This window comes from Papio anubis, chromosome 18 (genome assembly GCF_008728515.1).
Source record: "Papio anubis isolate 15944 chromosome 18, Panubis1.0, whole genome shotgun sequence".
Classification (NCBI taxonomy): Eukaryota; Metazoa; Chordata; class Mammalia; order Primates; family Cercopithecidae; genus Papio; species Papio anubis.
Genome location: NC_044993.1, coordinates 41,252,085 through 41,396,263, shown reverse-complemented (window position 1 = coordinate 41,396,263; position 144,179 = coordinate 41,252,085). Strand labels below are relative to the sequence as shown.

The following is a 144,179-nucleotide window of genomic DNA, read 5'->3' as shown; positions in this document are numbered from 1 at the left end:
CCATCCAGTCTATGTGTATGCCCTGAACTGCAATTCTTGCTTCCCAAAATAAAAAGTTAATTTTAGAGATTTGTCTTACATTTTATTTTGACTTTGACATAGTTAAAGCAGTGTCTGCCAGATTTCTCCAGTGAAGTTATGTTTTCTCCTTTCTGCACTGTATACTTTGGAAGTGGGTCTCTGAGAACAGCCACAATACAAGGAGATTTAAGCTTCACCCACTGTAACGACAAATAGCTATTTATCTAATTTGGAATTTTTTCTGTATGGACAATTTGTTGCTCAAATAGTTTTTTACTTTTGTTTTCATGAAATCAGTATTTCTAGTTGTTCAGTGCAAGCGTTGGTCTAATACAAGCTAGTTTGCTGTGACTATAGAAATAGAAGTCTGCTGCATTTGTTCCTTTTTTTTTTTTTTTTTTTTTTGAGACGGAGTCCAGGCTGGAGTGCAGTGGTGCCATCTCAGCTCGCTGCAAGCTCCGCCTCCTGGGTTCACACCAGTCTCCTGCCTCAGCCTCCCGAGTAGCTGGGACTACAGGTACCCGCCAACATGCCCGGCTAATTTTCTGTATTTTTAGTAGAGACGGGGTCTCACCGTGTTAGCCAGGATGGTCTCAATCTCCTGACCTTGTGATCCACCCGCCTCGGCCTCCCAAAGTGCTGGGATTACAGGCTTGAGCCACTGTGCCCACCACATTTATTCTTAAGACATATATATGTTTAGAGAAAGCTAGTAAAAGCAATTATCTCTGGCATCTGTGGAAAATGAGATTATATGTGTCTGTGTGTGTGTGGTGGATTTTCACTTTCTGTAGTTGTATATATTTGCATATTTTATAACAAGCACATATTTTATTTTACAATCAGTAAAACAATGATGGTTCATCAATTTTGTAAAAATAACAGAACAAAACAGGGGTCTTTACTTCTTAGGGAAGAGGAAAAAAATCTCTTTCCTCTACCCATCTTAGGTTTTCCAGCTGGGGCCCTGTAAATTAGACCGACAAAAGGCAGATGAACAAGACAGAAACAAACAGAAGTTTATTAATGCAGGCATTGCACATACCTGCGGGAGAACCCAGTGATGAGTAACTCCAAGGGGTGGTTACAATGTGGGGTTATAGAGCATCTTAACAAAAAGAAAATAAAGTTTTGGAAAGTGACAAGACAAAGGAAAAGGATTTTGAGCTTCTAGTAAAATGTGCACAGGCAAATACATGGGAAAAACTATTGCAGGATAAGGGCTAGTGAGGTTTACTATGTTGATTCCTCTGGTGCCCTGCGGGCTGAGGGTCTAGCATTGTTTCCAGTGATTAATTTCTGTCCTTTGCAGTAGAGAGGAGAGGGAGGATATCTTAACAAACTTTTATCCTGCTTTTAGGCGAATAGAGGGAGAGCAGAGAGCTTTTTTGATCTTTTTCTTTTTTTTTGAGGCAGAATCTTACTCTGTCACCCAGGCTGATGTGCAGTGGTGTGATCTCAGCTCACTGCAACCTCTGCTGCTGGGGTTACGTGATTCTCGTGCCTCAGCCTCCCCAGCATCTGGGACTACATGCGTGCACCACCACGTCCGGCTAAGTTTTGTATTTTTTTTTTTTTTTTCAGTAGAGACCAGGTTTCGCCATGTTGGCCAGGCTGGTCTTGAACTCCTGACCTCAAGTGATCAGCCTGCCTTGGTCTCCCAAAGTGCTGGGATTACAGGTGTGAGTCATCATGCCCAGTCAGAGAGCTTTTCTTTTATCTGCCTCTTCTCAGTCATCTTGAGCTCAAAATCATCTTTATGATGAAGTGGCATATTTTAGGGTGACATATTCTGCTACCCTTCAGCTCCCATGATCTAGGACTGTGTCTCTCAGTGAAGGGAAAAAATGAAGTTCACTGTTCAGATTATTTAGCTCAGAGTTACATATTTTTCCCATAAACTCCGCTATTTGGATGGTTGGGGCACAAGGAACTGTGCTCTCGGGTCAGTGTGCATAGTACCCTAGTACCCAAAACCCTGGGGTCTGGAGTTTGGATTCTGCATCTATCACTTACAACTGGCTGAGTAACCTTGACCAATGTACTTACCTTTTTGTGCCTCTGTTTATCTGCTTCTGGGGTTATTGTGAGGAATAAATGAGATCATGAATGTAAAACATTTTGCATAGTACCTCTGCCACAAAGTGCTCATTTCATGTTAACGATGATTATCATTAGGAATCAAACGTAGGCTTAGAGGGGAGTCAGTCCTAAGCTTGATGGTCCTAGACCCTTCTCTGGACTGAATCCCCCCTTTGGAGCCCTGCTTGTTTTCATGGGTTGTTCAGATCTGATTTTCTCTATAAATTTGGTTGCTAAGAAAGAGTGCAATTTTCCATATTGACTAAGCATTAAAAAATATGTATGTAAAATCACGGAGTTAGGAACAAGTCCAAGCCCTGGGGGTTTGCTTTTCACCCTTTGTTCTTTAACAGTGATTTTTTTTTTCTTTTTAAAATCAAATAAACAAGCCAGCCAACACTCTTCAGTCTCACCATGATCTCTCACAGTCTAGAATAAGGTCTGGTCCCCCAAGGGAGCTGAGCCCAGTACCTGGAGGGTGTCAGGCTGTGGTGATGGAGGATCTGACACCAGCAGGTGCTGGGACAGGTGAGGCCCATGTGCGGATGAACATAAGGCATCAGGGGACCCATTGAACGCTACATTTGTGGTGGAAAAGCACTGAACGGCCTCTGCAACGTGATTAGCTGATTAGTTCACTGGGAGCTTGTTTTGTTCCTATTATGGAGACTAATCATGTGTTGTTTGAATGTGTTAGATGTTCCAGCTCCAATAAAGACATGAGTGACCATGAATAAATAAAATGTATTTGCATTTCTAAGTAGTGGGTTGGAATTTTATAATTTTCTATTTCCCCAGCAGCATCTCATTATCCTGAAGCATCTCCTGCCCTGTTTGCTAGATTCTAGACACAGGGTTTCATCCAAAAGAACAAATTTTCAGGCTGCAAAATGAAAAGACTGAATGTTGTCAACAAACCTGGGCTTTCATGGCCTCAATCTGTAATGACTGTGGACAAATTGGTTGTATTCCAGGCATTGTGTTGAGTTTTCTTTTTCTTTTTTTATTTTTTTTGAGATGGAGTTTTGCTCTTGTCACCCAGGCTGGAGTGCAGTGGTGTGATCTTGGCTCACTGCAGCCTTCGCCTGCTGGGTTCAAGTGATTCTCCTGCCTGAGCCTCCTGAGTAGCTGGGATTACAGGCATGCACCACCATGCCTGGCTAATTTTTGTATTTTTAGTAGAGGCAGGGTTTTACCCTGTTGGCCAGGCTGGTCTCAAACTCCTGACCTCAGGTGATCTACCCACCTCAGCCTCCCAAAGTGCTGGGATTACAGGCATGAGCCACCACACCTGACCTGTGTTGAGTTTTAGACACATGACCTCATTTCCTCCTCCCCTCAGATCTGGCCAGTGATGGTGGTTCACGAAGCACTTTGGGAGGCTGAGGCGGGTAGATCACCTGAGATCAGGAGTTTGAGACCAGCCTAACCAACATTGTGAAACCCCGTCTCTACTAAAAATACAAAAATTAGCCGGGTGTGGTGGCAGGTGCCTGTAATCCCAGCTACTCGGGAGGCCGAGGCAGAAGAATCCCTCAAACCTGGGAGGCAGAAGCTGCAGTGAGCCATGATTTGCACTCCAGTCTGGGTGACAGAGTGAGACCCTATCTCAGAAAAGAAAAAGAAAAATATCTGCAAGGCCATCATTATTTTGCACTAGTCCTTGGCCTGCTTGCTCAGTGATTATATCTTGCCTTAAAATTTATTTGCCTAATTGCTGTCCCCTCCAGAACATATAAGTTTGGCTTCCCTATTATGTGCTTAAAGTAGAAGCAAAAATCATCAACATCTGTCTCTTACATAGGAGAGTTGCTTTTGAACCAAAAGACTGCTTTTTGGACATGAGCAATATGTTAGCCCACACATGGCTCCTGATGGCATCTCTGCTTGCTCCTGCCCTCAGTTGTTTTTATTCACCTTTCTAACACTGTGTTATAGATCAATAGGCTTGTATGCCTGCTGTGCAGTAATAGACCCATTACGCTGAGGTTTGCAGCAGAGAAAGAGTTTAATGATCATAGGGCACTGAACGAGGAGAGGGGAGGAGACCCTCAAATCCATCTCCTGAGAATTTCTGTGCTGGGTTTTTCCTAAGGGGATCACAGAGGTGAGGGATTGGAATACTGGGGTCATTGACTGGCCGAGGTAAGGTGGATGAAGTCATCAGAATGTGGAAATAGCATTCTTTAGTGAGTCAGCTTCTTGTGGGGTCCTTCAGACCCCTGAGTCAGTTTCACCAGCGTGCAGGACCTGAAGGGATCTCTCGAAAGGAAAACTTAACATTTCATAATGTTCAAGTTGTTACCTATAGAGCAGTTAAGGTGATCAATAATCCTGTGACAGGGTCTATGGGATTTTAGGACAATAGGCACCAAACGACCCTGAGGAAGCAGCTCAGAGAGCAGTTGACCTGGTGATGAACGCTGAGCGTGTAGCAAACTGGGTTTGTTTTCCTTTCTCTTCATGCTGTCTTCTCTGATTTTTTTTTTTTTTTTTTTTTTTGAGATGGAGTTTCATTCTTGTTGCCCAGGCTGGAGTGCAATGGCATGATCTCGGCTCACTGCAACCTCTGCCTCCTGAGTTCAAGCAGTTCTTCTGCCTCAGCCTCCTGAGTAGCTGGGATTACAGGTGCCCACCACCATGCCCAGCCAGCTTTTTGTATTTTTAGTAGGGATGGGGTTTCACCATGTTGGCCAGGCTATTCTCGAACTCCCGACCTCAGATGATCCACCCGCCTTGGCCTCCCAAAGTGCTGGGATTACAGGCAAGAACCACTGTGCCCAGCTGCCTGATTAATTTTATAAAGTTTATAAGGGCACCAGTTCAGTGTCCAACAATTCAATTCAATTCTGACACTATCTACCTGGAGTTAGCATCAGATTCCACAAGTTATGGGCTCAGTACCACAAGGCTGTCCTCACTTCGGAAGCCAATCACAAGTCCTATACTCCTGAAAGTTCCCATGACCCCCTTCTCAGGTTTGATGGTTCAGCAGCTCAGGAGAGCCCTTTATTTACAATTACTGATTTGTTATAAAGGATACAACTCAGCAACAACCAGATAGAAGAGATGAATAGGGCAAGATATAGGGGAATTGGGTGTAGAGCTTCTGTGCTCTCAGGTGGCACCGCCCTCCAACACCTGGATGTGTCCACCACTCCCAAAGCTCTCTGAACCCCGTTGTTTAGGGGTTTCTTATGGAGATTCCATTACACAGGCAAGATTGACTAAATTGTTGGTCGCTGGTGATAAAACTGTATCTCTAGCCCCTGTCTCCTCTCTGGAGTTCAGGAAGTGGGGCTGAAAGTGCCACAACTCTAACCATGCTTAGGTCTTTCTGGAGACGAGCCCTCAATCCAAAGCTATCTAAGAGCCCCCACCACCAGTCACCTCACTAGCATACAAAAGACACTTGCTACTGTGGTCCTGGCTACTGGGGAGGCTGAGATGGGAGGATGCCTTGAGCCCAGAAGTTTGAGGCCAGCCTGGGCAACACAGGGAGACCCCATCTCAAAACAAAAAAAAGACACTTATCACTCCAAAGATTCCAAGGGTTTTAGGAGCTGTGTGCCAAGAACCAGGGACAAGGGCCAAATCTTTATTCTTTATTTTATCGCAGTTAAGTTCCCCCAGTCAGTCAGGAAAGGCAGCAGAGGCTCTGAGGATGAGGTGCCGTGGGCAGCTTAGGTCCTTGATCCCAGCTGCTTTGTCTTCTGTTAACTTTTTCTTTTTAATGAATAACGACTCCTTATGTTGCCTAGGCAGGTCTCAAACTCCTGGCCTTAGGTAATCCTCCTGCCTCAGCCTCAAAAGTATTGGGATTACAGATGTGAGCCACTGCGCCTAGCTGATGTTTTTTTATTTGTGTCAGGCTTTTAGTGTCTCAGAAATGTCCACTGCCTATTGGTCAGCACAAATTTGAGAGGTTATTTCTCCAATTGCAGCAAGCACAAACTGGGGGTAGGGGGATTCCATTTTGGTGGGAATCAGGCAGCAGGAAGATTCTAGGACTAGAGCTTGGCTTCTGTAACTTGGGTTGGGACCAGAAGCAGGCACAGGGAGTAGGTGATTGAAATACAAGATACAAATGGGCTAGGGGAACAGGTACTTCTGTCCTTTATCTTTAGTTAAAATATTGCCCCAATATTTCTTATTTTATTACTTATTTTTATTGATTATTATTTTTGAGATGGAATCTCTCTCTGTCGCCCAGGCTGGAGTGCAGTGACACGATCTCAGTTCACTGCAACCTCCGCCTCCCAGTTTCAAGTGATTCTCCTGTCTCAGCCTTCCAAGTAGCTGGGATTACAGGCGCCCACCACCACACCTGGCTGATTTTTGTATTTTCAGTAGAGATGGGGTTTCATCATATTGGTCAGGCTGGTCTCGAACTCCTGACCTCAGGTGATCCACCCATCTTGGCCTCCCAAACTGTTGGGATTACAGGTGTGAGCCACTGTGCCCAGCCTTTTCCCAATATTTCTTAAGGGATTTTTTGGTTTTCTTTTGAGGTAAGGCCTTGCTCTGTCATCCAGGCTGAAGCAGTGGTGTGATCATAGCCCACTGCAGCCTCTGCCTCCTCAGCTCAAACTATTCTCCCACCTCAGCCTCCCAGGTAGCTGGGACTACAGTCACACACCCCCACACCCAGCTAATTTTTGTATTTTTGATAGAGATGGGGTCTCACCATGTTGCCAACGCTGGTCTTGAACTCCTGGGCTCAAGCGATCCTTCCATCTTGGCCTCCCAAAGTGCTGGGATTACAGGCATGAATCTTTCCCCAATATTTCTTTAGTCTAAGAGCAAGACCTACTTTCTTCATAATAAAGGCAAGTGGATGTGTCATCTTGGGTATTTATGCTGACAGATAGTAAGTTGGTGTATGCACGAGGAGTTTAGTTCTATTACAGACATCTCTTGCTCAACACATGGATCAAGCACTACTTTCCAATCAAAACTATCTGAACAGGCAGAAACTGAAGGAATTCTGAGTGTCTAATGAACCAGTGTGAGCAGACTGACTGGCTTGCAGGGCAAAATGAATCAGTTTGGAACTTTGCTTATTGGGCAAAATCTTAGCAAAAAACTCTCCCACTACTTCAGTTCAATCACTAGATAGCATTTTCTCTAGTAAACAATACTGGACATTCACGTGGGCTTATAACCATCCTATAGAACATACTGTGTTAACATTCCCTTTTTAGGACTTGATAATTTTTAAAGACTCAGCTTCTTCAATAAAAGGCTGAGATTAGATTATGGGTTTTTCTTCTTCTTCTTTTTTTTTTTTTTTTTTTTTTTTTTTTACAGGTGTGCACCATCATACCTGGCTAGTTTTTTATTTTTTATAGAGACAGGGTCTCACTATGTTGCCCAGGGTGGTCTTGAACTCCTGGGCTCAAGCTGTCCTCCCACCTCAGCCTCCTGAGTAGTTGAGGCTATAGGTGCACACCACCACACCGGCTAAATAATTTTTTTTGTTTTTGTTTTTTTTTTTGTGGATACTGGGTCTCACTCTGTTGCCCAGGCTGGAGCACAGTGGCACAACCACAGCTCACTGCAGCCTTGACCTCTCAGGCTTAAGCGATCCTCCTACCTCAGCCTCCTGAGTAGCTGGGACTAGAGGCATGCACCACCATCCCTGGCTAAATTATATTTTATTTATTTATTTATTTATTTATTTATTTATTTATTTAGTAGAGATGGGGTCTTGCTCTGTTGCCAGGGCTGGTTCCAAATTCCTGGGCTCAACTGATCTTCCTTTCCTGGCCTCCTAAAGTGCTAGGATGACAGCTGTGAGTCACTGTGCCCAGCTGGATTTTTCCTTCTCAGCTCCTCGTTTCATGGTCACCCTTTTAGGTGGGAGTTTTCCCCACATGCTGGCCTCCTTCTCTGTTCCTACGGAAATTCCAGATCTTTGAGAACATCCTTGCTTCCTCACCACAAGTAGTTTCAGGCTTTTGTTGCTTGTCTTACTTGTGAGAATCCCACCCCACCTCATCAGGGAAGCTCTACATTTTGCACATGGGGGTGCGTGTTATGTTATGTTTACCACCTTTGTAGAGACCACTCTGTTTTATATCAGTGAGAGGTCAAGAGTTTCATAAAGTCCTTTCCCATCATCCTTCAAGTAAGAGCTTTTCATTTTGCTTCTATTCCTTCTGAGTTACCGGTTTTCCTCTTCTCTTTCAGATACAACGTACTGTGGTATATGTCACATCAAACTAAGGTGTATGTTCAGGTACAAGGCTCTGCAATGATTCTGTAACATCAACTATTAAACACCAATGGCCTAACTTTTTGGGCCCTTGAATTAATTTCCCTACTTCATGGCTTCCAAACTCATGCAATGGTGTGACCTAGAACATGACATTTTCTACTAGAGCTCTATACTTTTCCTTTTTTTTTTTTTTTTTTTTTTTTTTTTTTTTTTTTTTTTTTTTTTTTTTTTTTGAGATGGAGTCTCGCTGTGTCTCCCAGGCTGGAGTGCAGTGTCTGATCTCGGCTCACTGCAAGCTCCGCCTCCCGGGTTCACGCCATTCTCCCGCCTCAGCCTCCCAAGTAGCTGGGACTACAGGCGCCCGCCACCACGCCCGGCTAGTTTTTTGTATTTTTAGTAGAGACGGGGTTTCACCATGTTAGCCAGGATAGTCTCGATTTCCTGACCTCGTGATCCACCCGCCTCGGCCTCCCAAAGTGCTGGGATTACAGGCTTGAGCCACCGCGCCCGGCCTAGAGCTCTATACTTTTCCATGATAAAACTACCTTGTTTAAATGTCCCATAAAGGAACACTTCAAATACATGTGCATATCACTACAAATATTGTGAAATAAAGCCCATCTTACAGAAGTGAAAATAAACAAATAAGAAAACTTCCTTGACCTCATATTCCTTTCTACCTCTCATTTCTTTGTTTTCCTTTACATCTCAAAAGAGATGTCTATACTATGCTCATCAAGTCCTCCCATTCTCTCTTAAATATTCTCCAGCACAGCGTTTGCCTCTACCTGTTCACCAGAACTGCTCCAAGGTTACCAGTGACCCTCCTGTGGCCACACCGAATGACCACTCTCAGCTCTTGTCTCACTTTGCCTTCAGGAGCATTTGACAGTTGACTCCCCTCTTTCTTGCAAAGCTTTTCTTCACTCAGCTTCCAGAGCCCCATACTCTTGAGGTTTTCCTCCTGTCTCTCTCGCTGCCTCTTCTCAGTCTCCTTTGCTTATTCCTCCTCAAAGCCCCAAGTCTTAAACTTTGGGGTGCCCCAGGTCTCAGTCTTTGGGATGTTTCTCTTCTCTGTCTCCACTCCCTTGGTGATCTCAATTAACTTGCTTTTAAAAAAAAAATAAGGTCTTGCTTTGTTGCTCGTGCTGGAGTGTAGCGTCATAATCATAGCTCATTGCAGCCTCAAACTCCTGGGCTCGGGCAGGCACAGTGGCTCACGCCTGTAATCCCAGGGCTTTGGGAGGCCAAGGCGGGCAGATCACCTGAGGTAAGGAGTTCAAGACCAGCTTGGCTAACATGGTGAAACCCTGTCTCTGCTGAAAATACAACACTTAGACGGGTGTGGTGGTACATGCCTGTAATCCCAGCTACTTGGGAGGCTGAGGCAGGAGTATCACTTGAAGCTGGGAGGTGGACGTTTCAGTGAGCCGAGATCGTGCCACTGCACTCCAGCCCGGGAGAAAGTTGGAGAGTTTGTCTAAACAAAAACAAAAACAAAAACAAAAAAACAAAACACACGCACACAAAACAAAAAACAAAAAACCTCCTGTGCTCAAGCAATTCTCTTGCTTCAGCCTCCCAGGTAGCTGGGACTACAAATGCACACCACTGTGCCTGGCTGATTTTTCTTAAAGTTTTTCTTTGTAGAGGTGGGGTCTTGCTATGTTGCCCAGGCTGCTCTCAAATTCCTGGCCTGAAGCAATCCTCCCATCTTGGCCTCCCAAATGCTGGGATTACAGGTGTGATCCCTGAGCCTGTTCTCAATTAATTTCAGGACTTTAAATACCAACAATATGCCAATTACCCTTACATTTATACCTCCAACTCAGACCTGTCCCTTGATCTCCAGACATATCTGAACTCCTGATCAATAATCCTAAATTGGATATTCAGCTGATACCTCAGCATTAACAAGCACCCAAAGGAGACTCTTGATCTTCTTCGCCAAACCTGTTTCTCATTCAGCCTTCCTCTGAATAATGACAGTCAGCATTTACACAGTGCTTACTCCACGCTTTGCACTGTCCTAAGTGCTTTATGATAGTAACACATTCAAAACTCATGACAACTTTCTGAGGTGGCTGTTATTACTATCTCCATGTCGTAGGTTAGGAAACTGAGGCATCAAAAGGTTAAATGACAAGAAATTAAGGATACAAGCATCATGTGGCAAAACCCCTTTAGAATATAAGCTCCATGAGAGCGGGAATGCTGTGGTGACTTTTTTTTTTAGACGGTCTCTCTCTGTTGTTCAGGCTGGGTGCAGTGGCACCATCTCAGCTCACTGCAGCCTCAACCTCCCCGGCTCAAGGCATCTTCCCACCTCAGCTTCCCAAGTAGCTGGAACTACAGGTGTGCACCACCACGCCCGGGTAATTTTTGTGTTTTTTTTGTAGAGATGGGGTTTCACTATGTTGCCCAGGTTGGTCTCAAAGTCCTGGGCTCAACTGATCCACCTACCTTGACTTCCCAAAGTGCTGGGATTACAGGTGTGAGCCACTGCGCCCGGCCACTGTGTGTCTTATTTGTTGCTGTAACCCCAGGTTCTAGTGGCTGGCACACAGTAGGTGATTAGTAAGTGGTTACTGATCAATAAATGAATGAATCATTGTATACATTTAAAGTTACATAGGAATTACTACAATCATAAGGCATCCAGTATGCTGGAACACTTTGGCCCAGGGTGAACCACGTGGCTTTCCAGGGCAGGCCATGGGTATACAGCCAGCAGTAAATGAAGAGGCTGGCTCCTCTTGATAGTGACCCATGATCACTGGGGATCTGGATACACTGTTCCTTCCCACCCCTCTCCCTGTTTTGGGCCCTGAGGGATGGCTTAGGTTGCCCAGGCAGTTACTATCACATCTGTAGTGCTGCTGTGCCTGCCCCACTTTTCAGCAGCACAATAATAACTGGTTTTTGTGTATTTCTTTTTCTTTTTTTTTGGTCACCGACAGTATGCCTGAAACTCTGCTAAGTGCTCCATATGGCTTAACTGAATTCTCTTATTAACCCTAAGTGATAGACCCCCGCCCTGCCACCCTTTTTCTTGAAACAGAGTCTCACTCTGTCCTCCAGGCTGGAGTGCAGTGGCATAATCTCAGCTCACTGCAGCCTCCACCTCCTGGGTTCAAGGGATTCTCATGCCTCAGCCTCCCGAGTAGCTAGGATTACAGGCATAAGCCACCGTGCTCGGCTAATTTTTGTATTTTTAGTAGAGACAGGACTCTACTTTTGTATTTTTAGTAGAGACAAGGTTTCACCCTGTTGGCCAGGCTGGTCTCAAACTCCTGACTTCAAGTGATCCATCTGCCTTGGCCTTCCAAAGTGCTGGGATCACAGGTGTGAGCCACCATGCCTGGCAGTGATAGGCCCTTTTATTAACACCATTTTTCAGTTGAGGAGATGGAGGCTAAGATGCGTTAAGTAACTTGTCCAAGATCACACAGCTAAGTAGCAGATTGTAAAGGACTTAGTCCATCCCGAGGCTGTCACTGACTGGTGAAGCCAAACTATTTCTCATGATCTGAGTGGACAGAAAGGGAGGAAAGTGTGCTGGGGAGGTCTGTTCCCACATTCGCATCTCAACATCAGGAACCCAGTGATAATTCTAGCCCCAGTGATGGAAGATGCTGCTGCTCTACAACTGCAGTCTCCAGGTTCCATTTGCTTTTCTGTACTGACCAAATTGGCATTTCGTTTTGAGTAGGCACTGGGGATTACCCCTTTCTTTTTCAGAGTTCTTGAACTTCTTAGACTCCCAGGGTTGGGTAATCACTTTGGGTTGGTAGTTTAGAGGACACTGGAAACTTAGTGGGATTTGCATCCAGTCAGGTGTGTGTGCCTTGGGTAACACCATTACCAGGTAGCTCAAATGACCTCTCTAGCTCATTCCATCCCTTCCTTCCTAAAAATCTGCCCACTGCACTACAAGGTTAGCCACTGCCAGGAATGCTCACTGGGTAATTATCATGTTTACCACTTTTACACATTTCAACCTCGTTTGCAACCGGCCACTAAGCAGCCTTTGTGGTTTAAACAACAATCCTCTTTGGACACAGACATAGGAATCAAAGCATTTCACACCAAATGCTGGGAAAGTCTGTGATTTTGTTAACTAAGAATGCACTGTTTTCTGTTCTCCATGTCTATGATTTTCACATTCCTGAGCACTGGCCAAGGGGGTTGTCCAAAATCATGTCAAACAGCATGACCATTGTTTACCTTTTTCTCCTTGGCAGTTTCAGCACTGACTCACTCTTTTTGTTTCGCTTTGTTTAGAACAAGTAACAGGCAGTAAAGGAGCAAAATAGCAGGTCCCAATAGGGGTGACAAAATAATATCTTTTTCAGAGTTGAAAACAAGTGTTCAAACAGAACTTTTACATGAATAGTCGTAGCAGCACTATTCACAGTGGCCAAAAGGTGAAAACAACTCAAATGTCCATTAACACATAAGCAGATACATTGTGGTATATACACACAATGGGATATTATCCTGTCATAAAAAGAAATGATGTACTGATACAGGCTACACAATTTGTGAACCTTGAAAACATTATGCTAAGTGAAAAAAAAAAAAATGGGCCAGACACAAAAGGCCAATATAGTATGATTCTATGTAAAATATCCAGACTAGGCAAATCCATAGAGACAGAAAGCAGATGAATGGTTGTCAGAGCTTAGGGAAGGTGGAATGGGGAGTGACTGCTTCATGTGTACGGGGTTTCCTTCTGAGGTAGTGAAAATGTTCTAGAACTAGATGGTAGTAATGGTTGCACAATATTATAAATGTACTGTCACCGATGGTAAATTTTGTTATGTATATTTTCTGTGTGTGTCAGACTGGTAATGTGTTGATGTTGTAACAAGGCTTGAGGGAGTCACATCTCACACATGCACGTGAAAACCCAACGATCATGCTTATAAACTCCAAAAGGATCATGTTATGTGGATCTTATCACACTTAAAAAACTTTCCGAGTAAAAAAGAGAAAAAAATGTTTTCAGAGATCTTTGGGCATTAACTCAAATTAATAGTTACCCGAAACTCCCAAAACAGAAAATTAATCAATGAAGACATTGGTTACATAGGAGTATATATTTGTCAGAACTCCTTGAATTGTACTTAAGATCTGTCTTTCACTCTATGTACATTTTTACCTCACTAAAAATTTGGCCAATCAAAAGTAACAGAAAATGCAACTATACTATGTGCAAAAATAATCTATGAAGAGGTGATATTATGTTACCTACAATATTGAATTATACAGCTTCTGGGAATCCAGGTAGTCATAGACAATGCTTTGTGGAGCTCTGGGAAGCCTATCGTAAAGTTATTTAAATTACCACTGAATTCTAGAAGGAATTGCAACGTGGAGTTGCAATCACGGTAGACGTTCAGTGTCCCAGAGATCACGGCATGTTCCTGTTGCAGCTGCACCCAGATGTTCACAGTGGTGGAGACCTTGCTTCCCAGTAACACCAAGTCTGAATGTAATTTCACTTAATGTTCTTTGGCTATAGAGCAGTCAATAATGAGAAGTATCCACTGCAAATAAAATTATTTACCGTTGTCACATGGGGCTAGCTCATCCATCACTATATCCCTACTTCACCAGTGCATAATATGTAAAATCACATTGTATCTGACAAATGAATCAACAAAAGATTTTCTCCTATTTACATTAGAAGCATCCAGTAAAACCATTCCCAAACAAAAATTTAACATTTAACCAATATTTAACAGCTTCACCAAATATGTCTTTATTTACTGAAATCTCGACACACAGAATTACAGTATCATAACTCTATTCTGTAAGCCCAGTTTCACATGAATTAGATTCCACAGTTCTTAAAAATCTCACTGAAATTAGAGGGTGATTGTGAAATCTTTTAGTTCCAAAGAAACTTCGTCTAGTTTTAGTCTTTGTTTGTTCCTTGCTGATACCAGATAGAAATAGGGTTATATGAATACCTTTTAAAATAGTGTAAGTCGGCCAGGCACGGTGGCTCACGCCTGTAATCCTAGCACTTTGGGAGGCCAAGGCAGGTGGATCACCTGAGGTCACAAGTTTGAGACCAGACTGGTCAACATAGTGAAACCCGTCTCTACTAAAAACACAAAAAGTTGCCAGGCGTGATGGTGCACACCTGTAATCCCAGCTACTCAGGAGGCTGAGGCAGAAGAATTGCTTGATCTGAGAGGTGGAGGTTGCAGTAAGCCGAGATCATGCCACTGTACTCCAGCCTGGGTGACAGAGCAAGACTCTGCCTCCATAAATAAATAAATAACATGACATAAAAATAAAATGGCCTAAGTCTAACAGTCCCCCAAAAAAGGAAAAAAAATAGGGGCTGGGAGGGCTGGCTCATGTGTAATCCCAGCACTATGGAAGGTTGAGGGGGCAAAGGTCACTTGAGCCTGGGAGTTTGATACCAGCCTGGCCAAGACACCATTTCTACAAAAAGTACAAAAATTAGCCAGGTGTGGTGGTGTGTGCCTGTGGTCCCAACTACTTGGGAGGCTGATGTGAAGGAATCACTTGAGCCTAGGAGGTCGAGGCTGCAGTGAGCTGTGACCACGCCACTGCACTCCAGCCTGGGTGACAGAGTGAGACCCTGTCTCAAAAAATAAATAAATAAAAATACATAAAATAAATAAAATTACAAACTCTAGGTAAAACAAAAGCTGATAATGAAACTTAAAAGCATTTCTGAGCTCTGCAGTGAACAATGTTTATATTGTCATAATATAAATCCTGTTTATTAAATTTCAATTTTAATAATCTATAGTTAGGCTGGGCGCAGTGGCTCGCACCTGTAATCCCAGCACTTTGGGAGGCCGAGGCAGGCGGATCACCTGAAGACAGGATTTCAAGACCAGCCTGGCCAACATGGTGAAACCCCGTCTCTACTAAAAATACAAAAATTAGCCAAGCATGGGGGCATGTGCTTGTAATCCCAGTTACTTGGGAGGCTGAGGCAGGAGAATCGCTTGAATTTGGAGGTTTAGTGAGCCAATATCATGCCACTACACTCTAGCCTGGGTGACAGAGTGAGACCCTGTCTCAAAAAAAAAAAAAAGAGAAAGAAAGAAATCTATAGTTAGACAACATATAGATGTAATTTTGATTATAGGACAGAAAATAAGTGCTATTCACTTTGTCAATCTAAAATTAAATTTCAAATTATAGAAGTTGAAAAGTAAAAGGGAGAAGAACTCAAAGTGTGCGACAGGCTGATATTCCCGTCTCATGAAACAGGAACCAAGAGACACTACATAATTAATAGAATTAGAAGTAAAACTGTTAGCATATGACCAAAGTTACTGGAGCAGACACACTACGTAACCAATATTTATTCCCCTTTACTTCCTTGTAACAGGACCCTAGTTTTGTTCAGGATATCAATATGGTGTAATGATGATATGTAATGGATCATTCAGAAACCAGTGAATCTTAACCCTGGCCACACATTGCAACCACCCAGAAGAGATTATAATTTAATTGGTCTAGGGCAAGTTTTCTCAAACTTGACACTACTGACATTTTGAACAGAATAATTCTGTGTTGTTGGGGGCCGTTCTGTGTGCTGTAGGGTGTTTTACACCACCCTGGCCTCTATCCACTTAGTGGTGGGAGCACCTCGCCCCAGTTACAAGAATCAAGACTGTACACAGACATTGCCAACTTGCCCTTGGTTGAGAACCACTGAACCTAGGATAAGACCATGTTCAGAGATGTACACTTAAAATATCCCTAGGAGATTCTAATATGTAACCAGGGTTGAGAACTATTGATATAAGCCAATTAGTCAATCCAGTTTCCTGTAGGTTTTTTCAGGTTCCCTTGCATCTATGTGTGGTCATATGACTTAGTTCTGGCCAGTGAGATTTAAGTGGAAGTTTGCTTTGCTAGAGGGTTTGTGAGAGGAAGTCTAAGAAAGCTTGTACTTTATTGATGAAAGGTGACAGACACAGCTTCTGTTTCTTGCCTATTCTCCTCTTTTTCCTGTTTGTATGAAGCTGTGAATGTTTGGAGTTGTGGCCATCATCTTGTAATCAAATGAAGACAAGCATGAATATAAAAACTAGCCTGTTAAGGATGGCAGAGAGGAAAGACAGAAAAGGCATAAAATAAAAATTTTATTTTAAACTGAGTCCCTGCTGGCAGTTTTTGGCAGCTGAACCAACAATCAGCAGGACTTGTTAAGTGAGTACAAATTTCTTTGTGTTTAAGCTGCTGTAGGCAGTTTTTTGTCATCTGAGTGAAAATCAATCACAATTACTACAGTTACAAATGTAATAAAAGGAAGAAGTAAAAACAGATACTCAACTGGTAGGATGGAAATGGGAAGGAGAGAGAATACTGTAAACAAGCTAAATCTTCATCTCTCATAACAGGAAGTATAAAGGGATAAATAAAAACAGTTGCATATACATATATCCAAAAGAATTGAAAACACAAGTGCACACAAACACTTATATATGAACGCTCACAGCAGCGTTATTCATAACAGCCCAAGGTGGAAACAGTCTAAATGTCCATCAACTGATGAATGGATAAGCAAAACGTAGTCTATACATAAAACGTAGTCTATACATACATTACTTTATGACTAGCCATCATAAAGTAATGGGGCACTGACACACCCTACGACATGGATGAACCCTGAAATCACTACACTAAGTGACAGAAGCCAATCATACAAGGTCACATATTGTGTGATTCCATCTATATGAAACATCCAGAAAAGGTAAATCTATAGAAACATAAAGTAGATGGGCCTGGCGCGGTGGCTCACGCCTGTAATTTCAGCACTTTGGGATACCGAGGCAGGCAGAGGATTTGAGGTCAGGAGTTCGAGACCAGACTGGCCAACATGGGGAACCACCACTTCTACTCAAAATAAAAAACATTAGCCGGGCGTGGTGGTGCATGCCTGTAATCCCAGCTACTCAGGAGGCTGAGGTAGGAGAATCGCTTTTGCTCGGCCAGTGTGCTCCCGAAGCCGGCTGCGGGCCGAGAGCACCTCGCCCCAGTTACAAGAATCAAGACTGTACACAGACATTGCCAACTTGCCCTTGGTTGAGAACCACTGAACCTAGGATAAGACCATGTTCAGAGATGTACACTTAAAATATCCCTAGGAGATTCTAATATGTAACCAGGGTTGAGAACTATTGATATAAGCCAATTAGTCAATCCAGTTTCCTGTAGGTTTTTTCAGGTTCCCTTGCATCTATGTGTGGTCATATGACTTAGTTCTGGCCAGTGAGATTTAAGTGGAAGTTTGCTTTGCTAGAGGGTTTGTGAGAGGAAGTCTAAGAAAGCTTGTACTTTATTGATGAAAGGTGACAGACACAGCTTGTCCTGGATGTCCCGGATGCTGAGGCGGCTCCTGAGGTCCAACACCCGGAGCTGCAGCTCAGGGTTTCCGGTGATGCTGCCCCGCCCCGGCGAGTCCGCGCAAGCTGCCTGAGAGGAGGTGTCCAGGCGGAGGCAGTTCCTGCGGGAGCACAAGGCCCCCTTTTCCGCCTTCCTCACAGACAGCTTCGGCTGGCAGCACAGCTACCTGCGGATCTCCCTCATGGAGAAGAGCAGCCTCATGTGTCAGTACTGCATGCCCGAGGAGGGGTCCCGCTGACCCCCAAGGTCAACCTGCTGACCACAGAGGAGATCCTGACCCTTGCCTGGCTCTTTGTGAAGGAAGGCGTGGAAAAAGTTCCGGCTCATGGGCGGTGAGCCGCTCATTCAGCCGGACATGGTGGACATTGTGGCCCAACTCCAGCGGCTGGAAGGGCTGAGGACCATCGGTGTCACCACCAACGGCATCGACCTGGCCCAGCTGCTGCCCCAGCTTCACAAGGCTGGTCTCAGCGCCATCAACATCAGGCTGGACACACTGGTGCCTGCCAAGTTTGAGTTCATCGTCCGCAGGAAAGGCTTCCACAAGGTCATGGAGGGCATCCACAAGGCCACAGGCTATACAACCCTGTGAAGGTGAACTGCGTGGTGATGCGAGGCCTTAACGAGGATGAACTCCTGGACTTTGTGGCCTTGACCGAGGGCCTCCCCCTGGACGTGCGCTTCATAGAGTACATGCCCTTTGATGGTAACAAGTGGAACTTCAAGAAGATGGTCAGCTATAAGATGATGCTAGAAACTGTCTGGCAGCAATGGCCAGAGCTGAAGAAGCTGCCAGAGGAGGAATCCAGGACAGCCAAGGTCTTTAAAAATCCCTGGATTCTAAGGCCAGATCAGCTTCATCATGTCCATGTCTGAACATTTCTGTGGGACCTGCAACCGCCTGTGAATCACAGCTGATGGGAACCTCAAGGTCTGCCTCTTTTGGAAACTCTGAGGTATCTCTACGGGATCACTGCAAGCTGGGGCCTCCAAGCAGGAGCTGCTGAGAATCATCCGGGCTGCCGTGGGCAGGAAGAAGCGGCAGCATGCAGGCATGTCCAGTATTTCCCAGATGAATAACCGGTGACCCATCAAGTCATTTTTGATGTTCCACGATTCCCCACCAGCTAATCCAAGCATTTCCTCCTGGGATCCCCTCCATGTTCAGGGTCTAAGATCCAGAATGAGTTTCTCTAGCCAGATGGCCACTTTATGGAAAGGATACAGGGTTCCCCAGACCCCTCTTCTAGCCCAGCAGCAGCTAGGGTGTGGCTCCTTTCAGAGACACTACACTTCCCATGCAGACTCAGATGCCAACTCAAAGTGCTTTAGCCCAGGTTCCTGGGCTCCTGCTGCCCCCTCAGGACCCCAGTTAACCTCAGAACAACTAATGCATGTGGACTTGGAAAGACGGGAAGCTATGGTAGATGTGAGCAGGAAGAGCAGGTGGCTGTGGCCTCAGCCATGGTCCTCCTGGGGCCTGTAGCCTTCAAGCTTGTCCAGCAGAACCAGCTCTAGAAAGGAGATGCCCTGGTGGTGGCCCAGCCGGCTGGAGTCCAGGCAGCCAAGCTGACCAGCCAGCTGATCCCTGTGTGCCACCATGTGGTCCTGAGCCACGTTCCAGGTGCAGCTGGAGCTGGACAGCACGTGCCATGCCGTGGAGATCTGGGCATCTTGCCGGACTCGGGGCCCCCACCAGGGTGGAAATGGAGGCCCTGACCTCTGGTGCAGTGGTCGCCCTCACTCTGTATGACATGTGCAAGGCTATCAGCAGGGACATCATGTTGGAGGAGATCAAGCTCATTAGCAAGACCGGCGGCCAGCGGGGGGACTTCCATCTGGCTTAGTTCCTGCCCTTCTCACCCATGGCCCAGCCAGGTCTGGAGATGGGATGCAATTTAAGCTGAGGGAAAAACATCAGTTTCCTTTAATCACAGTCACTGTTTACCTTGAGCACTAAACCTGAAGTCAGCCTGCTCTACTACTAGGCCTGCTGCTAGATGATCTTTAATGACTGATGGGGCTTCCTTTCTATAGGGAGGATACCAGCAGGCCCTTAAGCCTTCCAGGACACTAAGGTCATGGGAGCTGGACTGCAACAAGCAATGCTAGATAACTGAGAAATCATGTTCTTTCTGGACTATTTCAGACAACCAGTCTCAGACAGTCCAGCCCAGAAATTTTCCTTCTCATTTTGGGTTTTCTCTTCTCCTACTTTCCTGAGGAGAGATTAAGGGCTCATTAAGCAGAGGAACCCACTTTGAGGACAGCAAAGCACAAGCTTGCCTGAAGAATGCATCTCCCCAGCAGCTCTGCCTCCCTAAGTCTGTAAAGCCACAGCCCTGCCCTGTCCTGACTTCATCTCTCCCTCTGCCCAAGTCTATGTCCCATCAAAGTTGCAGCCTTTCAGCTTAACAGTTGCCTGGTCCTGTTGGCTCCCTTTCCTCAGGCCCCCTCCTCTGAAACAGGATGTGCACACGTGGGCCACAGCCCTAAGGACTCCTGGTGGACCACATAGCCCACACCTGGCCGTGCTCACGGCTGTTCCACCCACCTCTCTTTATTCTGGAGCATATCAGGGAAAGAAGAGTTGATGACAGATTGCCTTCACCCTCGGCGCACAAATAAAGCTACGATGCCAACTTTGCAAATGCAATAAATAAATAAATAAATAAAGTAAGTAGATGACTAGTTGCCTAGGGTTGGGGGAGGGGCAATGGGGAATGATTGCCTAATGGATATGGGGTTTCCTTTTGGCATGGTGAAAACATCCTAAAATCAGATAGTGGTGATAGTTGCACAACTTTATGAATATACAAAACCCCACTGAATTGCACTCTTTAAAATGATGAATTTAATGGTATGTGAATTATACCTCATTAACTAAAAATTAAAAAAAAAAAAACACCTACAGAAACAGCTCTATAAGCTGAGTATTAGAGGTATGGAAGGATCCACCAAAAGGCAAAGTTGAAAGACACTTCTTCTTAGGAGCAGGAAGAGGGCTTGGGAGGGCAATTGCTTTTCATTATTAGTCCTTCTGGATCCTTTGATATATATATAATTTTAAATGTGTCTGTATTACTTTGGTAAAAATTTTAAAGAAAATTTAAAGGAAAAAAGTGACATAAGAATCTTTCTTTCTTTGTAGCCTTGGATAAGCTAGCAACTGGTGTAAGCAATAAATTTTCTCTCTTATTTCCAGGCAAGCTGCCAAATTAAATCCCTTTCTTTTCCTGCTGATGTCTGCCAACGTGGTGTCAGAGACTGAAAACTAGCTTCTAAGTAAATAGGAAAAAAGAAAAATAAAAAGCACATTCTTAACTAAAATCACACATTTATAATTCTTCAAGCTCATGACTAACACAATGTTTTTCATAACCCTGAAAAAGTGAGAAGCATGTCATAACTCACAAATAACCTCTGAAACCATTTAAGAGCTTTTCAGCAAGAGAAAGGAGAGTGTTAAACAGCAATAACCTGTCACATCAATCCAGATCTAAATTCCAAACCAGTAGGACAAATGTACACAGCCACGTGTACATGAACTCTGCAGATATCAAAATAGAAGTTTATGCTTTCAACTGAGCAATCCATTTTCCTGGAGAGAACACTTTCTTCCTGCAAATGAGTATGAAAGGCCTCAAATCCAAGATTTCTGAGCAACTGCTCCTGAAGAATCCAGTTTCAACTCCTACAAAATGCAACTGCAACTTAGAAACAAAATGCAGACATATTTTCTTTTTTCTTTCTTTCTTTTTTTTTTTTTTGAGACAGAGTCTCGCTCTGTCGCCCAGGCTGCTGGAGTGCAGTGACGTGATCTCGGCTCACTGCAACCTCTACCTCCCAGGTTCAAGTGATTCTTCTGCCTCAGCCTCCCAAGTAGCTGGGGTTACAGGCACCCGCCACCACACCCAGATAATTTCTGTATTTTTAGTAGTGATGGGGTTTCACCATGTTGGTCAGGCTGGTCTCAAACTCCTGACCTCGTGATCCACCCGCCTTGGCCTCCCAAAGTGCTGGGATTACAAGCATGAGCCACCGCACCTGGCCCTTTCTCTATTTTCTTTTCTTTCTCTATTTTCTTTTCTTTCTCTCTTTCTTTCTTTCTCTCCTCTCTGTCTTCTTCTTCCTTTTTTTTTTGACAGGATCTCACTCTGTCACCCAGGCTGGAGTGCGGTGGTGCGACCTCGGCTCACTTTAACCTCTGCCTCCCAGGCTCCAGCGATCCTTCCAGGTAGCTGGGACTACAGGTGTGTGCCACAACACCCGGCTGATTTATTTATTTATATATATGTATATTTTTTGTAGAGGCGGGGATTTTCTCATGTTGCTCAGGATAGCCTCAAACTCCTGAGTTCAAGCAATCCACCCACCCTGACCTCCCCAAGTGTTGGGGTTACAGGCGTGAGCCACTGCACCCGGTCTCGCACACATTTTCATTAGGTGCCCTCTGATGTCAGCAGCTGGTTGAAGGTTTAATGGCGTGGAGCGCGCGCAGAGTGGGGTGGGAACTTGTGTGTCTCACCCCTGCCCCACCCCGCTTGGGTTTCCCTGCAGTTTCCACCAGAGTCATAAGCAGAACCTAAAACAAATGGGTTTAGAAGTAACTTTAGCCTCTTTGGCTACTTCTGGTGCTCACCGAATCCAGAAAAATGTTCTTTTTTAACGTCCTGTTATTTTGCACAAACGATTTCCTGCTTAAGAGTGGAGCAAAACCTCTGGCTTTTAACTCTGCCAAAGACCTACTTGAAGTCAATCTGCACTTTTTTAATTTTTTAGGCGCAGCAAAGTCTTATCTCATTCTATCTGCATTTTATAACAATCCCACATTTTGTCTCTACTTTCCTCAAGCATTCTAACCCTTCCGTGCCCTCGCTGCCAGCCACCCACTCAAGGGAACTTCACACACTCAAGAGCGACAGGGGCTGGACAGAAGAACCTGGCAGCTGTCCAAAGCCTTCAGTGCCTAATTTCCCACCAAGAGCAAGAAGGACAAGGCTTCTTCCCTGAGGCCTCCTCTTGCCAATCCTCACTGGATTCTTAGTTCCTGCCTCAGTGTTATTTTCTCCAAGCAACACAGCAAGTGAGGCCCGATGGGTCTGGAAGGCTTACATGGCCCAAAGGGGCAATGACGGTGGGCTTCAGAGCTGTGGTTGAGAGTCGGAGGATTTCAGCCTGGATTTCACATACCATCCTCATCATGAGGAAGGAAGCAGCTCCCATATGGGAGCTGGGAGGTGGGCTGGCTGCGGAAAGCACCAGGTTCACCTCCTGAGGGTTCACATTCGTGAAAAAGTTTCTCCTTCCCACTAACTGGATCCTATTTGGCCTGGTTTGAGTCATGTGTTCATCCCTGGGCCAATCACTATTGCCTGATGGAAGGATTCTGATAGGCCACATCCAAGTCACATGATCATGTTGAGTCATGTGCTCATCTCTGGACCAATCACTGTGACCTGGTGGGCAGATTCTAATAAGCCAGGCCCAAGTCACATGATCACCTGCCTGATTGTGGGGGCAGGAAGTCAGGATTGTAGTTGCCAAAAGAAGGGGGGTGAGTCTCCGAGAAACAAGAACTGTGCTTTCTCTACGTATATCTACTCAAAAACAGCAACAGCAAACAAAAAATTAGAAGGAAGGTTGAAGACAAACACTAGGAGCATAAAAGTCTCTCCTACTGTCTAGACAGATGCGTCCTTAGGATCGACCTCTACATACCATTTTGTAACTTGCTATTTTTACTTATTTGTTGAGGACTTAGTATATGCAGTGCTCTAATAAAGTTCAGCACAGAGGATGCACAGAAAGACTGGGAAAAAAGGTAAGTGCAGCTAGGTGCGGTAGTTCACACCTATAATCCCAGCACTTTGGGAGGGTGAGGCAGGAGGATCGCTTGAGGCCATGAGTTCAAGGCCGGCCTGGGCAACATAAGAAGATGCCTGTCTCTAAAACACTAAAATAAAATAAACTAGCCAGTGTGGTGGCATATGACTATAGTTCCAGTTACTCAGGAAGGTGAGGCGGGAGGATCACTTGAGCCCAGGAGTTCCATGCTGCAGTGAGCTATGATCATGACAGAGCGAGACTGTGAGTCTTTAAAAAAAAAAAAAAAAACTAAACACATTTTTAAAGCTTTTAATATAAATGACCAAACTGTACCCAGAGGGATTTCATCTTTGTATACCTACTCACTGTGCCTAGACTTCCCTACCCACCGGCCTCAGTTCGCACAGCCATGGAACCATCCTCCCACAGAAGACAACGCTCAGAAATCTCTTTCTGGGAAGGCCTTTTCAGGAGGCCTCAACCTCCAATTCGTGTCTCTGAGGCTTAAAAATTGAAAAGGCTGGAAAATGTCCATCTTAGACCCTTTCACCCCCTTATTGGAGGCCCTGTGCCCCCTCTGATGTCCTTCTCTCCTGTTCCCCTTCAGGTGTTGGCCAGAGATAGCTTAAAGCAAGAACTGTTCAGGACCATTTAAGGTTTTTAATATCAGAGCTTGGGAAGACTTACTGGTGGAATTTCAGGCATCAGGACCCACAGTGGAGGAAATCCTGTAATTTGATGTCAGGCTGACTTGGGTTTCATCCCCAGCCTTACCACTTATTAAGTATGTAGCTTTGGGCAAAATACTGAACGGATCCTCCAGTTATTTTGAGGATAAACTTGAAAGTACTACTATATTTTAAATACCCATCAAACGATCTGGTTTAAAGTCAGCACCCGGTAAATGTATTGTTGCACTGTGACTTGCTTTGCTGTTTGACCTTTGCCAAATCCCTGTGTCTCTGGACAATGAGGATTGAATGAGATGTTCCGCCTGTTCTGAGAGCCTGGGATTTCTGAGTGCAGGATGTGTTGGAAGTCCAGAGAGGCATGGTGTGTGTGCATGCATGCACCTGTATGCCTGTGTTTTGTGTGGGAGCATGAATATATGTGTGTCCCTTGGCACTAGGTGAAGATGTTACCCTTGGAACCCCAAACCCCATGGAGGCAGAGAGCTTTCCAGCTTCCTGCCACCATGTCAGGGTGGCAATCACTTGAAAGTTTTGGAAAACCTGAGAGGGTGGCAGGGAGATGGATCTGTAGGAGACCAAAGTTGGGTTGCTAGGGAGTCACCTCCACTCCTTCCCCCAGGATGCTTGAAACAAATAAGGGGGCTAAGTGGGTTTGGCCTGGCTCCTCTGCAACTCTGTATCTGTGCACTGCAGGCTCAGCTCCTCCTGCAGTGTGCTGGCTGGTGGCCAGGCCTCATTTTCAATGTTCACAGCTAAATTGGATCCAGATGTTGCTGAGGAATCTGATGTTAAACAAATGCATTCCCTGGGCAGCCGTCATTTCTACTGCAGAAGGGCAGGAAGCCTCAGACCCCTGAGCCTGGGCAAGGGTGTTGGAGGGGCCCGAGGCTGATGGGATCTCCGGTTGTTTCTTCTGTGGGGCAGTAGGGTGTTCCCTAGCTGGCCTAACTTATGGCCAGATTATCATGTTCATGAAATATCTGGTCAAATGATGGGCTGGGCCTTTTTCAAAGGTACATGAATCCCACCTCTCCATCTTGGGAGCTGCCTCCAGACCAGCTTGATTTCTTGTGTGCTTTCCTTAACTTGAGCTTGTCCTTTCATCAGGCTTGGAAGGGTCCAGCTGCATGGAGCCAGTGGTGGGACATGTCAAGGGAGTCCAGGAGCTGAGCATGGATGCTCTATCGCCCTCCTATGTTTGGAAATCTACTGAATGTCACAGACAGTCTTCCTTCTCTTCCTTCCAGGGGTACTGTGCGCCAGGCATTCAAAGACAGCACTTGGGAGATCTTCATAGCAGCCCTCAAAGTAGGTTTTACCCTCTGCTCAGAGTAACTGTTAAATAACTCCATGGAGGTTACAACAGCAGAGGCTGGTGGAGCCGCAATTGAAGTTGAGGTCTGACTGACATTGAGAGAGTGTTTTCTCCCTCTTCCATGGTGTATTCATCAAGCACTGGGCCTGACACCAGGGGACACAGATGAACCAGAAACCCTGCCCTGGGGAAGCTGGTGGGGCAGCGAGGAGTCAATAACAACTGAGACAGAGTCAAGCAAAAGGTGGGCTGAAGCAGGGCTGGAAATGACTTCCGTGGAGTGCAGGGGAGGGAGAGACACAGTTGCAGAGAGGTGCTGACTGAGTCAGGGAGAGGCTGTTACGGAGGAGGACAACCCTCGGGGATGGTGGCTCTCTAAAGGAGCAGGACATGGCGACTAAATGCAATGCGGGATCCCAGGTTGACTCTTGGATTAAAAATAATAATAATTTTTTAAAAAGCTACAGGTTGGGTGCAGTGGCTCACGCCTGTAATCCCAGCACTTTGGGAGGCTGAGACTGGTAGATTGCCTGAGCTCAGGGGTTTGAGACCAGACTGGGCAACGTGGTGAAACCCTGGCTCTACCCACAGTCCAAAAACTTAGCCAGGTGTGGTGGCGCACATTTGTGGTCCCAGCTACTTGGGAGGCTGAGGGAAAGGATGGCTTGAGCTCAGTAGGTGGAGGTTGCAGTGAGCTGAGATCACACCATAGCACTCCAGTCTGGGCAACAAGAGTGAGACTGTCTCAAAAAAAAGAAAAAAAAGTTACGAAAGGCCTTACTAAGGTGATTGATAAAATTTAAATATGTAGTCTGTTTTAGATAATAATAGAGTGTCAATATAAAATCTCCTTAATTATATTTAAATTGTGGTTAAAATTACAAAATTAAAATACAAAAATACTAAAAATACAAAAAGCGTCCGAGCATGGTGGTACATATCTGTAGTCCCAGCTACTTGGGAGGTCGAGGCATGAGAATGCTTGAACCCGGGAAGCGAGGGTTGCAGTGAGCCAAGATTGTACCACTGCACTGCAGCCTGGGGAACAGAGTGAGACTCTGTCTCAAGACAACAACAAAAAGAGCCTATGCATTGACATACAGCCAAGTGGTAACATATCAACAACTGATGAACTTAGATGAAAGATATAAGGGTATCTTATACAGATACGGAAAAGAAAAGAAAAAAGAAATAGGAGCAGAAAAAGACGTCAGTAAAGGAGAAGTGGGAGAGGGCAGAAGGGCAGGGTCCTGGCAGCCCAGAGAGGGTGGGTGAGTCCAGGAACTCAGCACAGGCTGTGGAAGGCAGGGGTGGAGAGATAGGGTGCAGAACAGTGGGAATGCCGCTGCCAGCCTTGGAGTGCAGGAAAGCACAGGGAAGGTAGGAGGAGGAGGGAACCATTGTTTGAAGATTTCTCCAGTAATGTGATGGAGGCTAGGGGGCACAGTAGGGGTGAGCAAAGTCCTCCTTAGGATGGGAGCATCCTGAGCCCTTTTCTAGGAAGAACAGAAAGGGCTGACAGAGAGAGAGAGTTGATAAAGAATTAAGGACAGTGGGTGCGGTGGCTCACACTTGTAATCCCAGCACTTTGGGAGGCCAAAGCGGGTGGATCATGAGGTCCGGAGTTCAAAACCAGCCTGGCCAACACGGTGAAACCCTGTCTCTACTAAAAATACAAAAATTAGCCAAGCGTGGTGGCACATGCCTGTAACCCCAGCTACTTGGGAGGCTGAAGCAGGAGAATCGCTTGAACCCGGGAGGTGGAGGTTGCAGTGAGCTGAGATTGCACCACTGCACTCCAGCCTGCAGATGGAGAGCAAGACTCCATCTAAAAAAAAAAAAAAAAAAAAAAAAAAAAATTAAGAGAGCCCGTGTTTTATTTCCCTATTTTCTTAGCTCTTGACCCAGTGTGGCATCATCTGCCTGGCTTTCTCCTTCATGGCAATGTGAGCTCTGTGAAGGCAGTAATTCTTCACTCCTTTTCTTTATCTTCATGGCTTTGTCCCCAGCATATGGCAGAGCTCTGTAAGTATTTTTGAATTAATGAGTGACAAGGTGTGTCTTAGTTTTCTGGGGTGGCTGTAGTAGAGGACCATGGACTGCGCGGCTTCAAAACAGGAATGTGTTGTCTCACAACTTTGGAGCCTGAGAGGCTGGAGTCAAAGTGTAGGTGCTGGCTCCTTCTGAGGGCTGTGAGGGAAGGATCTGTTCCAGGCCCTCTCTTTGGCTGATAGACAGCCCCCTTCTCCCTGTGCCTTTTTGTTTTTGAGACAGGGTCCCGTTCTGTCCCCAGGATGGAGTGCAGTGGCACGATCATAGATCACTGCAGCCTGGACCTCCTGGACTCAAGTGATCCTCCCACCTCAGCCTCCCAAGTAGCTGGGACTACAGGTGTGCCCCACCATGCCTGGCTAATTTTTAATTTGTTTTTAATTTTTTTTTGAGATGGATTCTCATTCTTGTCATCCAGGCTGGAGTGCAGTGGTACAATCTCAGCTCACTGCAACCCCCACCTCCTGGGTTCAAATGATTCTCCTGCCTCAGCCTCCCAAGTAGCTGGGACTACAGGTGCATACCACCACGCCTGGTTAATTTTTTTGTATTTCTAATAGAGACGGGATTTCACCACGTTGGCCAAGCTGGTCTCGAACTCCTGACCTCAAGTGATCCGTCCACCTCGGTCTCCCAAAGTGCTGAAACTACAGGCATGAGCCACTGAGCCCGGCCTTAAAATTTTTCCTGAGACAGGGGTTGTGCTGTGTTGTCCAGGCTGGTCTTAAACTCTTAAACTCCTAGCCTCAAGCAATTCTCCCATCTCAGCCTCCCAAAGTGCTAGGATTACAGGCATGAGCCACTGTGCCTGCCTGTTCTCCCTGTGTCTTTACAACATCTTCCTCTGTGAATGTCTGTCTCTGTGTCCACATTTCTCAGTTTTCTTTTTTTTTTTTTTTTTTTTTTTGAGACGGAGTCTTGCTCTGTGCCCCAGGCTGGAGTGCAGTGGCGCGATCTCGGCTCACTGCAAGCTCCGCCCCCCCGGGTTCACGCCATTCTCCTGCCTCAGCCTCCTGAGTAGCTGGGACTACAGGCGCCCGCCACCTCGCCCGGCTAATTTTCTTGTATTTTTAGTAGAGACGGGGTTTCACGGTGTTAGCCAGGATGGTCTCGATCTCCTGACCTCGTGATCCGCCCGTCTCGGCCTCCCAAAGTGCTGGGATTACAGGCAGGACACCAGTCATATTGGATTAGCACCCATCCTACTGCACTCGTCTTAATTAATTACATCTGCAATGATGCTATTTCCAAATAAGGTCACATTTTTGAAGTGCTTAGGGTTAGGACTTCAACACATGAATTTTCGAGGGACACAATTTAACTGATAATGGGGGAGGCAGGGGTAGGGGTGCATCTGGGTTTGGAGGGGAGGGGCGAAGGCTGGAATCTGTCTAGGTTGGATGCCAGGGGCAGGCTGACCATGACCCTAAGACTGGAGACTGGGATGGGGTTGAGGGCACTCAACTGAGTGTTAAAAAAGAAGTAAAAAAGGTCCTCCTGCTCTGTGTGGCCCTGGAGAGCTGGACTAAACCCAAAGGGAGGATGTTTTGGTTCCACTGAAGGGAAGCCTGTATGTTAAGAGGAACGCCAATCTAAGCGCAGAAAGAAGGAAGGTGCTCTGAGAGTGGGAGGTGAGTGTCCCTGTGGGCTTGGGGCTGAGGACACAGCTGGGGCCTGAAGCTCGCAGGTCGTCCAGTGAACCGTGAGGTGTGATCTGGTGTCTGTCCTCCTGCTGAGGCCTGGCTGGGAGCACTAGCCACACATGGGCAGTCCAGGAGGAAGCTGAGGGCTGGAGAAGGCTCTGCCCCCACACTCCTCCCTGTGGAATGCCCCCTGGCCAGGCCAGTTACAAAGTGTCCCTCAGGGTCCCCAGAGTTGCTCCCCAAGTTGACTCTGGGCTGATCAGGATACCCGGACTTTGTGAGTCAGGTTCTGTCAGTAATGTTGGGCCACTCTGTTCCTGGTTTTCCAAAGTGGTTGTAACAGTTTACCCTCCTGCCATCAGTGGATGGCAGAGAGTTCCAGGGAGTTCCAGTTGCTCCACATCCTCTTCAACATTTTATATTTCCTGTCTCATTTATTTTAGCCTTTTTGTTGGGGATGGCTGTGGTTTTAAACAGCTAAACCACACTTTTGTTGGTGCTACCATAGGAACCTGCCATGCCCTGACAAGGTTGAGTTCCTATACTGTCTGCCGTTACAGCACGTGTGGCATTTACAATTGTTCACTTCTGCATGTGCTCTTCTGACCATCTCTTGTCTCCACTACACTGGAAGCTTAGGAGGGAAAGGACTGCATCTGCTTTTTTTCTCCGTTTCATTCCCAGTGTAGAGTCCAGAGCCTGCCACATAAACAGCCCTCCAGGCAACTAGGATTTGGGGTAACGGTGAGTGATCTCTTAAAGTGGTGACAAATATGTATATAGGGACACGTGTTCTCAGTACCTCTTGAGACTGTGCCTCAGGAAAAGACATTTTTTTTAAAATATGCATTTATTTTGATCTAAGTTAAATAAGTCCAGAAGTAAGGAGTCCAGTCGCCGAACTCGTGCTTATGGTGTGGTGACCTGTGATTGTTGGGAATTCAGGCTTGCTCTCTTTGGTGGCTCTGCTGTTCACCACTCTATAGGCTTCCACATCGTGGTCTGTGATGACTGCTCAAGCCATCAGTTCCGAATTCCAGCCAGCACAGCGGGAGGAGATGAGGATGATGCTTCCGTTTTTAAGAATGTTTTATGAGGCCGAGCGTGGTGGCTCACGCCTGTAATCCCAGCACTTTGGGAGGCCGAGGCGGGCGGATCACGAGGTCAGGAAATCGAGACCATCCTGGCTAACATGGTGAAACCCCGTCTCTACTGAAAATACAAAAAATTAGCCGGGCGAGATGGCGGACGCCTGTAGTCCCAGCTGCTCGGGAGGCTGAGGCAGGAGAATGGCATGAACCCGGGAGGCGGAGCTTGCAGTGAGCCGAGATCACGCCACTGCACTCCAGCCTGGGCAACAGAGCAAGACTCCGTCTCAAAAAAAAAAAAAAAAAAAAAGAATGTTTTATGAAGTTGTATATACACTGCTTCTTCCTATATCCGCAAGTCACATCACATCACCACATATGCAAGGGTTCCTAAATAGAAGTTAGGACTCAATTTTCAAGAAGGGGAGAGTCACCAGCAGTGCCTGCCACAGCCTTCGGTAAATATGTATTGACTGGAGGAATGATCTTAGTCTGCACAACAACCCTCTGAGATAGGTGTTGTTATTCCCATTTTATAGGTGAATACACTGAGGATCAGAGAGGTTAAAACAGCCTGCCAAAGATAGTAAATGGGTAGCCCTGCAGCCCTGGGGCATCTCACCCCAGGTTTGCCCAGCTGTTGGCTTCCTGCAGCAACCTGAACATTGTCCTCCCCACTCCAGGCCCATTTTTCTGCCTGTCCTTTAAGCCTGTGGGTCTTTCCAGCTCTGACCTTCTGGATTTCCATGACAAGCCTGTAGTCCCTCTGCTCAGAAGAGCCAGAACCTTCTAGTTCCCCACATGGGGCTATATTGGGGGATGGTGGAAGTCTAAGACTAGCTCCGTGAGGGCTGGCCTCCATTCCTCCCACTGAGGGCTCTGACCACGCAGGGAGGACCTACTCCTGACCCCAGCTGACCAGCAGGCCCCGTCCTCGCTGTCCCTCAGGCCCCACATGCCTCCACCATCCACTTTGTTTCCCACACCCCACCAATCCAGATCCCGCCTCCCAGCCAATGCAGGGCCCCTGGCGCTGGGCCAGAGGAGCCATCTCAGGCTGCAACTGCTGGAGGTGGGCACAGGTGGGGCTGCCCTCTGCCCACGAGTCAGGAGCTGCTGGGAACGCTGTCTGGTTTCTGGGTGTCTGGTCCCAACAAGCTCTCCTCCCATCCCAGACCTGCCCGCCGTCTCCTGCCTGCCTTTGACAGGAGCTGCAGACTAGAGTGAAATTGCTTTCCTTTCCTGCCAACCTGATGCTTCCACCAACGAAATCCCAACCTTTGCATAATCCACAAGGAATTTGGCCTCTGGCTGTAAGATTGTCTTGCTGACTATCTCCTGGACGCCTGTGAGGCTCACCCTCCACAGCCTTCCCATCACATGACGTAGGCTTCCTAATACATTTAATCCCTTCTGCCGGGTGGGGGGACTCACCTCCTCTCCCATCTCTTCATCTGCTCGCTACATATTTATTGAGCCCCTACTCTATCCCACATTGTGCCAAGCATAGGAAATACAGTGCTGAAAAAGTGAGTCCCCATGGCCTAAAGAGAGAGATGGGCATTATATACAATCTCTCCATGAACATTTGATGACAGCATGAGCCACGTGTGCTAAAGGAAGGGAACACATTTCTATGTGCTCATTTATGCCACAAAGATTTATTGAAGGCCTTCTGTGTCGCAGGCTCTGTTCCATGACAGTGTATCAGAAAATTCCAGCCTAGGCTGGAGCTGAGGCTACCTAAGTTATTCTGAAGGATGAGTCAGAGCTACCTGGAAAAGGTGAGAAGGGAGCCTGGGGTGGAGGGGTGGGTACGGAAGTGCTCTTGACTGAGGGAGAGCATGTGTGGACCTGGCTTAGTCTGTCCCTCCAGGAGGAAGGCAGTGTGGCTGAAGGATGGAGAGCAGGGAGTTGGGGAGGGGATGACATTGGGTCCCTGTGTCTCCTTCTAGTCCATCTCACTGGTCAAATCTCACCTCCTCAGTATATATTGATCATTTCCTGCCTTTAGATCCCCAGTGTCACCTGCATGGGCCTGTCCCTGCATAGGGAGGGGTATCTGGAGGGCAGGCATTCGAAGGCAGAGGAATAGGCCAGGCGCAGTGGCTCATGCCTGTAATCCCAGCACTTTGGGAGCTGAGGTGGGCTGATCACTTGAGGTCAGGAGTTCAAAACCAGGCTGGTCAACATGCTGAAACCGTCTCTACTAAAAATACAAAAATTAGCCGAGAGTGGTGGTACATGCCTGTAGTCCCAGGTACTCAGGAGGCTGAGGCACGAGAATCTCTTGAACCCGGGAGGCAGAGGCTGCAGTGAGCCAAGATCAAGCCACTGTACTACAGACTGGGCAACAGAGCAAGACTCCATCTCAAAAAAAAAAAAAAAAAAAAGGCAGAGGAAGAGACATCTAGGTTCCAGCCTGGCAAGTAAGGAGCTTAGGAGCAGCCATGCTGTCCACACAACAAGTAATCAACAGAGGAAACAGAACAATCAACAACCCTTCTTAGAATCATCCACGAGGTGAGGTCACCGGGCACACCACTGCCCCCTCCATTGGAGAGACAGACAGGCGAACACAGAGAACCACACCTTACTGAAGCAGAAACCTGCTTATGAGCTGAAACCTCTGGAGGAATCAGTGCAGGGCTATGGAAACCGGAATTGTAATTGACACATTGCTGGAGGCTCAGTGTGGACAAGCCTGAGCGACAAAGCTCCAGTGCCACCCAGTCATGAGGAGCTTCCATGCTGTTGTGAATTTTACCCCCGGGAGCTCTACCAGGACCACGTGGTGATTATAGGAGAAAAATCCCCTTACGCTTCCAGCAAGGTAAAAAGAAACATTTTTGAAATTTTGAAAAATATCAGAGCATTCTGCTCCTCTCAACAAGATCTGCCTTCAGGAGAAACTATTTTACCAGCTCCTAAACTTCTGAAGTTTTATCAGAGCCTTATTAACCCGGGGAAAGGAAAACACTCAACTCCAGCCCCATTTGTAGCAATTCTGTCCGATGTATGGGGGAAACACTGAAAAGCACAGGTGTTCAGTCCAGGGACGGACTCACCAAAAGACTGAGAACTGCTGGGTGTGGTGGGTCACACCTGTAATCTCAGCACTTTGGGAGGTTGAGGGGGGAGGATCATTTGAGGCCAAGAATTCAAGACTAGCCTGGGCAACAGAGTGAGACTTCATCGCTATGAAAAATTTTAAAAATTGGCCAGTTATGGTGGCTCATCCCTGTAATCTTAGTACTTTGGGAGGCCGAGGCGGGCGGATCATTTGAGGTCAGGAGAGACGACCAGAGATCACCAGAGATCAGCCTGGTCATCAGCATGGCGAAACCCCGTCTCTACTAAAAATCCAAAAATTAGCTGGGCGTGGTTGCCCACGCCTATAATCCCAGCTACTTGGGAGGCTGAGGCAGGAGAATTGCTTGAACCTGGGAGGTGGAGGTTGCAGTGAGCCAAGATCGCACCACTGCACTCCAGCCTGGGCAACAGAGTGAATCAGTGTCTTAAATAAATACATAAATAAAGCCAGATGTTGTGGCGTGTGCCTGCAGCCCCAGCTACTCAAGAAACTGAGATGGAAGGATCACTTGAACCCAGGAGCTCAAGGCTGCAGTGAGCTATGATTGTGCCGTGGCACTCTGGCCTGGGTGACAGAGTGAGACCCTATCTCAAGAAAAAAAAAAGACTGAGACCTAATCACAGGACTATGGAAAGCTTCCCTTCCCCCAACTACCACGCCACTAAAGGCCTATTTCCTGCAATTCCTTTTACCCAGGACATTATGTCCACCTTTCAACAAAATTATAAGATGCCTTAGAAAGAAAAAAACACAATTTGAAGAGACTGAGCAGGCATCAGAACAAGACTCAGTGGAGGCTGCGGTGAGCCAAGATCGCGCCACTGCACTCCAGCTTGGGCGACAGAGCAAGACTCCGTCTCAAAAAAATAAAATAAAATAAAGAAATGGAAAGATTAAGGTATACAGTGTCCGAAAAAAAATTTAATGAAAGAAAGAGAAGGATCAAAAGTAAAAAATCCTGAAAGAAGCCAAACAAAAACCATCTTAGCTAAAGAGAAACAAAGATAAAAACTGCATCTAATTTATTCTTAGAAACCACTTAGGCAAGACGAGAGTAAACATTTAAAGTCTTAAGAAAAAATCCACCAACCTAGAATTCTGTATCCTACACATTTATCCTCCAGAAATGAAGAAGAAATAAAGACTTTCTCAAACAAACAAAAATTGAGACCAACCTGGCCAACATGGTGAAACCCCAGCTCTACTAATAATACAGTGGTGGCACGTGTCTATAATCCCAGCTACTTGGGTTGGGGATTGCTGAGGTCAGAGAATTGCTTGAACCCAGGAGGCGGAGGTTGCAGTGAGCTGAGATCGTGCCACTGCAGTCCAGCTTGAGTAATAGAGTGAGACACCCTGTCTCAAATAAATAAATAAATAAATAAATAGAGGGAATTTGTTGCCAAAAGATTTGTTTTGCAAAAAATGTTTAAATAAGTTCTTCGGAGAGAATGAAAATAGTATAGGTCAGAAACTCAAATCTACATAAAGAAAAAAAGAGCATCAGAGAATGAATAAGTAGAGGCACAATAAAAGCTTTCATTTTTCTTAATCCAGCTATCACATAACAGTTTGCTCAAAATAGGAACAATGTATTCAATTATGTATGCTGGCAGGGTGTGATGGCTCACACCTGTAATCTCAGCACTTTGGGATGCTGAGGCCGGCAGATCACCTGAGGTGAGGAGGTCAAGACCATTCTGGCCAACATGGTGAAACCCCGTATCTACTAAAAATACAAAAATTAGCCAGGTGTGGTGGCGGGCGCGTGTAATCCTAGCTACTTGGGAGGCTGCTTGAGTTGATTGAACCAGGAGGTGGAGGTTGCAATGAGCCAAGATGGCACCACTGCACTCCACCTGGGTGACAGAGCGAGACTCCATATCAAAAAATAATAATAGTAATAATATATATGCTTAAACACATGCTTATGGATGCTTATGTATAAGTGAAATGAATGACAACAATGAAACAAGGAACAGGAGAGAGAAATTAGAAATGTTTTTTATTATAAGGCACTTGTATTACCCTGGAAAAGGTGTAGTGTTATTTGAAATCAGGCTTGATTTAGTTTCAACTGTATATTGATTTGTGTGTGTCTGTTTATAAAGAAAAAAATTTTTAAATGTATATTGCAAGCTTTAAGGCACCCACTAAAATAATTTTTTAAAGTGTAAGTGATATACTAAGAAAGGAGAGAAAATGGAATCCTACAAAATGCCTAATTAAAACCACAAAAGGCAGAGACAGAGTAAAAGACAAAAATAGGAACAAAGAATAAGGGCAGCATATTTTAAAATATGGTAGATAATAATCCAATTATATCAACAATTACATTGAAAGCCAATGGTCTGAATGTACCAATTAAGGACAGAGGTTGTCACAGTATATCAAAAAATAAGATTCAACTGTAAGTTGTCTACAAAAAATCCACTTTAAATATAAAAACACATATACATTAAAAGTAAAGAGATAAAGATATTCCATGCCAAGGCGCATCATAAGAAAGCAGAAGTAGTTATATTAATTTCAGACACAGCAGACTTCAGCAAGGAAAGTGATCAGGAATAAAGAGGGCATTACAGAATGAGGGAGGGCTCAGTTCTCCAAGGCAACAATACTTAGTATGTGTGTACCTAAAAACAGAGCATGGGTGTCTGAGAGGCAAAAACTGACAGACCTACAAGAAGAAATAATGAACCCACTTTTAAAGTTAGAGATTTTGGCTGGGTGCGGTGGCTCACACCTTTGTAAACCCAGCACTTTGGGAAGCTGAGGAGGGCAGTTCACCTGAGGTCAGGAGTATGAGATCAGCCTGGCCAACACGGTGAAACCCTGTCTCTACTAAAAGTACAAAAATTAGCTGGGCGTGGTGGTGTGCGCCTATAATCCCAGCTACTCAGGAGGCTGAGGCTGAAGAATCACTTGAACCCGGGAGGCAGAGGTTGCAGTGAGCCAAGATCACAGCACTGCACTCCAGCCTGGGTGATAGAGCAAGACTCCGTCTAAATAAAATAAATAAATAAATAAATAAATAAATAAATAAATAAATAAATAAATAAGTTGGAGATTTTAACACCCCTTTAACAGAAATGGACAGATCCAGCAGGCGGAACTCCATAGTACCATTAACAGCCGGATATATTGATCTATAAATGGCCTCACCCAACAGCGGCAGATTACACATTCTTCTGAAGCTCACATGGAATATTCACCAAGACAGACCACATTCAGGGCCATAAAAAACAGCGTAAGGCCGGGTGTGGTGGCTCACACCTGTAATCCCGCACTTTGGGAGGCTGAGGCAGACGGATCACAAGGTCAGGAGTTTGAGACCAGCTTGGCCAACATAATGAAACCCTGTCTCTCCTAAAAATGCAAAAATTAGCCAGGCATGGTAGCATGCACCTATGGTCCCAGCTACTTGGGAGGCTGAGGCAGGAGAATCACTTGAACTCGGGAGGCAGAGGTTGTGGTGAGCCAAGATTGTGCCACTGCACTCCAGCCTGGGTGACAGAGCAAGACTCTGTCTCAAAAAAAAACCCAAAAAAACAAAAAAAATCTTAATATATTTAAAAGAATAGAAACCATCCAGTGTCTGGCCTCAGACCACAGTGGAATTCAACTAGAAATCAGTAAGAGAAAGATAGCTGGAAAATCCCCAAATACTTGGGGATTAAACAACACACTTCTACATAACATATAGGTCAAAAAGGAACTCTAAAGAAAAATTTAAAAATATTCTGAACTAAGTGAAAATGAGAACACAACTTATCAAAATGGTGTGATGTAGTGAAAGTAGTGTTTAGAGAGAAATTGATAATATTGAATGTATGTATCAAAAAAAATAAAGGTCTAAAATCAACAATTTAAGCTTCCCCTTTAGGAAACTAGAAACAAAAGAACAAATTAAATTTACACAAAGCAGAATAAAAGAAATAATAAAAACCAAAGTAAAACTCAATGAAACTGAAAACAGGAAATCAATAGAGAAAATCAATGAAACGGAAGGATGGGTCTTTGCAAGACCGATGAAACTGATAAGCCTCTAGCCAGACTAGGAAAAAAGAGAGCAGAGACAAATGACTAATATCAGAACTGTAATTCACTACAGGTGAATTAAAAGAATAAATTCATGAGTTGAAAGAATAAAAAATAATATTATGAACAATTCTATGCCCACCAATTTTATGATCTAGATAAAATACACCCATTCCTTGAAAGATATAATCTGCCAATCCACAATGGAGCAAAGATAGTCTTTTCAACAAATGGTACTGGAATAACAGAACATCCACATGTCAAATAATGAATCTAGGCTGGATGCAGTGACTCATACCTGTAATCCCAGCACTTTGGGATGCTGAGGCAAGAGGATCCCTTGAGCCCAGGAGTTCAAGACAAGCTTGGGAAATATAGTGAGATCGTGTCTGTACAAAAAAAATAGAAAAATTAACCAGTTGTGGTGGTGCACACCTGTGGTCCCAGCTACTCGGGAGGCTGAGGCAGGAGGATCGGTTGAGCCCAGGAGGTCAAGGCTGCAGTGTGCTGTGATTGTGCCACTCTACTACTCCCATCTGGGTGACAGAGTTGAGACCCTGTCTCAAAAAAGAATTTAGACACAGAACTTATACTCTTCATAAAAATTAACTCAAAATGGATCATAGACCTAAATGTAGAAATGCAAAACTATAAAACTTCTAGAAGATGACATAGGAGAGAACCTTGATGGCCTTGAGTATGGCAATGAATTTTTAGATGCAACACCAAAGACCTGATCCATGAAATAAATAATTGATAAGCTGGACTTGATTTAAATTTAAAAACTTCTGTTCCATGAAAGACAATGACAAGACAAGCCAGAGACTGGGAGAAAATATTGTGAAAAGACATATCTGATGAAGGACTATTATCCAAATATACAAAGAACTCTTGAAATCCAACAATAAGACAATGAATAATGCTATTTAAGAATGGGCCAATGGCCTTATCAGACACTTCACAAAAGGAGACATACAGATGGCAACTAGCATAAGAAAAGATGCTGCACATCATATGTCATCAGGGAAATGCAAATTAAAACAATGATATACCACAATGAACCTATTAGAGTGGCCAAAATCCAGAGCACAGACAACACTAAATGCTGATGAGGATGTGGAACAACAGAGACTCTCATTCACTCCTGGTGGGAATGTAAAATGGTAAAGCCATTTTGGAAGACATTTTGGCAGGGTTTTACAACACTAAACATCATCTAACCATTTGATCTAGCAATTGCACTCCTGGGTATTTACCCAAAGGAGCTGAAAACTTATGCCCACATGAAATGCTGCAATAGGCCAGGTTCAGTGGCTCAGCCCTGTAATCCCAGCACTTTGGGAGGCCAAGGTGGGAGGATTGCTTGAGCCCAGGAGTTCGAGACCAGCCTGGGTAAAACAGCTCAACCCCATCTCGACAAAAAAGTTAAAAAATTAGCTGGGTGTGGTGGTGTGGACCTGTAGTTCCAAGTAGTCAGGAGGCTGAGGTGGGAAGATTGCCTGAGCGTGAGAGGTCAAGACTGCAGTGAGCCATGATTGCACCACTGCACTCCAGCCTGGGTGACAGAGTGAGACCCTGTCTCAAAAAAGAAAAAAAAAAAAAAGCTGCACACAGATGTTTGTAGCAGCTTTATTTTTAACTGTCAAAATTAGGAAGCAACCAAGATGTCCTTCAGTAGTGAATGGATAAATAAACTTTGATATATTCAAACAATGGAGTATCACTCAGCATTAAAAGGAAATTAGCTATGAACCCACAAAGAGACATGGAAGAAATTTAAATGAACATTAGTAGGTGAAAGAAGCCACTCTGAAAAGGCTACATACTGTATGATTCCAACTATATGACATTCTAGAAAAGGCAAACCTATGGGAGCACTAAAAAGATCAGTGGTTGCAGCCGGGTGTGGTGGCTCATACCTGTAATCCTAGCACTTCGGGAGACTGAGGCTGGCAGATTGCCTGAGCTCAGGAGATTGCCTGAGCTCAGGAGTTCAAGACCAGCCTGGGCAACATGGTGAAACCCCATCTCTACTAAAATACAAAAATTAGCCAGGTGTAGTGGCATGTGCCTGTAATCCCAGCTACTCGGGAGGCTGAGGCAGGAGAATCGATTGAACCCAGGAGGCGGAGTTAGCAATGAGCTGAGATCACACCACTGCATTCCAGCCTGTATGACAGATCGAGACTCCGTCTCAAAAAAAAAAAAGAAAAAAAGAAAAAAAAAAGCTCAGTGGTTGCCAGAAGTTAAGGGGAGGGAAGGGTGAACAAGGGGAGCACAGAGGATGTTTGGGGCAGGGCAACTCCTCTAATGTATGGTACTACAGTGGTGGACACGTGGCATTATACATTTGTCAAAATCCATAGAATGCAGAATACCCAGAATGAATTCTCATGCAAACTATGAACTTTGGGTGATGGTGTGTGGAGGCAGGTTCATCACTTTTAACGGATGTACCACTCTGGTGGGGGATGTTGATGATGAGGGAGGCTGCTGGGCATGTGTGGGAACAGGGTGTATATGGGAACTCTCTGTACTTTCCATTCAATTTTTCTGTGAACCCAAAACTGTTCTAACATTTATTAATTTAAAAAAATTTTAAATGCTGGGCATGGTAGTGCATGCCAGTAGTCCCAACTACTAGGGAGGCTGAGGAAGGAGGATTGCTTGATCCCAGGACTTTGAGTTCAGCCTGGACAGCATAGTGAGACCCCTGTCTCTAAAGACAAAACAAAGTTTAAAAAAAAAAAAAGGCAGAGGAAGGCCAGGCAGTTTTCCTTCTTGCCTCCCAGCACTCATCAGTCACCCATCCTGGCTCCCTAGACTACCTAGGGTCATGTTGTTCATCCCACCAATGCAGAGGGAGACCTGCTAAGCACAGACCTTGGGAACATCGATGAATAGGCTCAGTCGCTCTCAGGGCGCTCACAGTCTAGTGCAGCTGTTCTCAGCCTGGCTGTACGTCACAGTCACAGGAGGAGATATAAAACTGTCCCTGCCCAGGCCATACTCCAGACAGCTGAATCAGAATCTCTGGGGGTGGTAGCTGGGCACAGTGGCTCACGTCTGTAATCCCAGCACTTTGGGAGGCCGAGGCAGCCAGATCACTTGAGCTCAGGAGTTCGAGACCAGCCTGGCCAACATGGTGAAACTCCTTCTCTATTAAAAATACAGAAATTAGCTGGGTGTGGTGGTGCACACTGGTAGTCCCAACTCCTTGAGAGGCTGAGGTGGGAGGATTGCTTGAGCCCAGTGGGCAGAGGTTTCAGTGAGCCAAGATTGCACCACTGCACTCCAACCTGAGCGACAGCGTGAGACTCCATTTCAAAAAAAAAAAATAATAATAATCTGATTTAAAGTTCCTCCAGTGAGGAAGACTGACTGCGGGAGCAACAGAGCTATGAACAAGCACATACAACCCACGGAAAGGTTCCTCAGGTGACATTGCTGAGGGCTGGTACCGTGGCCTGGGAGCTACGGAGAAGCTGTTCTGGATAAAGTGATTTAAAGGAGGAGTCGGCGCATGTCAGGAAAAGCAGGTGGAGTGGAGAGATGTCCCTGCAGAGGGGACCACAGGTACCTAGGCCAGGAGGAACAGGAATTTGAACTGTACCCCAGGTAAGTGGGGAGCCATTGAAGGGCTTTTATTTATTTATTTTCCTTCGAGATGGAGTTTCACTCTTGTTGTCCAGGCTGTACCACAATGGCAGGATCTCTGCTCACTGCAACCTCTGCCTCCCGGGTTCAAGCAATTCTCCGCCTCAGCCTTCTGAGTAGCTGGGATTACAGGCATGCACCACCACCACGCCTGGCTAATTTTGTATTTCAAATAGAGACGGGGTTTCACCATGTTGGTCAGGCTGGTCTCAAACTCCTGACCTCGGGTGATCCACCTGCCTTAGCCCCCCAAAGTGCTGGGATTACAGGCGTGAGCCACCGTGCCCGGCCCATTGAGGGGCTTTCAGTAGAGGAGGAATGTGGCCCACTAGGGAGCGTGTTGGAGACTGGCTTAAAGAGGCCAGGCTGGGAACCTTGAACCTTAGGCTTGGAACCAGCTCCTCAAACTTGGAGCTTGGAACTAGCTCATTCCTCCATGGATTGCTTGTTTCCAAACCTAACTGAAATGTTGCAGGCAGGACCATCGGTGTCCCTTGGCAAAAAGTAAGTGCTCAGTAACCATTTCATCGTTGATGGTATTTGTCAACCAAGTCAATGCAATGCACACAAATGTCCCAGTGGAAACAGGGAAGGGAGTACTAGAGAGGATGGGACTCAGTGCCTGATTCTTCCTGTCTTCACATACCAGTCAGGCCCTGTGGAGCCACCGTGGGTGACTCTGAGACCATCTTCCCGAGATTGGGAGATGGAATTCAGAGAGGACAGAGTGGTGAGGTACAGGGATCCTACGTGGAAATCTGTACTCCTAGGAGCCAAACCCACCTACTGTGGGGCTGGCTCATTCTCAGGAATGGACAGTTTTCTGGGGGCTGGGGTGGGAGACTCACCTAAAGGGGGCCCCAATTTCCAGACCTGCAGAAGGGAAGTCAGGAGCAGAGGGTTGCTGGGAATTTCTCCATCCACAGCGGGTGAAGTGGGGCCCAGTTTCCCCACCACCGCTTTACCCAGGGGCAGATGGGTGGGGTGCAGCGTTCAGAGGGAACCCGGCTGCTCTATGGAAAAGCCACCTGGAAAGCCCCAGCCCAGGCCTTGGGGTTGGGAGCCATCTGGCTGAGACAGCTCTTGAGGGAGGCCTGTCCTGACCCACAGGATGTGCTGTTTTCCCGGAAGAAGGTGCCTGGCAATCCAAATAGACCAAGGGGCGCACTGGGGAGTGAAGCAGTGCAGGCTGGGGTGGGGCATGGTGGGCCAGGAAAAGATGTGTGGAGAGAAGGTGCATGGGCCTGCGTTGAATCCTGGGCCTGGACTGACTCCTTGGTGAGATGGGGACTCAGCAGGACTTACGTGGATGTCACCTTGTTCATCAACAGGCACATGGCAGATGGTGGAGCCATTGATAAGTGGGGAGCTGTTATTTGGCCCCAAGACAGAGTCTGAGTTTGTTGGCATTGCCCTGGAAACCCAGAGCATGCCCAGGATCTCGGTGAGAAGATGCCCTGACTCCAGGCACAGCACTGAGGGGAGATGATGATTTTCGGCTGGGGGTGGAGTGGCAGACGCAGACAGGAAAAAGTAATCCACTAGAAAGCGGGGAAAGGGACAGTGGAAAGGTCAGGAGGAGAGAGGAGTCTGGGGCTCCAAATGTAGAGGGCACTCAGGGGTAGGCCAGAACCTTTCCCACTGGTGAGGCTTGGCTGGAAGTCTAGAGCTGAATTCTAGCTCAGGGCCCAGAGTGCTAAAGACAGGCTCACCGGGAACTGGGCTGCCCGGGCTCCCAGCTCTAGGCTGAGCCTCCCCTATCTTGGGCAAGGGAAGAGCGAGGTGGCCCTGCCACCAAGCTTCACCCAAGATGGAACCACCAAAGGTCTTAAAATCCACTCCGTGGCTGGGTGTGGTGGCTCACACCTTTAATCCCAAACACTGCAGGAGGTCAAGCCTGGATGATCCCTTGAGGCCAGGAGTTTGAGACCAGCCTGGTCAAGAAAGTAAGAGTCCTATCTCTAGAAAAATTTAAAAAGAAAAAAAAAAAATTATCGAGGCAGAGTGGCCCACGCCTGTAGTCCCTGCTACTCAGGAGGCTGAGGTGGGAGGATTGCTCGCCCTCCTGAGCCCAGGATTTTGAGGCACCAGTGAGCCATGACCTTGCCACTGTACTCCAGCCTGGGCGACAGCATGAGACCCTGTCTCTGAAAAAAATAATAAAATAATTATTATTTTATAGAATATTTATTTTATACCATAATATTTTTAAAATATTCAAAGAATCTGCCCCTGCCTCCATTCTCCAGAGCAGGCCTTGGCTCCGAGATTCAGGTCTGCCAGGATCCCTGAGGGCTCCAGGGAAGTTGTCCTCATCTGGCATCCAGACAGGCAACTTGCAGGGGCAACCAGGCGGCTGGAAAGAGCGTGTTGGGTTTTGTTTTGGAAGCATGTATGGGAAGACAAGAAAAGGCCGCCTTTGTTTGGGAGGCTGGCCCTGGCTGGTGAGGCGCGCTCTCACTGGGCGGTGGCTGTCTGCCTTTTTGGGAGCAGCTGATGGACTGTCTGCAGGCCCTGCCCACCAGGCCTGGGGCGAGCTCTGCCCTCCCTGCTCGTGCTGCCCAGGACTCCATTCACTCGGCATTTCAGCACAACTAGGCCAGCCCTTCTCTCCACTGTTGGGGAAACTGAGGTACCACCACACTGTCACCAAGGGGTTGCAATGGGAAGAGTTGCTTAGACGTGTGACCAGGGCCTGCTTTCCACTACTACCAACACTGTACAGAGGTCAGTGCGTCCCCACGGGATGCGGAGGTCTGGCCTGTGACCTTCCTTAGGAGCATGGGATAAAATGAGGGGCTTCATGTTTTCCAGGCAGAACTCTTTGGAGAGGCTTTGGCTTATGAGGTGGGGAGAGGATGGGCCCCACCCAAGGAGCTGAACTCCAGGAAGGTGGCAATTCTCCCCTTGGCGGAGACCCAGGACCCCCTCACACCCAGCACCTGAGAGTGGCTGGGCCAGGGTGGCAGTGGTGTGACATCCCATGTCAACCTCAACAACACCCCTGTGGCAGTCCTAAGCACAGAGACATTTGTCTTCAAATGAACCCATTAGTCTAACCAGGAGTCCCCAGAGGGGGACAGTCCAGAGGGACCTGGCCCTGGAGAGCCTGCATGAAAAAGTCCTGGAGCCCTTGCAAGGCTCAGCATGGCGAAGGGGGCAAAATGTGACTGGCATTGGTGTCTCTGCAACCTTGGCAAATGGGGGTTCCAAACAGATTTAATTTGATTTAGAAGAGCAAGAAATGTGATTTAGAAACACCAAGAAAACACAGTTTCAACTGGGGTGCCTCGGGTGGACTTGTGCCTGTTGTAGGGATTTGATAAGATTTCTTCTCCAGGTCAGGTGGTTTCTCTCGGCCAGGCCTTGGCTCACATTGGCTCATGTCCCCCGAATGCCTCTCCCTCTGCTCCCAGCCCCACCCTGCCAGTCCCACCTAGCTGCCTCTGGGAGCCTTCCTTGCATCCTAAGATGGGATGGGTCCTCTCTTGTCTCTTCCCAGGTATGCGGGTTCTCAGATGCAGGCAGAACTGATGCATCTGTCTTCATTCCTCTAAAGTGCCCTTCACACCTCAGGGCTATCCCACAGGCAATTCCCTCTGCCCTTGTGGAACTTATGAGACATCACTCAAATGCACATGTAAACAGCATGATGTCAATGTGATCACTGCAAAGAGGAAACCTCCACTCTTGCCCCATCCAAAGTACCCTCCACACCTCAGAGCTGTCCCACTGGCAATTCTTTCTGCCTGGAATGCGCCTTCCCAGAACTGGTTAACGCCAGCTCTGATGGCCCCAGCCAGGCCCCTAGGGAGTGAATGATCTTTCGGGTCATCCCAGCACCCAGCCTTCAAGTCTCTAGCTGAGTCCTCAGACATCATGAAATAGAGACACGCCAGACTCAGTGTCCTTTTTCCATTTCCGACCCACAGTAACGTGGAAGGTAAGAAGTAACTATTGTTGAAGCCACTGCTCTTGGACATAATTTGTTACACAGCAGTAGATGTGAAGGCTGACTCCCCATTCCTGCCCCTCCCTCTGTGTAGGGTGCTGTGAGGGTGCTGAGTAGGGTGCATTCCTGCCCCTCACAGCACCTTACTGGTTTCTTCTTTATACTGACCACATTGTCATCATGACTGTTTGCATGTGTATTTGAGTGACGTCTCATTAGCTCCATGAGGGCAGGAACCGTGGCTGCTGTGCCCACTGTTTTGTCCCTAGCAGTGAGCACAGCATGGTGCCTGGCTCTGTGTTCAAAACATGAACCTTGAGTGAATGAATGAATGAATGAATGAATGAAGGTGGTAAGAGGCAGGAGCCTATCTCAGTGACCTGGAGGTGGAATTTGAATCCTTCCTAGAACCTCCTGTCTCCTCCTTCTGGGAACCAGCAGGTGACAGTGAGTGAGGTGGTATGGGGGCTGGAGGAGGAGAGAGTAGGTGGCAGCCAAGGGTAGATCCCCAGTCACCAGCGCAGGGAGGATTTCAGACTCTGATCCACTGGCAGCGCTTCCTCCTCTTTGTCTCCTTTGGCCTCTTCTTATTGTTTTGGACACACCAGCTGCTTCCTGTCGCACACCTGGAGGATGGGCTGTGCTGTTCCTCGGCACCCTCCCACAGGCCGGGCTCTTGCATCTTTCATGCCCACTCCCACAGGGCCCACATGTTTCTCCTCCAAGGAGACTCCCAGGTTACCCTGAGGCTCAGGCACCTGTTGGTTCCTGTTACTGCCCCAGGGTCCCTCATCAGCACGAGGGAAGCGGGCAGTGTGACGTCTTCGGGTCACTTGAAGTGAACACAAGTTGACTAAGACTCAAAACAACAAAATACGCAAACAACCCCCACCCCAAACTCCTTCCCTCTACCCATATCATAGCACCATCATCTGACAAGTAACAGAGACACCTTAGGTGACCCAGGAGGCGCCTTTGCCGCCATCTCTCCTTGGAGGTGGCACCCTCCCAGGAGGCTCCCACCCAATCCCCTTGTCTTCTTGTCTCTGAGGCTTTTTCTGAGGTCGGGGGAGGGGGCGTCCTGCCCTCTACCCAGCATAACTTGGTTGGATGCTGTGGCATGGACCTTGCTTGGGGTAAGGGAGTGCCCTGTGCCCTCCACCCGTCCCTAGTTCCAGGTTTCCTTTGTTCTAATTTTCTAGCTTGATGAAAATGTTGGCATGTTTATAGGACCACGAACAAAATGCAGTGAGATTTACCTTTTGCATTCCCTGAAACAGTCAGCCTGTTTCCTGAAACAAGCTTCCTTGACCTTTGGACATTCCAGGAGTCGCAGTTCCCACCCCACGCTGCCCCCACCCACTGGCTAGCTGATCCTTCCACTGTGCTGTACTAAGGCTATGCTTACACTGACATCACTGAAACCCTACATGCCAAGCTGTGCAGAGAAAGGCAAAGTGTTCCAGGAAGCAAGGGAGTACAGATGGTCCCTGGTGGCTCTGTCTGCAGGTGAAAAAATGCAGGTGAAAAATTGCAGGTGGGGGTTGTTTTTGAGGGCCGTGTAGGCACTGATCTGGGAATCAGCCAAGGGAGCATAAAACCTGGCACCACCTCCCATAATCTGGGTGCCCAGCACCCTCCATTTAACTCTGGCTTGGTGGAACCCCCTTGCACTTCCCTTCACAAGTGCCACTTGGGTCACAGGCCACCATTCTGTTCATTCACCTGACAGTGCGCCCTTCTCCTGGTCCCTGCACCTCTGGCACACACAGATGATGGTGAGTTGACTCCACCTGGCGGCTCCTTGGCCCAGGTTGTCAGTGATGACTCAAGGCTGAGCTGCCTATTTCCTGGGAGGCGCTTCTTAGAAAGGGATAGGCCCTGCCACTTCCCAGGTAGCTTTCAGCAACCCCCACCACCTCTCCCACCGGCCTTTGACAGAGTTGCTTGCCAGCCTTCTCAGCTGGGGCTTCCTGGCAACTGCACCTTGCCGGGGCTTGCAACCCAGCAGCATGGCAGGGGCTGATGGCCACAGGGGTGTCATGGGAGGCACCAGAGGGCCACAGGATCCCCAGCCTGGGTCTGTCTCTAGGTAACCTCAGAATGCGTGCATGGAAGAGGATCAACCTCTTGTTGGGCAACAGAGGAGACTGAGGCAAAGAGAAGAAACCTTTCTGATGTGCTCCTCTTCACTGGACCTTTCTTGTCCAGCTTCCCTTCCACGGCCCACACCCAGAGGCGGCAATTGGCTGGCTGTGCACAAGGATGAAAATGGATTAGAACCAGGGTATGCACTGACCCAGGGACCATGCGTCCAAATGCTGGTAAGCCACCTATGAAGGATGCCCATGGGGTGGCATCAACTAAGCCAGCCAGACTACGACCAGACTAAAGAATATATAGGGATTGGGGGATAGAAGTGAGAGGGGACAAGAGGGGACCAGAGAGCCCGGAGCCAAGGCTGTTGCTGCCCCCAAACCACCTCAGGTACTGTGGACTCCCAAGTCCTGATGAGCCCCCAAACCACCTCAGGCACTGTGGACCCCAAGTCCTGATGGGCCCCCAAACCACCTCAGGCACTGTGGACCCCAAGTCCTGTTGGGCCCCCCAACCACTTCAGGCACTGTGGACCCCAAGTCCTGATGGGCCTCAACGAGGCTCTCCCTGCATTACTCTCACCCTCATCAGGCTCCTGTGTTGGCTACCACCTGTCCAAATATATCCACCTGCATTCAGTGTTTTCATTTTTTTCTGTAAGCTTTATAGTTTTACATTTAGACATGATCCACTTTTTTTGTTTGTTTGAGACAGAGTCTTGCTCTGTCACCTAGGCTGGAGTGGATCTTTGCTTACTGCAACCTCCACCTCCTGGGTTCAAGTGATTCTTGTGCCTCAGCCTCCTGAGTAGCTGGGACTACAGACAGCTGGTGGCTGTACCACCATGCCCAGCTAATTTTTGTATTTTTAGTAGAGATGGGGTTTTGCCATGTTGTCCAGGCTGGCCTTAAATTCCTGGCCTCATGTAATCTGCCACCTTGGCCTCCCGAAGTGTTGGGATTACAGGCATGAGCCACTGTGCCTGGCCATAATCCATTTCTATTTAATTTTTGTATATGATATGAATATGGCTGGAGGTTCATTTTTGGTTTATTGATTATATTAGTTTTCTGTGCTGCATAAAGACCACAAACTTAGCAGCTTAAAGCAATACACATTTATTTTATCACAGCTTCTGTGGGGCCAGCAGTCTCTGCACAGTTTGGCTGCATCCTCTTCTTAGAATCTCCCCAGGCTGCAATCAGGGTGTCACTGGGCTGTGTTCTCATCTGGAGGCTTGACTGGGGAGAATCTGTTCTAAGTTCATTCAGATTGTTGGTGGAATTCATTTCCTTGTGGCTGGAGTACTAAGGGGTCCAGCTCCCTGCTGGTCACTCACAGCTCCTAGAGGTCTCCTACAAGTCCCTGCCACATGGACTTCCCAAACATGACTGCTTACTTAATCAAGACAGCAAGGAGAGTCTGGAGCAGTCAGCTAGCAAAATGGAATCTTATATAATGTAACATAATCATGAAAATGACCTCCTGTAGCTTGTCATGCTCTATTGATTAGAAGCAAATCACAGGTCCCACCCATACTCAAGGAGAGGGGTTCCACTAAGGTGTGAACACCAAAAGGCAAGGGATCCTGGGAGCCATCTAAAAGTGAGTCTGCCCATCATGTGGACACATTATTTGCGAAAAAAAATATCCATTCTCCAGTGAATTGTCATCACAGTGGGGTTTCTTTGATTTTGCTTTTTGAGACAGAGTCTTGCTCTGTGTTGCCCAGGTTGGAGTGCAGTGGCGTGATCTCAGGTCACTGCAACCCCCGCCTCCCAGGCTCAAGCAATTCTCGTGCCTCAACCTCCCGAGTAGCTAGGATTACAGGTGTAAGCCACTATGCCCAGCTAATTATTTTGTATTTTTTAGCAGAGACAGGGTTTCACCATATTGGCCAGGCTGGTCTGCAACTCTGGCCTGAAGTGATCTGCCCACCTCGGCCTTCCAAAGTGCTAGGATTACAGGCGTGAGCCACTGCGCCTGGCCCACAGTGTTTTAAAAGAACCAATCAATCATATTTGTGTGAGCCTATTTCTGAACACTGCCATCTATTCCATTGATCTTTGTGTCCATCCTTTTGCCAGTAACATAATGTCATAGGCGGAGTGCAGTGGCTCTTGCCTATAATCCCAGCACTTTGGGAGGCCAAAGCTAGAGGACTGCTTGAAGCCAGGAGCTCAAGACCAGCCTGGGCAACATAATGAAACTCCATCTCTACAAAAACAAACAAGCCCATAACATACTGTAGCTTTATAGTGAATCTAGAAATCAGGTAGTGTGAGTTCTCCAACTTGGTTGTTCTTTTTCAAAATTATTTTTGGATATTTTAGGTCCTTTGCCCTTCCATATACACTTTACAATCAGTTTGCAAATTTTCACCCAAAGAAGCCTGCTGGAATTTTTATTGGAATTGCTTTGAATCTATAGAAGTAATCAAAAAATTTGAGTCAAGATTTAAAAATCGATATGAGTGGACATGTTAACAACTTCAGATTTCTCAGTTTTCTTGGAAAATGGGAAGAGGGGGCACCACCAGGCCTGCAATCCTATAGGGCGACAAACAACTTGCCTCCTTCCTAGATGGCCACACACTCAGTGCACCTGCGTTTCCCCCTTCCCCCGACCACAGGGACTCACACTCTTCTCTTCACACTTTGTTGCTGGCCTGGCCCTCTTAGACACTGGAGTTGGTGGCTCCTGTGTTAGCTTCTCTTGGCTCTGACTTTTGTGGGGCAGGATGCTCTCCCTCTCACTCTTGGCCTTGCTAACATGTTCTCATCCTTCAGAACTCAGGGCTCCAGGAGATCTTCCCATACCCAAGTGAGGTGAGGACTCCAGGCTTGTGATCTCGGAGCTCCCTGTGCTTATCCTCAGTCCTTGCCCCGGGAGTGAGGTGCTCGTTGGGGTGATCAGTTACTCAATGTCTGTCTCTCCCAGAGAGCTCCCTGAGGCCAGGAACCATGTCTTTCGGTCACTGCTGTATCTCCAGTGCCCACCATAATGTCTGGCTCATAGTACATGCTCAATAAATGTTCACAGAATAAATGAGCCCTTCTCCCAGGCTGCAGCTGATACCCTAGAAGAGCTCCTTCCGTCCTCCAGCCTCCCCACCTCATTCCCTTGGTCCTCTTGTTTGGTAATGTTCCTGTGAAAAATGTGCAAGTAGGACTCTCATGTTCCTGGCCTGGAAACTGCTAACTTCTACCAAGATAGATAAGCTCTTCAGAGCCTAGGGCAGGCCCTGGCTGGACACGCAGGACACGGTCCTGTGCATTGCTCTGAGGGCTCTGGCTTATTTTCTGGTCGCAGTCATTTTAAGAAATTAAAGCATTATTTGCATACATTAAAATGCACAGACCCTAATTGTTCGATGTTTTGACAGTTGTATACACCCACATAACCACCATACAAAACAAGATACAGGACACTTCCACCATCCCAGAAAGTCCCTTCATGTGCTTCCCCTCCCCACCACTCTCTGGCTGCTGTTCCCATGTAGTTTTGCCTGTTCTTGAAATTTATATAAATGGAGTCATCCAGTGTGTACTCTGTGCCTGGCTTCTTAAACTCAACATAACGCCTGGGAGATTCATCCACCTTGCTGCATGTACTAGTCTGCATATCTGTTGCATAGTATTCCATCATAAGGGTGTTCCACAGTTACATGATGCATTCACTTACCTGTTGCACACTTGAGTTGTTTCCAGCTTTGGCTTTTAGGAACAAGAAGGCTGCTATTCACATTCTTGGGCAAGTCTTGTGTGTGTGTGTGTGTGTGTGTGGACATATGGTTCATGCTCTTAGGTCAATACCTAGGAATGGCACTCCTGGGTCATAGGGTAGATACGTATGCCATTTTGTTTTCGAAGGCAGCTTTGGCTTGTTCTTCCTGCTGTTGACCTCCTCTGCTCTGGATGGGAAGAGGAGATTCCAAGAATCAGGGCCGGTTGGAGCTATAAGAGCCTTCAGAGGTCAGCCCTCAGCTCTCATCCTGATATGCGGATCTAAGCTTATGAGGGCATGGCTCATCCACGATGCACAGAGCCAGACCTGACAGGGCCAGAATGGCAACTGGGCCTAGACTCCGGCCCAGCAGAGATAGAGAGGGGTCTGGATGGCAGTGATGGCAGTGGTGCCAGGCCTGGCTTCTGCTGATGTTGTCGGTGTTCCTGATACATTTGCTTCTGGCGTCAGCCAGGTTGGGAGGGTGTCTGTTCTTGCAAGTAAAAGTTTCTTGATGGAAACATGTAGAAGTGCAAGGTGCAGACCCTGCTCACTGCCCTGTACCCCAACCTAGTGGGAGTAATGGGAGATGCTGGCCAGCTGAGTGATTGAAGCCACAGCTGCACAGGGCAGAAGCCATGCCGAGTTGCTAACAGCCATGTGCTTCCTGTGCCTGACTGAACACAGAAGCTGCCCAGAAAATGACAGCTGCACGGAAGGACGGTACAAGCTGCCACAGGCTGATGTACTCAGGTGGGGCTCCACGGGAGACTTCCTGGAAGAGGGGGCCTGGAGCTGATGCTGAAGCACCACCTCTCCCAAATGTCACAGTGCTCTCCTAGTCCTCCATGGGTTCACAGCCGCCCCACCCAGCAGCCGGGTGGGGACTCTCACATATGTTCGCGCGCTTGGACACTGATACCCGGAGAAGGGAAGAGGCAAGCCCAAGGGAGTCCACAGAAGAGCTGGAACCAGAACTGGGCTGTGTTTGACTGAGAGGAGATGGCTGTGAGTGACACGGGGAGGGACTTCCGCCCTCGCTGCCCTACAACGACCCTTCAGAGAGCAGCGGTGCCTGGGCCTGGAAGTGTGAGTTTCCACTCTGAACAGATGGTTGCAATTACCAAGTGCAGGATGGGCAGGCGAGGAGCACACTCCCATAGAGGGAGGGGAGCAGAGTGCTGCAGAGACATCCCGAGCACAGGCCAGCTGGACCGTGACTCCTCCAGCACTGCAACTTCAAACATGAAACTGCCTTCTTTTTGCTACTTCTCTCCACCACCTGGACATACGGTTCTGACAATTTCACACAATTTTTAAAGACAAGAAAAAAGTTCTCATGTTCTTGGAAAGCTGTGCCCAGTTGGTTTTCTATAGATTTGCTCTCTGGAAGTTCCCCTTGGCAGGATGTCAAAGCCTTAGGGGAGGCGGGCCCCCCCCCCCCCCCCCCCCCCCCCTCCCCCCCCCCGGCCCCCCCAAACCCCGGGGGGGGCGGGCCCCCCCCCCCCCCCCAGCTCTCAGGCTTGGCCAGTTCTGAACACGACAAAGGCTGTGGGCGATGATTTCTCCTCGGCCATGGAAATCAGGTGTTCCAATGCACAGGAGCCCTGGCCCTGCCTTTCCACACTCTCTCTCCACTCCATGCCCCCCACCCCTGTCTCTGTCTCTCTCTCTCCCCCCACTCTTTAAAAAGGGTCCTTGACTGGCCCAGTTGCTCATGCCTGTAATCCCAGTGCTTTAGGAAGCTGAAGCAGGAGGATCGCTTGAGGCCAGGAGTTGGAGACCAGTGTAGGTAGCTCAATCCCGTCTCTAAAGATAAATACATAACTAAAAATAACAAAATATAATGAAAAGGATCCTGTTCTGTCCTGTACAGGAGGAAGATGAGTGAAGCGGTGTTTTTCTTGCTTTGAGATGGAGTCTCACTCTGTTGTCCAGGCTGGAGTGCAGTGGTGCGATCGCAGCTCACTTCAACCTCTGCCTCTCAGGTTTAAGTAATTCTCCTGCCTCAGCCTCCTGAGTAGCTGGGATTACAGGCATGCGCCACCACGCCCAGCTAATTTTTTTCTATTTTTAGTAGAGTCGGGTTTTCACCATGTTGGTCATGCTGGTCTCGAACTCCTGACCTCAGATGATCCGCCCGCCTTGGCCTCCCAAGTGCTAGGATTACAGGCATGAGCCACCATGCCTGGCCAGCCTTTTTTTTCCCCCCCAAATTTAACTTTTAAGTTCAGGGGTACCTGTACAGGTTTGTTATATAAGTGAACTTGTGTCATGGGGGTTTGTTGTGCATTATTTTTCCTAATCTTCTCCTTTCTCCCATTCTCCACCCTCCAATAGGCACCAGTGTCTGTTGTTCCCTTCTTTGTGTCCATGAGTTCTCATCATTTATTAATAGGTCCCCCCTGTAAATGAGAACATGTGGTATTTGGTATTCTATTCCTGTGTTAGTTTGCTAAGGATAATGGCCTCCAGCTACATCTCTGTTTCTACAAAATACATGATCTCATTCTTTTTTGTGGCTGCACAGTATTCCAGAGTGAAGCCTTTTAAAAATTTATACAAAGTTGAGGTTGTGGCCGGATGTGGTGGCTCACAGGTGGGCGGGTCACCTGAGGTTGGGAGTTCAAGACCAGCCTGGCCAACATGGCGAAACCCTGTCTCTACTAAAAAGTACAAAAATTAGCTGGGTGTGGTGGCAGTCACCTGTAATCCCAGCTACTTGGGAAGCTGACGTGGGAGAATTGCTTGAACCCGGGAGGCGGAGGTTGCAGTGAGCTGAGATTGTGCCATTGCACTCCAGCCTGGATGACACAGCAAAACTCCGCCTCAAAAAAAAGGATGACTAAAGGAAAAAGAACTAGCCCAACCCTGGTTATGTAGGGCTTGCTGGATGTAAATGGAGAATGGTATTCACTTGCAAACCAGGGTGACCAAGTGTACAGACAGGGGACACTGAGACTCCAGGCAGTTAAGGGAACCTCTTGAGTAGAAGTTACATACATTAAGTCATGATTAGGAATGACTGTGCTCCATTAAATGCTCTCCCCAAAAAAAAAAACACTTGATTTTTTTTTTCCCCCAAAGAGGAACCAGATGCATTTTCCTGCTCCCAGAGAAGGCTGTGAACTATGCAGTCTTAGGTAGCAGGGCTAACTTTCCCCTGGGTCCTGGCCCTTCAAGGAGGGTGCACATGGAGGCCAGAGGTGCAGACAGACGGTGGGTTCTGCAGAGGAGCTGGCTCATCTCAGCAGTCTTGGGAAGACTGAGCCCCACCTCATGCTACCGACAGGCTGAGCCCCCCAGAACAGACATTGGGAGCAGCTGAACAGTGAGTTGTCCGTGCATCAAAGGCCCCCATCTCGACCCTACCATGCCCTTAATACGCCCCAGGAATAGAGCTAGGTTAACTGGAAACTCAGGTTGCCATCTTGTTCCAAGAGTCAGTGAGGGCTGGAGCCAGAGTCATCTCCAAGGTGCAGAAACACAGGCTTGGGAAGGGTTTTCCAGAGGAGAGTGTGCACCCAGGTGGCCTTCCACGCTGGGGAGAGCAGGCAGAACACATCCCTTAGGATATAGCCAGACCCTCTTCCCTGACTTCTCCGGCCCCAAGATACTTATGAGTTCTTCTAAAGCTCCCCCACGGAAACTTCCTTTCCATTTGCTGTTTCCTTGTTTGAGCGCTCTCCTATCCGCAGCACCCCTCCCCAGCCCAGTTAGCTCCCTTCCACCCCATCTGCACTTCCAGGCTCTGATTTCCCTGCCCTATGAGGCCTCCACAGTGGCCCATCCCAGCAGACATTTAGTATGCAGAAGCTATAAACAGAGGGTGGTAGACATCAAGGCATGAATGAATGGCCACCTAGCTGTGGATTCCTGAGCCATTCTGTGGAGGGACAGAGTGCTGCTCTCAGAGCGTGGAGACCTGGGTTCAAGTCTTAGCTCTGCTAATCACAGAACGGCCGTGCCTCAGTTTCTTCGTCTGGGAGGTGGGATAACCATGTTTGCCTACCCTGCTGGGCTGCTGTAGCGATAGATTCAACTGAGAAGATGCTGAGCAGCTCTGGCTGGGACCAGGGGTCCCTGCGAGAGTTGCCTGAGAACAAAGCGGTGTGGCCTGGGTCTTCAGTCTGGCAAGGGGCTGTGGAGAAGGATGGGGTCCAGGCCCGTGTGTGTCATTTCACATTAGGGTGGGTTCTCAGGTCCCAGACCTAGCCCCTGACACAGATTTTCCTGGTCGTCCCTGTGATACTGGGATTCCAAGCCCCAAAGGGGTGGTTTGGGCTGGGGATAGTAATTCTGATAAGCTGGAGTGCTGGAAGGTCTGGGATGGATGCCACCTCCGCAGAGGCCAAATGGTGGACGAGGGCCTCTTCCGGCCATGCCTTGTGCCTTCTTAGAGCCAGAGTTCTCGGAGGGAGGGACCGGGTGACCGGCAGTCCCGCTTCACTGTCCCCACCTCTACAGATGTGAGATGCTCTGGGTGGTCCTCAAAGCCAGAGTTCCTGGGCTGGGGAGGTGGCGGGGGTAAAGCTGGGAGTGGCAGACAACTGGAAAAGGCTTACAGGGAAAAGAAACCCTTATCTTCAGGGGAGGCAGTGGAAAGAACAAATGTGGGAATAAGACCAGGACTCAGTCCTGCCTTACCGAACAGCTGATGGCCATGGGCAACCGAAGCCAGCCGGGCCTCTGTCCACACTGCAACTGAAACGAGGGCTCTCCACTGGGTGGCCTCCTCCTTCCCTTCTCAGCAGTGTGGCTGGCCCTGCTGGGCTCTCAGGCCCCTGGTGCCTGTGGGATGGTGACCAGGGTTTGCAGGGAGTGTGCGGTGGGGAGGATGAAGGTGCTGCTTTGTGGAAAGAAGCTTGCAAGCTCAGTGCATACTAGCTGCTCTCCTCCCTCTCGTGCAGAAATTGTCCCCACATGTAATTAAGCCAGCTTCTGTCAGGAGGTGAGGACACACAGCGGGGCCAGGTCGGGAGAAACACCTGATGCCAAGGCCAGCCCCACTGGCACTCAGGAATGAGGAGGGAGCCGGAGGGGTCCCGGCCTCCCCTGCTCCGTGTCCCACTCTGCATCCTGCCTCTGCAGGGCCTTGGATTTGAAAACCACCAAAGGTCAGATGAGGCCCTGAGGGATCCTGGCTAGAGCCACATGTATTCTAGGGAACACTCACCAGCCTGGATGCCTTCCTCACCATGGGACTCAGGATGGAAGGACTCTCCCAGGCGCCAGGCCCATTTCTTAGGATTCAGTACTGGTTGCAACCATTGCAACTACTCTTTAGTAGGGAGGTGGTTCTCAATCGTGAGGGCATGCCGGGTCACCTGGGATTACCAGAAAACATGGATGTCAGATTCTGATCTCCCGGGTCTGGGGTGTGGCCTGGGCAGCGCTGCCCCTGGGGATCCCAATGCACCGACCGGGTCACAGACCACCAGCTCTGAGGGCAGCAGCTCTAGCCCATGACAGATGAGGGCCTGAGGCCTTGAGAGGCTGCCTAACTTCCTCAAGATCACGGAGAGTAAGTGCAGGAGCAGGTGATGCCCTCACCCCACAGGCTGACTGGGCATGAGGCCTTCAGAAAAAGGGCCATTCTGGTTGTTCTCTCCCTTCCCGGGCACTGTCCCCTGCATGCAGTGGCTGCTCAAGATCAGGGATGGAGGAACCCTGGAGGGGCTGGGAACGTGCAGCATCCGGAGGGGATGAGGGGTTTGGGCCCCACCCCTCACCAGCCGGGCCTCATGTCCCTTTGCCACACAGCAGGAAGTAGTAAGGGTTCCCAGACCTTCTCAGAGTGGAGGTGTGACGTGCCAGGGATCCTGAGGGGCTGGCAAGGGGAGAGGGTCCTACTGGCATCGAGACACCCCCTGGTTTGGGGGAAGTCCCCTGAGCAAGTCTGTGTGCGCAGCTGCTGGGGGCAGGCTGCGGGAGGCCCTCTCCTTCCTGCTGCCTGTTTTGGTGGCTGAAACTTTAGATGGATCCAGGAGCCAGACAGGCGGGCAGACAAGCGCATTCTTTTTGGGGGAGGCCGCCTCCTCCTCTTCTCACTAGAAGCAGGGAGGAGGGGAGGACAGGGCCTGCCCAGGCCTGACCCCAGACTGGGTTTCGGGCTGTGGGGCCAAGCAGGGCTCCCTGGGGACTCGGGACTGGGGAAGGAAAGCCCCAAAGGCTGGAGTCTGCGGTTTGGAGTCCTGGGACTCTGGGAGCTGAAGCCACCAGGCAGGAGGGGGTGGAAGGGGGCTGGTTCAAGAAGCCCTAAGCCTCTGGGCTTTTGGCTCCAGCACTGGCTGTGGGTACTTCTGCTCTGTTTCTGGGCAAATCCCTGCCTGCCTAGCCCATTTCCCCAGTGAATGTCCCCAGCCCTGGCACCCTCGGTGTGGAGGGGATTGGAACCTGAACTGGGAAAAGGGCCACGTTCAGTTTCCAATCAACATCAACTCATCTGTGTTTCCCGAAAGGAAGCACAAGGCAGCTCTGATGCATGCATGGCCTCACTCCTGACAGAGCTTCTGCAGAACTGGTCAACTTCTCTAAAAAAATATACTCTTGGCATCCTCCTGCAGGAACAGGGCTGGATACAGGCCCATGACGCAGGAAGTGGAGAGGCAGCTTCCTTCCGCAGCCTTCCTGTGCCCTGAAGACTGACAGCCTTGACCCAGGTCTGTCGTGGGCCCTCAATTCTTTTCCTTGAAGGGTGGAGGGATCTTAGGCGCCATACCGGCTGCTGAGTCACCTCTGGGGCAGCTTTGCCTTTCAGGGAGGTGGGATGGCCCATTGGAATTCAAATCCTAAATCCCGGACATCTTAGCTGGAAGAAATGGAAGTTCCTGAGCATCTCTGTATCTCAGTTTCCTCCTCTGCAAAATGGAGATAATAGTAGCACTTCAGGAGTGAGGTGAGGATTAAAGGAGACAGAAGCTTGCTGGACACATGGGTGGTGAGGACATAGCACTGGTTGCCGGCCTCAGCTTTCTCAGCACCCTGCGGGCAGGCAGTGGCTGTGCCCACTTCCTGCGAGTGCTCTCTCTGGTGATGGCACCCAAGGGACTCTCCTGAGTGCCTGCCTTGTTCAAGGAACAGTGTCCTCTCTAGACCACAGCTGGACTTCCCACAGCTGGACTTCCCACAGCCCTGCTGAGGCACTGAAAGAAATATAGGCCCTAACCTAAGCACCCTCATTGTTGGCCCACGGGGATAAAGGAGTGTGTTCAGAACCTGGAGGACGGCGGCTCAGCACCTGGAGATAAGACCTGGCTGGTGGGGGTGTGGGATGACCTGGAAGGGTGGGGAATAGTTAGGTAGGTGTCCGCAGGGCTGCTGATCAGAGCCCCAGTAACAGCCACCGAGCAGGGCTCTGGGTTGGGCACAGTTCTAAGCACCACGTTTATTCCTCAAGTCACCCTTGAAGTAGAAAGCATTATTACTGAGTCTCCTCATCTGTAAAATAGGCATAATAAAATAATGCTTACACTTCTGAAGTGTACAGAAAGTCAAACTCCAAATGAACAGTGCTGGCATCTGCCCAACTAGGGAACTGGGGAAAAGAACTGCCGTCAGGGGACTGAAGAGGCAGTGGGATGGGCACAGAGCCACGGCAGCAGGGAACAGCTCGAAGGCCAGGCCGAGTTCTCTGCTGAGGGGCCCCAGGCCTGAGTTTCAAGTTACCCAACTCTGAAATGGTCGGCCTCTTCCAGCATTTTCTGACTGGGGTGGACACTCCTGAAGCCACGTTTGCACATGTCTTTGGACCTTTCTAAACAATCTGTAAGTCCTTGCTAAAGACAGTAACACACGTTACTCAAGACTCTCAATTTCAAGGGATGTAAATCCAACCGGAATGACCAGCTTAAGCAAAAAGGGAAGTGTGTGACAATACTGGGGTGTGGCGACATCTGAGGAAGGGCTTTCCTGACAACGGGAACCTGAGGCTCATGCTGCCAGGAACCTCTCTCACATCGCCGCTTCTTTCCTGCCACAGGTCGGCTTTCCCCAGGGTGGACAATGGCTTCTGACAGATCTGGGCCTGGTATCCCACGATTCCCACCACCACAGAGGAACTCTCCAGCAGGAGTGACTCGGACTGGCGTAGCTTGGGCCAGGTGTCAACCCTGGCCAGGAAGCCTGAGTGCATCTGGTACGCAGCCTGTGCCAGGTACCCCTCACCGGATCCATGTGCCCAGGATGCTGTGTGCTGGAGCCTGGCAGGGGAGGGAGAAGGGAGTGGAGTGACCCCAGTCCCACCCCAATGTCCCACCAGAGGGCGGTGGATTCCCGGCCTCTTACTAGTCCTGCTGCCAGATGCCGCAGTCAAGAAGGCACTGTTCTCCAGTTCAGTTGAGCAGACATTTATTGAGCACCTATCAAGTGCAAGGCACTGTGCTAGGCGCCGTGGGAAATACAGAGAACACAGGCGGTCCCTGCCCGCGAGGAGCTCACAGTCTAGAAAGGGCAGCAAGACACAGTACACAATCAGCGGCGGCAGCACCAGCCAGAGCGGCAAGTGCCCAGAGCAAGACACAAAGTGCTGTGCAGTCACAGAACATCATGGGGCTGCTTCTGGCAGAAGCACTGGAAAGGGGACGAGACTCAGGCTGGGCCTTCCAGGAGGGAAGTCATTTAGGAGAAGGGCATCTCTAGCGGAGAGAGGTCCATCTGCGGAGCCCACAGGTCATGGGAAACGTGTGGCCACAGGGAGCGTTTGGGGACAGCCAAGTATGGCTGGGAGGTGGACAGCCACGGACACCAAGCTCAGGAGGTGTGAACTTGGTGCTCTGGTCAAACAGCCATTGCAGATCACTTCGCAGGAGGAGGGGTGACTAGAAGTATGTTACTGGAAGGTAAATCTGGCTGCATTGCGGTGTCTCGATGGCAGAGGACAGTGCTGGGAGGGGCTGGCCAGTTAGGGCCCACCACCCCTGGGTGTCTTAAGAGTAGCGGGCAGGGGGCAGCCAAGCACAAGGGCAGAGCAGGGGATCATACGGAGGGTAGGTGTGGAAGGAGGGAGGGACCCAGAGCAGGCTGCGGGTCTTGGAAGCCTGAGGATGCCATAGGGCTTCCTAGTAGAGTGGGAAGTGCACTCCTGAAGGGCAGGGCTGGAGGTCACTACAGAGAGGGGACAGTGGGGACAGGGACAGTGTGGCCCTAAGGGTGACTGCGGTTTCTCAACATGTGGTCCATTGATCACCTGCATGGGAACTGCCTGGGGAATGTGCTCATTTGCAGATTCCTGGGCCTTCTCTAGAACTACTGGGCAAGCATCTGCTGGGTCATGCCCGGTAACCTGCATTCTTAACACCAGCTGCCCTTTCCAGCTAGTCTGCAAACCATTTGCTGAGGAAGAATAGGGTGTTAAGGGCTGGCTTTAGGCAAAAAGAAGAGACAAAAAGAATGAGGGAGGTCTGGGAGTGAGGGAAGTGGTGGGAAGCAGGGAAAGTCCAGTCAAGCCACGTGCACCAGCAAGACAGCCCCAGCGCGGCCTTGCAGCCAGGCACCGGGCTGTCCCCAAGGGCTGCTCTCAGTCCACTTTCACTTGGTGGGCGAAAGCCACATTTGCAAACTGGGAAGTGGAGAGTGGGAGGTGAGGGGAAGCACTAGCAATGAATGAAGAGGATTCTTCTGGGAATCAGGCTGTTTCAATCTAAAACATCTGAGATAAATGGCAACACTGGGGAGGAAGGTGATGAACAGATGGAGGTGAGCCAGAGCCACTGCCTGGGCAAGTCGGCCAGGAGGCGGGAGGTGCGGGTCAGAGACACTGCAGGAACTGGGTGAAGACGAGGAGGTGTGAGGAAAGGGGTTGAGGGACGGTCCCACGGGCAGCCACACCTGAGGTGTGGGAGGCAGGTGGGAGCTGGGGGAGGGCAGGGAAAAGAGGCATTTGTGTGTGTAGATCTGAGTCCTCCCTCATATCCCAGCCGTGTCACAAGCCTGCATGGGCAGGAGGCCGGCTCTCCTTCACTGGTCTCAAAAGCTACCCAGGCCTGAGTCCCAGCCACATAGCCGAGCCTGCCTAGCAATGCTGACCGGCCATCCAGGATGGCCCAGACACCTTCTGTCTCCTGAATACAGCCTACAGGGGTTCAAACAGACTGCCTGCATTAAGGTCAGACAAGGCTCTTTTACTCCCGAAGACAGTGGCCTGGAGCCTCGGGAAGAATGTAGGCCAGGGAATCACCCAGCCCCTCAGGATAACCTCTCTGAGCAACACACATCCCGTCTGTTGAATGAGGGTGACATCTCTCTTCTGCCAGCTACTTTACATGGATGCCACGAAGTGGGAGAGCCTGAGCAGTAGATAGGGAAGCGGCGGGCGGCCCCGCTGCAGGAGGTAGACAGGCTACAGATACTTACGCAGCAGCCACACTGAGGCTAGTACTGGGGGAGGCTGAGAACCAGTAATGAGTTTTTAATGGTTTGATAATTTGGGTTTTTAAATATTAAATTTAACTAAACCTGAGGGGTTTCAGAAGGAATGATGAATTCCGTCTCATGCTGTCACTGATGAAGGGAACCAATGAGCACTTTGCTCTTCCTTCCTTCCCACAGCCAAGAAAGGGAAAGGGGACAGGCCAATCTCTCCGAAGCAATAGTCAGAACAGAAAGACTTACAGAACTCAAACGTCAAGGGTCAAATAGCTTCTAGAGCCGGGAGAAGTGGTGACCCCCTCAGCCTAGCCAGCACCAGCCAGCATGGGTGGACACTCAGTCTGGCGGTCAGGGCGTCTCCTGGGTTTCCTCTCTGAAGCAGAGGAGAAATAGTGGGTCAGCCAGGCTGCTGGACCGAAACGTGAGCCAGAAGGCCAGAGTCACTGCAAGACAGCCCCAGTCCGCACACCTCAGTTGTGCTTTTGAAAACAGGTGCAAAGCTGAGGCATGGGAGCTGTGACTGAAGTTGCCCTCCTGGCTGGCCTTGTCTTCTACCTCTGCTTCCACAGCTGGGTGACTTGGCCACCGGCCCAAACAATGAACAACCAGTTCCACATTAGGAGGCATCATGGACGCATCTGAGAGGAAACATGATTGAAGGACAAGCCTGGCCTCATGGAGAGCTCTGGATTCATCCCTCGAAGGATGCAGCGATCAAACAAAACCAAGAAGCAGGCCTGGAGGTAGCACTCTGGGATGCCCCCCAGTCCCCTCACCATGAACAAACCAGCACTGAGTCCTCAGCCTCCACTCCTTAGGCCCAAGAGAGACATGATCTACGGACAGGCAGGAAGCCGACTATGAGCAGCCTGGGGGCGCAGGTGTAAAATACAAAGCCCTTTGAAGATCCAGACGGTAAGAGTAAAGATGTTAAGATTGCCCAGGAAAAGAACTTCACTGACACTGAATTTGGGCAACACCTAGAACAGACAATATTAAGATATCAATTCTGAGAAAGACTCACAAGAAAGGCTGTTTAGGAGGACACCAGAGAGACAAACACAGGGAAAATAAATACAAGGGCTCTGGCCCCCCCACTCCCTCCCCCCAACAGAAGCTACTAATGCTATTTATTGGCTTGGGTCATTTTTGAGAGTAGAAAATCATTTTTTGGCAAAGCTGTACAAACTCCACATCGGGGCGTCTTCTGCAGTTGCGGACACAAGATGGCCAGTGACCAGGCTCTTTATTAAACTTCCTCACGACCCGCTATGGTGTTCAGAAGCTAAGAAGTGACTTCCAGAGCCAGGCCAGGTGTGTGGAGGCCTTAGCCTGTGAGCGTGTCAAGCCCTGGCTGGGGAGCCTGCTGCCTGCCCAGCCACTCCTCAGCTGTGGCTGTGGTTATGGGTATGGCCGGACGGCGTGCACACTGGGCCGTCCCCTTTTACGCAGGGTGGAAGGGGAAGGGTGGGACTCCACGGGCTCCACAATATCTTCTAGCCCTGGTATCCTGTGAGTCTAACTTCGCCCTGGTCATTCACCACGGCTAGGCACCAAGTGCCATCTAGTGGCACCGCGGGTCCACTTTCACAATGCTCCAACCAAAGACTCTGCAGGACAAACCAACTCTTACCCACTCTAACTCCGGGGGTGAGGGCAGAGGAGGCTGGAAGGGTGAGCACACTTCATGGTAGTGACGGGACATATTCATCTCAAGAAAATATACTTTAAGAGGTCTTGCTTTCCTTAAGAAAGCAGCTCTTTTATTTATTTATTTATTTATTTATAAAGGCTAACCATATCCATTTGTCAATATTTTCGGCTTTAAGGAAAATAGTTTAAAAAACATAAAAAGGTAAATACACTCAAGAGTAACTGCTATTAAACAGTTCTGAACAGGCAGAAAATGTAGACTTTCCTTTAACAGAAAATGTTAAATCTGTAATAGCAGCATAATTTATATATAGAAAAAAGCTGGTTTTGAAAACCCAGATTTATACACAAAACATTTTTTTTTCTATACAACTGCGTTTACACTGGGAAATAAGTTTCTTCACATTCCCATCAGGTACAGGTGTGAGCTTGAGTTTGATCAGCCAGCCCTGAGCGCAAGCTTCTCAGCACAATCTTCAATCCAACACCATGGCAGAGAGCGCGTTTAGATCTTTCATGTATGGGTGGGCCACCAAGATCTGGTCTATTTTCAGTCTTTGCTCTGAGTCAGGGAAGATCTTCAGAAGGGCTTCCCTCAGCTCGTTGGTTTCTGCAGAAGATCGCTGAGCTGGCATGGGCAGGTTCTGCTGGAGATTGGGGAGGGTTGGCAGCAGTGGGAAGTGGGGCTGCTGAGGGAGCCAGTGACTTGAAGGGGCTCCCTGAATCCGGGTCGGAGGCTGGTGGCTGGTGCTGGCTGCCTGGGTGCCAGGGACTCTGAAGCTGGGGTCAAACATGCCCACATTTGGCAGGGCACTGAGTAGGGGCTGCATATCTCTGTGAATGGAAGCAAGTCCTGGTGAGTTGGGTTATAAGTAAATAAAAAATCACGGAGATATTTTAGAAGGTAGCTGCGGCAGGCCTTGAGGCTCAGGATGCCACTCCGTGGCTTCCAAAGGCAGGATGCAAGACTGAGGTGGAGGTGGTGACAGTAGCTGCCCACAGAGGAGCCTGCGGGGATTCCACTGACGCCATCTCAAGGTGTGACAGGGAATGAGTGCACTCTGTGAGGGAGCACCACCCTCCCAGGTCTTCTGCTGTGAGGACTGACCCCATCCAGCTGTTTGGCTCTAACCAGGGTACCCTTGGGAGCTTTCAAAAGGTTTAACAGGATCTTACTCTTCTCAAGATTTTGATTTTGTGCAGGACCCTGGTTAACAGAAATTAGAAGAGACTCCTTTTGGGGAGAGTGGCAGTCCCCACCGACCCAGTCTAGATGAGGTGTGGGTGGGTGCCCACACTTGTATGCACATGGGTGTGTACGAGTATGTGTGTACAGGGAGGGCATCTGTATCACTCAAAAGCCTCCCACTGGACTCGACCTGCAGGTGAGAAATGAGGCTAGCTGAAGTTTCCCCAACTTTAAAAGCTCAACTTCAACAGCCCCTCTGTGATGGAAGTGATTCCCAACTTCTTAACCAATTTGTGAGCAGCTCTACAAAAAGCCACCAGGTGAGAGTGAAAAGGCAGGCAGACAGACCCGGTACCAGGTTGCTCAAGGAGTGGGAGGAAGCAGAGGACTCTCCTTCTGGTAACTGTGACCCACAGACGTGACTGATGCTCACACACGGGCCTTGGGCCTGAAGCCCAGCAGGGGATTTCCAAAGTTCAGATGTGGGGAAGGAAAACGAGATGGACTGATGAGCGTACCAGGTGTGGAAAATGGCTGCCATTCTCTTCATGTGGGTAGAGAAGCGTGGCGTTTGGCAATTAAGTCCTCATCTGTGTCATAAAACCCAAAGGCTCAAAAGAGAAATGATTCACAAGACCAGGGAGCTGAAATTGTAGTGGTCTCCTAGGTAGAACAGACCACCATGTAAAAAAAAAACCCATCACCACCTACCACTGAATCCAAACCTACAACTCCCAATGGTTCCTGTTACAAATGGAAAAGATCGGCTGGGAAGTGTGACTGCCTAAAAATGCTGAGAGAGCTGTGTGTCTTCCTCTCAGCTTAGACCCCCTCATCACACCCCCATGCAAATACCAGCTGGGAATGCACAGAAGTGCAGTCTGGTTTAGTTTTTAAAAAGAGTAAACATCAGTCATGGGGTCCTATGATCTGCCTGTTAGGTTCACAGGCATCTTTGGTTAATGTCTGTTACCTAAGAATTCTGAAAACAGAAAGAACCACTAACAAGGTGTCCTAAAAACAAAACAAACCCAAACTACAAAAAAGAAAACCTAAACTACCAAATCATTTTCAGATAAATATGGAATACTGGCTTTTCCATTCAGTGAAGGTAGAAAGTAATGGTCAGTTCCCCCAGGCAGTGATTCCTGAGCAGTAAGTAATTAATATAAGCATAACATGTTCAAAGCAAATGACTTTAGAAAATGAATGTAAAAAGACACTCACACATACAAAATGAGCCCATTAGGCACTCATGGTTCAGAGGGAGAGCTCTCACACATACATGATGAACCTAAGTAGTGTTCGCCAGTAAGTGACCACCAGCTTGGAAAAACAGCTTTGTTTTTTGTTTGTTTGCTTGTTTTTGAGATAGAGTCTTGCTCTGTAATCCAGGCTGGAGTACAGTGGCGTGATCTCGGCTCACTGCAACCTCCGCCTCCTGGGTTCAAGTGATTCTCCTGCCTCAGCCTCCCGAGTAGCTGGGATTACAGGCACGCACCACCACACCCAGCTAGTTTTTGTATTTTTAGTAAAGCCATGGTTTCACCATATTAGCCAGGATGGTCTTGAACTCCTGACCTGAAGTGATCTACCTGCCTTGGCCTCACAAAGTGATGGGATTACAGGCATGAGCCACAACACCCGGCCCCGGCTGTCTTTTTAAACCCACAAAAAGGCTGGACGAGGTGGCTCACGCCTGTAATCCCATCACTTTAGGAGGCTGAGGTGAGTGGATCACCTGAGGTCAGGAGTTTGAGACCAGCCTGGCTAACATGGCGAAACCCCGTTTCTGCTAAAAATACAAAAAATTGGCCGGGCGCGGTGGCTCAAGCCTGTAATCCCAGCACTTTGGGAGGCCGAGACGGGCGGATCACGAGGTCAGGAGATCGAGACCATCCTGGCTGACACGGTGAAACCCCGTCTCTACTAAAAAAATACAAAAAAAAAACTAGCCGGGCGAGGTGGCGGGCGCCTGTAGTCCCAGCTACTCGGGAGGCTGAGGCAGGAGAATGGCGTGAACCCGGGAGGCGGAGCTTGCAGTGAGCTGAGATCCGGCCACTGCACTCCAGCCTGGGCGACAGAGCGAGACTCCGTCTCAAAAAAAAAAAAAAAAAAAAAATACAAAAAATTAGCCAGGCGTGGTGGTGTGCACCTGTAATCTCAGCTACTCGGGAGGCTGAGGCAGAATTACTTGAACCTGGGAGGCGTAGGTTGCAATGAGCCAAGATCGCGCCATTGCACTCCAGCCTAGCAGTGAAATTCCATCTCAAAAAAAAAAAAAAAAATCAATAAAAATAAACCCACAAAAAAAGTTTGGCCTCTGTCTTTTCCTAGGATGAAAACTGAAAGGACTACAGTTGAAAATCTGGGATGCTTGCTACATTAGCTTCCACATATATGAAACCAGCACTAAATTTAAGGCTTAAAAAAAAAATTTTGGCCAGGTATGGTGGCTCATGCCTATAATCCCAACACTTTTAGAGGCTGAGGAAGGCGGATTCTTTGAGCTCAGGAGTTTCAGACCAGCTTGGACAACATGGTAAGACCCTGTCTCTACTAAAAATACAAAAAAAGAGCTGCGCGTGGTGATACGCGCCTGTGGTCCCAGATACTCGCGAGGCTAAGGTGGGAGGATTGCTGAAGCCTGGCGGGGCAAAGGTTGCAGTGAGCCGAAATCATGCCACTGCGTTCCAGCCTGGGTGACAGAGCAAGACCTTATCTCAAAATAATAATAATAATTTTTAAATGCCATTTTTAGTTGATAAAGACAGCACTTGCACTAAAGCACAAAGAGTTGAAACTGACGTTTTAATATAAGACAATCTGAAAAAGGAAATACCTAAGACAGACTTCCTTCTGAAGAAACTCCTCTAATCGAGGTCCACTTCTTCCCAGAGGATCATCAGGAACCATAAATATGTCCCCCACGAACGTGTACTGCAGCAGCCTACAACACAGAACACCATGAGGCTGAGAAACAGGGTCCTCACTGCCCAGGGCCTACATAAGGATCCCAAAGCAGCCACCCGATGCCAAAGCAACGGTCAGGTCAGCCTACAAATCCTAAGACTGCTCAACTGCCTAAAAGCGGGGAAAACAACCAAGTCAAACCCTTTTAATGTCTGTTTTGGACATAAATACAATAGAGTCAGAACATTTTATCAGCCGGCCCTCAAATTTCTCATCAAGACTTGCAGATTTGTACTGGGCTTAGGAAGCCGCTTCTTCTTCTAATATAACTTTCAATATAACTTTGAAAAATAAGATTTAAAGACTGTCAGCTTAGGACACAAATGCTGAAGGAAGGTTTAATTTTTTGAATAAAACTGGTAATAAATGTGTCCATAAGCAAACCCACTGAAAAGAATATTTTTAAAAAGGAAAACGATATATGAATAAAGGAAATCTGAGGTCTTTAGACCACTATTTACCATATCGGGAAAAACAGAAAATAAAATAATCTTAAAAGTCCAAGTGCCTGTGCTTGTTGTCCAGGTCTCCTTTCTGCCTTGTTTTTGTGAATGCTGAAAGCAACAGCTTGGCTGGAGAACACCAGTCTTGACTGCATTTAAACCCTCCATGCATACATGGATGAGTGTCAGTAAATACTGACAATGAGCCCAGGCAGAGGTCCAACAGAAACATGCCCTACAAGATTAGTGGCTCATTAACTGTGCCCAGAAGGTCAAAGACTGATTCTCATTCTCGGTTCAGCTATCAACAACAGCTTTTTAACAGCACAGGTGTCAAAATGCATACAGTAATTAACTCTCACCTGGGCTTTCGTAACAGACTCTTTTTCTAAAATCTTCTAATAATTTAGGAAAATATAAATACCAGGCAAGGTACAAGTGTGAAACCCCAACAGGGATAAATACTAGTTATCCTAGCTATATTGCGAGTTTTACTTAGCGTGAGGTATGTTCACTTTATGTTTTAAGATTTCTGGCCTATGTGACTTATCCCTGGCACTATCACAGCCCCTTGCTTTCTATTTTAAATAACTGGTCAGGTGATAGTTGTTAACAAAAAGTCCTAGCAGCCAGTGCCCACTCATCTTAGGGCATTTTTCAGCAGTGGACACCTTCATAGTTTTATTACAAATGAAAAACAGCAGTGAATGCTAAACTCTTGACGTAACTTTGTTTTATTTTGGATATCTAAAGATGTTTTCAATATAGATGATTAAACTGACCGTAAAAACCTCCAGAAAAGCATCAGATATTAAAAAGTGGAAATACTCTCTCCAGACCATGAAGAAGTGAAAGCCCAGTCAGCACACATTGCTTTTGGGCCTTTCCTCTTGCTGGAATCCCAGCTGCCATGAAGTTCACCCTTTCACTTCACAGCTGAGTAAACTAGGAAGCCGTTTGTGCTCCATCACACTTAACTGTGCCTCCTGCTGCGTGCAGGAAAACTCTGATGCCCTAGAAGGCCGTAGTGAGAGCAGAGCATGTCCACACTCATCACTGCCAGCTCTGCTGCTCTGCGCCGGGCCCCTGCTTACCTGGAGGGGCCAGTCACCTATGAAGTGGGAGTACAGCACAGTCTTATGATACTTTGGTCCCTTATATTGCCTTCTGTGGGGCCAAGGAATATAGAAAACAAAACAAACAAAATGCACACAGAAACAATTAAAAACAAAACAAAACAAAACTTTTCTGACCAAAGACAAAGAAGAAAATATTACCTTTTTGTAATAATTTCTCTCCAAGAGACTGACTCATTCACAAATTCTCTGAAATTATCATTTGTCACAATTATACCACCAGTTTTGTCCGCTAAGTGTAGTAGAAACCTATGGTAATATAAAGAGTTTAAAATGAGCAACAGGCATCCTTGGCTCAGAGAAGCCATGTTATAAGAAAATAAGAGAAGGGTTCCTCTTCAAAGGAAAACCATCAAAGAATTTAACCAAGGCTAGGCCACAGAAAAGTTTAGCCCCTATCAACTGAAGATCAATCAGAATGGTGAATATCTCTAAAATTATTAGTGTGATTATAAAATAGATTGTCTTTCATACAATTTCTTTTGTTAAGTGATCTAAACTATAATTTATTCAAAAGTTGTATTATCAGTAAACAGTGTTAATAAGAATACATGAATACCAGAGCAGAGAATGAGAGCTGACAACCCTGTGAAATCATTATTCAGATTTAAGTTACTGAGCAACAGTATTCTGGTTCTAAGATTAGCTGCTTAGTACAATCAGCCTTACAATTCTCTTTTCTTTTTAAAAATTCGTTAAGTTCAAGCCCAGTGTGGTGGCTCATGCTTATAATCCCAACACTTTGGGAGGTTGAGGTGGGCAGATCATTCAAGCCCAGGAGTTTGAGACCAGTCTGGGCAACATGGTGAAACCCCGTCTCTACAAAAAAATACAAAAAAATTAGCCAGGTGTTCCCTGTAGTCCCAGCTACTCAGGAGGCTGAGGTGGAGGATCATCTGGGCCCAAGCAGGTGGAGGTTGCAGTGAGCCAAGATTGTGCCACTACGCTCCAGCCTGGGCAACAAAACGAGAGTGTTTCCCAAAAAAAAAAAAAAAAAAATTCACAGGTTCACACTGCTCTGATTTAAAAAGAGGTATCTAGAATTGCCATTTTGTTTAGACTAAGTTATAGATTCACTCAAATGGAAGATATGACAGGATACCTGGTGATAAAAAAGGGAAAGGATGAAGCAGTAAAGAAGACTTCCATTTCATTGCTGATTATTCATGCTCAGACCCTCTTAATAAGAAATCTGTGAGGATAATGTGAATTTTATCTCATAAGTTAGGGTGACCACATTTGTCTAAGGATATGTAGACCAAGATAATAAAAAATAAATTAAGGGACTCATTGGAATTAAAGGTACAGACAACTGCTTTTACTAGCAGTGATGAGTACCTAACGGGGATTTTAAAAACCTCATTAGTTTCAGAGATCTTAGAAAACCTTGGAAATTAAATATGATTTAGTTCTTTGGCTTTATTAAATAACATTTTACAAATGACTTCTAACTGGCATGAGTTGTAAGTGGTAATGTTTGCCACTAACAAAAACAGGCAGTAAGGCTTCTGAGTTCATGAATGAGAACATATATACATGTCCTCTGAAAACCCAAAGAGCCATATCAGCCAAACAAGAGCTTAGTCTGCATACTTGTGTGTGTGTTCCAACCCTGCTGGTGTGAGAATGAAGCTGCTGTGTTAGAGGACCTGAGCCCTGCAGGGTCCCTGCCTGTGTCACAGGGCTGGGCAGGAAGTGTCCTTCCATTCCACCTTCTAGTACTTCTCACCTATCCCCCAGGCACCCACATATGGTATCCTCTTTCGGCTCTTCCATGCCACCTGATTCTCACCCATCAGATCTGGTCTTGCATACCAGCCTGGTGCAGGGCAAGGGACTGTCAATGAGAAGGCCCTTCTGGTGAATGAATATATGTCTGCTGTGGTCCCAAGCCCCTCATCCCTCTCCCCAGGCCCTCTTTTCATCTCTTACACATTTGACTATCATTCACTAGCTTGGGTCACAAGCTAAACACTATCTTCAACGGAGTGGTGTTTTGGTGGAACACAGGCAAAAACACCAGGGGTGCTGTCAGTGCTATAAGCCAGATGAAAATAAACAGGGCAAATGCAGGAGAGAAAAGAATAAACAGCTACCACTAGGTTCCCAAATACTAGTAGACATGCTACTAATTTCATACCATGAGGAGGATTTTAAAAACTGGTCCTATTTCCATTGGTTAAGTTTGGAACCTTCTCTTACTCAACCACAGCAAAACTCTCTTCTGTTACTTATGCACATGTCTTCTCAAAATTCTTGAGGGCAGGAGGTGGATCCTCAAAATTCTTGAGGGCAGGAGGTGCATCTGAATCATGTATGTCCCCAGAACCTACCTCAGTGTATCAGATTTGGTTAGTGCTCAATAAAGTTTTTAGAAAAAATTTAAAAAGGGCCAGGCGCAGTGGCTCATGCCTATAATCCCAGCACTTTGGGAGGCCGAGATGGGTGGATCATCTGACGTCAGGAGTTTGAGACCAGCCTTACCAACATAGTGAAACCCTATCCTTACTAAAAAAAACAAAAATTAGCCAGGCATGGTGGTGCATGCCTGTAATCCCAGCTACTTGGGAGGCTGAGGCAGGAGAATGGCCTGAACCTGGGAGGTGGAGGTTGCAATGAGCTGAGATTGTGCCATTGCACACCAGCCTGGGTGACACAGTAAAACTCTATCTCAAAAACAAAACAAAATATTTAAAAGGCACAGATGAAATCTTGGTGACTTGGTGACTCAGATGCACTAGTACCTGCTGCCTGAGTTATATGCCAAGCTAAGAAATGCAGGCTTATGGGCTGGGTGTGGTGGCTCACACCTGTAATCCCAGCACTTTGGGAGGCCAAGGTGGGCAGATCACCTGAGGTTCAGGAGTTCAAGACCACCCTGGCCAACGTGGAAAAACCCTGTCTCACTGCAACCTGCTAAACTAAAAATATAAACATTAGCTGGGCATGGTGGTACATGCCTGTAATCCCAGCTACTTGGGAAGCTGAGGCAGGAGAATCGCTTGAACCCAGGAGGCAGAGGTTGCAATGAGCTGAGATTGTGCCACCGCACTCCAGCCTGCACGACAGAGTGAGACTCCATCTCAAGAAAAAAAAAAAAAAGAAATGCAGCTTACTCCTATCACAGTAGGGTCAGTTGAGACACTTCTATGACGTAGAAGAAACCCTGAGGACCCAGGCATTATGATAATAGGCTAAGTCACTGATCAAAAGTAGACTGGGAGGAGTTACTATTTGAAACCATTTTCAAGCCTGCCACACTAAGACAAGACAAATATTACTTTAAGCACCTACCAACCAGAGACTACAATATCTGCTTTTACTTACAGAGTTTCAGCCATGTTTTACTAAAACACAAAAACAGTTTCTTTTGTGATGTTTCTAAAAACTATGTAGCAAATATCATTGAGCATATCACCTTAATGACCACAAATATTAAACCCCCCGCATCAAGCAGGTCCTCTAAAAGTGTGGACCTGTTCAGCAGAGCAGGTGGCTGGCTCCTCACCACCCCACTCCAACCGTAGGAAGGAGAATGGCCTTTCATACCTGTCATCATGAGAAGCAATTCTTTCTCCAAAGACCATCCGGGCAGGAGTTAAAGATAATATTCCGAGCTCCTGGAGCTGGGTTAAGAAGTGCTGTTCTGTTCGTGGAATAAGTTGAATACACATTCAGAAAAGGGCTATCTTCCCAAATGTATCAAGAAATGAAAGTACACGCAAATGTTTCACTTGGAGAGCTGTAGAAAACCTTTTTTCTACTGACTCAATTTTACTAACTCACTAGGAGGGAAAAAAAAAAACAAAACAAGCAAGACCCATACTAAGGCAAAAACAACATATGAACTAACTTCAGTTATTTTTTAAACATAAAAAGATTAAACTCATTTGCTTCTTAAGAATAGTAGGCCAGGCACGGTGGCTCACACCTGTAATTCCAACACTTTGGGAGGCTGAGGCAGGTGGATTACTTGAGCTCAGGAGTTCGAGACCAGACTGGCCAACATGATGAAACCCCATCTCTACTAAAAATATAAAATTAGCCAGGCATGGTGGCATGTGCCTGTAATCCCAGTTACTCAGGGGGCTGAGGCAGGAGAATCGCTTGAACCTGGGAGGCAGATGTTGCAGTGAGCCGAGACTGCACTGCTGCACTCCAGCCTGGGTATTTAATGAAGCCTACCATCAAAAACTCTTTCAGAGCTATACTACAAGAAATGGAGGACAAAGAGAGGGATGATAAGAGACCCTGAGAGAGACTAGGGCAGATCTAGGGATAGGAGGGACAAATGGTTCTACCCCAATCCCAAGAAAGATCCTTATGCCAAGAGTCTGTTGAAGCCTCCTCCTATTGGCCTCCTATCCAACTTCTCAAAGGTGTCCATACAAATATTTGCCGGTTTTCATGGGGGATGGGTGGTGACAGTGGAGAATGGAGGGTCAAAGCTACATTTCAGAAAACCAGTAATGGGCAGAAAGCAGCTAAAAACTCAGGGTCTGAGGTTTCCACACCTGCATTCCCTACAATGGTACTCACCACTGACTTAAGCAATGCAGAGCATGTAAGCATTAAGAGACTCCTTTGGCAGGGTGTGGTGGCTCATGCCTGTAATCCCAGCACTTTGGGAGGCCGAGGTGGGTGGATCACAAGGTCAGCAGTTCAAGACCAGCCTGGCCAATATGATGAAACCCCATCTCTACTAAAAATACAAAAATTAGCTGGGCGTGGTGGTGCGTGCCTATAGTCCCAGCTACTTGGGAGGCTGAAGCAGAAGAATCGCTTGAACCCAAGAGGTGCAGGTTGCAGTGAGCCGAGATCATGCCACTGCACTCCAGCCTAGGTGACAGAGCGAGACTCCATCTCAGGAAAAAAAAAAAAAAGAGAGAGAGAGACTCCTTCAGGGACCCAATTGCAAAAATAACAAAATGAGTAGATCTGCTTCATTCCTTATGTACCCTCTGTTAAGATGAATATACTCTTCAAAATGGGGGAAGTTGGGAATACTTGGGAACTGTGTGGTTTGACCATTTCTGCCCCACTAAGTGACTAAATTTCACTTCCTGTTTAATGTGCTGGGCAAGTCCTGTACTCACTCACCCTCCCTCCCCACAATCTACTTTATTTTTCCAGGCACCCTGATGTGTTAAGTTGCCTGACACAGCCCTTTCACCTATCTTCCTATCATGACCTATGACACAAACAACCTGAAGTTTCTCTGGAACATTTCATGATTCATAGTAAGTTCAAATCTTTCGTGTGTGGCCTGCAGGTCAGCCAGAGTACTTTATGGTTAACAGAAATGATTTATATTAAGCCATTAAATAGACTGTTAAAAAGACATAACTTGAAGGGGCCAAATTTATGAAGTGACTTCAAAAATACTATCTAAACAGTCAGAAACCCAGCCTAATAAAAAGATATTTTTTAGAAAGTAAAAAGAAAACATGTGATATATAATGAACTCTTAACATAACTTCCTGTATAAATAACTATGTTAACTTTCCATCCTACCCCCTAGTATTTCTGATGCTGTGGTACTCTCTTCAATTGATGTTTTGCTAGGTGTGGTAGATTTACAATTTTATTTTTAAAGCTGCTGCCCATGGCACACAGCTCTATTCTAAACAGCATGTGTTGCAATTATAAGCTGACTCATTAAACATTTCACTAGAAATCTGAAAAAATCAGTTTGCCTCACCTGTGACATTAGGATCACGCCTTGTTCTCCACTGAGGGACAAATACAGTGATGTTTCTGTTGCCAAGCTTCCAAAAATATTCAACCGCAATTGCAATTCCGCGACAAGAAAAGAACTTTTTCAGACCATGGCTAGAAATAAGAGTAAAGAAAATAAATAAAATTTATTTCTGTTTAAAGCACAGTTTCACCATGAAAAGTTAACATACACATACAACAAACAATAACAAAGTTTCCTTTAATACTCTTACATTTTTAGCATTTAGTTCATAAAGTTAGGATGGAACTTTAGGGACAGAACTCTTAATAGTGTCTTAGGATTTTTCTCACATTTTGTTAATCTAACTGGGTGTGTTGTTGTGATAGAAGGCAGTGAGCTCCATGGTAATACTTGTTCCCTGTGACAGAAGAAAGGGACAAAGATGTGACACAGTCATAACCCCTGCAACCTCCAAAGATGCTGCTGTGTCCTGTCCCAGGAAGGCCCCACTCTCTTCAGGGAATTGGCTATATTTACTCAGTTTACAGTTTACGAGAAACATGTCGAGGGCAAGACTCAAATGAAATTTATGGAGGGGCTGTGAAAGGCTATTTTAAGAAAGCAGAAAACAGGGAAAAAAGGTAAAAATAAATAAATAAATAAAAAACAACAATGAACAGTAGAGAACACAGGTCAAAACACTTTTTCTGTTAAGAGCCACACAGTCTCTGTCATACCACCCAACCCTGTGTGTGAAAACAGTCACAGACAGCTGTAAATGTGTGTGGCTGTGTTCCACATTTACAAAAACAGGTGGCGGGCCTGATTTGGCCCATAGTTTACAATCCTGAGTATAGAGGATTAAAAAATGCCAACCCCTCCATCCATAACACATTTCAACGGAAAGGAAGAAAGTACTTAAAATTTACGCTCCAGCAGTTAATTAAAAGTGGAGATAAAAAAGTTAAAAGTTTAAAATTCTGCAGGTGGTAATGTGTCTACTCATGGGTATTACAAAGAAAAAAAGGCTAAAATCTTAAACAGTGATGCTGTAATTGATGAAATTAGCATAATCTATGTTCACTGCTTCAATGGTCACTTAGATTCCAGCGACAATACTCCTTGCATCTTCAGTCCTGTCTTCTCTCCACGTCTAATGCTGCATGCCAAAATTGCTTTGTAGAGAAATACTTCACTTGCAAGTCCTGCCATGATGGGCATATGTGTCCCGAGTTAAACCCTGGCTCTCCTAATTCCAACCTACCCTGAAAATTCCAGTGAAACCAACTTTTAAATGCAGCCCGAGGCCTTTGATTCTGCTCAGGGCCTTCAAAGGCACTGTCCTACACTAATCCTGCCTGGCTTCCAGGACCCCTCCTCGTCTGACTCGTCAGAAAGGATCTGGCCAAGTGACCCTCCCACTACCATGCAACAACCCTCTTGGTTTTGACCAGGTCTTGCCATCTCACCCCTCCTGGTCTCTGAGCCTTTCCTTGTGTTGCTTTCTATATGTGCGATGCTCTTGCACCTTTCCTTGCTCCTTCTTCAAATGCCCTCAGGACTGAATGCGCTGAATTCTGGCCCCTCTTCTTCTATGAAGCTATTTCTAGACACAGGGCCTCTCTCAGCCTCCTCCCTCTTCTGAGTTCCAATCCTGTATGGTGCACCAGAATCACAGAGATAGAATGGCATTTAGATGCCTGTTAGAAAAAGGAGTCACTAGGGAAGGAGCAGCCTGCCTGGGTTGCACAGCCAGGGGGATGAGCTGGATTAGACTCTGGCTTCCTCACACCTGCCCTTTCCACGACCCCACCTGCATGTGCGTTCCTTGAGAGCAGGAAGAGGCTGGACACTTCACGAACATCTAATGCTCTGTGAGATTCAGAAGAGCTACTCACAGACTCCTCTTTTTAAAGGCTATTTCTTTTTCAGTGAACCACAAATATTTCAGAGGCTCTTATCCCAGAAAATATATGTAAATAAACAAACCCACTCTTGATAATTCAGGAGTGCTTTGTTTATCTAAAGGCATTCAAATATGACAAGAAGGTAGCAAAGTGACATTTTTAACTAGAAAAAAGACTGGGGGTGGTTCTTTAGAGGGGGCCTTTTTTAATCTTTCAAAAATAATAAATCATCCATCACTCTAATTGCTTAACAGCAGGGACATACCTAGAGTTAACGTCAACCACAGTCCTAATTTGAAAATCCGCAACAGAACAACCTGCTGGTTCTTAGAAAAACCAAGAAATATGTATATTTAGTCTGCAAAAGGATAATCCTTGAGAGAACTGCACTGAAAAGGTTTTTAAGGTGGCTCCCTGATTATTTGACAGATACAAATGTGTGCTACCTACAAATGTGTGCTACCTACTCTCCCTCTTTTCCTTAACAGCTTCTGGTGATGGCAAGAGGAGGAATTGGATAGAGGAGGAGTACCCAGTTCAATTCCACTGGGTCACTACGTAACAAGGGTGGAAATACAGACTGATGAATTCTGCTGCCCTGGACTCCTTACAAGTCTAGAGGGGGAACAAATGGAGTTTCTAGAAACATCAGCTCTCAACTAAATTCCAAAATGTTATTCTCAGTGATAAGATCATATCACTTTTGATACTCTAAAAAAAATCTCAGGAATGGAATTAAAACAGAGGTTCAAAATTCTGGTGGAGAACATACAGATTTACCCAAAAAATAAAACTACAATAACAAAAAATTAAGTGGAGCCAAATTATTGTCCTCAAAATAATACAGAGGGTCCATTAAGGACCGTTCTTCCTACTTCAAGTCCTATACCCTGAGTAGGCATGTGCTTACTCATCACTGTCTCCTAGCCTTTCTGCAATCAAACCAGAGTAGCATGTTGACAGGTAAACCCAGACCAAAGGTCTATCTTGACCCAGAGGCAAAGTATATATATAATAACACCTTGCTACTTACGGGAAGGCCAAAGCTCTGGGGCTCCCAGCTCCAAATACAGAATGAACAGTTATTAAGTCTGGGAGGACAGGTGTGCAGGCCCTCAAGAGATTTAAATGCCTGTTTCCATATAATTGGTTAAAGATTATATTATCTGGTTGTTTGCCATATTATAGAATGCTGGCGACTAAAAGAAAGTGTCCAAAGCAGAGGAGAGATGGGTGACACACAGCTGATAAAAACTCATGGCAGCCATAGCACCAGACAGGGCAGTGTGGAGACAGCGGAAAGTCCTTTCTGAGTTACCCAGGAAAAATTTCTTTTTATGGAACCCTAATATGGAAAAGACTAGTATGAGAAAAAAAAGGTTAAAATACATAATTCTGGCAAGGGAAGGGGCAAACCTCATCTACATGGAAAACTATCACCCCATATGTCAGGGGCTCTCATGCTGAAGTTTCAGGCTGACAGAGCCCAAATGTTTCTTGGCCACTACTGTGCTGTCTAGCCATACATCACAAAACAATTTCCACTTACTCATCATTTGACTCATTCATGGTGACGAGGGGGCAAGAACAAGATATACAAAATTGGCAGCATTAAACAGGGTACTGTGGAGGTTTTCACAGGTGGTATGGGCTGCAGACCTCATTCTGGACAGGAAAATGAACAAAGGCTTTACAAAAATACATTGAAGGGTGGGCCTAGGCTGCTTTAGGGTGAGGCCCACACCAACAGATCCTATTGCTTAAGGAATCAAATAAGTACTTCCCCAACTACTTGGGTCAAATCCGTAAGCTTTAGTTACAGTGCTGTGCAACCCAAGACTTAAGTATCCAATGATGCCTTGGCCTGAAAATTCCAACCTTAACTTCTGCTGGAGGAGAGACGGTATACGGCAGCTCTGGGGAAAGACATTATGGGTCCAAATCTCTATCTATGTAACCCTGGAAAACATTTTTAAGCCACTTCATGTTGTATAAATTATAACTTTTGCCTCACAATTGGTGTGAAGGCTGCATTTTTAAAAATACAGTGCCTGACACATAATAATGGGTGTTTCGGCTTTAAAATCCCAAATATTTGTTGCATTAAATATATGGTCTCAGTTAAAAATCTAAACTGGCCACTGGAATAGTAACCATGAAGTTACGCCACTAAAAAAAATCCTAAACTGGGCATGGTAAGGCATGCCTATAGCTTCAGCTACTAGGAAAGATAGGCCGAGTCCAGGAGTTCGAGTCCAGCCTGGGCAAAATAGTCAGACTTCACCTCTCAAAAAAAGAAAAATTCTAATTTGCCTTTAATTCATCAACAAGTTTTTAATGAGTTCCTACTATATGTCAGGGACTATGGGTATTAGAGGTAGTTCATTGAACAGAAGAAACACAAATCAGTTTCTTCATGGAATCTAGTCAAAGTTAATTCACACTTAACATTGAAGCAACTGATTTAAAATAAGGGCTGATTTTTTTTCCAACTTCCAAAAAAAACTGAGGTAAAATTCACATGACTAAAATTCAATGGCATTTACTACATTCACAATGCCATGCAACCACCTAGTTCCAAAATGTTTGTCACTCCAAAATAAAACTCTATACCCATTATGCAGTTTCTTCCTAGAATATGGGTAAATCTTAATTACTGACATTTTCAGAACAATACATCAAATTAAGTAAAGTCTGTCTCCTTAAAGTAACACATTCACTTGTAAAAGTATTGCCTTTAAACACAGACATCTGTGAATCCAAAGAAAATGTAAATCTGCCCAAAACAATCAGTTTTCAAAAAAAAAAAAAAAAGAAAGCTTGCAGCTTTCTCTTAGTGTAATAATTGGTAGTTTTCAAAGGAGATGATACTGTACTCAGGGCATTAGGAAATATGTGGGAGTGTGTTTGGGGTGTCACAATGACTGGGGAAGGATATTATAAGCAAAGTGGGAGGGACTAGATTTGCAAAACATCCTGTCAGATAGGTAACACCACTCTAAATTCCAACAGTGACCCTGCTGAGAAATATGCCTGTTAACTACCCCAAAAGGTTTTTAAAAAGCATCAGGATCACTGCTTATTCTATGTTAACTTGCATTTCCTATTTGGAAAATCCTTCCACATACAGAAAAGTGAAAGAGGATGAGAACTGCTCACAATTGTGACCTAAATTTTGTGTCACTAGTTGGCTCAAGAAATCATAACAATGAAGAACTTGTTCCGGGCTTGGGGTGTGGGTGACTGAAGTTGACATTTTTGCTTAGATATCGCTATGCAGCTGCGAGTCATTTGCTGGGTTTCCCCTAATAGGGCTGCCAAAAAAACCAAAGTGAAATGACAATAAACATGATTTGGAAATGACGGTAAACATACTGCATATTTTTGCTGCCTGTCTTCAAATTTTAACATCTGAAATGATGGCATTTTCTTTTTGACAGCAAAACACAGCATCGATAATTCATTCAAATAATAAAAACCAGAATAATCCTTATATTTTAAAAAATACATATTAAAATATTTATGAACATATAGCTGAGATTTCCTTCAAAATAATAGGAGTGGAAGGAAGAGGTAAGGGCTAGGATGAAACAAGACTGATCATGAGCTGGTAATTATTGAAGGTGGGTGAGGAACCCATGGGAATTCATTATTTTATCTTGTGTATCTGAAAATCCTAATAAAAATTTACAAACCAAAAATTACAAATATACTATAAACATATATTTCAAAAATAACATTTATTTTTCAATCCTAATAGGTATTCTTAAAAACTCAGGGCATTAACTGATCTCTCAGAACTCCCAAAAAAGAAGTTATACAAACATTTGGCAACTCAGAAAAGTATTTTTAAGATTTGGCAACTTATTCCTCATTCCATGTCCAGGTGCCCTGTTTATTGAATTGTAGCTACTTAAAATGCCAGACCCTGAATATTTCTTCAAAAATCAATGGTGTTAAATTAAATTTGGCCTAAAGTTGCCTCCATACATAGTGACCTGCAACCTTAGTATGTGAACAAATTGCAACCTAAGAGTATTCTTGTGAAAAAAAAAAAAAAAAAGCTGAGTCTCAGCCAATCACAGCAGCTAAGCTTCAGTTAATCACAGGCTGGCAACTGTTCAGACCACGTCTACATAAGGCAAATGCCTCATCACAGGATGCCTGGATAAGGCAAATGCCAACCTGTAGGCAATCAAGTTGTTTCTGCAGGGCACTTCCCTCTTCTGCCGATAAATACCACTGGCCCTCATTGCTGAGTGAAGCTCTATGAACCTCTCCTGGTTTAGGGTGCTGCCAGATTCATAAATCATTGTTTGTGCAGATCAACTCTGCTAAATTTAATTTGCCCGAAGTTTTTCTTTTAACAATGGGGTGACTGGTTTTGAAAACAGAAGGCAGACTTTACACAGTTGTTGAAATGATATGGTAAAGATGTCCTTAAGGACAGGTCAGAAGGCAACAGATTGCAGCAACTGAAACTCCAAACAGTTAAGTGACCTGCCCCAAATCAAACACTGGTCCACAGTGCGGGGAGGCTCTTCACCCTCACACGCTTCTTAGCCACAATCTTAAACTGCCCCTTAGAAAAGAAATCCAAGTGTACAGGTTTCAAATCAGAGGATTTTCAACTAAGAGGAGTTCCAAGACAGGCTAACTAGAAACAACAGGTTCATTAAATGATGTCTTTTACTAAAAACATTATAAACTTTTAATAAGAGCAGAGGCCCACAATGAAGCTCAAACTAACTTCCTTTGAAAGGAAATTGCCATTGCTCTATCTAGAGAAGTACATCACACCTATTACCACTGCATACTCTAGGCTAGAGATCAGGCATACTCTAACATAAGATAAAAAAAATCCTTGTGCTTTAAGCTTTGTCTTCTTACTTAGATTAGAACATAATGGTACTCACAGTATTAAGAATGTAATGACTTAAAAGTCACTATACTATCTATCACTGAGCAATGCAATGTGAAAAGATAATATTCTGTCCTCTCTTGCCCTTAGAAATTAAGTTCAGCAGAGTGAAATAAAGTTCATGAATCCAGAAGATGGACTGACAAAACCTTTCCAACCAGTTGGTTCCCATTCCCCTCCACCATCCGACCCTAAGGCTACAGATCAACTATATACAACATGTATGTATAGTTCCTATATACATGTGATTCTCAGACACCATTTAGAGCCCTATTTAAAATAAAACAATCTGCAGAGAATGGACTTACGTAATTGCAACATTGCTCCCATCTATAACAATGTGCTTCAAATCTGTTCTCCCTGGTTCATTTTTTAATTCCAGCTTGTAGGGTACTTTTAGAGTATCTCGAAATCTTTGAACTCCAGTAACTGAGGAATCAATATGATCAGAAGGTCCTGCCGACCTTGCATCAGTAACTGAAGGTAACAGCTGGGGCAGTGGCATTGGTGGAGAAAGGGTTGAACAATTTGGCTTAGAATGAGGAGAACTACAACATCCTAAACGTTTTTCACAGGCAGATTTCATATTATTTGGAAGCAAGGGTTCTGGCTGCTGGTGTAAACCATTTTCAGGAAAAACTGGAACTCTGGGCTGGTGACTTGAAGCTCCCCTTGAAACAAAATTGACTTCTTTGGGACTTGAAGAGGCAACAGAAGGTGAAACACCATCAGTTTCAGGGTCTATGTTACAAACATAGTTCTGGTTTGAACCCCAGACTTCATGTTTCTGTTCTATTGGCACTGTTCTGAAAGTATTAATTCTGCAATTTGAGGTACATGGTTTAGCTTCCACTTTGAATGGTAACTGAGAAAATTTTTCTGCCATATTTTGCTGTGCGTGAGTCTGTGTTTTCTTTGGAGTGGAATCAGTTGTAAGCTCATTTGTGCTGCTATAAACACCCTTATTTTTGGTTTTGTTGGTCTCTGGATACATTGTACCAGCTGAAAATTCTCTGTCTTCTTGGAATCTTTTATTTTCTTTTTCAATTTCCTCTAAGAGCAATAATGGTTCAGTAGATGGTCCATACACCTTAATGACTTTTTCAACAATTTCTTGGGAATAGCCCATGGTTTTAAAAAAGTTTACGAGGATGTTGTATTCCATTTCCTCAGTAGTTTCTTTTATATCTGGACTTAAATTTTCAGAATCAGTAGAAGAATCAGATAGGTCAGCTATTACATTTCCAGCCAATGTCTTAGCATCATGTAAAATCTCCCCCTCCTGAACATTTTCCAAAGAAAACTGCTTCTTGGTATGCCTTTCTTCAGAATCAGAAAATCTCCTTTTCTGACAAATTCTCTCATTGGAAAGTGCCTCTTCATCTGGGGTTAGACCATTTATTGGATCAAAAAGCACATCTGGTGAGCTAGAAAGGACTGTGTCCATTTGTTTTGTAAGCTCAGAAACAGGAGTCCCAGCTTTATTTCTTGCCTCTTCCTGCAAAACACTTTCATCTCTGGAAATATTCAGCCCTGTGGCAGCATTCTGTGTAAACTCTGTTTGTTGAGAATCTCTAATTTCAATAACATCATCATCTCCTGTTTCAAAGAGATTCTCCTCACCTTGTGTGAGTGTCAACAGTTCTTTTTTCAAGGAAGTGGGCAAAATCAACAAATCCATTGTGTAATTGTCTGCATGGGCTTCAACAAATTGTTTGAATTCCCTTTTCACCTCTGATTCTTTCTGACTACTGGGTAGGTTCTCTTTATTTTCAAAGAGCTTTACAAACTGTTGAATGTGACTCCTAGCCATGACCACGGCCTCAGCACTTCCTCTGATGCCAAGAAGGCCAATGTCCAGAATGCAGAGGTCAGCACAAGTATCCTGAATCAAGCTTTTCAGAAACAGGCTCTCTGCCCCAACAAAAATGCAATGCATGTCTTTGGGGTAACATTCTCTTTCTTCTAGTTCAGGTTCACAGATTCCTTTAATATATTCCTGTAAAGAGAAAATAAGAAATCAGGTCAATTTACAAAAGTTCCTTATAGCACATAATAAATTACACATGCAACTACAAATGTCAGGTCAATTTTATAAAAATCACAAGCATGTTTGTAATTCTGAACAAAATGTCATGTTTTAAATAAAACATTGAAAGTAACAGATATAACTTGCTTAAATCATCTTTAGAGGAACCGAAAATTTTTCATCCAAATCTAAAAGGTGGGTATTTTGTAACATTTTATGCAATGTGATCTTATGGATTTGCTGAGCTACACAGTGAATAATCCCAAGGATGGATTTATCTACATCTCTAATGAAAAGACATCTTTGCTTGCTACCAGTAATGTATTACTTCCATGACATAATCAAGAGATAAATAATCAAATCAAGTGACTGACTAGAGAACAAATCTTGACTTTTGATACTATTACCCTTGGTTTCCAGATTTCTTGAAGGTATAAAGAATCACATTAATTTTTTTTTGTTTTCAAAGCAAAAGCAAGCTTATTAAGAAGCAAGAATAACATTAACAAAAATTTTTTTTCCAGTTGGTTCAAACAATCTATCTCCTGTATGATTTTTTGTCTGTTTTCTAAAGAAAACCAGACTGTTAAATTAAATGCAGATCTAATAGAACAAGTGAATGCTGGACAGTATTGCTGTTCTCAGATGCTGGTATTGAAAGGAGGCTGAAATGAGGCAAGAAAGGGAACTGAGTTCTCTTAGCAATTAGTTGCTACTGGAGTCAGAAGTATGAATCAAGCAGACAAGCAAACACACACACAGGAACATATCTGTTAATAACTTTGGCTCTGGGGTCAGTGTCTTGGTCTAAAATTCCAGCCATATGACAGGTCCTATCTTGCTCAAGTTACCTAATCCCTCTAAGCCCAGTTTCCTCAACTATAAAAGGAGTGTAACTGCAGGGGTTTTGAGGGAATTCAAAAAGATAATGGAAGGTAAAGTCTCGACAACAGTGCCTTGCACATAGTAAGTGCTTACTAAGTAGTAACAACGCTGTTACTTAAATGATCAGTCAAAATTCTGGACAGAAATTTGTAGGAAATGAGTCTGGAGATATCTGATCTATACTTTAAACTAAAATTAGAATGGTGTTACCAAAAAGTTAAACCTGTGCAGCACTAGTCAAGAAGAGGCATGGTAAGCCTGTACTTACATATATACTTGCTGTGATAGTTACACAACTTCAGTGAGAATATTCAAACATGTGTGTAAATATTCCTTGTGCATCTGAAATTTAGAACTACAACATCTTTATAAGTAGATGAAACAGCAGATATATGAGCTCCCTTACCTCCTTCTAAAAGCACCTGAAGTATTTGTGGTCTTGGTGGTAAAGCATGGAGGTAACTGGTGCTGGATAGAGGAGTTCTGTTATTTTTTTAGAGACAGGGTCTGTTGCCCAGGCTCGAGTGCAGTGGTGTGATCTCGGCTCACTGCAACCTCTACCTCCCAGGCTCAAGCGATCCTCCCATCTCAGCCTCCTGAGTAGCTGTGACTACGGGCATGCACCGCCACACCTGGCTAATTTTTGTATATTTTGTAGAAATGAGATTTCATCATGTGGCCCAGGCTGATCTCAAATCCCCTGATGAGCTCAAACAATCTGCCTGCCTTGGTCTCTGAAATGCTGGGGTTACAGCTGTGAACCACTGCATCTGGCCAAGCTCTGTCTTTTTAATGGGGCAGCTTGCTATTTCTGTGAACATGTCAACTGAGTTAAACATAAAGTACTATAACCTATCCACTTTTCCTGAATGTGCAGCAGTGTTAAAGACTGAAGTCAGCATCCCTGAAGATCTCCAAAGAGGCAACATTTAGCTATCACTTGTTTGAAATTATGCTGTATTTAGGTTGTGGCTTTAACGTTTTAAAATTTATTTTGAAATAATTATAGGTTCTCAAGAAGTTCCAAAGGTACTACATAAAGTCCTGTGTACTCTTCAGTTTCCCCTAATCACTGCATCTTATGTAATTACAGTACAATTTCACAGTCAGGAGCTTTACACTGACACATTTCTGTCTATATAGTTCTATTATATGTGCAGTCATTTTATCATATGTGCAGCTTCCTGAAACCACCACCTCAGTCAAGATATGGAACTATTCCATCACCACAAAGATTTCCCTCATTACCCCTTTACAGTCATGTCCACCTACTCCTACCTTCCATCCCTAACCCCCGGCAATTTTTCATGTCTATAATTTTGTGACTTCAAGAATGCTATAAAAATAGAATTATATATGACTTTTGGGGTTCGCTTTTTTCACTCAACATACTGCTGTTGAAATCCATTCAAGCTGCTGCATATATCGAGTTCATTCCTTGTTACTGCTCAGTTGTATTCCATGGGATGGATGAACCAGTTTTTTTTAATCCATCTCCCTACATTTTAGTTGTTCCTATTTGGAACTACTACAAATAAAGCTGCTATGAACACTCATGTGCTAGTTTTTATGTGAACTCAAGTTTCATTTCTCTGGGCTATGCTCAGGAGGGCAACTGCTGTTGGGTCATATGGTATGTGTGTGTTTAGTTTTACAAGGGACCGCCAAACTACTTTCCAGAATAGTTATACTATTTTACATTTCCCCACCCATGTTTGAGAGATCCAGTTTCTCCACAACTTTGCCAGAATTTACCAGTCACTATTTTTTATTTTACTTGTTCTAATAGGAGTGTAGTATTTGGTCTTAGTTTACATCTCCCTAATACAGTGGTGTTAAATATCTTTCCATGTGCTAATAACTATCTACATATTCTCTTTGGTAAAATACTTAATCCTTTTGTCCACTTTCTTCCTTGAAAGAGTTTTCTTTTAGGCCAGGTGCGGTGGTTCATGCCTGTAATCCCAGCACTTTGGGAGACCGAGGAAGGCAATCACGAGGTCAAGAGATTGAGACCATCATGGCAAACATACTGAAACCCCGTCTCTACTAAAAATATAAAAATTAGCTGGGCATGGTGGTGCACGCCTACAGTCCCAGCTACTCGGGAGGCTGAGGTAAGAGCACTTGAACCTGGGAGATGGAGGTTGCAGTGATCCAAGATCATACCACTGCACTCCAGCCTAGCAACAGAGCGAGACTCCATCTCAAAACAAAAAATTAAAAAAAAAAAAAGGTTTTCTTTTAATTTAGCCTGGGCAACATGGTGAAACCCCGTTTCTACAAAAAATAAGCCGGGAATGTTGGTGTGTGCCTGTAGTTCCAGCTACTTGGGAGGCTGAGATGGGAGGATCGCTTCAGTCCAGGAGACTGAGGCTGCAGTAAGCTGAGATCATGTCACTGCATTCCAGCCTGGGCAAAAGAGTGAGACCCTGTCTCTAGAATTTTTTTAAAAAAATTTTTAATTGACAAATGATTGTATATCTATCTATCTATATATATTTTTTTGAGATGGAGTTTTGTTCTAGTCACCCAGGCTGGAGTGGAATGGCGCAATCTCCCGGGTTCAAGCGATTCTCCTGCCTCAGCCTGCCAAGTGGATGGGATTACAGGCACGTGCCACCACACCTGGCTAATTTTGTATTTTTAGTAGAGATGGGGTTTCACCATATTGGCCAAGCTGGTCTTGAACTCCTGACCTCAGGTGATCCCTCTGCCTCAGCCTCCCAAATTCTGGGATTACAATTAGTTGCTACTGATTGAAGCAGTCTATATCCTATGATTTTTTGTCTGTTTTCTAAAGAAAACCAGACTGTTAAATTAAATGCAGATCTAATAGAACAAGGGGATGCTGGCCTGAGCCACTGTGCCCAGCTGATTGTATATATTCATGGGTCACACAGGGAAGTCTTAATACATACAATGTATAGTGATCAGGTTAATCAGCATATCCATCTCAAACATTTAGCATTTCTCTGTGTTGTGAGCACTCTATATCCTCCATCATCCTTCTAGCTATTTGAAACTATGTATTATTGTTAACTATAGTCATTCTACAGTGATATGAAACACTAGAATTTATTCTCCCCAGGGAGTTGTAATTTTGTATCTATTAACAAATCTCTCCCTTTCCTTCCTAGTCTGTAGTATCCTTCTGTCCATTTTCTAACTGGGTTGTTTTATTACTGTTGAGTTTTGAGAGCTCTTTATATATTCTAAGAGTCTTTTGTCAAATATGTAGCTTGTAGGTATTTTCTCCTGGTCTGTAGTTTGTCTTCCCATCCTCTTAACAGGGTGTTTTGTGACAGCAAGTTTTTAATTTTAAGGAAGTTCAGTTTATCGATTTTATTCTTCACCAAGCCTGAGGTACTGAAGACCTCTCCAATGTTACCTTCTAAGTTTTACATTTAAACCTATGATCCATTTTTAGTACATTTTAAAATAAGGTGTGAGGGTTACCTTGAGCTTCACGTTTTTGCCTATAGGTATAATACTGCTGTAGCATCATTTCTTGAAAAGGCTATTCTTTCACCACTGAATTGCACTTTTGTCAAAAAATCACGTGGCCATACTTGTGTGGAGCTACTTGTGAGTTCCCTATTCTGTTCCAATCTATGTGTCTATCCCTTCATCAAGACCACACCGTTTTGATTACTGTAACTGTATAATTTCTTAAAATTGGGTAATGATTTGCTCACTCTTTATAATTTTTAATTGCTTTAATTATTCCAGTTCCTTTGTCTTCCCATATATACTTTTAGAATAATTTTGTCTGTGTCTACAAAATATCTTGCTGGAATTTTATCAGCAATTGTGCTGACAATTACGTGTCAGCAAGAGACATGAATCTGAGCATAACTGACATCTGCTGAGTCTCCTGATCCAGGAACCTGGTATTTCTATACATTTATTTAGATCTCATTTGCTTTCTTTCATTAGCCTTTTGAGTTTCAGAATACAAATCCTGTACGTTTTCCAAGATTTCATATTTTAAGAATTTTATTTTTCTGAGCGATTGTGTATGGTGTTGTATTTAAAATTTTGGTTTCTATGTGTCCATTGTTAGTATATAAAAATGTAATTGATTTCTGTATGTTAATCATGAAACCTTCCTGAACTCACTTATTCCTATTAGAAGTTCAAGGATCTGTGTGTATGTGTAGTTTCCTGGGGAATTCCTACACAGACAATTATGTCATCTACAAATATTTCTTCTTTTCTGACTTATATGCCGTTTATCTTCTTGCCTTACTGCAGTAGCTAGAAAGTACAGCACTATGTTGGGGAGCAGTGGTGTGAGCAAATATGCTTGCCTTGTTAATGATCTACAGAGAAAAGCACTCAGTCTTTCCCACCATTAAGAATGATGAAACCTGGAAAGTTTTTAATGATGCTCTTTATCACATTGAGGAAGTTACCTATTCTCTAGGATCATGAATATGGATGGGTGTTGAAATTTGTCAAATGCTTTACTGCATCAACTGATATAATCCTGTGATTATTTTTCTTCCTCAGCCTGTTAATATGGTTGGTTACATTGACTTCTGAATACTGAACCAGCCTTACATCCCTGGAATAACCCCTACATGATTATGGTGTATAATTCTTTTACATATTGCTGAATTATATTTGTAAATATTTTGTTAAGAATCTATAAGGACTTTTTCCTTTTTGGTACTGTTTTTGTCTGGGTTTACCATCAGGGTAATACAGGCTATACATGAGTTAGAAAGTGTTCTCTCCTCTTGCAGTTCTTGGAAGAGATTCTATAGAACTGATGTTCATTCTTTTTTAGACATTTTGTAGAATTCTCCAGTGAAACAACCTGGACCTGGAGATTTCTTTCATAGGAGTTCAAAAATTATCAATTCAATTTCCTTAATAGATAATTTTCAATAGCCTTATAGCTATTTCATATGAAGTGAGTCATGGTAGTTTGTGCCTTTTGAGGAACTGGTCCATTTCAACTAAGTCACCAAATTTATGTATGTAGAGTTGTTTGTAGTTTTCTTATCTTTCTGATGTCTGCAAAGACACCTTGGTTTCATTCCTGATATTAGTAGTTTGCAGCTTCTCTCATCTTTGTTAGTGTTGCTAAGAGACTTGTCGATTTTACTAATCTTTTCAAAGAACAAGCTTTCATTTCACTGATTTTCTCTATTGTGTTTTCAGCTTCATTAATTTCTGTTCTTTATTATATTTTCCTTCTGCTTGCTTTGGGTTTATTTTGCTCTTCTTTTTCTGGTTCCTTGAACCTTAAATTATCAAGACTTTTCTTTTTTTTTCATTATTATTATACAGGAGAGGTCTTGCTATGTTGTCAAGGTTAGTCTCAAACTCTTGGGCTCCAGCAATCCTCCCACCTTGGCCTCCCAGAGTGTTGGGATTTCAGGCGTGAGTCACTGGGCCCGGCCTGTTCTTTTCTAATGTAAGCATTTAAGTGGCAGAAGTTTCCCTTTCAGCATGGCTTTAGTGGCATCCTGAAACTATGATATGCTGCATTTTCATTTCGTTCATATATTTTTCAAAATTTCCCTTTGACTCATAAATTTAGAAGTGTTATTTAGTTTTCAAGTTTTTGAAGATTTCCTGCTATCCTTCTGTTGGTGATTTTTAGTTGGATCTCTTTGTAGTCAAAACACTGTATGATTTCAATTATTTTAAATTTATTGAGAATTGTTTTGTAGCCCAGGATAAGGTCTATCTTGACATTTCTATGGGTGCTCATAAAGAATGTATATTCTGCTGTTGCTGACTGGGATGTTTTATAGATGTGTATTAGAACCTGGCTGGTTGATGGTGGTGCTGAGTTCTTCTACATCCTCATTTATTTTCTGTTTAATGGTTCCATCAACTATTGAGAGAAGGGTGTTGAGGTCTCCAACTATAACCGTGGATTTATCAAGTTCTCCTTTCAGTTCTGCCAGTTTTTGGTTCACATATTTTGCAACTCTATTGTTAGGAATATAAACATTTAGCACTGTTACATAATGTCTTCTTGAATTAACCCTCTTACTATTATGTAGTATCTCTCTTAATGTCTGGTAACTTTCTTTGCTCTGAAGGCTACTGATAGTAATATTGACACTCCACCTTTCTTTTAAATGTTTGCATGGCACATGTCTTTCCTTCTTTCACTTTTTACTTACCTGTAATACTTGAATTCAGCTTCTTGAAGACACCAGATAATTTGATTATATGTTCTTAATCCACTATGACAGTGCCTGTCTTTTAATTGGAGTGTTGATTTACATTTAATGTAACTATTGGCAAATCTGCCTACCATTTCACTTGCTTTCTGCTTGCTTCCTATATTTGATTCCTGTTCTATCTTGCCTTCTTTTGCATTATACAAACACTTAGTATAATAATTTACCTATCACACTTTTTTTTCTTCGTGAGACACAGTCTTGCTCTGTCGCCCAGGCTTCAGTGCAGTGGCATGGATCTCGGCTCACTGCAACCTCCATCTCTCAGGTTCAAGCGATTCTTGTACCTCAGCCTCCCAAGTAGCTGGGATTACAGGTGCACACCACCATGCCTGGCTAATTTTTTGTATTTTTAGTAGAGACGGGGTTTTACTATGTTTGCTAGGCTGGTCTTGAACTTCTGGGCTCAACTGATCCACCTACCTCGGCCTCCCAAAGTGCTAGGATTACAGGTGAGAGCCACCATGCCTGGCCCCTACTGCATTTTTATCTGTATCTCTTCATATAGTTTTTAAGTGGTGATGCTGATTACAATATTCTTTTCACAGCCTACTTATCATCACTATTCTATCATTTCATAAAACTATACCACTTATATAAATGTTTCTTATTTTCTATATCATATGATGTTTTGACATCTTGGGGGACCTTTCAGACCATGAGAGAGGCTGCCCGTTCCAGAGCCAGCTAATTCCTAGGGGTGGTCCCCAGCTTGTCTGGGGAATGCCTTTTAGGTGCAGACTGCCTGACCCAGTGCTATGCTCCCTCCCATCTCTTTGAGTCTCACATACGAAGCCAATATTTCCCCTGCACTAAATCAACCTAAGGCCAGGTACCAGACAACCAGAGACAGTCCCTATAAAGCCTGTGAGAATTATTCAAACTATCTAATCCTAAACTGTTTACCTCGCCCCACCTTCCCTTTCTCACAGAAGCCCCAATAAAGTCTCTGGCTTAGGCTTTCCTCTGGCCTGCTTCTGCCTCCTGACCAAACCCTGATGCTTCCCTGTGGTCCTGCAAGGCATGGCATGTCCCCTTCTCTCAGCAAACGTAAATAGTAAATTCTTTCACTGGCACTGACCTGTGTTGTCACCTCCATAAATTCAAATCCCATTGGTAAAAATTTTAGGACACCAGCATACCGGTTTCTTTATTCCTGGTTCCTTTCCTCTCTCCCAATGTTAGGTTACAGTGATCTCACACATTGTATTTACATGCGTTTGAAATCCCATCAGACATTTTAATTTTTGCTTTCAATGTATGAAACTCATTTTAAAGAAATCAAGAGGAGAAAGTAACCTATTACATTTACCCAGATATTTACCATTTATATTTGAAGAACTTTCCTTAGGAGAATTCCTAAGGAATAGACTCTTTGGTGTAGACTGTGGGAAATAATTTCTCTTTAGTTTTTCTTCAACTGAGAATGCTTTATTTCACTTTCATTCTTGAAGGATAATTTCACTGGATAGAGAATTCTGGGTTAACATTTTTTTCTCCCCAGCAAACAGAATACAAGAAAATGGGTTAACATTTCTTGTCTTTCATCACTTAAAAAATATTGTGCCACTTTCTTCTGTCCTTTGCAGTTTCTGATAAGTCACAGTCATTTGAATTCTTGTTCCCCCACATGTGGTATGATTTTCCCTGGATGCTTTCATGATTTTTACGTCCTCAATTTTCAGCAGTGTGCTTTCGGTGTTTCTGGGTATGGAAATCTTTGGGTTTATTCTGGTTGTGTTCCATGAACTGCTTGAACCATCATGTTTATATCTTTTGCCAAACTTGAAATGTCTTCAGCAATTATTTCTTCAAATACTTTTTCAGCATCACATACTTCTGCCATTTGGTTCCTCTATCTTCTATTTCTTTGCTGAAACTTACTTTTTCTAATGGTTTTAAGAGTATTTAAGATTGCTGTGGAGTGTTTTCAGTTGCTGGTTGAATATTTTAGTCTTTCATCAAATAACTGCAATATCTGTGCATCTGTGTCATCTCAGCACTGCTGTCTTTTCCTATATGAGTTGAGATTTTCCTACCCCTTTATATGCCAATTTTGAATTATATCCATTTTGAACAATGCAAAATTATGTTATAAAACCTTCAATCTTGTTTAAATCTTATAAATACCGAAACTTTTGTTTTAGCAGATAGTTGATGTAATTAGATTCAGGCTGCAAGCTGCAACCTGTCTTCTGAGCTGTGGTTCCAATATCAGTTCAGTTTTCAAAGCCCTGCAATACTATTTTTTAATTTTAATTTTTGAGACAGGGTCTTGCTCTGTCACCTAGGCTGGAGTGCAGCGGTGCCATCATAGCTCACTGCAGCCTCAATCTCCTGGGTTCAAGTGATCCACCCACCTCAGCCTCCCAAGTAGCTGAGAACACAGGTGCATGCCACCATGCCTGGCTAATTTTTCTATTTTTTGTAGAGACAGGGTTTCTCCATGTAGCCCAGGCTGGCCTTGAACTCACTCCTGGGCTCAAGCGATCCACCTGCCTTGGCCTCCCAAAGTGCCGGGAATATAGGCATGAGCCACCATGCCTGGCCTGCAATGCTAAGTATCTATCCCACATGTATGCCACTGTGTAGCCATTCTGGGACTTGGACGGTGGTCTTTTTGTTAATTCAGTTCTCAAAAGCCTTTCTTATGCTGATTAGGAACAGATCCATGCACGTGTACCTTGGGGATCAGCCAAGGGGATTATGAACAACTTCATGGCTCACTTTCCTGAACTCTTCCCTCTCTGCCATCTACCTGGTGCTTTCTGGTTTCCTGGGGCTCTCTCCCCTTGGTCCTCCACCCAGAAAGACGGGGCTTTTGATTAACCCACTGCCTTGTACCTCTGCAACTGTGCTTGGATCCAGCCAGGACACACAGAGAGAAAAATCAATGGAGCCCACAACTACAATTAGAGAGAAAGGTTCTCCTATGTTGGAATTTTGGCTTCTACAAGCTTCGATTGCCACTACATGATTATTTGGGGCTGGGTTGCATGAGAATAAAGAAGAAAAAAAAGGGGGGGGGGCTCACTCTAAGTTTTGGATGTTTCCTTTTCTGTCACTTGGGCTGAAACCAGAAGGCTTTTCCTGGTATGTCCTGGTGCTCATTTCCACTTCCAGGTGGAACTATGTTATGTTCATGCTGGAGGATTAACGAGGGGAACAAATGGTAAACTCACTGCTGGTTTGGTGATACTTTTTCTTTTCTTTTTTGAGATGAAGTCTCACTCTGCAGCCCAAGCTGGAGTGCAGTGGCATGATCTTGGCTCACTGCAAACTTTGCCTCTGGGACTCAAGTCAATTCTCATGCCACAGCCTCCCGAGTAGCTAGGACTACAGGCACATGCCACCATACCCAGCTAATTTTTTGTATTTTAGTAGAGATGGGGTTTAGTAGAGATGTTACCCAGGGTGGTCTGGAACTTCTGGGCTCAGTTGATACACCCATTTTGGCCTCCCAAAGTGCTGGCACTACAGGCATAAGCCACTGTGCCCAGCTGGTGGTACTTTAAATTCTGGTCTTTGTTCTAACTCTGCCTATTATTTATTTTTCAGGGTCCTCAAATAGTTGCTATATGCATTCTGCCTAGGTTTTATCGCTGTATTCAGTAGGACTGACAGGGTGGAGTGTGCTTACTCTTTTTTTTATTTTTTTTTATTTTTGAGACAGAGTCTTGCTCTGTCACCCAGCCTGGAGTACAGTGTGGCACTGGGTTCAAGCGCTTCTCCTGTCTTGGCCTCCCAAGTAGCTGGGATTACAGGCGTGTGCCACCTCACCTGGATAATTTTTGTATTTTTAGTAGAGACAGGGTTTCACCATACTGGCCAGGCTGGTCTAGAACTCCTGGTTTCAAGGGATCCTTCTGCCTTGGCCTCTCAAAGTGCCAGGATTAAAGGTGTGAGCCACTGTGCCTGGCCAGCTTACTCTATCTTACCAAGAACTGGAAACTTCTTGCCTGTTAATGTAGGTGATGCTGCCCATCCAACATGAGTAAGTGAATAGATGAATTCACATTGGTCAAATACTATTGAGATTACTGTGCAGCCACTTGGATACGGAAAATTTGATCATATCTCCTCAGTGGGCCACCAGCAACAACTAGCCAAGCTGAAGAGGAGAGATTTACTCTCCAGACGAAAGACCCTCAAAACAAATACTCCCTCAAAAGGGGCTATTGCTGTATCCGACCCAAGGTAAAGCCCACCTATTGATAGATTCTGCCCAGATACAGAGCTTCCATTTCAGATCTAGTGTCAAACATCAAAAACACCCATACTGGAACAAAGGCCTAAATACAAAAGATGGAAACCAAGTAAGCAGATCACACGGAGAACTGCAGGAAACTAGGTAATGCAGGGCACAAAAGAAAACCTTCACGAAATTTTAATTAGTGGTTTCAAACAGATATAAGATGATACTGAACCCACAGAACAGGAATCAAGATGCTAAAAGAAGGGAAAGGAAGGAAGAAAAAGAAAAGGAAAAGGAAAGAAATCAGAATAGAAATGTGGGCAAATTAAGAATATGATGGCCAAAATAAGAATCAATAGAAAAACTGAAAGACAAAGGTGAAGAAACCTTTCTAAAAGTACCATGAAAAAAAAGAAATGGGAAAAATAAGAAAAGAGGCCTTAAAGGTCCACCTAGGATATCCCAAATCCAAATAACTAGCATGTCAAAAAGAGAGAATGGCAATTAATACAAAAGTAACATAAAATCATTTCCCAGAACTAGAATACACAAGAAGGCTGGGTGAGGTCATGAGTCTCTAATCCCAACACTTTTGGATGCTGAGGTGGGCGGATCATTTGAGGCCAGGAGTTTGAGACCAGCCTGGGCAACATGGAGAAACCCCATCTCTATAAAAAAACACAAAAATTAGCCAGGCATGGTGGCATGTGCCTGTAGTCCCAGCCACCTGGGAGACTGAGGTGAGTGGATCACTTGAGCCCAGGAAGTTGAGGCTGCAGTGAGCCATGTTTGCACCACTGCACTCCAGCCAAGGTGACAGGGTGAGACCCTGTCTCTAAATAAAAAAATAAATAAAATACGTAAGAACCCAAGCATAATTAGTGAAACAATTACAACTTTCTTGGAACTAAAGGCCAGAAACATCTTGAAAGGAAAAACAAAATACCTAGGCATGATTACTTTCAAAAGTCCCATAAGAAAAATCCTGGGAGCAGGGTGGGAACAGGACATATAAAAGAATGACAATAAGAATGTCACAAATTCTCAAAAGCAATTCTGGATGACGGGGGAGGGGGAACGGGCAGGCAGTAATGTATCCAAAGTTCTAAGGGAAGATGATTTTCAATCTATAATTCTATACCTATCCACATTACATATCGAATACAATATAGAATAAAGACCCAGAAAATTACTTCTATGGATTCTTTTCTTAGCAAACAGGTATCTGACAATGAAATTCACCAAAATAAGGGAGATGAAATAATTAGTTATACAATCCAAGAGTGGCAACTAGAAGTCCAAACGTCATAGCTATGCAGCAGACAAACTGAGGAACCAGTGGATTAGAGGAGGGAAGAGGATTTTAGAGGCGTTCTCCCAAAAAGGATGCTAAAATAGAGATATAAATAAATACTTATAAAGTAGTAAGGGTATATATAAAACACATTTCACAAGTGGATGAAAACAGGGCAGATACAAATTCCAGGAAAGCCTTGGGCCTTGAGCTCAGGAGTTTGAGGCCAGCCTGGGCAATACAAAAAGTTAAAAAATTAGCTGAACATTGTGGTGCATGTCTGTAGTAGCAGCTACTCAGGAAGCTGAGGTGGGAGGACTGCCTGAGCCAGTGTGGAGGCTGCAGTGAGCTGCACTCTAGCCTGGGCAACAGAGCAAGACCCTGTCTCAAAAAAAAAAAAAAAAATTCAGGAAAAAATTAAAAGTTGTTCCAAAAAAACCCCATAAATGTAGTACAGTACGTGGCTCTGCACTGGGTAACTAAAAAACATAACTATATTGGAAAAACTGGGATAGTTTTTGTCTCATTTATCTTAAAGAAAGTGAATAATGCCCATAATTGGTAAGAAATGGCAGTATAGGCTGGGCGCAGTGGCTCACACCTATAATCCCAGCACTTTGGGAGGCCGAGGCAGGCTGTTTGTTTGAGGTCAGGAGTTCAAGACCAGCCTGGCCAACATGGTGAAACCCTATCTCTACTAAAAATACAAAAATTAGTCAGGCATGGTGGCACACACTGTAGTCCCAGCTACTCTGGAGGCTGAGGCAGGAGAATCATTTGAACCTGGGAGGTGGAGGTTGCAGTGAGCTGAGATCATGCCACTGAACTCCAGTCCGGGGTGACAGAGTGAGACTTTGTCTCAAAACAAAAAACAAACAAACAAACAAACAAAACCAGTAGTATAGTTGACCCCCGAACAATACAGATAAGGAGTACCGACACTCCAACACAATTGAAAATTCACGTATAACTTTTTGACTCCCTCAAAATTAACTACGAATAGCCTACTGTTGATTAGAGGCCTTGCCAATAACAGAAACAGTCAATTAATATAATTTTGTATGTTGAATGTATTATATACTGTATTCATAACAAAGTAAGCTAGAGGAAAGAAAATGTCATTAAGAAAATCATAAGGAAGAGAAAATGTGTTTACTATTCATTAAGTGGAAGTGGATCTACATGAAGGCCTTCATCCTTACCTTCACTTTGAATAGGTTGAGGAGAAGGGGGGATTGGTCTCACTATTCAGAGGTGGGAAAAAATCTGCATATAAGCAGACCAGTGCAGTTCAAACCCACGTTGTTTGTTCAAGGGTCAACTGCTTATTATTTATAATTCTTTAGGTAACCATCAGAACAAACAGCTAAAAACTGTAAAAAAAATAGTTGCCTCTAGGAAGTTAGGGAGGGTTGGAAGCAAGGAACTGCTGCTGTACACATAAATCTTTTAGTACTACTTGATTTTCTGTTTTAAACCATGTGTATGTATTATTTTGGTATACTTCACACCTTCTACTTTTAATAAAAAAATGTTGAAGTGGATGCATAACATGCTATTGAAGTGGATGCATAACATGCTATGATGTGTCACTGATAGTTTTGGCCCTAATTTTAAGTTTTGCTTGTTTCGTATCTGACATTTGAGATAAGGAATGTCAGCAGTTATGAAATATTGAGTAATTCATCCACGAAACAAACATTTTCTATTACTTCTCTGTTACTTTTCTGGATTAGTTTAATTGAATGTTATTATGCAAGAATAGCTGCTTGAAAACGTTAAATCTATAACTAACTGTATGACTTCAAATGTTCTCCATACTATACAACCAAAATAAAACATAAAATTAAATTGGATGTTGAGACAGAGAAGTAACTGCAAAAAGACCAGTGAACTACCTTAATTTTTTGTCATTTTTTAAATGACAATCACAAAACTCCCAACATTTTAATCCACTTAAGTCAATATTATATATTTGCACTTATAGAAATTTTGTACTATAAAATTCTCAATCTGAGGTATTATTTACCAACAAATTCATTGACTTTTCATAGCATATACAACAATCCTTTCACAGAAAGTGGTATGTTCAAAGGGGAATATGTTCAGACATTGTTTGGGTTACAAAATTAAGTAAGAGTCAGATCCTCTGAAAGCATCACAGAGGGCCAGAGGAGAGCTCCTGGGTCTCCTGTGCTGCAAGTGTGGAAGCACTGGCAAGACCGGCAGAGAAATGCTCAGCACAGACAGAGCTGTCTGACAGTATTCCTCATATAACTAAAACCAGTATCACAAGATGAACTGCATAGTTTTGGGAAACAGCTGTGCAAAATGCTTATGACTGCTTCACATGCACAACCCCATTTTTTTTTGGTGCCCCCAAAACAATTATCCCCTAAGATTCAGATTTCATTAACAACTTATTCTTCTGAAGTACTGATTATTCTTCTGAACAACTGATCATTACATTCGAGTTCAGAAGTGAACAATAAAGTATACAGCATTATTAAATTTGAGATGTTTGGCCACTACTTACACTCATAAGGAAGATAATGCAATCCAAATATCCATCATTTGAATTGGCTGTACTTGGTATCTGCATATTTTTAGTGTTAGTTAAAAATATCTCCCCCATCCTACAATGTTCTTATTCTGTTTTACTTTACTCAGGCTTTCAAGAAAAAAGAGGGAGGGGCATTATATGTAAGTAACTTTCTTTTACGTGGTACATAGAATTTGTATTATTCTACCTTTTATAAATTCAGTTTTTCTCAACTCTATCATAACATTTCACAAATCCAGAGAGGAGGAGTTCCCGGCAACTTCTACCATTCAAAACACAGCTAAAACCAGAAACTACCAAAGCAGGGGCTCAAGAGTGTGCAGGTTTGACCTGGGGAAATGTTTCTTCACATCACTACCACTACTCAGCATCTTCTACTTTTTAGTATGGGCATACACTAAAGAGGCTCTGCCAGCTTCACCCAGGCTGCATATTCTCAGAAGCAGCTGACTATAAGTGTAGAAGGAGTAGCACTGGGTGCTACCTGAAGAGCATACAAGAGCAAATGACAATAAACAAACAGAGCAAAAAACAAATTCAAGGCAGACACAATGGTTAAAAACCACAGCAGCCCAAGACCAGCTACCATGGGGGTAGATATGACATACTTACTGAGGAGCATCACTCCACCGTGGCACAATATAAGATGGTCAAGTCAACCACAAGTCACTGGGGAAAAAGAAACTACACAGGCAAGTAAGCTGTTAAAATATTAAGGAGGGATTTCTAAAATGGTTCAGACCAGTAGTTCTCAACACAGGATGCACACTTTAGTATGCTTTTTTTTTTTTTTTTTTTTTTTTTCCCGGAGACTCTTTCATAAGAAGTGTTCTATATTATCTCTAAGAGAAAAGGAGAATATAACTTTCAGACATTAACACGAGTCCTACAGCATAAACATGAATTAGAAGTACCACATAAGCCTCAGAAAAAAAGACTTTCAATCATTCATCTGTAAGTCTGTAACAGGTTCATTTTAGGTCTCTATCTAGCCATCTATATTAGTAAGATTGCCATCAAATTAATAATGCCTTTATTAGCCATTTTTCCCCAATATAATTTCAACATTTGCTGTCTGTTCCATCTTTTTCTTTAACCTCATCTCTAAAATGTCTATGAAGTTCATTCCTGGAAGGGTGCTTATCTGCCCCATAGGAAAGGACTTCCCTGCATGGTCACTCTGAGTGTACTCTTAGAGACAGGACCAGCTGTGTCTACTCTAGACTCATCCCCACTACATCTGCAAATCACCATTAATTTGACAGCTTCAAAAACTTTCAGCTCTCCTGATTTTTTCTTCACTCTTACCCACAGAACCTCTTCAAGTTCCCAAATCTCATTTCTGTTGTCATTCTTCTCATTCTTAGTAAAAAGTGCATTTGGTCAGAGCCCAGAAGTCAATGTGTGAATCCCTTTGACTTCTCCTCCATTTCATCTAAAAATTCTACCTTTCACGACTTCCTTCTCCCTCCTGCTTTTTCAAAGTCATGTCTTTGCATTCTGCCTTATCTCAGGCTTCATCACTTCTCTGTTCACTGCTTCATCACTTCTCTGTTTACTTCACTGCTGCCCCTCTGCCTATAAACATCTTGGGTTTCCCACATCCTACAGAAAGCTTCCTTCAAATCCACTGCTGATACGTGGAACTACTCCATTTCTGTCCTTTCATCTTCACATTTTTATTTTAGAGACAGGGTTTTGTCCTACTGCCCGGGTTAGAGTGCAGAGGTGTGATCATAGCTCACTGCAGCCTCAAACTCCTGGCCTCAAGCAATCCTCCTGCCTCAGCCTCCCAAAGTGCTATGATTATAGGTGTAAGCCACTAGGCCTGGCTTCACGCTTTTTGAAAAAAGTAGCCCAAGCCCCATTTCACTGGCAATCTCTTGCCTTCTGGATCTACTCCCATTCAAACCAAAACCACTTTCTTGAATGCCAACAATGATGCCTAATGCCAAGCCCAAAGTCTCTTCCTTTGTATTCATTCTGCTTGGGCTGTATGTAGCATGACCAACTTCCCCATGACAAGTTCTTTTCTCTCCACTCTTCTGAGATACTTCCTACCTTTGACTAGTCCCCCGTTTTTTTACTTTCTTTGTCAATTGTTGCTTAAATTTCCCAAAATTCTCTCCTGGTCCTCTCCCTCAACTATACTTTCACAGACTCTTCAAACTGTAATTGTAAATTTGACTGTTCTGGTGATAACTCCAAATCTCCACCTCTAACCTCTAACATTTCTCAACAGGCATAATTCACTTTATTTTTCTTGTATGAAACCCCTGTGTTGCAGCCACAGCTGCAGCCTGGGTCCTTTACATGGAGACTCTGGTGTGGGTCTTGACGAGGTGGTCAAGATAGGGAGACTTGGTGAACACAGTCTTCTTCCAGAGGTCGGGGGTCAGGCAGCTGTAGGTCTTGGAGATGGCATCAAAGGTGGTCTTGGCAAAGTTGTCCAAGGTAGCTGTGTAGCTCCTGGCTGAGGTGTAGCAATCATCAATACCGGCCATCAGCAGCAGCTTCTTGGGCACCGGGGCCGAGGTGACACCAGTGCCCCTGGGCACAGGGATGAGGCGCACCAGCACAGAACTGCTGTGGCCTGTCACCTTGCAAGGGATGGTGTGGGGCTTGCCGATCTTGTTCCCCCAGTAACCTCTGTGCATGGGTACAATGGAAAGCTTGGCCAGGATTATGGCCCCTCGGATGGCATCTCCTTGGAACACTTAACACCCACACTAGACATGGCCGTTCTAGTCCCTGAAGGCTACAAATGCCTTGAACCTGGTGCTCTGGCCGGTGCAGGTCTGCTTCTGCACTGGCATAATCTTCAAAACCTCATCCTTGAGAGAGCCTCCAGGAAAAAGTCAATGATCTCAGACTCCTTGATGGGCAGGGAGAAGAGACATATTTCTTCCAGGGACTTGATCTTCATGTTCTTGACCAGGTGGCCCAGCTTGGTAATGGGCATACACTTCTTGTCCTTGGCTGGGGCCCTAGCCCTGGATGCCCCTGCTGAAGCCTCTGCAGTTCCTTATCCCAGGACCCCCAGGGGCTCTGGGTCACACTACTGCAACCCCCACCCCCTCACCAGCCCTAGCTACACTGGCGTCATCTGCCATTTGATGTTTTCTCAAAGAAGAAGCAACCATTAACATTTTTTTAGGCTGCAAGACTACCCCTGAGTACTTCCTCCTGGTTATCCCACACATGCCTCAAACTTAACAGTTCTGAATCAGAGCTCACAGTTCTCTTCCACTCAATCCTTGGCCCAAGTTCCCTTTCAGTGACACAGGTGCTGAGTCTTGTGAACACGGCAACTAATTCTAAACTCTTCTTCCTACCACTCAGTCTTATCACATTCCACTCCTTTGTTACAGCACCAAAGTTCTGAAAACATACCAATTTCACTTCCTTGCTCAAAAACTTTCTAAAGCTCTTCAATGTGTAGGAGTAATGTTCAAGACTCTGAGAACAACATTCAAAGTCCCTGTAGTCTAGACTTTAACGTGCTTATTTCTGTAACCTAGTTTAAACTTTTCTTCCTTCCACTCTAACCCAAAAGTACCTTCTAAGAAATCCAAAGTGTATTAATCTCTGCTTTCTATACATAACAGTATCTTATTATTTAAACTATAGCATTTATCACAGCTCTATTAGATTGTAAATGTATTATATTAAGAGTGGGAACTGGGTTTGGTCATTTAACTACGGTTCTCAACTAGGTGAGATTTTTGCCCTTCCTGGGGGCATTTGACAATGCCAAGAGACATTATTGTTGTCACAACCAAGAGGATGCTCCTGGCAACTAGAGGGTAGAGGCCAGAAAAGCTACTAAATATCCTACAACCCCCACAACAACTATCTGCCCAAAATGTCAACAGTGCCACTGCTGAGAAACCCTGAGCTAATCAATAAATGTCTAACAAGAACATGTCTGAACAGGAATTAGGAGGTTTAGGAACACAGGCTGACATCCAGCCTAGTTATCAATGATATGGTTAACATTGTTTAAGAGGGAAAGAATGGCCAAAAAGGGGGAAAGGGAGCTTCATTTTAGTAGTTTGAATAAAGTTAAATACAATTATCAAATACTTCTAAATAAGGGGAAAGAATGGCCTTTCAAACATAAGAGAGTACTCTCTTAGGCCTACTCAAAGATTATTTAATTCTCTAGGAAATATACCTTTTTCCTAACACATTATTCATTATTGGTTAGGGTCTAGACTGTGAAGTTATGCATTAAAATGTAGATTTTTGTCCAGTAGAGATGTCAACTGTCTCAGTCTGCTAGAAAAATAACCCAAAAGGTTACAATGCCATTGCTCTGTAAGATATTAGCCAATCTATATCTAACCAAGCAACTGTATTCCAATAATAACCTTGAATGTAAATAGATCAGAAAAGTGACTGAAAAAAAAAAAGATCCAAGTATATGCTGCCTGCAAGAGGCTCATTTCACCAATAGGGTCACACACAGACTGAAGGTGAAGGGATGGAAAAAGGTATTTCATGTGAATGGAAAACCAAAAGAAAGCAGGCGTAAGCTACACTTATATCAGATAAAATAAACTCTAAGTCAAAAACTATTAGAAGAAACAAAGTCATTATGAAATAATGAAGGGGTCAATTCAGCATGACAGTATAACAACCATATATATGTGTGTGTGTGTATATATATGTGTGTGTGTATATATATATATATATGCACACACTCAAGTACGTAAGGCAAATATTAACAGATTTGAAGGGACAGACTATAATACAGTAATTGTAGGGAACATCAACACCCCACTTTCAGTTCAAGACCAGCCTGGGCAACATGGTGAAACTCAGATGGAAATTAAGATTAGATTAGAAATAAATGAAAGATTAGAGCAGAAATAAATGAAAGAGACTATAAAAATAGAAAATATTAATAAAATGAAAAGTTGTTTTTTTAAAAGGTTTTAAGAATTCATAACCCTTTAGCTAGACTAAGAAAAGAGACAAAATCAGAAATGAAAAAGTAGATGACAACTGATAATGCAGATATACAGAAGATCATAAAAAACTATTATGAACAATTACACTTGAACAAATTGGATAACTCAGAAGAAATGGATAAATTCCTTGACACATACAACCTACCAAGATTGAATTATGACTAGAAAACCTGAAGAGACTAATAATAAGTGACACTAAATCAATAATAAGAAGTCTCCTATCAAAGAAAAGCCCGGGAACTGATGGCTTGCTTCACTGCTGAATTCTACCAAACATTTAAAGAAGAACTAATATGAATTCTTCTCAAACTCTTCCAAAAAACTGAAGAGGAGGAAATACTTCCAAATTCATTTTTGAGGCCAGCATTACCCTGGTACCAAAACCAGATGAGGATAAAACAAAAAAAGAAAACACAGGCCAATATCCCTGATGAACACAGATACAAAAACCCTCAACAAAATATAGTCGGCCTTCTCTATCTGTGGTTTCTGCATCCATGGATTCAATCAACCACAGATTGAAAATACTCAGAAAAAAATTACATTTGTCCTGGACACATACATTTCTCCTGTCATTATCCCCTAAAGAATATAACTATTCACATCACATTTACACTGTATAAGGCATTATAAGTAGGTCAAGAAGATGATTTAAGTATATAGGAAAATATACATAGATTATATGCAAACACCACACCATTTTATACCAGGGACTTGAGCAGCTGCAGATTTTCGTATCTGTGAGAGATCCTGGAACGAATCACCCACAAATGACAAGAGACTACTGTTATAGCAAAAAGGATTCAATAACACATTAAAAAGATTATTCACTAAAATCAAGTAGGATTCATCCAAGGAATGCAAGGATGGCTGAACAAATACAACTGCAAATGAAAAACAAAAGTCATATGATCATTTCAATGGACGCCAAAAAAGCATCTGATAAAATCTCATGCCTTTTCATGATAAAAAAAAAAAACTCAACACTTCAACACAATAAATGCCACATATGACAAATCTGCAGCTCATAACATACTCAGTGAGGAAAAATTTAAGGCTCTTGCTGTAAGATCTAGAACAAGACAAAGAAGCTCACTCTTTCAACATAGTATTCAAAGTTTTAGAGCAATTAGGCAAGAGAAATATAAGACATCCATACTAGAAAGAGAAAAGTTAAACTGTTCCCAGATGAAATTATCTTACTATATAGGAAACCCCTAAGAGTCCACCAAAAAACAGAACTAATTAATAAATTCAATAAAGTGGCAGAATACAAAATCAACACAAAAATCAGTAGTGTTTCTATACTAACAGTGAACTACTTAGGAATAAATTTAACCAAGGAGTTAAAAAATCTTTACACAGAAAACGAAAACACTGACAAAACAAACTGAAGACACAAATAAATGGAATGATATCTCAGGACAATCTCTTCAATAAATATATTGGGAAAAGTACACAACCACATGCAAAAGAATGTTAGATCCTTATCTCACATCATGTACAATAATCAACTAAAGATGGATTAAACCCCAAACTATGAAAACTACTAGATGAAAATATAGAGGAAAAGCCTGGTGACATTGGTCTGGACAATGATTTTTTAAAATATAACCTCAAAAGCAGAGGCTACAAAAACAAAAATAGACTAAAAGAATTACATCAAATAAAAGCTTCTGGACAAGCAAGAAACCAATGAACAGAGATTACCTACAGAATGAGAGAAAGTATTTGCAAATTATACACATAAGAGGTTAATATCCAAAAATATAAAAGGAACTCAAAACAACAACAGCAAGAAAACAAGTAAAAAGTGAGCAAAGATTTGAATAGACACATTTATTAAAAGAAGATATACAAATGGCCAACAGGTACAGTAGTCAGTTACCCATTATGTGTGGTTTCAGTTACCCTTGGTCAAGCATGTTATGAAAATATTAAATAGAAAACTCCAGAAATAAGCAATTCATAAATTCTAAATTGTGCCCTCTTCTAAGCAGTGCAGTGAAATCTTCCGCCATCCAGTATTGGAATCATTCCTCTGTCTGGTGTATCCATGCAGTATATACTACTTGCCCAACAGATAGTAGCTGCCTTGGTTATCAGATCGACTGTAGCAGTATCTAGGTGGCTGTCTTCAAGTAGCCCTTATTTTACTTAATAATGATCCCAAAATACAAGAGTAGTAATGTTGGCAATTTGGACATGCCAAAGAGAAGCAATAAATTGCTTGCTTACTTTAAATGCAGAGATGAAGGTTCTCCACTTAATAATAAAATAACTTTTATTAGAGTATATTGCTATATTTTCCTATTATTAGTAATTGTTGTTAATCCTTTATTGTGCCTAGTGTATAATTTAATCTTTAAAATGGTATCTATGGTATCATGGGTATCTATGTATAGAAAAAAAACCATTGTATACATAGGACTCAGTACCCTCCAAGGTTTTAGGTATCTACTGGGGGCCTTGGAACATATCCTCAGTGGATAAGGGGGACCACTGTACATGAAAAAAATTATTGGCTGGGTGCAGTGGCTCATGCCTGTAATCCTAGCACTTTGGGAGGCCAAGGTGGGAGGATCACTTGAGCTCAAGAGTTTGAGAACAGCCTGAGCAACATAGGGAAACCCCATCTCTACAACAAATTTAAAAAGTAGGCGGGCATGATGGTGAACTCGCCTGTGGTCCCATCTACTCAGGAAGCTGAGGTGGGGGAAATGCTTGAGCCCAGGGATTTGAGGCTTCAGTTAACTGTGACCACATCACTGTACTCCAGCCTGGACGACAAAGTGAGGCCCTGTCTCAGTAAATAGATAAATAAAATAATAAAAGAGAAAATGTTATATACAGTCATCCTTTGGTGTCCACGGGGGATTGATTCCAGGACCCTCTTGCAAATACCAAAATACGGTAAATATAAACAATGGAATACTTATCAGCCATTAAAAAAAAAAAAAAAAAAAAAAAGAAGGAAATCCTAGTATTTGCAACATCATGGATAAACCTGAAAACATGAGGTTAAGTGAAATAAGCCAGGCATGGAAAGACAAATGATGTAAGTGGAATCTAAAAAAGCTGGTCTCCTAGAAAAAAAGAGAAGAATGGTGGTTATCCAAGGCTGGCACAGTTTGGGGAAGGGATTCTGGAGATGCTGGTCAAAGGACACAAGATTACAGTTAGATAGTAGGAATAAATTCAAGAGAACTATTGTACAGCATGGTGACTATAGTTAATGACAATATATTGTAGTCATGAAAAATGCCAACAGGATATGTGTCCTCACCACAAAAATGACATCTATGTGAGGCATGTTAATTAGCTAGCTTTAACCATTCCACATTGCTTATGTACTTCAAAACATCATGGATACAAAATGAACACAATTTCATCTGTCAATTTAAAAAATAAATTTAAAAACTTCAAGTGCTCTCTGAACTACTTCTACATTCCTGCTAGTCCCTCATTCATGAGTTACCTGTCTGAAAGCCATGCCTATATAACTTCAAAAAAATGTTTACACTTTGGCAGTAGAGTAGCACCCACTCAGATGCCCAAAGGGACTCCCATCTGCTGGAGCTACTAAACTGAGTCGTCCCAGAAGGGCACTTCATCAGCTCCTTAAACCTAAGCATGTCTCATTTTGGCTCCCAGAGTACCAAGAGAATAAGAAACAGCCAGAGAATTTTACTTCTGTTTCTCTGTTGTCTCCTTTTCTTCTGATAATGTGTTTTCGTTTGATGATTCTTAGCCACATGTCCCTGTCCACATTGGCCCAGAGACCAGTGGATACGAATCCCTAGGCCAGTTTCAACTGCACCCTCTGTATACATGAATCTGTTCTATGCATGGCTGATAACTGATCTTGGCTAGGAATCTGATTTCATGGTCTGACCATATTGTGATCTGTCAGGTAGACAATAGGGATCTATTTTCTGTCAGACGAGACACCTCAGGAAAATCTGGTTTTAGTCTTATCTGTGTTTTTGTTAGTGTAAGATCACGTCTCAGGACCATTGAAAGAACTGTCTTTTTGAAATGTGGACCAGTTATGTGTTTCTCAATTTTTACCTGTGATTAAGACTGTTGAAGCTGAAAGTTCTCTGTGCATTTGTGATATAAGAAAAGCCTTATTTTGCATGGTATGAATAAGAAGTATCTCCAGGGCTATTAATACATTAGATTATAAAGTTTCTCAATCTCTATTCTAGTTGGTTGACAGAGAATTACAAGAACTTCCTTAACTCTATATTTCTAGAATTCCTAAAACAGAATGAAACTAAACATCTAATACTTTAAACACGTTAGCCTTTTAAGGACACAAAACCAAACCCAGGCTGGGTGTAGTGAAACATGCCTGTATTCCCAGCTACTTGGGAGGGTGAGGCAGGAGGATCATTTGAGCCCAGGAGTTCTGAGTCCAGCTAACAACACACTGAGAGATCACCATCTCTTAAAAAAACAACAACAAATAGAAAAACTCCAAAACTCACAAAAACCAACAGGTCAAAATCATTGTTATTTAAGAATCCAAATTTGTGTAATCAAAATAATTCTTAGGCAAATCAGTATTATTTGATTATTTTAATACTAATTTAAAAATAGATGTCCTTTCCCTGATTTTACCAGTGTAGAATATAATAAATCTATACTTTTTTTTTTTTTTTTTTTTTTGAGATAGAGTCTCGCTTTGTCACTTAGGCTGGAGTGAAGTAGCATGATCTCGGCTCACTGCAACCTCTGCCTCCTGGGTTCAAGTGATTCTCCTGCCTCAGCCTCCCAAGTAGCTGAGATTACAGGCACCTGCCACCGTGCCTAATTTTTTGTACTTTCAGTAGAGATGGGGTTTCACCATGTTGGTCAGGCTAGTCTTGAACTCCCGACCTCAAATGAGCCACCCAGTTGGCCTCCCAAAGTGCTAGGATTACAGGCGTGAGTCACGTCACTCGGGCTACACATTTTTTTTTAATGTTTTTCTCACAGATTAAACTTCCTAAGCTTTACTGGCTTACTGATGAGGTAAGCTAATATTACTCATATATATTTATGATTATGAAAAATATAAAATTTGGCCCAGTGTGGTGGCTCACATCTGTAATCCCAGCACTTTGGGAGGCTAAGGCAGAAGGATTGCTTGAGCTCAGGAGTTCAAGACCAGCCTGGGCAACATGGTAAGACCCTGTCTCTATTTAAAAAAAAAAAAAAGATCATATAAAATTATATGTTCAACTAAATAAAATTATAATATTGACAAACTTTTTTTTTTTTTTTTGAAACAGAGTCTCACTCTGTCGCCCAGGCTGGAGTGCCCTGGCGTGATCTCGACTCACTGTAACCTCCACCTCCTGGGTTCAAGTGATTCTCTAATCCCAACTAGCTGGGATTACAGGCATGTGCCACCATGCCTGTTTTTTTTTTTTTTTTTTTTTTTTTTTTTGAGACAAAGTCTCACTCTGTTGCCCAAGCTGGAGTGCAGTGGCACGATCTTGGCTCACTGCAACCTCCAACTCCTGGGTTCAAGCAATTATCCTGCCTCAGCCTCCCGAGTAGCTGGGACTACAGGTAGATGCCACCATGCCCGGTTAATTTTTGTATTTTTAGTAGAAATGAGGTTTCACCATGTTGGCCAGGCTGGTGTCGAACTCCTGATCTCAAGTGATCCACCCACCTCGGCCTCCCAAAGTGCTGGGATTACAGGTGTAAGCCACTGCGCCCAGCCAAACTTTTTGATACCAGAAGTTGGAAGTTGCTCAGTTGTCAGTATAAGCACAACTTCCAAGATCATTAATTAACTTCAAGACTTTAGTTAAACTGATATTAATTAATGGTTACTCTTTGGAATATGTGATTAATTTCCAAGTGAGACAGATAAAGAATTTTTCACTTTTGTTTAGAGACGGGTCTCACTATGTTGTCCAGGTGGTGTGCATTCATAGGTGTGAACACAGTGCACTGCAGCCTCAAAATGCTGGCCTCAAACCATCTTCCCACCACAGCCTTCCCAGTAGCTGGCACCACAGGTGCACACCACCACGCTTAACCACCAAGTATATAATTTTACCACATATATACACATGCTCTTTTTAATATAACCACAATGTCATTACTGCACCCAGCAAAACAGTCTCTTAATCTAATACTCAGTCTGGGTTTAATGTCTTTTTCCAGTTGTTTTGTTCTAATCATTCTGATTTTTTTTTTTCCACCATAACTACACAATTAGTTTACCCTTGTCTATAATGTGACAAGAGCAGAATTACAACGGTATATATACTCTTTTGGTAAGGCTCTTCCATGCAGCATAACAGTTTTGAGATTAATCCACATTGTTGGATGTATCAGTCAGTAATTTATCTTTTTCTATTACATCTAAACTATCTCTGGAGGTTCCTAAAGGTCCCTGGGAAATCACAAAGATTTATTTTTTTTCACCTTATAACAAGAAGGATGTTAAAACTAATTTCTTTGGAGTATTCTAAGTTTCTTAAATAGCTCAACATGATTAGTTTCTGTCAAATCAAAGAGGAAGCATGGTCTTCTCCAGATACTTTTGTACAGAAAAAACTTTTAACTTTTTTTTTTAGAGACTACACACTTTACAAGATAGGTTGGAAGGCCTTAGGGCCTTGGCAATGCCCACAATATGTTCTTAGCTTTCAGATAAACACTGCTCCAATCTTTTTTTTTTTTTTTTTGAGACGGAGTCTTGCTCTGTCACCCAGGCTGGGGTGCAGTGGCCGGATCTCAGCTCACTGCAAGCTCCACCTCCCGGGTTTACGCCATTCTCCTGCCTCAGCCTCCCGAGTAGCTGGGACTACAGGCGCCCGCCACCTCGCCCGGCTAGTTTTTTGTGTTTTTTAGTAGAGATGGGGTTTCACCGTGTTAGCCAGGATGGTCTCGATCTCCTGACCTCGTGATCCACCCGTCTCGGCCTCCCAAAGTGCTGGGATTACAGGCTTGAGCCACCGCGCCCAGCCGTACTGCTCCAATCTTAAGAAACAGTTATGTACTATACCTCAATAGATTTTAACTCTCCTCCATCCTGATTTTGTTGGTTACTGTATAAACACCATGGTTATCCAGTCTCATCATTAACAAGTGGTTTCTTCTTTCCTCTCTTCCTTGTGATACACCTCTGCTACTGACTACAGCACAGAAAGTGGGTCTACGACAAAGGATGACAGTCCCGGAGTCTTGCAGAAGAGACTATGCCAGACACTCTTGATCACTGATACTTCAAGAAACTGACTCATGGATACAAAGTTTGGAGTATAAGCGACATCGCTTAAGCAACGGGCTGGAATTGACTACACCAACGGACTCAGCTGAGATTTCTGGGACCCTCTGTGAAGCAGACAACCCAAGATCTAGTGGAACACAATGTAATGACTGAACGAATTAATGAAAGAAATCTAACTCTAGTTGTATGAAATATAGTTGATTTTTTTATAATGTTCTATTTTCTCTCAGGTATAAGAAGAAGTCCCTTTTCATTAATTTTTAACCCTCCACTTAGCAAGCTATGCTTTTACAAATGGAAAGAAAACACTTTCAAAATGTTATCTTGTTTTCCCTGATTCTCAAAATTCAGGAATTAAAAATACTTTCACTGGCTCTCTTCACTTTTCATGATATGCAGCTGCTTGCATAAGATCATTAAGAATCTGGCCCCCTTTTTACCAGAATCAGATAAACTGATTGTGCAACCCAGGCCATATCTGGAATTACATAAGAATTTTATTTAATAAGGTATAGAATAGTCACTATTAAAGAATAAGAACTGTAGTTCATGTGTTGAACTCACGCTCAGGAAACTGGTCTGGTGCCTATCCTATGGTGCAGGATCTCAGCCTTCTGTTCTGTATTAAGGTCAATTTCTGGAAAGCCAGAAATTTTGGCAGATTTTGGGAATTCTGAAGAGAGAGGATTTCATCTAGATGTACAGATACTACAGGTGAAATATGTAGAGATAATTTTCTTGATTTTTTTTTTAGGTTGCTTTCCTAGTTTTAGAAGAGTCAACAAGAACAGATAAAAACAAAAAATAAACAAAAATCTCATCTGGCTATTTAAAATGCAATGTAAGATTTCCTATGAAATTTCCTGAGGACTATTCTCTACCTTCTAGACTAGCTACTAATACATCTTACCATCACCCAAATACAAAGAGATTACTGTGTGTGTGTGATATCAAGAATAATCTCCAGATATTATATAGTAGGGGAAGCAATAAACAAAAATTACAAAAACCCTGAAACCCTGAAAATAAGGTAAAAAAAAATGGCAGCATGTTCTTTCAATGTCATACTATGTTTTCTTTTTCTTTTTCTTTTTCTTTTTTTTTGGAGATGAAGTTTCGTTCTTGTCACCCAGGCTGGAGTGCAATGGCAGGATCTTGGCTCACAGCAACCTCTGCCTCTCGGGTTCAAGCAATTCTCCTGCCTCAGCCACCCAAGTGGCTGGGATTACAGGCACCCGCCACCATGCCTGGCTAATTTTTGTATTTTTAGTAGAGACGTGCTTTCACCATATTGGCCAGGCTGGTCTCGAACTCCTGACCTCAAGTGATCCAACTGCCTCGACCTCCCAAAGTGGTGGGATTACAGGTGTTAGCCACCGTGCCCAGCTTCAATATCACACTATTCTCTAGCAGGCCCAATCAAGGATTACTTCATACTTTAGGGCAGCACTGTCCAAAATAACTTCTGCAATGATGGAAATGTCCTATAGCTGTACAATCCAAATTGGTGGCCACTAGTTACATGGGACCACTAGCACTTGAAATGCAACCAAGGAACTGAGTATTTAATTTCACTGAAGTAATTTAGACAGCCACATGGGGTAGTGGCTACCATACTGGTTTGTGCAAATCCAGCTCTTGGACCATTTTGTATATACAACCCCTGAGGTCAAAATAGTTTTTACATTTTTAAAGGGCTGTAAAAAACAAAACAAAAAAGAATATAAAACAAAGACTTTGTGGTCCACAAAGTCTATATTTATCATTTGGCTCTTCACAGAAAAAGTTTGCCAATGTACATCCTAGGAGAATGCATTTTTTTGCTTGACATATTTATATTAAATAATATCCAGAATCTGTGAAATTACATTATAACTTGTAGATTTTTGTCCAGTATAGATACAGATGATTTCTGTCTGGCATAAAAGACAATCCCAAATATCATGGTTTCATTATCTTGTAAGACTGTGATACTGTGAAATATATATTTCCTGGCATACAACTTTTAAAATTCTTAGAATTTCAAAGTGATAGTTTTTTTATATGCTAATGAGTTCAACTATGACTGGCATCCACAGGTAGCTTCAGGATGGGGTTGGTCAGCAGAGAGACCAAAGTAGGATGACAGGGTTGAGATTTCTGCTCTACTTCCAACCTCCCGGGAGGGGAGAGGGGCTGAAGGTTAGTTTGATCATCAGTGCCAACGATTTAATCAATCACGCCTATGTAATGAGGTTTCCATAAAAACCCAAATGGACTGGCTTTGGAGAGTTTCAGGATAGCTAATACCTATCCTGGAGGGTGCCATTCCTGGAGAGGGTATGGAAGCTCTAAGCCCTTTCCCTCATACCTTCCCCTATGCATCGCTTCATCTGTAACCTTTGTAATAGCCTTTACAATTAACCAGTAAATGTCTTCCCTGGGGTTCTTTGAGCTGCTTAGCTAATTAATAAAACCCATGGAGTGAGTTGTGAGAAAATCGATTTATAGCCCATCAGTCATAATCACAAAATAACCTGGGGAACTCTTCCCTCGATCCCTACAAGGGTATAGAACCTGCCAAAGGAATTTGCTTTGTAGACTGGTGAAACCACTTTTGCAAAAATTATATCTGAGGAAATTATGACAGTGAAAGAGATCAGACCTAATCGACTCCATCTTGATTCTAACCTTTGAGCTGTCCTTGTTCATTCCTGGGTGTAGGTCGAAATAACCTTGGGAAGGAATTCAGTTTACGGTTTGACTGTGAAACAAAACTGATAGCAGCCCTTTCTTGGAAAGATCCCCTTCTTGCCTGGGGACCTGTCTGCCTTTGCAGGACTAACAAATTAGCTACAAGATTAGATATGATGGTTTAGGAGTCATACAGCTTCCGGCTCCAAGAGTCTGAACCTCCCCAAATTGCTCCTGGGGATAACATCACTATTGTAAAACCTAAGATCAGTGATTGAGATATTTCGCAGATTCTGCACTCAATGGATCAGCTGATACCACCCAGACCCATAATCTGGCTCAACCAATTCTGCCATACCACCCAGGAACAGAAGACAGCAAGAAAACCTCACTTTTACCCCCATGATTCCATCTCCAACCTGACCAATCAGCACTCCCCACTTTCGAAGCCCTTACCTGCCAAATTATCTTTAAAAACCGATCCCTGAATGCTGGGGGAGAGGGATTTGAGTAATAATAAAACTCCAGTCTTTCACACAGCCAGCTGTGTGTATATTACTCTTTCTCCACTGCAATTACCGTCTTGATACATTGGCTCTGTCTAGGCAGAGGGCAAGGTGAACCTGTTAGGCGGTTACGAATTTGGAGGCTTGTCCGGGATTGCTCTTGTGGCTACCTACCTGTGGTTTGGTAGCACCCCTCTGGCAATGGATCCAGAGGCCAGCCCAAGTGGCTGCCTAGTTCTTTCAGACTGGCGGCTGACTCTGACACCATCTCTACTGACAGGGCACTGCCAACCCAATGTGCATGAATTTAATCGCAATGGATAAACAATCCTGGGGAGATGTCCAACAACTGTAGCCCTATCACAGACTGCCTGTCTGTAGCCCCATTATGGGGTGTCTGGTTCAGTGAGTATCCTAGGCGCTGCCACAGTTCCTTCCTTCTCCCAAATGGTTCTGTAGCCCCATGGTGTGGTATGTGTCTGCAGCTCCACCACGGAGTGTCTGTCTTGGTTCGGCTCCTTTGGGGTCTCAGTTGGCTCTCCCTAATTAGTAGGAAGAGTCTTAGTTAGGGAGACTTCTCCTCAATCCAGAAGATTTAGGGGAGATTTCTCAGACAGAGAATAGGAGGATAGTTTGGAAGGGGTACTCTGGAATTCTTGGTTAGGGATCTTGATTTGGAAGCCCTTCTGTTTGTTTTGTCTTTGTGTATGTTTCTGTATATGGTGGCGATCTCTGAAGGAACTACTGACAGAAGTCAAAAATTATCTTGAACAGTTAAAAGCCTTTGTGAGCTTGAAATTGGCTCCTCTAGGCACCTTCTGGGAAGAGCAATAGAATCTACTGAATGTTGTAACTCAGTAGACAAGGCTTTTGTCTTTTGACAGGGGCAGCCCCGGTTGAATTATTGGCTTCGGAAATGATTCCTTTCTGGTTATTTGCAGTAACTTTGCCACTTTTTGAGGGTCCTACCCCCACTCCAATGGCTAGCTTCTGATTTCCTGTCTTAAATTTTTCTTTCTCCAAGCTACCCTTGGGAAGATTCTAAATCTTGTAAAAGGAAGCTGCTTACCATCTCTTTGAAACACCTTATGGGTCCATGGTTAAGTTATAACCTTAGCTAAAATTTATTAATTTCACATGGGAAGTTAGCTGTGGCAAAGTTCAAAAGCCAGAAATATTGACTGTCCTGGCTAGAGTCTGACAATAAGAGATTTAAAAAAAAAAATTTTAAATAGAGCTCTATGGTTAAAATCAACTTAATTAAAAATGGATATCCAAGCTATATATATTTTAAAATGCCTTGATTTTTTTTTTTTTCTTCTTGGATATTGGTTGTTTTTGAGAAAAAGTTTTTTTCTTCTCAGTCAACTGAATTATTTCTCTACTTTGCCCTCCTGATACCCACATGAGAGAACTTAAGATAATTTCTATAATTTCTAACAGCTTCCATTTTGGAAAAAAAAAAACCAAAATCTGTTTTCCTCACGGAACCCCATGAGTTGAAAATGGATAGATTGCTCTCAAAATCTAAGGCTCTGTTCAGCTTTACATTATGTTACCTGACATTCTTTTTTTTTTCCCCAAGTTTTGGGGGTATCAGAAATTACTCTGCATTATGAGAGAGGTTTTAGTCTTGGTGTGTAATAACTAGGTACAAAATATACTTTAAGGGATGGCTAATAACAGTTATGGAGGGATACTTGGCTCACTGTATGCTTTAATCAAAAAAGCATGCTCTTGGCCACCTGGAAGGTAAGGAGGAAAAATCCCCACCCTCTAATGAGAGATGAGACTCCCATGGGGCATGGTCTAATTACAAAATGGGCTGATTGCCGGGAGGTGAAGGTTGCAATGAGCCAAGGTCACACCACTGCACTCTAGCCTGGGTGACAGGGCAAGATTCCATCACAAAAAAACAAAAATAAAAACAAAAACAAAATAAAATGGGCTGACTGGGTTTGGGTTGTCAGGCAATTAAATGCATGGTAAAAACATTGCACCGTCTTCTCCAACAGCATTTCCCTTTTGAAAATCCGGGATGCAATATAAAAATGGGACCCTTAATTTTGAGAATGTTTTTGCTTTCCAGCTGTGCCTGCTTTGTAGGCCCTAGGAACTGCATGCTTTCCTAGCCTTGTTTCTTGAAGGGTTCTGCCCTGGAGCCAGTAATCCAACTTAAGAAACTGGCAAATGAAAAATGTTACAACTACTGGATATTCTGTCTGTGTATGTGTTGTATGTGATGTTTATATAAAAGAGCTCTCATTAACTAGCTTAGAGAAAAATAAGCACTTAAATCAGACATTTTGTCAGAAAAACTAAAACTAATGCCCTTTAGTTCATATAACTTTAGTAATCTTTTGGTAATAAACAGTTTTAAAGATTACTGGTAAATAAAAGTATCTTCCAAACTTGGACGTTTCGTCTAAATTAGATCAAATATTAGGTTTGCTAAATGCTCTAAGGTCATAAACTGCTTCTTTAACTTTTGAAAATTGTTCAATATACCTACCTCGGAGCCATTACATTCTAGGTAAGGCCTGGGGACATGTGAAAGTAGCCCCCATAAAGAAAGTATTTTATATGAAAGAATCCTGTATGGTAAATTCTTGTCCTAAAGTTAAAAGACTGGTTGTTTAAAGAGAGGGATGGTTAGGACAAGTCAGAAAGTCCAAGTATGTCATAGATGGTCTAAGTCATGAAAGGATTCATGAAAGGGAATTTATGCAAGAAATGTTGTACAATTTAAAGGTTATTAGGTCTCCTAAATACTTCATGAACTGCCACTATGACTTTACAACCTGCCTACTTTACAGCTAGGTAAAGTCTGGGGACATGTGGAGTTAGCCAAGTCCCCTGGCTATGCTGGAAAGTCAGATCTTATCTGCACTTCTGACTGGTGTCTGTCCTAGGTTCCACACCTGGTACATAATTACAATTGTTTACTAACCACGTTTTTCACTGAAAGTAAAAGTTGCTAACAGTTAACAGCATAACATGTATTTGAGACTACTGAAGAAACAGTTCTACGTACAAGGTGTGTAACGAAAGTAGAATGTACTTCTGGTAAAAGATATTAAGAAGGCATGGGCATATGAATTTCTTGCCTAAGTTTAGAGGGTTAAAGGATTGTGTTAAGTGAGGAAGGAAAAATCTAAAGGTTTAAATGAGTTGTGAAAGGTTTACAAAAAATTAATGTGTGTAAACATATTGGCTAAAGAGGTGTTATTCTGTTTTTCCATAAATTGAACATTGGAATAAAAGTGCAACGGAGTTTTCCTAAAACACTGTTCTGCTCTTTAACAAAAAAAATATTGTAAAGGGTTATAAAAGGTTTATAAGAATCTTACCTTATGGTCAAACTAATTAAAACTGAATAGATTTGTAAAATGCTATTAAACTAAATTTAGGCTAGGCATGGTGGCTCACGCCTGTAATCCCAGCACTTTGGGAGGCTGTGGCAGGCAGACAGCACCTGAGGTCAGGAGTTTGAGACTAGCCTGACCAATATGGTGAAACACCATCTCTACTAAAAATTAGCTGGGTGTGGTGGCAGCGCCTGTAGTGCCAGCTATTCAGGAGGCTGAGACAAAAGAGTTGCTTGAACCCGGTAGGCGGAGGTTGCAGTGAGCTGAGATTGTGCCACTGCCCTCCAGCCTAGGCAACAGAGCAAGACTCTGTCTCAAAAAAAACAAACAAACAACAACAACAAAATCACCTAGCGTTAGCATTTTAAAGATGCACTAATGCAAACATTAAATCTGGTTTTCTCTTTTGAAAAGAATTTTTATGTAACATTAAAAGATAACAAAAGGTTTTTGTTTGCCTTTTAAGTAAACTACAAAAAAGGCAGGGGGCAGTGTGGAGAGAAAAGACAAATTCAGTTGGCATCATGCCATCTTCACTGGATCTTATTATTTGGAAAGCTGAGTCTCCTCTCTACCAGAGTAAAGGTTTTTCCTGTTTTAAAATTTGTGAGTTATCATTTTGGTTAAACGAATGACTTATGGTGACCTGGGATTCTACTCTGTGAATATCCAGTGCTGTTTTTTTGAGACAAGGTCTTGCTCTGTTGCCCAGGCTGGAGTGCAGTGGCACAATCTTGGCTCACTGCAACCTCTGCCTCCTGGGTTCAAGCAATTCTCATGCCTCAGCTTCCCAAGTAGTTGGGATTATAGGCGTACACCACCACACCCAGCTAATTTTTGTATTTTTTGGTACAGACGGGGTTTCACCATGTTGGCCAGCCTGGTCTCCAACTCCTGGCCTCAAGTGAACTGCCCGCCTCGACCTCCCAAAGTGCTGGGATTGTAAGTATGAGCCACTGTGCCCTTCTGATATCCAGTGTTTTCAACAAAGAAAACACTGTCAAATATAAAATGGTATTTAATTCTCTTTGGGTTATATTCATATAAATATGTTATTAATATGTGTTGTAAAACTGTATGAGATTCCTATAATTCTGATATGCCTCACTATATGTTATCAATAATATTACAATTGTTATATTATTGTGTGTCACAGAGGTAACAAATTTCCTTGTCAATTGTGTCTTTGACTGTGGCTGCCCTAAAATGTTTTTTCATCCACAGACAATTGTCTTGTTTTGATCCTCTTTAGAAAACGGTTTTATAATTAGCTATAAAACTTCGACAGGTGCCCTTGAATGCAAGTTTCTAATAATGCTGGAGACTGTGACATTAAAATAAAAAAAAACTTTCAGGACTCTCAGGGATAGCTAAAATATTCATGAATATCAAGCAGAACAGGAGTTAACTGAATGGACCGAACAGAAAACTGAAGTAATCTTTTTCTTCACTTTTTTTGCTTAAAAAGTTGATCCTTTTTGTTTTTTCAGAGCCAAGCGTGGTGGCTCACGCCTGTAATCCGAGCACTTTGGGAGGCTGAGGCGGGCAGATCACTTGAGGCCAGGAGTTCGAGACCAGCCTGGCCAACATGGCAAAAACCCCATCTCTACTAAAGGTACAAAAATTAGCCAGGCATTGTAGTGCAGGACTATAATTCCAGCTATTAGGGAGGCAGGAGAATTTCTTGAACCCAGGGGGCAGAGGTTGTAGTGAGTCGAGATCCTGCCGCTGCACTCCAGCCTGGGCAACACAGTGAGACTCTGTCTCAAAAGTTTCTCCAGAATTTGGAAACTATTTGTATTTTTAACTTATGGCGATACAGTTACTTACATAAGTGCAATAAGAATGTTTTCTTTTCTAACAGGACACAATTGGAGAAACTGGTTATTTTACCAAGGCGTTGACTGGAATGGCGTGCTTTCCTTTAAGGGATCAAACTTGACTTGTAGAGCCAATACAAGCCCCTTGGGAAAACTGACCTCACACCTTGTTGACACAGTACCTATACAGGGTTTCTGACCTGTGGTAAGTAAAGAATGTCACTTTCTGACAGGCCCAGGAGCCCCAAGTTGTCTTGGGACCTCAAGAGGAGAGGAATTTACCCAACTCATAGCTATCTGAGGGTATAAACCCATGGATGGGCTTGGCTTTAAAAAAGTCTTAACTGAGGTTCCTTATGGAACTGAATTCCATCAAAGCCAATTAAAAGGCCTATGTGAGAAATAATTATTCTTGCTGTGTTCTATGGAATAAATCAGGCCAAGTATAATAACTAAAGTTTATTTTGCAAACAAATCAGTCCTATCATGATTTGTTGCTAATAAAAATAAGGACTGGGAGAGAAAAATTGTGTTTCAAAAACTATAGTATGCCTGTTATTGTTTTTGAGTTTTTATTTTACTTTTTTTCCTTTGCAATTTAGATTTTGGTGAGCCACAATGCCCCAAGCTAATGCTTTCAAATCTTTACTTTTAAAACTAGAATTTGCACTCTTTACCCTAGAACTCAGTATTTATAGTACACTGTCCGCTTAAATGCTGTACTAAAACCATAGATGAGAATACTAACACCTTTGTCATGAAGCCTTGGAATCTCAGCCTGGCCCGTGTGAGTACACTCAAGACAGATGCAAAGCAGTTCCACTCCTCTCACTCTGGGGTCAACACCTTCCCCCACTACTCCTGGTTAGGAGACAGAAGGCAGAGTGACTGACGGCCCTTTCCCAACTTCATAGCCCACACCTTAAGAATAAGGTGCTGTTAAACCCAAAGGGAAGGATTGAAACCACCTTTGCAAAAACTGTAACTGAGGAAATTATGACAGTGAAAGAGATCAGACTTGACCGACTCCATCTTGCTTCTAACATTTGAGCTGTCCTTGCTCACTCCTGGACGTAGGCTGGAACTAACCTTGGCAAGGAATTCAGTTTATGGTTTGACTCTGAAACAAAACTGATAATAGCCCTTTCCCGAAAAGACCCCCTTCTTGTCTGGGGACCAGTCTGCCTTTGCAGGACTAACAAATTAGCTACAAGATTAGAAATGATGGTTTAGGGGTCATACAGCTTCTGGCTCCAAAGAGTCTGAACTTCACCAAATTGCTCCTGGGGACAACATTACTAAGATCAGTGGTTGAGATATTTTGCAGACTCTGCTATCAATGGATCAGCTGACACCACCCAGTCCCACATTCTGACTCAACCCCATCTTCAGCCTGACCAATCAGCACTCCCCACTTCCCAAGCCCCTACCCGCCAAATTATCTTTAAAAACTCTGATCCCCAAATGTGGAGAAACTGATTTGAGTAGTAATAGAACTCCAGTCTCCAGCTCTGCGTGAATTACTCTTTCTCCATTGCAATTCCCATCTTGATAAATCAGCTCTGTTTAGGCAGAGGGTAAGGTGAACCCGCTGGGCAGATACATTGGTATCAACCTCCTGAAAAGCCATTACTAAGACAGATTCTGAATTTAGGGTATATGAAGCTGTCCTCACAGGATTAACAAGAATTCTGGGCAGAAAGATAGTTATAATTAAGCGTTAATGAAGCTGAACTTAGACCTACTTCCTTGTAACCGAAAGTCATGTAGCAGTAGACACTGAAAATTTGCATCCCTATTTTCCTATAGATAAAATTTCTGACCTTAGAACCATAAGGCTTTTAAGAATTGCTTAGGATGTTTTTCAGATGTCAAATTCCAGCAGAATAGCTAATGCTAACTGGTTTGACCATCCCCAGAGAGGAATAGAATCAGCATGAGAATACAGCTTCTTCTTCAACCTGTCCCATGACTTCACCCTGCACTCTAACCAATGAATGATCTCTTCACTTTGGCCCACTTCAAAACCTTTAAACACCCTAACGCCCCAAACCCCTTAGGGAGTCAGAGTTGAGGTTTCCTCATGTCTCGTCATTTAGTGGCCCTACAAATAAACCTCTTTTTCTACTGCAACCCAGTGTCTGTGCATATTGACTTGCTGTGGACATGAGGCAACAAATCTATGCATGCATAAGCTTCTGTGTAACGCTGCAAAGTGGAGAAAAGTTTTGGTGGATGCAGAATGCATGGCTCACAATGGAACAATTACATGGCTATACATGATCCAGACAAACATGGTTATTCCTGAGCAAACAGCCAGGCTTGGTGGACTAGATAAAAGGCTCCCCTGAGAAGGGGGACTACCCAACTCCCTCTATAAATGCCAAGTGGAACATCCCAGACAAAGCAACTGATGTGCATGCCTTATGGGACTGGCTTTAAAGTGACTGGGACACTCGTTCAGCAAATATGCCTGCTTGCCAGGTCTTTTAAGAATTGCTTAAGATGTTTTTCTCAGGAAATTGGTAAGTGCTGTGCTTAAGGGTGTCCTTTAGGGTGGAACCCCTCACATAACCTTACTGCTGCAAAACCAGAAAATTGAGGAAGCCATATCAGGTTGCTTCCTTAGCTTCATTAGGTCTTACAGACATGAATAAAAACATTAATTAACAAAAGAATGGCAAAAGGCAGGGAGGAGAGTCAAAAGACTCCTTTCAGGAAAATTTTTATGGGATCATTAACAAGGTGAGTAAAAAATCATTGATAGGGGTGATACAAAAAAGGAAAAGAAGGTGGAGAGTCACAGGACTCCTCTCAGCAGGGTGGTTATTAAGAAATGGCATGAATAAAATGAAATTAATGAGACTAAAAGATTTAATACAACATTACTGAAAAATAAGGTAGGTCTAAGGGAGCCCCTCTTGGTCCCTCAATTTGTCCCACGTTGGAGAAATTTAAAGTCAGAAGGCAAAGATTACAATGAGAAATCTGACCTGAAATTGCCTAGGGAGATTAATCAAGGCAAAATTGATAAAGCACAAGGGTCCCTTTGCTTACCCTCTGGCCGGGGACTCAGAGCCTCTGCACACAAGTGGTTAAAACCTTCGGGGGTGGTGAAGATAAATCCCTGAAACTCCTTGATATAAGGAGTCCTATGATCCAATGGCGAAGAAAGCCCCGACTAGGGATACTAGATTGGGAGAATATGAAAAGGTAAGCGTTGACAGGATTATATAAACTGGAATGGTAATAAACAGGCTTTAAGTTAAAAAGTTGTATCTCCTTTACTTGAATGCTTTATGGAAACGGATGTTACGTCTGGTGGGGAAACACTTCCCCTACCTAGTATTGTAAAACCAAAACCTGTTCATGAAGTCCTAATAGAGGCTAAAGTTAGGAAAGTAAAGTTGATGGAATTAGGGTACAAGCTTGGAGAACTGGTATATCTGAGTGGCATACTGGATTAACAACTATAATTTTTTCTTTCTTTCTAATATCACTTCAATTCCCACTGCCCCCACCCCTCATCCCCATCTGATACCGGGGTCACAAGACCAGGGCTGCAACTACAGTTGCACTAAGCAGGGATGACTCCTAAGCAAGTAACTGCAACTGTTTTTAAAACCTATGTCAGAATTCCTAAGGAGCTAATGGGGGTATGGTTGTTTCTTCACAAATTTTGGCAAAATAGAGGCTAAGAGGAAAACTCCCACACATCTCGTGTCAGAAGCATGTTAGAGTCTGCGTAAGCAGGAGAAACTGAGTCAGTTATTCCTACATTCTCACAAGGACATTCACCAGTTTTGCACCCAAATCTAGCAATCTTATTCTAATACCGTTTTTTCAGCACCTATACTCATTTCCTCCAATGCTCCTTGAACCAGTTTTCCAATCCAGCTGGTTCCTTCACAAATGAGTTAAATGAATGCTTGCTATATGCTCACCTTTTTTTTTTTTTTTTTTTTTTTTTTTTTGGTATTTTTAGTAGAGATGGGATTTCACTGTGTTAACCAGGATGGTCTTGATCTCCTGACCTCATGATCCGCCCACCTCAGCCTCCCAAAGTGTTAGGATTACAGGCGTGAGCCACCGCGCTGGCTTATGCTCACTTTTTAGGAATTAAAATTTTTTAAACACATGGAAAATAATGTAATCATATTTTGTTCAGGGTAGCGATGTGCCTAGGTAAAACTGAACATTTCATAGCTTGCTTTACTACTAGTGGTCACATGATATAGTTCCAGCCAACTAGAGGTAAGCAGAAACCCGCTAGGGTTTTCTAGAAAACTGTTACCTCCTCTTCCATCCTTCCTTCTTGAGAGACCTGATGGCTGGAGCTGCATCGGTCATTTTGTGACCATAAGGGTAAAGTTTGTAATCATTACTCACTCTTGGACTGCTGCTTTAGACTTTTTAAATGAAAGAAAACCCTTATTTTGTATAGGTTTCTATTATTGCAGGCAAATTCATTACCTAATAGAGATATATCGATTTTCATTAACCTACCTATTATAACAAAGTAACAATTTCATTTTCTTAATTTAAAAAATATCAGGGTCAAGAATGAAACATACTGTGAATTAAATATGCTGATTCTTCTCAAGCTTGGCATTTGGTTGGTGGGGACCCATGCAGGTCCAACATGTGTATCGAGAAGTGTTATTTCTGTTCAGGCCCATCTACCCTGGCCATGGCATGATGTTCATCTGCAACAATTGCAAGGTGTTCGGATTCTGTAAATCTAAATCTCATAAAAACTTTAAAAAGCACAATCCTCGCAAAGTTAGATGGACCAAAGCATTCCGGAAAGCAGGTGGCAAAGAGCTTACAGCGGATAATTCATTTGAATATGAAAAACATAGAAATGAAACCATCAAATACCAGTGAAAGCTATGGAATAAAACTATTGAAGCAATGAAGAGAGTTGAAGAGATCAAACAGAAACGCCAAGCTAAATTTATAATGAACAGATTGAAGAAAAACAAAGAGCTACAGAAAGTTCAGGATATCAAAGAAGTCAAGCAAAACATACATCTTATCCGAGCCCCTCTTGCAGGCAAAGGGAAGCAGTTGGAAGAGAAAACAGTACAGCAGTTACAAGAGGATGCGGATATCAAAGATGCTTCTTAAAAATCTCTGTAATCATTTCTTTTATGTACATTTGAAAATGCCCTTTGGATACTTGGAACTGCTAAATTATTTATTTTTTACATAAGGTCACTTAAATGAGAAGTGATTAAAATATATCTTTCCTACACTGCCATCTACAAAACATCAGATATTACAGATGTTAGCTTGCATCTCAGCGTTAAATCTTCACTGATAGATATGTAAATCATGAAAATTCTACTTATAACTATAGAAGTGAATTGTGGACATAAATGGTTATGCCAATTGGATAATGGCACTAGGCAGCATTTGTATAATAACTAATGAAAAAAATCATGGCTAGAGATATATAAAATAAAATATTATTTGCAGCCAAATATTCCCTTTATTCATCCTATGGAAAGGCAGATACAACAAGGAACTAACAGTTTGTATGACAGTGTCAAATATTATTTTGATTTTAGTATTTCCTGTTTTGGTTTATTTGCATCTTAGAAGAGCATAATGGCACTGTTTGATGAAGCTGAATTATGCTGGACTGTTCTGACCTGGTTTAACTGTTCTGATAGGTAGTTGTGGATGCTGGGAATTAGAACTGAATAATCTTTGGCTGGAATGGCACCACATGCTTCAATTTCCACTTTGGAGAATACTCAGTTCTAACTTGTTACTCCTGGTAGAACAAACTTTATTTTTCTAGCCTAGCAATGATCTAGAAGCAGAGGAATCCCAGTGCCTTTTAAAAGTTATTATGTAGTTTTCCTTTTAAACGCCCCTGTTTTTGGAAAGTAGAATTTACGGGTACAACATCTGTTCATTATTTGCACATAAAATAATACCATTTAAAAAGTTAAAAAAAAAAAAAAGTGCTGATTCAAGAATGGATAAAGATCCCAGAAGACTGGTAGGTAATTCAATCAAAAGATGCTATAATCACAAATTACTTTCATACTTTCAGACGTGAATTTATTCCTACAGCTCTTATTCATCAAGTAATGTAAATTACTAATTCTGTCAGCACTAAGACCGAATGAAACCGGAATCTTTCTAAAAAAAGGTGTTTTTTTGTAGTTGTTGTTTTGTGTTTTTTTTGGTCTTTAAGAGACAAGATCTTGCTGTTACCCAGGCTGGAGTACAATGGTACAATCATGGCTCACTACAGACTTGGAACTACTGGACTCAAGCAATCCTACTGCCTCAGCCTCCTAAGTAGCTAGGACTACAAGCACATGCCACCAGCCCACTAAATTCAGTTTCTTTAAGCCAAAAAAATTCCTTTTTGTTGTTTCCATATGAAAAACTGATTTTTGGCCAGGTGCAGTGGCTCATGCCTGTAATCCTACCACTTTGGGAGGCCAAGGCAGGCAGATCACTTGAGGTCAGAAGTTCAAGATCAGCCTTGCCAACATAGTGAAACCTTGTCTCTAACAAAAAACACAAAAATTAGCTGGGCATGGTGGCGCACGCCTGAACTCCCAGCTAATCAGGAGGCTGAGGTGGGAGAATCACTGGAACCCAAAAGGCAGAGGTTGCAGTGAGCCGAGATCATGCCACTGCACTCCAGCCTGGGCGACAGAGTGAGACCCTGTCTCAAAAAACAAAAAACAACAACAACAACAAAAATAACACAACTACAAAAAACTGATTTTACAAAAAGTTTTTAAATTAATTACTGTAAGGATATCCCCCCTACAATTTTGTTCTTGAAACTCAAGACTGCCAGCCTTCTATGATTACATCAATGTCATAAAAAGCCAACACAGAACAAGATGTGGTCCTTGATTTAATTACAATCCTACAATACTGGCTGGGAAATGGACAAGAAAGAGGAAGCTACAGACAATCACTTCTGACCCGAGCATAAGCAATACCAGTATCCCTTATTTCGACATTCTGGTATAACCCCAAAATGTTAGCCCTAAGAAGAGACTGAACAAACCACTCTTTCTTAAGAAGATGATCTTCACAACCACGGTGAGTAAAAAATATTCTGGGAAGTGCAAAAAGGCCACCAACCTTCTTCCTAGTAAAATCAAAACAGAAACTCCATGTCACTACCCAGTATTACATCTATGAATTCTTTCCTTCATGAACAAATCAACTGCTCAAGAATTCATGAAACCCACCTGGGCAACATGAGGAAACCCCATCTCTTAAAAAAAAAAAAAAAAAAGCCCAGCATGGTGGCACGTGCCTACAGTCCCAGCTACTCAGAAAGCTGATGTGGGAGGATCACTTGAGCCTGGGAGGGCAAGGCTGCAGTGAGCTGAAATTACACCATTGCTCTCCAGCCGGGTGACAGAACCAAATCCCATCTCACACACGCACAGACGAAACCAGGAACCAGTAGTAAAACAGTACCTGGTCAACTTGAACCTTCTGAAGTCAGTACTGCATTAGGCCACTTCTACTTTAATTACTTTTTTTTTTTTCATTCTTACCTTACTCCATAAAAACGTAAGTAAAACTGGGAAAAGGTTAATTACTAGCTGTTCTTAAACACCCTCTCTTTTTCTCACAAATTAAAAATGGACTGGGTGATAGCCTGCCTGAGTTTCACGGGTGTACTGTAACTTCAACGTTTTAAGACTGAGTAGTCCTCCCCAGGACTCTGCTTGAAGTCCTCCAGGCTCGTACTGTTTAGGGCACTGGCTAGGCCTCTGGGTGGCTACTCACTGCCATCAAGTAATGCCTGAAGCTAAGCATCAACTGATGGGCAGCTGTGGTCAGCAAACTCCACACCTTAAAAGTTCATGGAGACCCCAAACAAGTAGCTGTGCCATTTACTTCCAATTACTTCTTTTATCTGTTAACCAGCCAGGCTTCACTGACTGTTAGCACCCAGTTTCTTGCTATGGACTTCGGTGACCCCAGCATAGCACTAGCTCCAGATACTTCACATTGCCATCTCCTCTATTTTCTCACTTCTCTAAGATGTATGGAACACTTGCAGCTCACCCACAACTACCGAGGCACCCCCTGGCCCTCAGAGTCATCCTCAGAATTCCTTTACATCCAAGATTCCAAGCTCTGAAATTACTCTGATTACAACCTCCAGAATTCTCCAATACTTAATTTCCCTGTGTGCATGACCCTCTGGGTTTCAGAGGACACAGGGTCAAAGGTCTTGTCCCTCCCTTAATCCTCGCGGCTCATTCCGCCCTTTCTGCTTTCATCTGTTTCCCTGTCCTAGCTTGAACAAGGCTGACCTCTTCAAAAATATTTCCTGGGCCCCAGTGTGCCTTGCTCTATTGTACTTCAGACCCCCTTACTTCCAATCCTTGTGTACTGGCATCACAAACCTCTTGAGTCGGGGAAAACATTACCTACTTGAGAGTTTCTGGCTCAAGTGACACTGTAAGTTCATACTATCTAAACTTCCTTGGTCTTTACTTCATCCCAATCCTTTTTATGTTTTCAGTCTGCAGCAGTTCCACTGCACCTAACACATCCCACTGTTTCGGAGCTCTCGCGCTCCCTCTCTGGGGATGAACTAGCACTGAGACTGTACTGTACGCCACTGGAGCCTTCAACTGCCCTCTTCAAGTATTAGAAACATACGGGCTAGGCATGGTGGCTCATGCCTGTAATCCTAGCACTTTGGGATCCTGAGGTGGGAGGATCATTTGAGCCCGGGAATTCAAGATTAGCCAGGGCAGCATAGTGAGATGCCATCTCTACCAAAAATACAAAAATACACCATGGGCATGGTGGCACATGCCTGTAGTCCCAGCTGCTCAGGAGGCTAAGAGGATCGCTTGAGCCTGGGAGGCAGAGGTTTCAGTGAGCTGAGATCACACCACTGCACTCTAGCCTGGAGACCCTGTCTCAAAAAGGCAGTCCAAAGCTCAGGTCAAAAAAATAAACAAACAAATAAAAACAAAGCTCAGGTTCCCTGACATGTTTTGTTTGGCATATATAACTTTTTTTGAATATGTAGTTTAAAAATATTTTACTCATATAATTCGATGTGTATGATTTTAAAAATGTAAATTAGCGGCCACTTAAAGAAATACAATGTTATATATAATTAAATCCGGACTCCTTGCTTCTCCTAATGAGAACACTGGACATCACTGAGCCCCACTGTGTAACTGACTAATGCGATACACATGGGAATCCGCCCTCTCCAACAGGGCCCTGTGCCTTCGTTCATCACAGTCCCTCCTCCCGACCATCTCACTTCCCTACGCAGGTTCCCTGCCTGGTTCTCAGGAAGCACTCTGAGTTTGTGGCTCTTTGATCTAAAAGAAGGGTTCTTTTTTTTCTCTTCAGACGGTTTGCTCTTGCTACCCAGGCTGGTATACAATGGCGCGATCTTGGCTCACCGCAACCTCCACCTCCCTGGTTCAAGCAATTCTCCTGCCTCAGCCTCCTGAGTAGCTGGGATTACAGGCATGCGCCACCCCACCCAGCTAATTTTGTAATGTTAGTAGAGACAGCGTTTCTCCATGTTGGTCAGGCTGGTCTTGAACTCCCGACCTCAGGTGATCAGACCACCTCAGCCTCCCAGAGTGCTGGGATTACAGGCATGAGCCACTGCGCCCGGCCTAAAAGAAGAATTCTAACTCGTCTCCTCAACCTCATCCCTTTCCACCACTGCTTCACAGGGAGGGTCCCACCTCTGTTTCTTCACTTTAATCTCTATTTGCCAATGAGGCAAGAGCTGGCTAGTACCTCCCTTTCGTCTCTGAAATTCAATCCTCACACTCCTTTGTTTCCAAGATGTCTTCCAGCACTGACATCAGTCCCCTCTCTTTGGGCCCCCTATGGACACTGCCCTCTTATAAGGACTTCTTCTCACTCTTAGACATTGCCTCTCTAGCCCCTGTATTAATGCTAAATTGCACAAAAGTTGCTCAACCCTTATTCTCAATTTCTGTACTCATACTATTGAAAACCAGCAACAGACCACACTGAGCAGCCCCAGCCCAGAGGTGTAAACACTGAGACATTTGTGGAAATGTAAATCTCTCATGTCCTCCTAACTCTTCCATGACTCTTCACTGACTACCTGCAGGGTAAAATCCATGTTCTGCAGCAGGCCCCAAGCACTTTGATGTGTGACACAACTGCCCTCTTTCATGCCCCTGTGATTGCACACAGCTTCTTCCCTCTGCCAGGAGCTCCCTGCTCCCTAGGAAACCAGCTGGCAGAGCAACCCTTCCATTCCTGTGTTACAGAAACACCTTGCACACATTGCAGTTGTTATATGTATCACACTTTACTGTATCTTCCCCATGTCTGTCTCCCCTAAGAGGCAACAGGATCCTTGAGGTCAAGGGGTAACCGTCAGTACACTCCCTGGCACCAGAGTTTTCCTTAAATGTTGACAAGCTGGTAGCCCCACCAGTCAACAGGTCAAACAACTTAACCATCCCTCCTGCCACCTGGCTTAAAACCAACCCCTAAATCCCTACATCCACACAGCTGCCCTGTCCCTGTGAAAACCTTGCCACCCCTGCCCCCCTTATGCCCAAGGCTAACTTGCAACAATGTTCCTTCCACTGTTGGTCTTCTGTTTCAGGAAGATTCCATGCTTCTCAAAATCCTCACCGATTCTCTATTAAATAAGGTCCAATGACCTTAGCCTGACATTTTGGTACCTCAGGCTTCATCTTTCACAGGAGCACCTGGATACCGTTTACCATGACACTCCATGTTTTCTGGGCCTTTGCTCCACAACCACCTCTGGAAGGTCAGGCACCTGGGAATATCTGGCTCTTCAAAGGCCAGCTGAAGTACTGCTTCCTACAACAAATCTTCCCTTTAACAAAAGTGGCCACTGGTACAGAGTCAGTGCCTGTTTTTCAACCTGCATGGGCACTATCACTGTCAACTAGCAGTTTCCATTTCACCCCTCTGTAGTCAATGGCGGCCCACCTAACTAAGCTCTACATTCTCCTCTACTCTATCATTTGCAAAAAGCAGTGAATTAACATTTTAAAGGCAAAACACAAGTAAACCACGTGGTGGGACACAAGACACTTCACCTCATCTTATTTTGAGCAGAGACACTATAATTGAAAAACTCTTTTTTACTCTAAATCTTCCTTCCTCTAAATCTGCTGCTCTTCCACAGCCTAACTTAAAATATTACAGACATTGAATCAAATTTGCTTTCCTGTTCTTAGTTTTTAAAATCAAGATAATGGTTTTCTCTTCCTTCAAGAAAGTAAAACAAACTCCAAAACAAATTCAGAACAAAAAAGCCCTGATTGTGGCGTTCAACTCTTACCCATGAGTCTCAAGGGGAGAAAAAAAAAATTTCTTACAAGTGGGAGGGCTGACTTATGAGTAATACATATCACAAAGATCAACAAGCAGGAGCACATACTAGCAAGAAACTGTAAGACACACCTTTCCCAGACAGCTTGGCTGAACTGTGTGGCAAGGACAGCCAAGAAAACTGGCACTGGGAAGGTCTGGCAGGACCAGCAGGGCTCTTCTGTAGAGCAAAGGAGTCATTCTCCATGCTTGCGATGAATCTTGAGCAAAAGCAGAACCCAGAGCAGGCAGAAGGCACAGCAAAGGCAGAGACTACTACAGTGGAGGTTTAAGCTGAAAGGTGCTAAACCAGAACATTGGAAAAATAAAGTGGGGTTGGATTAATCGTTCTGTAAGTCAGAGGAGGAGTTTAGGCTGAATGAGACAGGTGACAGGAGGCTCTAGTACGTTCCAGGGCAGGAGAATGACTTTTTGCAGGAGGATTACTCTAATACAAGTTGAACCAGGGCGGGAGGGAGCAATGAATGAATAAAGGCAATGGAGCAAGGGAGCGGACACACAGTAATGAAAGTCTTAACTGCAGCAAACGCAATAGAAAGGAAAGGAACGAATGCACGTAAGAGATTTTCAGAAGAAAAAGCAGGACTTAATCATGTCAAGCGTTTAAGCCCTGAGAAGTGCAGAAGATTGGATACCTGGGAAGAATGGACAAAGGGGAATGCGCCTTACACCAGCTGTCTGCAATCCAACTGACTAAAAAAGTTAAGCCCAGGAAAGCAAACTTGGTTCTACATCTACAATGTTGGCTTTTTGTTTTGTTTTGTTTTGAGACGGAGTCTGGCGCTGTCGCCCAGACTGGAGTGCAGTGGCGCGATCTCGGCTCACAGCAACCTCTGCCTTCCGGGTTCAAGCGATTCTCCTGCCTCAGCCTCCTGAGTAGCTGGGACTACAGGCGCGTGCCACCATGCCAGGCTAATTTTTTGTATTTTTAGTAGAGACGCCACTGCACTGCAGTGTTGATGACAGAGTGAGACCCTGTCTCAAATAGAAAAAAACAGGTAAACATACATCCTTTCTTTCTGACATTCTCCAAGTGTTTTATTACTATTAATGGTTTTTTTCCCCAATCTCAAGAGGAACACGTTTTTACCGTGTTACCCAGGACGGTCTCGATCTCCTGATCCACCCGCCTCGGCCTCCCAAAGTGCTAGGATTACAGGCGTAAACTACCGCGCCCAGCCTAAAATGTTTTAAGTTAAGCTGTGAAGAACTATACAGCTGAATACCCTGTCTCCTCTAAGCATGTTTAAAGCAAACACTCACGATTTTTTGTTAAATCTAAGAACATCAGGAAATATGACTACTCAGATTCAAGGACACTGACATTTGTCAAGTAGGATGCAAAAAGAGGGCCCTTCCTGCCCACCCCGCAGACAGGGCTCATCGTATGAAAGGCAAGTATCGAGAACGAAGGCTCTGGAAACAAACTCCTTAGGTCTGAATCCTGCTGCCCTACTTAGGAGATGGAAAAACCTAGAAAAACTTGGTTACCTAGGAGGAGGAACGTACTGTGTTGCTTTTTGGTTTGCAAAGGGAGGGAAGTAGATAGAGGTGCTGAAGAGGTCTGAAATGCTGATTTAGGCAGAAGGTGAGTCACCACTTTGAGTTTCAGTTTCCCCAGCTGTTAATTAAAAAAAAAAAAAAAAGCGGGGTGGTGGTGGGGAGGATAAAATCTACCTTATTAGAAGCCATTAAGGGCTGCAAATTCCTTCTGAAGTAACCTCTGATGTTCTATAAGCGTTATGTAAATGTTAGTTGTACGTAATATCGATACAAGGAATAATGCTGTTTTTTAACATATTAAATATCAGGCCGGGCGCGGTGGCTCCCGCGTGTAGTCCCAGCACTTTGGGCGACCGAGGTGGGAGGATGACTTGAGTCCAGGAGTTTGAGACCTGCCCGGGCAACATAGTGAAATCTCGTCACTACAAAACAAACAAAGAAACAAACAACAACAAAAAAAATGAGCTGGGCGTGGTGGCGCGCTCCTGCGGTCTTAGCTCCTCGGGAGGCTCAGGTGGGAGGATCACTTGAGCCCGGAAAGTCGAGGCTGCAGTGAACTGAGATCGCGCCACACTGCACTCCAGTGTGGGTGACAGAGTGAGACCCTGTCTCAAATAGAAAAAAATAGGTAAATAAACATACATCCTTTCTTTCTGACATTCTCCGAGTGTTTTATTACTATTAATGTTTTTTTGCCGATTCTCAAGGGGAACTGAGATCCCAAAAAGGCTCAGAACTGCAGTAGTGGAGGCCCGGGGCTGGGGGATAAAGGCTTAGTTGGTGGATAACGAGGCTGCGGGCCCAGCACCAGGCCTTGCGTACCATCCTGGTGGCCGGGGAACAGATAACAACAGGCGACATGCGCAGCGCGCCCGGTCCGTTGCCACAAGCTATGCCCGCGCTTCATGCACATCCCCCACTTTCATCCTTGCAACAGCCCTCTGAGGTAGGTACTTTCGTCAGCGCCACTTTACAAATGGGGAAACTAAGGCTCCGGGAATCAAGCCGCTATCCAAGGTCACATGGCTCGCGAGCCGAGAAGGCAGGTTCGCGGACTCCCGAGACTGCGTTCCCAACCCCGGCGCATCGCGGCGGACGACGGGGGCGGGGAGGAGCGGGCGCCCGGAGACCCAGACCGATCCAGGCCGCGGGCGCGCGGGGGCGGCGGCCAGACTCACCTTGGCGCTGTGCACCGCCTCCTGCGCCCCGCAGAGCTGCAGCCAGATGCGCGCGGGCAGCGGCTCCTCAGCCCCTAGCGCGCCGAGCACGGCCAGATTTACGCCGAATAGGCCCTCGATACGGCCGCGGCTCTGCTCCAGCAGCTCCGCCTTCTCGGCTGGCGCCGTGAACTCGTCCAGTACCGCCCGGGCCGCCATGGCGGGCGCGGCCTCCCGCGGCGGCGCCGGGGGCCGGCGGCGGCGACGCCCCCTCAGCTTGCTACCGCTGCTCCCAAGCCAGTCAGGCGGCGTCGGCCGTTCCCGGCCGCCTCGCCCCCGCCCGCACCCCGCCGCCCGCCCTCAGGCCCAGCTATACCATCCCGCCACGACCGCAGCAGCTTGGCAACTGCTGGCAGAGAACCCCTCCGCCCCTTTGCCGCCGCCGCCGCGGGCCGAGCCCCGCCGCCGCGCATGCGCCCCAGTCGAAGCCGTCATTGAGGTTCGCCGCCCCCTAGGGGAAGGGAGGTGGGTGTGGGCGACGGAAGTTGACGTCACCCACAGTCGCCATGTTGGTTGAGAGTAAAGGGATGGTTCTGCAGGCCTGGGCGGACTTATTTGATGAGGGCAAAGTGCTTTCGGGGAATCTGGTGGATGTAAATGTATGGGTTTATAGCTGGGGAAACTTAATTGCCAGGAGGCGAGACTGAGAGTGTCACACAGGGATTGGGCTTGACCTTAGACATCTTGACGCTCAAACCAGGATTCTAGCAGTTGAGTTATTCAGTTTCACATTAATCCACAAGCAGATGGGACTTTTCTCTCTGTTTCTTCCCTTCCTCCCTACGCTGTTACCTTCTTAGCTGCCCTTCTCACTTTTTTCTCTTTCCCTCTTTCAGTAAAAATGGTAGCAAGAAGAGAAGAAAATGGGCATACTTATGGAGAATTGAAAAGCAAAAAAATGATTAAGATACATTCAAGAAGGCCGGGAATGGTGGCTTACACCTGTAATCCCAGCACTTTGGGGGGCAGAGGCGGGCGGATCACCCGAGGTCGGGAGTTCAAGACCAGCCTGACCAAGATGGAGAAACCCTGTCTCTGCTTTAAAAAAAAAAAAAAAATTAGCAAGGCATGGTATCCCAGCTACTAGGGAGGCTGAGGCAGGAGAATCACTTGAACCCTGGAGGCAGAGGTTGCGTGTAGTGAGCAAAGATCGCGCCATTGCACTCCAGCCTGGGCGACAAGAGCGAAATTCCGTCTCAAAAAAAAAAAAAAAAAAAGATAAATTCAGGAGAGTGATTTCTGTGAGGGAAGAAAGGGGATATGTTATGGGAGTAGCCCCAAAAGTGGGAGTTTGGGGGCTCACTCATGATCTTACCTGGGACTGGGGCAAATAAACCCTAACCCCTCTCCAGGTCTATTTTCTGATCTGTAAAATAAAAGGCTACACTCAATTATTTCTAAGGCCTTTTCCAGGTTTTATATTCTCTTGAATCCATGAAAACAGATTGTGGAAGATAAAGTGTTGAATTCCTTTCCTTCAGCTAAATATTGTGGCTATAGTAGATAGGGGCTCTGGGAATATTACCTCTCTACTTTTTAATTCTTCATCTATAAAATGTAGATAGCAATAGTACTTCCTATGGTGAATATTAATATAGTACCCAACACTGTAAGTGCTCACTGAACATTATTATTATTGCTAACTTAGCAATATATTTACGGCTCAATTTTCAGGAAAAATCTTTTTGTGGATTATGCAACCACAGTGAACTTGTGGGCCCAGGAGCCTGTGCCATCTGTGTACATCCCCACTAGAGGAAAAGGAGGAGGAGCTAAAGATGCCTTAGTTGGAAATACCAAGGGGGAATGGTCTCTGTAGCAGGATTTACCCAAGGTAAAACCTGTGAGAGATCCAGCCTGATGGGGGTTTCCATATGTCTCAGAAACTCAGGTGTGGTCTCCCAGTGCCCCACCAAGAGGTGATTCAGCACAGGGAAGAGAACCACTAGGCTCACAGATCAACAACTTCCTGCTCCCCTGGGCTTTTCCCTTGATGTCCACACAACCGGCAGCCTTGCTCCATCAGGTAGATGAACTGGGATTGGCTGAGGCAGGTCAGGTGGCAAGTGTGGCATTGCTGATGTATTGCTTGCAGAACCGCAATCTATCAGTAAGGCATGTTGTCAACACAGCATGTTATTTCCTGCCTTATTGCACTCACCTTAAACGGAATTGCTATTGTTCAGTGATTGGACAGGGCTTTCCCTAGGGCTGGTTCCTGTTTGCTCCCAGTGACTTCCCTGCTTGCGATTCTTAATTGCTTAATTGTAAGAGGTGAGGAGGGAGGCTGCCTTGAAAAACACACCACAGTGCCTTCCTCTCCCCACTTCCCTCCAAAAAAATCCTACCCAAAACCAACAGAAGCAGTGCAAACACACACCCTTAAAAAATGCTGGGCCATGAAGCTGTGCTCATAAGTCACTGGGTTGGTGTATAATTGAAGATACATAGTTTTGGGAGGATTTCCCCCAGTTTTAATTTAAGACTTGCCAGGCTAGGTGTGATGGCTCACACCCATAATCCTAGCACTTTGGGAGGCCAAGGAGGGGTGTCTCACTTGAGCCCAGGAGTTCGAGACCAGCCTGGCCAACATGGTGAAACTCTGTCCCTATTCAAAATATAAAAAGTTAGCCGGGTGTGGTGGCAAATGCCTGTAATCCTAGCTACTTGGGAGGCTGAGGCAGGAGAATTGCTTGGATCCAGGAGGCAGAGTTTGCAGTGAGCTGAGATAACACCACTGTACTCCAGCCTGGGTGACAGAGCAAGACTCCATCTCAGAAAAAAAAAAAAAAAAAAAGACTTGCCAGTTCATATTTGGTCAGCATTTCCCTTTAGGGAACTCTCAAGGTTTCCTGAGTGTAAGGAACAAGGAGAAAGAGAGAGAGAGAAGTCCCCTTTCAAGAACTCCCTTACTTCATGCTGTTTCTCACTCAACCACAACTTCCCTCGGTTAACCAGCCTTGCCTATCTGGCTGGCCTGACCAGCCAGGATAGTTGATGCCAGAGATGAAACCTTACGGATTCTGTATTCTAGACACTTTAGCTTTGTTTTTCCTTAACAATCTCGTAACAACCTCATGAGCCCATAAAATGGTGTGGAGAGAATCACTTATTCTTGCTTCTCATATTTTCAAGGACAGGAGGAGATTCCTATTCTATTTCCCAGTGGGGCCAGGTGTGGAGGAACATGTCTATCTAGCTTTCATCCCCCTTTTCCCCAAAGCAGGAGGAGGATTTCTCTGACTGGTAACTTTCTGAGAAGGTGCGGTGCTGGGTTGGACCATCCTATGCCCTGGTAATGGGCTGTCTGCAGTTGCTGTGTTAGTGACTGGGGGTAAAGTATTTTCACCTCAACCACATCCTCCAGTCTAGCTGTTGTCAGCAATGAAGATGACATTTTGATCTCTACCTGGCTGACATCTGCTTTTCTTCCTTAGTTCTGAACTCAGAAGGGGCAGAAAGAGTGTTTATTGGTCTCCTAAAACTCCAACAGTGATTGCTATTGTTTTTCTTCCTGTTTCAAAGATGAGGAAACCAGCCGGGGGTGGTGGCAGGTGCCTATAGTCTCAGTTACTTGGAAGGCTGGGGTGGGAGGATTGTTTAAGCCTGGGAGTTCAGGGTGTGCCTAGGCAACATAGGGATATCCTGTCTCTTACCTGGCCCCCCCACAAAAAAAGTAAATTAAGGGGAAAAAAAGAGGAAACAGAAGAATAGAGAAGTTCTGGAATGTTCCACAGAGCTAGTCAGTGAAGTGGTAGAAATAGCCATTTGAATCCAGGCAATCTGACTGTATCCAAGCAGCTTGGCTTCAAAATGCATTTTAAAACCTTGTTTTCTTTCCTTCTTTCTCCCTAGTCTCAAGATACAACTTTGAGACAAGCTGTATATGTGTTTCCTGTCATGTTGACATACAGCCTCAGAATGGACTGTGAACCTCCACTCCCTATTCTTCCCCATTCCATGCTCCCATGCCATATGCACATTTATTTACCCAAACGCTTGTCAAGCACACACCATGCTCACTTATCTGGTCATGTATTTCCTTAGAAGCTTCAGGGGCTGGATCTTTTGTGTGTGTGTGTGATGGAGTCTTGCTCTGTCTCCCAGGCTGGAGTGCAGTGGCGTGATCTTGGCTCATTGCAACCTCTGCCTCCTGGGTTCAAGCAATTCTCCTATCTCAGCCTCCCAAGTAGCTGGGATTACAGGCGCGCACCACCACACCCAGCTAATTTTTGTATTTTTAGTATAGACGGGGTTTCGCCATATTGGCCAGTCTGGTCTCAAACTCCTGACCTTAAGCGATCTGCCCACCTCGGCCTCTCAAAGTGCTGGGATTACAGGCATGAGCCATTGTGCCCATCCAGGGGCTGGATCTTGACATGGACCTTATACCTCCAGAATTATCTCCCCAGTCAAGGCTGAAATTTACTCCTGGCTACACTCACTCACGTTTACTCACGCTCACGCACTAGAAATTAACTGCAAGACTGGCTGCAGTTCATTTGCAACCTGGTCAGGCCCAGTGATGGCACTGGCCCCTTCACCAAAGGGAACAATAATTCAAGATAAGCTGTTGGAGTGGATCGCACCACTGACCCCTCCTAGCCCCCTTCCTCTCCATTCCAAACCCCTCTCTCTTTAAAAACCCCTGCATTCCCTCCATAAATTGAAGGGTGGAAATTTTTGGAAAGAATCTTGCCCACTCCTTCTCTTATTAGCATGGATGATAAAATCTCCTTATCACACTTTGCTCTTGTTATTCTGGCATTTTTGTACCAGTGGCGAGTAGACCCTTTGCTGGTTACATGAGTCTGCTGAGTGACCTTATGTGCTATGCCATAATGACAGCAGCAGCAAGCTTGGATATGCAGCCAGCCCCTTCTTCTGCCCTCATGCAAAGGTAAGCAAGAGGAGATCACATGGTCTCATGACCAACCCCTTAGTCTTGGACCCTCCTTGCCGTGGGATGCTATCAAAACCAAACAGACCTGCACAGGGAATGTTGCTCGGCACGCCCAACCAATCAGATCAGCAGACGAAGATGCTTCCTGGCCAGCAGTGTCTACGTTGGTATGTCTTCCTGCGTTCTGTGTTTTTGGTACAGTCACATGTAGGGCCTTTGAGCAAGAAATGGTAATATGATCATTCTTCAACTACACACACAAGGTTTTAATAAATTTGCAAACTGTTCAACCTCTCTCATCCCCTGTCAACAGTCCAAGCCACCATCATCTCTCTGACAACCATGAGGTCTCCCCATAGTCTTTTTGGCCTCTCTGTAAATGTCAAGAGCTACAACAAATATGAGATTCAGATAAATTATTTACAAATATTGATGCTGCAGCCAGAGTGATCTTCTCAAATTGCAAATCTCATCTGTCAGACCCTTACTTAGGGTAAGGGTCCAAGAGCTTTCCCTCAAGGTCAGAATAAAATCCAAAGCCCTTGCCTTGAGTGGCAGCCCTTGCCAGACCTGCCTCCTGCCTGCCCTACCTCTGCTCCTCTCTGCACTGGGCCCAGCTCACACCATGGCAGGGCATTTGCACTCACTGTTCCTTCCTCCTGTTTTATTTATTTATTTATTTATTGAAATGGAGTCTCATTCTGTCCCCCAAGGCTGAAGTGCAGTGGTGTGATCTCGGCTCACTCTAACCTCTGCCTCCTGGCTTCGAGCAGTTCTTGGGTCTCAACCTCCTGAGTAGCTGGGAGCACAGGCGTGCGCTACCACTCCCAGCTAATTTTTAGTAGAAATGGGGTTTCACCATGTTGGCCAGGCTGGTCTCAACCTCCTGACCGCAGGTGATCCACCTGCCTCGGCCTGCCAAAGTGCTGGAATTACAGGTGTGAGCCACTGCACCCGGCCACTTCCTCCTATTTTCTTTTTTTTTTTTTTTTTTCTGAGACAGAGTCTCGCTCTGTCGCCCAGGCTGGAGTGCAGTGGTGTGATCTTGGCTCACTACCTCTGCCTCCTGGATTCAACAATTCTCCTGCCTCAGCCTCCCAAGTAGCTGGGATTACAGGCATGAGCCACCGTGCCTGACCGAGCCCTATTTTCATTTAGTTAACTCCTCACCCTCCAAAGCTCCATTAAAGAGTTATCTTGTCAAGAATTCATTCACTGGTCTCTCTAATGAGCCAAGTCTCCTGCTGCAGGCTCCTGGCACTGTGGCCCTGTCACTCGTGGCACCAGGGCCAGTTTTATGTGTGCTTGAGTGATGGGATTGACTCAGGTCCACCTCTAGCATCAGACTGTCAACTCTATGGGGGCAGTGATCTGAGGCTGAACTGAGCTTGACGTATTCCAGGAACAGAGGACAGGGCAGGATGCAGCCCTCCAGAAACACGCAGAGACAGGATGAGACCAGACTCTCCAGAATGTATGTGGTGGGCCTGTTACAGATTTTGTATTTTATCTTAAGTATAATGAGGAAAAAAAAAGCCTTCTCAGGTTTTGTTTTGTTTTGAGACAGGGACTTGCTCTGTTGCCCAGGCTAGAGTATGGTGGTGCCATCATAGCTCATTGCAGCCTCAAACTCCTGGGCTCAAGTGATCCTCCTGCCTCAGCCTCTCAGTCTGAGTACCTGGGACTACAGATGAACATGACCGCACTTGACTAATTTTTAAATTTTTTGTAGAGATGGGGTCCTACTATGTTGCCCAGGCTGGTCTGGACTCCTAGGCTCAAGCAACCCTTCTGCCTTGGCCTCCCAAAGTTCTGTAATTGTAGGAGTGAGCTGCTGCCCCTGGCATTCCCAGGTTAAGCAGTGAATGCATCATCTAATTTATGCTGTAAGATCTGTCTCCCTTTTCTGGGGAAAAAGCGTGGTGGAGGCCAGAGTAGACTGGGAAGAACATAGGTGCATATATATATATATATATGTTTATGTAGAATATCTTCCATACTACAACAATTCCATCCAATCCCCTTTCTCAAACATGGAGGGGCTGGGTTTCCTCTCGGCATGGTAGCCAGTTCCAAGTAAGACTGTTTCCCCAGCGAGCGTTCCATGAAAAAGGAAGTGGAAGCTTCCTTCTACTTCTAGCAAGAACACTTGCTGGGGAAATAGTCTTACTTGGAACCTGGCTACCATGCCGAGAGGAAGCCTAGCCCCTTCATGTTTTGTTTTGTTTTTGTTTTTGTTTTTGAGATGGAGTCTCGCTCTGTCACCTAGGCTGGAGTGCAGTGGCGCGATCTCTGCTCACTGCAAGCTCCGTCTCCCGGGTTCACACCATTCTCCTGCCTCAGCCTCCTGAGTAGCTGGGACTACAAGCACCTGCCACCACACCCGGCTAATTTTGTTTTTGTCTTTTTAGTAGAGACGGGGTTTCACTGTGTTAGCCAGGATGGTCTTGATCTCCTGAACCTCATGATCTGCCCCCCTTCATGTTTGAGAAAGGGGATTGGATGCAATTGCTGTGGTATGGAAGATATTATATATATATATATTTTTTTTCTTCGCGGTGGCAGTATTGGTCTAGGTACCAGAGGATGGGGGCTTGGACCAGGGAAGTTGCAGTGGGGAGGGAGTGGAGGAATCTGAGAGCTATTTTGGAGGAAGAATCTTTCCACTCAAGTGTGGAAGGCGTGCTTCTCCTTAGCTGCAGGAAAAGCTCAATGCGTCTGCTGCTTCTAGTCTTTCATTCTCTCCCTTTATATAGTTCCTTTGCATTTTTATTATCCATGTATTGAAACTCCTCTGACATTGATTCAAACTGCTACAACTGCCACAATACCGAGAGGAGCTATTTATAACACGCAGTCATCTTAGGTGGGAACACAGCTCTCTGCCAAGTGCTACTACAGAGATTGCCGGCTGTCTGCCAGCTCCCAAATGCTTCTAATTCAAAGCATTTTCCCATCACCCTCTACAGCTAGGATTTCTCAACAGGGGCACAATTGACATTTTGGGTGAGATAATTCTTTGTTGTAGGGGCCCGTCTTGTGAATTGTAGAATGTTTAGCAGAATCCTATCCTCTACCCACTAGATGCCAATAACAACCACTCTCCTACACCCAGTGTGACAAGAAAAACGTCACCAGATACTGTCTAATGTCAAAACTGTCCCCAGTTGAAAATGACTGGTCTACAGAGATAATTCAGAGAAAGCCCTGCCCCTAGGGCTGAGCTAATAATTCAGCATTTAGCCAGGTGCAGTGGCTCATGCCTGTAATCCCAGCACTTGGGGAGGCTGAGGTGGGTGGATTGCTTGAGCCCAGAGGTTCAAGACCAGCATAGGGCACACAGCAAGACCTCCCATCTCTGCAAAAGATCTTAAAAAATTAGGCTGAGCACGGTGGCTCATGGCTGTAATCCCAGCACTTTGGGAGGCCAAGGCGGGCGGATCACCTGAGGTCAGGAGTTCGAGACCCACCCGGCCAACATTGTGAAACCCTGTCTTTACTAAAAATACAAAAATTAGCCGAGCATGGTGGTGTGCACCTGTAATCCCAGCTTCTCGGGAGGCTGAGGCAGGAGAAATACTTGAACCTGGGAGGTGGAGGCAGCAGTGAGCCAAGATCATACCACTGTACTCCAGCATGGGTGAGAGAGCAAGACTCTTCTCAACAAACAAGAAAAAAGAAAAAAAAGCCAGGCATAGTGGTGTTAGCTACTTGGGAGGCTATGGTAGGGGGATGGATTGAGCCTGGGAAGTTGAGATTGCAGTGAGCCATAATTGCACCACTGCACTCCAGGCTGGGTAATAGAGTAAGACCCTATCTCAAGGAAAAAAAAAAAAACAGGGAGAGAATTCAGCATCCTCTTTCTACATACTCCATGGGGGACACACACATCAAATCTAATGAAGGCTTAATTAGTTAAGGGTTTGTGGTTGGTTGTGTGTCCACCAGAGTGACTGGGGCATCGGCCCACTGTCTCTCACTGCTTCTCATCGGCTCATCAATAGAACACGTTCTTGCCAGGCCTACCTGTCTTTAAAACCCAGCCCACTTCTCACTTCTTCCATGAAACCTCCTTGTCCTACTCAACTTCCTGTGGCTGGTTAGGACAATTGAATAATTGATTACTTAATTGATTGATTCATTCATTCAACAAATATTTACTGAGCACCTACTAAGTGCCAAGCACTATTCTAAGTTCCGGGAATGTAACACTAAACAAAGCAATGTCTGCTCTCATCAGCTTACATATGAGGGGGGAAGGCAGGCAATGAATGGATGAACAAGTGAATAAATGTTACAGTGTCAGTGAGCAACTGCTGGCAAATCTTCCCTCTAACAGCCCCAAGCCTCAGGCTGCAGAGGCGCTTGGAGGTGACTCTTCACTATAAGGCCCTGTCTGACCCACCCTCTTTAATTTACAGAAGAGGAACCCAAGAGCAAGAGGGGAAGTGCCGTGCCCACGGTTCCATGGTTGTCTTTTCCTACAGTGTAACCCAGTGCAGACACCTCTTCAAGCACAGGCTCACTGAAACTGTGTCTAGGGAAGGGCCACTCCACCTCCTCCATATTCCCTGTACTCACTTGTCTGGCCAGCTGCCCTGGGTCCTGCCTCCCTGTAGCTGCCTCCACAGCAGCAATGCACTGGGGCAGAGGCAGGAAGACCCCTCAGGAAGGTTGTGGGACAGGTGATCGGTCACCAGATATGGGAGGCCAGCCGGGTGACCTCTTGGGACCACCTGACCCTGTGATACCATCAGCTTGGCATCGGACCTCAGGGGTGGGGCGGGCTTACAGGAAACCAGGCCTGTTCTATTCCTCGTCTGTGTTAGGTAGTTTCCAAAGATGGTCCTCAGCAATTCCTTCCTTTCTGCATGTGTGTGCTTCTCTTTAAGAATCTGGGCTGGCCTTGTGACCTCATTGACTAACAGAATTCAGTGGAAGTGATGTTCCAGGACTTCCAAGATCAATGCTTAGGAAGATGAAAGCTTCGACTTCCTTTTTCTTGGAACACTTGGTGGTGAAATAGTCTTACTTGGAACCTGGCTACCATGCCAAGAGGAAGCCCAGGCCCTTCATGTTTGAAAGAGGGGACTGAATGGAATTGCTGTGGTGTGGAAGATATTCTATATAAACATATATATATACACACACACACATATACACCTATATTCATTGCTTTTCCAAAACTTCCTGCATGCCTAATCCTGTACAAGGAACTAGGCTATGCACCAAACACTTAGAACAGTAGGTGTTCAGCAAATACTGATTGACTGACTCTACATGAATGATCTCATTTAGCCCCAACAAACAATTCTATGAAGTAGGCATTATGCCCGTTTTACAGATTAAGAAACAGAGGCTTAGAGAGATTAATTAACTTGACTGCAGTCCCCACCACTGGAAAGGGACTGAGCCAGGACTGTCACAGCAGGTGTGCAATATTGAAGACTTCCCTGCACAATTAGAGGGGCAGAGGCATGCCTTGGCTCCCCTTGAACTCTCCCACTCCCAAACTCATACCAGGCTAGTTTAGAGACTTGCCCAGGATCAATAATTGGGCCTTCTTGACTTAAAGAGCTCCAGGACAAGATGGCACAAATGGCCTTTCCATATTACAGGATTGCGGGACACACACAGTGAGGAGGGTGCTCCTTCTACTTGACCATGGGCTCTTGGTTCTCTGAAATAATAGGAGAGACCATTTGCACACGTTGTTACAAAACTCTTGCATACCAGACTGGGCAACATAGCAAGACCCTATCTCTGTAAACCATAAAATAACTACCTGGGCATGGTGGTGGGTGCCTGTAGTCCCAGCTACTTGGGAGGCTGAGGTGGGAGGATCACTTGAGCCCAGGATTTCAAGGCTGCAGTGAGCCATGATCAGGCCACTGCACTTCAGCCTGGGTGACAGAGCAAGACCCTGTCTTTAAAAAAAAAAAAAAGAAAAACAACTGCATGCACTGAAAGACACGGTTGGCCAGGCAATTCCTCCCTCTAACAGCCCCAGGTCTCAGGCTGCAGAGGCGCTTGGAGATGACTCTTCACTATAAGGTCCTGTCTGACCCACTCTCTTTAATTTACAGAAGAGGAAACCAACAGCAAGAGGGGAAGTGCGTTGCCCACAGTTCCATGGTTGTCCTTCCCTACAGTGTAACCCAGTGCAGACACCTCTTCAAGCACAGGCTCACTGAAACTGTGTCTAGGGAAG

At 44.6% G+C, this 144,179-nt stretch overlaps 1 protein-coding gene, 1 non-coding gene and 3 pseudogenes across 6 annotated transcripts; 2 read left to right on the top strand and 3 right to left on the bottom strand.

Moving 5' to 3' along the window:
• Window positions 1-13,163: 13,163 nt before the first annotated feature.
• On the bottom strand, window positions 13,164-13,267 carry LOC116271381. The gene has a single exon (XR_004179939.1). It is a non-coding gene; the product is annotated as a small nucleolar RNA U13 (small nucleolar RNA).
• A 4,284-nt stretch (window positions 13,268-17,551) lies between these two features.
• LOC101025025 lies at window positions 17,552-20,372 on the top strand (annotated as a pseudogene). The gene has a single exon (XR_002519217.2). The product of XR_002519217.2 is annotated as a molybdenum cofactor biosynthesis protein 1 pseudogene (transcript).
• Window positions 20,373-63,009: 42,637 nt separating this feature from the next.
• On the bottom strand, window positions 63,010-133,464 carry N4BP1 (NEDD4 binding protein 1). Of its 4 annotated transcripts, none has more exons than XM_003916850.4 (7): window positions 133,027-133,464; window positions 81,499-83,189; window positions 74,384-74,514; window positions 72,232-72,328; window positions 68,824-68,931; window positions 66,973-67,080; window positions 63,010-63,775 (listed from the first exon to the last, which is right to left on the bottom strand). In XM_003916850.4, exons 1-7 carry the CDS (start codon window positions 133,222-133,224, stop codon window positions 63,418-63,420), a joined length of 2,691 nt encoding a protein of 896 aa, XP_003916899.1. In that variant the 5' UTR covers window positions 133,225-133,464; the 3' UTR covers window positions 63,010-63,417. The 4 variants fall into 4 exon arrangements, with proteins under 4 accessions (XP_003916899.1, XP_021787625.1, XP_031514124.1 ...); XM_021931933.2 differs by lacking the exon at window positions 133,027-133,464 and adding an exon at window positions 98,978-99,102; XM_031658264.1 differs by lacking the exon at window positions 133,027-133,464 and adding an exon at window positions 91,638-92,618.
• Window positions 99,145-101,721, bottom strand: LOC108583464 (annotated as a pseudogene).
• LOC108583463 lies at window positions 123,591-124,078 on the top strand (annotated as a pseudogene).
• Window positions 133,465-144,179: the final 10,715 nt, after the last annotated feature.

Excerpts from the sequence above, each read along its gene's own strand:
- N4BP1 (XM_003916850.4), bottom strand. The coding sequence starts at position 133,224 with ATGGCGGCCCGGGCGGTACTGGACGAGTTCACGGCGCCAGCCGAGAAG. Across the intron at positions 72,329-74,383 it reads GCGTGATCCTAATGTCACAG|AACAGCACTTCTTAACCCAG; the intron begins GTGAGGCAAACT and ends TTCCACGAACAG. Across the intron at positions 68,932-72,231 it reads ATTGCTTCTCATGATGACAG|GTTTCTACTACACTTAGCGG; the intron begins GTATGAAAGGCC and ends ATATTACCATAG.